General features: G+C 36.7%; 6 protein-coding genes across 8 annotated transcripts; 4 read left to right on the top strand and 2 right to left on the bottom strand.

Moving 5' to 3' along the window:
- The first annotated feature begins 1,363 nt into the window (after positions 1–1,363).
- On the top strand, positions 1,364–5,948 carry LOC128022804 (gastrin-releasing peptide receptor-like). Its single transcript, XM_052610592.1, has 3 exons — positions 1,364–1,840; positions 3,996–4,347; positions 5,512–5,948. The coding sequence occupies exons 1-3, from the start codon at positions 1,440–1,442 to the stop codon at positions 5,893–5,895; spliced, it is 1,137 nt and encodes a 378-aa protein (XP_052466552.1). The 5' UTR covers positions 1,364–1,439; the 3' UTR covers positions 5,896–5,948.
- An 11,004-nt stretch (positions 5,949–16,952) lies between these two features.
- Positions 16,953–25,308, bottom strand: LOC128022780 (vascular endothelial growth factor D-like). Its single transcript, XM_052610571.1, has 7 exons — positions 24,531–25,308; positions 20,264–20,462; positions 19,952–20,142; positions 18,958–19,091; positions 18,437–18,540; positions 18,111–18,231; positions 16,953–17,535 (listed from the first exon to the last, which is right to left on the bottom strand). The coding sequence occupies exons 1-6, from the start codon at positions 24,645–24,647 to the stop codon at positions 18,134–18,136; spliced, it is 843 nt and encodes a 280-aa protein (XP_052466531.1). The 5' UTR covers positions 24,648–25,308; the 3' UTR covers positions 16,953–17,535; positions 18,111–18,133.
- Positions 25,309–35,263: 9,955 nt separating this feature from the next.
- On the top strand, positions 35,264–39,383 carry LOC128022224 (uncharacterized). Its single transcript, XM_052609572.1, has 7 exons — positions 35,264–35,416; positions 35,503–35,609; positions 35,764–35,860; positions 36,137–36,479; positions 36,691–36,810; positions 37,625–37,764; positions 37,953–39,383. The coding sequence occupies exons 1-7, from the start codon at positions 35,324–35,326 to the stop codon at positions 38,178–38,180; spliced, it is 1,128 nt and encodes a 375-aa protein (XP_052465532.1). The 5' UTR covers positions 35,264–35,323; the 3' UTR covers positions 38,181–39,383.
- Positions 39,384–39,577: 194 nt separating this feature from the next.
- Positions 39,578–41,259, top strand: LOC128022819 (uncharacterized). Its single transcript, XM_052610604.1, has 5 exons — positions 39,578–39,757; positions 40,137–40,467; positions 40,579–40,698; positions 40,795–40,937; positions 41,044–41,259. Exons 1-5 carry the CDS (start codon positions 39,578–39,580, stop codon positions 41,257–41,259), a joined length of 990 nt encoding a protein of 329 aa, XP_052466564.1.
- Positions 41,260–41,590: 331 nt separating this feature from the next.
- Positions 41,591–48,256, bottom strand: LOC128022223 (angiotensin-converting enzyme 2-like). Its single transcript, XM_052609571.1, has 18 exons — positions 47,885–48,256; positions 47,430–47,588; positions 47,192–47,285; positions 46,531–46,674; positions 46,273–46,385; positions 45,888–45,993; positions 45,637–45,734; positions 45,215–45,384; positions 44,411–44,637; positions 44,157–44,301; positions 43,945–44,043; positions 43,482–43,604; positions 43,163–43,341; positions 42,913–42,971; positions 42,709–42,809; positions 42,487–42,603; positions 42,084–42,278; positions 41,591–41,737 (listed from the first exon to the last, which is right to left on the bottom strand). The coding sequence occupies exons 1-18, from the start codon at positions 48,239–48,241 to the stop codon at positions 41,635–41,637; spliced, it is 2,589 nt and encodes an 862-aa protein (XP_052465531.1). The 5' UTR covers positions 48,242–48,256; the 3' UTR covers positions 41,591–41,634.
- A 2,607-nt stretch (positions 48,257–50,863) lies between these two features.
- On the top strand, positions 50,864–105,206 carry LOC128022222 (actin remodeling regulator NHS-like). 3 transcript variants are annotated; one of them, XM_052609568.1, is made up of 9 exons: positions 50,864–51,471; positions 91,057–91,209; positions 91,934–92,073; positions 94,460–94,522; positions 96,461–96,656; positions 96,866–96,997; positions 97,102–100,119; positions 100,444–100,567; positions 100,712–105,206. In XM_052609568.1, the coding sequence occupies exons 1-9, from the start codon at positions 51,192–51,194 to the stop codon at positions 101,322–101,324; spliced, it is 4,719 nt and encodes a 1,572-aa protein (XP_052465528.1). In that variant the 5' UTR covers positions 50,864–51,191; the 3' UTR covers positions 101,325–105,206. The 3 variants fall into 3 exon arrangements, with proteins under 3 accessions (XP_052465528.1, XP_052465530.1, XP_052465529.1); XM_052609570.1 differs by lacking the exons at positions 50,864–51,471; positions 91,057–91,209; positions 91,934–92,073 and adding an exon at positions 93,839–93,968; XM_052609569.1 differs by lacking the exons at positions 50,864–51,471; positions 91,057–91,209; positions 91,934–92,073; positions 94,460–94,522 and adding an exon at positions 93,839–93,968.
- Positions 105,207–107,058: the final 1,852 nt, after the last annotated feature.

The following is a 107,058-nucleotide window of genomic DNA, read 5'->3' as shown; positions in this document are numbered from 1 at the left end:
CATGTTTCAGAGTGAAACAGAGGGAGACCATTTCATCGGCAAATGAAAGGGAAGGTGTGGGAGATTTGGGAAGTGGGGAGCCTGGTGAATGGATTTTTTTCCCTTTGTGTATTATCCCCTTTCTTCTTGTAATACAGGATCATCTCACCAACACAGTGGGGGCTCAGTCTTTGCCCTATTCATTTACACCTGGTGAAGATAAGCCAGGGCATTTCTGTTGTCACTAGACACACTTCATCCATTTTCCCAACTGCAGGATCCACGCAAGCACTATATAATGTTGATGAAAGTTGTGCTTAAAGCTTTGACTATGGGATTAGTTTATGGAAAGGAGCTGTAGAGGGTGTTCTCCACTACAGCCAGATCTTTCATCATGCACACAGTACTTGAAGCCTCCGTGAACAGCTATGCTTGTGTTGATAGCTAGTGTCTCTTGTGTAATATGGAGTGGTTGTTTAATAGATGCACACCAGCATTTATGATATTGATTCACTGTATAATTGTAATGGAATAATATTGAAACAGATATGTTGCATCCCTGATGTCAGTTTCGGTTCAGCTTATTAACACCCTGCAAATCTGAAAGATACATTTTATCATCTTTGTGCAGTGCTCTTTGTGTTTTGGATTTTCATCTAATGAACTGAAACCTTGGCATGTTGTGCTCTGCGTTAAGTGTCAGCTTTTCTTTTTTTTGTCATAAAACATGTTTTGGGATCACACTCCATTCATTTGCACATAACTCAAAGTCTGTTTCTATGGAGACTGCATATCCTTGGTAATTCTGCGGTAGTATGTGTTCTGTACTTTCAGGTTTGTCATTGAGGATTACATTTGGTTTCTGAAAGTATTTTCAAGACGATGCATTACTGTGTTCTCATCATATTTAAAAGTTATCTATTGCAGTGTTTCCTTATTCCTTAAGGGACACTAAGCACACATTTTTGAATGTCACTTTATGTTGTTGCGGTCATGGCCTAATGGTTGGCGAGTCTCAGTTATGGCAGGGATTGTGAATGCACAGTGCTCTCATCCACCCTTAATACCCTGACTGAGGTGAGCAAGGCACTGAACCCCCAACGGCTCTCAGGGCACCACAGCAAAAATAAAAAAAAGCTCACTAAGTTTAGGGGCAGCTTTAATGGCTGACTATGTAGTTTTCTAAAGAGTGCACAATTAGTTATTTCATACATGCATTTCAGCTAACTTCAACAGAGTTGTTAAACGCTAAATGCATCTTTTAAGGAACATTTTTTTTATGTTGACCGTCTTCACTTGAGAGCGCAGGCGCATCGTTGTGGCATATAGCAGCCAAACCTCACATGGGCTCTCCATTTGCGCATAGGATGCGCTGGAGAGGAATATCACCAGAACAAACCGCCATTAATGGCAGAATTCGTCTATAGTGGATTTAAAATGCACACGAGCTGATTTGTAACATGTCTGACGCTACATTTACTCCGACTCCCGATGTAAAGTTTCTGGGCGACTCTCCGGAGCGCGATAACACCAGCGCCGCTCCGGAGCATCCGCACTTCCATTCAGGCATCATTATCGCCACAATTTACGCGCTCCTCATAACTGCTGGTCTAATAGGTAATGTGACGCTGATTAGGACGTTTTGCAACGTGAAATCCATGCGCAATGTCCCTAATCTGTTCATGTCGAGTCTCGCTCTCGGAGACGTGCTTCTGCTGGTCACCTGCGCGCCCGTGGATGCCAGCAAGTTTCTAGCGGATGAGTGGCTGTTCGGGCGGATGGGTTGTAAACTCATCCCGTTCATCCAGCTGACGTCGGTCGGAGTGTCGGTGTTCACGCTCACAGCGCTGGCAGCTGACAGGTAAGTCAAATATTCTTTATTAGCCTCAATGTGGTTCAGAGAGTTTGGTAACACTTTACAATACGATTTCTATATACATTTGAATGTACTTGATTACTATATTAAAGTGATAATGAAGTATCTCACCAACACAACAGTTTACACTAACAATAATGAACTGTCACCAAAATTATAGATTTTATTTTATTTTTTTATTCTGCTTATCATGATTAGGGTACAAATGGGTAATCAGATAAAGCTGGACCGTAATTTTCATGATTGATTGCCTTTTAACTACCAGGAAGTAATTCAAATGTGAACGTGATTAATAATAACAACCTCTTTATCACTTAATCATATTCATAATAATGTGTGAGATTACACTTAAGAATAGGAATTTTCTTTTTTAAACACAAGACTCTATGAAAGTAAACAAAACCCAAAAAGCTACAAAAAGTTTGTGGTTGTTTTAAATGCATATTGAATTGTCAGTTGCATAAAATGTATGTATTGTATCAAAGCTGTATATAATTATTTGTGCGTCTTTCATTATCACATAATTTTTTTAGATAATTTTTATGTTTATGAGGTTTTCTGTTCTGTTCTATTATATTCTATTTTGAATAAATAATGTACATAGACTCTATATTAGGATCATATTTTGTATTCTCCGGGAGAAGTGTGTGACTTGGTGTGTGATAGTAGCAGATGAATGGAAATCAAAAATGACATGCCTAATGATGGTGGAAAAAATGAACTGCTTCCTCTGTCTGTTAGTGTTGATGCTAGAGCACTCAAGAGTAACCAGTTCACCTCCAGAGCAATGGTTCAACTGAGGGTCGATTTGCTCTTGGATTAAATGAGAAACAGTTGACTAAAAGCCAATAATAATGAAGAATAATTATTGTTCGTTAAGACTTTGCAAAGTTGTTAAGAACAGAAAATACGCTTTCTCAGAATTTCACGAGTAGTCAGAAATTATTAGCACTATTCCTTGTAAAGCTGCTTTATTGGGAAATGCACTGTACAATTGCAAATTTCTCTTACATGTTTGTCTCCATCTGTAATAAAGAAAATGAAGAAAAAAACTACCTAGATAGTAAAAAAAAAAAAAAAAAAAAAAAAAAAAAAAGACCGATAGAGATCGATGTGGTGGGAGTCTTTTAGCACTGGAGGCTTGATTTCTTATGAACAGATGGTAGATGGCAATCATAGGTGGGAGGATATTTTCCTGTGGTCTGCATTCAGGGTTTTAAATCAGTCATTGAATAGGTAGGCTACTGTCTGATAGCTTTTATTTCTTGGGTTTTCTGGAATAGTCAGTTCTGATTGGGCAATCCACCAACTGGTGATCTGCTATTTCCTGACAGACTTTTTCAGTGGACTTGGTTCTAGAAACCTTTCTTTTTTTTCCCATTCATTTTTACAATATAAAAAAGCATTATAAGCCACTAACCAAACCAAATTAGTTACAAGATAAATCATAACACTACAAACTTTAATTTGAAGTAAAAAGTATTTGAAAATTAGACAAAACGAACAAAGTACAACAATAATAATGGAAAAACTTCAATCCCATGAAGCACTTACAATGACAATTAAATATGAAATAAAGCTAAATTAACAACTATTAAAGATTTTGATTATGTAGTATATGGAAACAATTTTACATTTATTGCAAAATATACTTATACATTCAAATAATGCTGGGTATTAATTAGCACTCACTTAATTATGTCATTTGCAGTGCTTCAATGGAGTGGGTGGGTGTTAAAAAGTTTTTTTTTTTAGTTTTTTGGCACGCTTTGCTTGTTTCAGTTCTCTGATTGGTGGAACATTTGCAGAATCATGGGTAATGTAGTTTTTCACGAAGAATGAATACATTATAATGTTAAATGATGCCTTTAACAAAAGCATATATAGACCATCGATTCACAGTAGGTGTGTCTTTAACGGTTTATAAGCTACCTTTGACAAAAAAAAAAAAAATAATAATAATTTTAAAAATTAAATAAAATTCCATGGAGAAAATGAATAGGATTTTTACTTATGGAACCCGGCTTTTGTATTTCAGTTTCTAATATTGTTCATGCTATATATTAGACAGCTCTGAAGCTTTCGTGAATCACACTTTCTTTTTTCATACAAATGCAGCTTGTCATTTTCTGTCTCTTAGATACAAGGCAATTGTCAAGCCAATGGATATCCAGACATCTAAAGCCTCGCTTAAGGTCTGCCTGAGGGCTGTGTCAATCTGGCTTCTCTCCATGATCCTGGCCATTCCTGAGGTGGTGTTCTCTGATCTCCACACCTTCCACATCCCTGAAACCAATGAGACTTTTAAAACATGTGCCCCGTATCCTAATGCCGGAGACCTGCACCCCAAAATCCATTCCATGGCCTCCTTCCTCATTCTGTACATCATTCCTCTCTTCATTATTGCTGTGTACTACATTTTCATTGCCAGGAGTCTGATTCAGAGTGCGATCAACATGCCTGTGGAAGGAAATGCACACATTCGGAGGCAGGTGAGTTTAAAGGTCTAGTAGTGCTTCAGCTGTCGAAGTACGATTATTGTTTTAATTGTCCTTCAGCCCATCATTATGTTAGTTCCTTTTAAAAATGTAATGTAGCTAAAGTAATTGTATCACTTTTTATATTTCATACATTCTTGTTTACCTTCATTTGGTATACGCAATTATTCATGAAAACACAAAACATGCATAACAGGCCCAGATATCATTTTTAATATTATAATTTCAATACATGTTTATGACTGTAATTACAAAAAAAAAAAAATCTGTGTGTGTGTGTGTGTTTATTTATGGTTATTTTGAATGTAGGTTTTTTAGGTTAATCTAGAAATTAAATAATACAATATTCAAGCTTTTTCTGGTTTAGAGAATTTTTTTTTTTACATTATATTAAGAATTTTGAGCCCTTAAAATTTCTTTTGCTGAGTTTGAACATGCCAGAGTCCATGCAGAGAAAGCCTGTTTTAAATTTTGCAGTTAACCTGTAATTGTTTTCGAACGGCGATTCAGTATCTGTTTTAAAAACATCTGCTCTGCTCTGCTCTGCTTTTCTTTTGTTATATGAATAATACAGTCTGGATTTGAAAGGTACTGTGTATGTTAGGAACCATATGTACTAAACGTATACCAAAGTGCTGCTTTTGTTATTCTTCATCTATGATGCATACAAGTGCCTGTATCGTACATTTCTTTCTAACGTATCAGTCTGCATGGACGATGAAGATAAATGTTGGAGATCTAATAAGAAAAGGTCTTTGATAATGAAACAAAAATGTGTATGACATTCTTTTTTTTTCTTTTTAATGCATTTAAATTTAAAATTTTTCCCCAAACAGGTTCTTGACAACTCCCTCTGTCTGCTATTGGTCGAACAAACAATTAGTCCCACCCATATCATGCCATTGGTTGAGCCTTCAAAGTTGAAAGAGCCAGAATAGGATATTTTAAAATCATTATATACATTTCTATATATCCTATTCTGGCTTTTTAATAAAGAAAAGTTGAAATTCAGTTTAATAATGGAGTTTAATAAAGAAAAGTAAAAAAATCACAGATTGTCCTATTTCAAATCATCTAATAATAGTATAAAGATTGTACTTATATATATTTATACAATTTCTTTACGTGATATTTATGTTTCTGTTCTCTGAACCATAGATTGAGTCACGTATACGGCTTGCCAAGACAGTGCTGGTGTTTGTGGGCCTTTTTGCCATCTGCTGGCTCCCCAACCATGTGATTTACCTCTACCGGTCCTACCACTACACAGAAGTGGACACCTCAATGGCCCATTTCATCTGCAGTGTGTGTGCGCGTATCCTTGCCTTCACCAACTCTTGCGTAAATCCTTTTGCTCTCTACCTGCTCAGTAAATCCTTTAGAAAGCAGTTCAACAATCAGCTTTGCTGTTGCTGCCCCTCCATCTTGCTGCATTCACAAAGCACTAGGCGTAACAACACACGGCTGAGTTCAATCAAAAGTACCCAGAACCACTCTGTTGCTAGCTTCAGCCTTGTCAATGGCAATGCTGTCTGCCATTAGAGCTTCTTACGTTAGGAATTGTTCCCCCAAAAATGAAAGCTTTCATAGATCTGTTTTTGCACTCCACAGAAAAAAAAAAAAAAAAAAAAAATATATATATATATATATAGCTTGGGTTTTGTAAGAAAAAGTGACGATCACGTTGAGGATCTTGATGAAGATGTTTATTGTAGCATAGCAGTGAAAAAGTACATGTAGTACCTTGGGTCCAATGGAGTCAGAATGAACCCAGAACATCCTAAGTTCAAACCTTTTATACATTTACAGTTTAAACGAAGTTTGTCCTGTGGTAACAGCTGTAGTCTCTATGTTAATTAAGTTCTGACACCCCTTTGTCTGAGGTGGTTCTCAGTGTCCCACACCATTCCCATTCTACAGTTGGTCACCATTTGCTCAGGATGTTGTCATCCCAAATGGTTTACAAACAACATAACTGTTGACTTTCTTCTTCTCTATAATAATTAAGCCATTTTGGGAAATGAGCATGATCAAACATATTATGGAGTGGAAGTTGGGTCGAGGCAGACTATCATCTCTTACAGTTTGTATATAACAACAGTTTGAATTTTTGGCTGAACTATTCCTTTCAAATGAATGAAATAACATGTTTAGTTGCAGAGACCACAAGAAACTGGGAAGGTTTTGTGCCTGTTGGTTACTGTTGAATTGGATTTTGCAATTGGTGTTTCTCTCTAAAACCAGTCAAACCACAGATGAAAATACATGTGAAATTAAGGACAATGAAAAAATTTAGGGACTTAGACACTTTTCAATAATTCTAACTCACTTTCAGTCAGTGTTGTTCATTTGCTAATTAATTGTTAGTTAATGGCGTTTGAAAGATATTTGTTGTTGTCGCAAAAACAAAGCTAATAGTTCAGAGACATTGGTGGAAGACATCCAGCTAATGTTTGTTCATATACTGTAGGAAAAGAACTGAAAAACACTGCGAACTAGGTGGATAGCTAACTAATTTATGATTTGTTTATCATGAATGAGCTCATTTGTATCTTTTCATACAATCTACTTGGACTCCACTGATGTTTAAGTTTAGACGTGGGGCTAGGGGTGGACCTTTATACTTGTATGTTTCTGTAAGAATCACATTGTATAAATTCATACAAAATTGGTCAATTTTCTCATGAGATCAAGTGATATCTAGATCATACAGTGCTGTTTATTCTCTGTGTTCTATCTTGATACGGTTTGTTTGCTTTTCCAGAGAATCCATTTTAAATGATTCAGCATATGATTCTGAATGATTGTGAATCATTTCACAACATTTTGCAAAGACATTTGGCCATTTCACTGAAAAGAAAGAACTGACACAACGAACACACACAGTGTGTTCAGCCATACAGTAGGTGCCACTGAAGAGACAAACCCATGACAATGTGAAGGAATGAACAAAGATTATGTAATTTACTCTATACATATTTATTTTATTTAGTCTGAAGTATTGTATTGTGTTATATGTAGATATTTTCATGGTGTCTCGCAGTTCTAATGAGTTTATAGTGGTAACCAGGACTGTGATCGTTCTAAATATATTGGATATATATTTTTAATGAGATTTCTGTTTTTAAGTTTACAGTGGTCAAATTGGAAAAAGCACTTATTTTATTGTTTTTAAATGTGAACAAAATAGTGTCCTTGTCTGCTTCACATGATAAAATTACAACAACAACAAAAACCGATCAATGGCTAATGCTCTGCTGTATTATTTCATAAGTTTTGTGTATAATGTGAATCCTGGCAGGAACTGCGCCAGGTTTGCTGAAGGACAAGCTTTTGTGATGCCTTTAGGGGATCATTCTTTGTGTTTTCAAGATGCATTTATTTAAAAAAAAGTCAGGCTCTGATGGAGCTCTTCATTGTCATAGACTGCTGTTCTTTTTGTCTAAAACAGACACTATGAAAATAAACTTTTTGACCTGTAATGAAAGTTAATGTGCAATCATGTTTTCATCTTTGTTGTGGACTCTTTATCTTTGTTTCACATGAAGAAACTCAAGTGTATTGGACTTTGTGAATAAAATGCTGCATTTACCCGCTAAAATAGCTCCATATTGTTGTCCATAGCTTAGTGTGTACAAATGGTACAATAATTTACTAGCAATCCTGATAAAAAAGAGTACAACAACAAAAGAAAAGAAAAAGGCTGTGTGGGGAAAAAAAGAGAAAATGAAGAAGAAAGATGCCCTTTTTTCCCATCAGAGTGGTGCAGTTTCAACATTTACCAGAAGGGGCAAACTGGACCATGCTTAACCTTAACCTCTTAGACGAGATGAGCAACCAGTTCATAATTATTAGTCTGATGATAATAAAGATAAAAGCATTGACATTTAAATGCATCATGTTGGATGAAAAGATATGACCTTTTATTAAAGCATGTGGGATAAAAACTCATTTGGAGACCCCCAATGTTTTATCCAGATGATTGATGTTTAGATGGCTGATGTAATTAACAAACAGAAAATTTATGTGGATTATTTATTTATTCTTCAATTTGTTAATCAGTATTTTCTCACCAAGTTTTTTCTTTAGAGATATATAACCGAGCCATATCTATCCCCTGCGGTATTTGAGGAGATTAGATCGAGTAAAAATAGATGTATGGGAACAAAAACTTCTATTGAGGTCAGCCGGACCTTTTAAGAAAGCTATGGAAAACATGAGTTGTTTCCCCACTGTTTCTTCCTCTGCTGTCAAATAATCAATTTGTTATTAAATGTTTCACCATTTGGCAGCAGTAAAAGCCTATTTTTGTTTGCATTCACTCCGCTACCGTTTCTCTTCTTTTTTATGACTATATTTTTCATTAAATTTGGGTTATTATAGTTAACTGAAACTAAAACCATAACAAAATGTTTGTTACTTGAGGCTTTAACTAAACATTAAATGAAATCATATATATTTATACACATAGAAACGGAGCTTTGCTGACAAAGGCAAATAAAAAATAAATAAAACTAATAAAATGACAAACTTTACATTTCAAATGAAACTGGATGCGGAAAACATAAAAATAATTCAAAATATGAATACAATTTATATAACAGTATATTAATTATTAAAAAATACTGTAAACATGTAACTGCTCATTATTGGCAGTGAAGCCAGCACACATAAAGGTATAGTTAAGATTTTATTTTTATTATTTTAATAAGAAGAGAAAATACATCAGTTATGAATATATGGATTATCTTTTCTGCAGCCTAAATTTTCAGAATGTGGATTGTTTACACCAAAAACAATTGCAAAAATAAAAATGTGTCACTGTTTCAGGATAAAGGGCCTAATTAATTAATTAGTTAATTTATTTATAATTATAATTTTTTTGTAAAGACTGACAAAAAATGGATCTGTTTAAGTATGTGTTTATTGTGATATATTGTGGTAAGTGAATTGTGATTAGCAGGAAACATGATGATTGAACCATGAGTGGTTGTATTGATTCAGATTGATGCTGTGTTAGTGCTGCTGGTTAGTGAACAATGCAAGTTGCGGTCAAACCTAAAAGTGCTTTGGGTTTTGGAAAAACTCAGTTTTGAACATTTCCCCTGATATGGCTTTTGACTTGTCAATGTGGATCAGTGAGTGTTTCCTTATGCACATCTCTCCTGGCCCTCTGCACTTACTTTATTGAGGTTAACACCGATTTGGTAAAGATCATTTTTGGCTTACACCATCCTGACAATATAGACACCACAGATCAGCTGAGAATGCCAAACATTAAGATATTTTCTGTCGGGTTTGCATTCGGACCTGTCTTTGTGTGTTCCACACTGCTTCAGATGCCAAGTCAAACCAATTTAACGGCAAGTCTATTATGTTTGAACATGTCTATTTAAACATTTTATATTCTTTTATAACATTATGCAACATCCAAGATGGGCAATTTGGACTGAGCTAACATTAAACAATGTTTTCATCAAACCATACACAACATGTGGTACTTCATGGTATCATTCAAATGAACTCTCTTTATTCAAGTCGAATATATTATTTCATATGACTGAATCAAACTGACTTCACCAACAGGAATGCTATAGATGTGGGTCTATTTTTGTTCTGTAATGGAGAGTATCTTTCCATCAATCTCCTCTGGGCATGTGCAATGGGCTGTGCACTTCCTGTAAATACCTCATCATCAATATCAGGGTATTGCGGGAAATTGATCAAAGCAGTTTGGCAAGCTCTTCATAAAAAACATAAGTGAATGAAGACCACAGCATTTGACTTAAACTATGGGTATGACTCTACATAACAACATAGTATGCTTATATATATATGTATTCCGTTTTTTAGGAAATAAATCTAAAATAAACAGATGATAGCTTTCAGCCGGTGTAAAACTGTTTTGTGTCAAGTTGTACAAGACTCCAGATTATTCATTTCATTATTCTGTTGTTTTGGTAATCTGTCGATTTCTTGGCTAAAACCTTGCAAAAACAAGCTATAGCCTTTGATCTTTTAACAGTTATTTTCACAAGCTTCTGTCCTCTGATTCTATCGCTTTAATTAGGTAAAACCACTGAAAACATTTCCTGAACTACAGGACTGTATGACTGTGGATTGTTTTGCTTTAAAAACAATATTACGTAAAAAGCCATGTTATACAGAAAAAAACTATGCATTCATTTTCTTTAAAATGCAATATTTATTCATTTTATGTGTTCAACCATACAGAACACCATACACCACAAATGAATGCAATGTTGTTCACACACGTCACATCACATTGGAGTTTTACCAGAGATTAATTCAGCTGACCAAAAATTACATTAAAGACATTTATTTCATTACATTACATTTAACATTTAATCATTAAGCAGACATTTTTATCCAAAGTGACTTACAAATGAGAACAATAAAAGCAATCAGACCAACGAGAGAACAACGACAGTATTGCCGTGACAAGTCTCAGTAAGTCTTGCACAGAACACGTAGCCTTTTTTTTTTTCAAGAATATGATAGACAAGAAAAGAAAAGGTAGGTGCTAGTATTTAGTTGATTATATTAGTTGGTTTATACTATATTACAAATTATTATTTCAAAATGTAAAATAAAAATGTATCTGTCCGTTTAAAATGAAGGAATGCAGTTCAGTAATTACACACAAAAACACTGTATTGAAAATTTCTGCATCATTAGGCAGAACAACCATTCCACCAACATAACACAGCTGTGCTTATAAAAGGCTTCACAAGCATCAAATCAGTTCATTAGAATAAACTTAAGTATTGAATGAACATGGTGTTGTTCATAGATTATTGGCTTTATTAAGGCTTAAGACTTTATTTTAAGGTGAAAAAAGTTAAAATAAGAAAACATATATAAGTAGTATTAATTTTATAAAATATACATTAAAACATTTTATAGTATCATACAGTATATACCTTAAATTTTCAAACCATCGAATGTATATATATATATATATACCACATATATAAAAAAAAAAAGCAGTCTCAGTGTGTGTGTGTGTGTGTGTGTGTGTGTGTGTGTGTGCGTGTGTGTGATGCACATGCTTATTCAAGATCGATTTATGATATGTTAAAAGTGAGCTGTTTGGTTGAAAAATACATTCTACGCAATTTGGCCAGTAAAAAGGTAAAAGCAAGTGCTTATAGTCTCGACCCTGCATTATGTGTACTCAATGAAAAGACTGGAAGTGCATTAAAATAAACTCAATTCCTGGTATTTTCCTGAGTACAGATTCTGCTGAAATAACATAATTTTCATGTTCTTGTGACTGGACCCATAAATGCTTGAATTTTGCTTCCTGCAGATGATGAGCTATTATTCACATTGTACTTTCTCTGTTCTGATATCTTGTGATGAAAGAAAAAAAAAAGGTCACCAATTTTTTAGACTTCTTCCCCAATGGAAGCCACCGAACTTGTAAAAAGTAGGAAATGAGTTTAGTACCCTGCGCTCTTTTTTTGTAATGAGTTAGGTAAAGATTTCTTTTATTAAAACTGTTTCTCTGACAGGCTTTGTGGGATTTCTCCTGAAATCTTAATTTAGCTTGAGGAAATGTAGACATATGCACAAAGCTCTTTTAAGAAGCATATTAATATCTACTTCACACTTCGTGAGTCACGAAAAGCTTAGTTTCAGTTCCTTGTTTTTCTTTTTCCATAGGTCTAAGTAAGGAACAGTGTAACATCAGATGATGACTGTCAGACTGTACTTTGTTCAGATTATTACACGATTACTTAACAAATAAATATGTGAACATGAAATATGTATTTGATTTAAATTATTTAACTATATATCTTCTGTATAAAGTTTGTTAATTTTTCCACCAACATAAGTGTTTACAAAGCATGCGTAATATACACTAAATCATGAATGAATATTATGTAGAAAATGGGAAGGTGACATTCATTTTGACATTCTCTTCCTTGAAATTTGACCATGCTTGACTTGAATAAAAATGATTTATGTTTGGGAGGTTACATCAGCAAAACTGAAACCGGTTTTGAGAAGGTCTGTGCAGTGGCATGGATTAAACGCAGAAGTGTCTGGATGAGGGAGATGGAAAATTTCAGCCCAATATGCAGGGCTTCAGATGACTGAACATTTGCCCAGTTTGATTTTGGTTCTTTCCTCTAAGACTGACAACTCTGAAGTACATGGTTGTTGTTTCTTGACACCACGCCATCTGAAATTAAAGGCTTGACTGGGCTGCCCATGTTTTCAATCAGAAAGGCCTCAAAAAATGACAGAAACCTGGTAGTGAAAAAAAGAAACCAAAGAAATCAACAAGTTTGGAAACCTGTTCACTGCTTTGTGTGTAGACTATTGATTGAACAGGAACACTGAACGAATATAATATACTTGGAATGCAGTACACGAGTCATATAGCCCACATTTATGAAAATTTTATAGTGTTGTTTGGCAGTTGTGGAGCTTTACAGCCTCAGTTCACATTGCACTTTCATTTTATAAAAAAAAGAAACAGGAGATTCAACTTAAGTTTTGTTAACCTTAAGAGTGACCTATCCTTTTAAGAATCCAGCACACAATCATGTAAACTAATGAAATGCATGTCAACCCAGTGATTATACATTCAGTAGATCATGTTTCAATCCATAAAACATTTAAATAATCAAATAATCAGACGCACTTGAAAGCCTACAAAAGTGTCAGCAAGTGCAGATTGCTGTGAACAAACGACCAAGAAAGATTTGTGGACGTATACGTGTATTTCTTGAAAAGCACCCCTTTGTGCTTTGTACAACGTGTTTCCCAGCATGCATTATTGGATTCTGAGAAAGAACCCTGTATTAATTGCACTCTCCTTCAAAGAAAATTACAGGTACATTAAAAAAAAAAAATCCTATAAAAAGACCTAAAGGAAATCTGCAGTGGCTTCCTATGCAATTAAAGGAAATGACAAAAATGGATCATTTGATTCTATGCATTGCTCTTGTGCACATTAACACAATACAGATGACAGAAATGACACTTAATGACAGTGCACACACATTAGCTGTCCACCCGCATACATCAACCAGGATGTGAAAATTAGTCACAAAAAATGACAACATGGTGAATGTAGTAGTCTACTTGCAAGTTCAAGTCAAGTTGAGCTTTATTGTCATTCTGCTACATGTGAGGACATACAGTGGAATGAAATCACATTCATGCTACACACATTCATACTATATTGATCTTACTTTTTTTGATGGTCACAAAGTAATTACTATACACATTCAAAGAAAATACCTCTGGTTTTCGGAAACAGCCAAAGCATAAAAATGACAGCCACAAGAAGTGGGAAGTAAGAAGTATAGGCTCAAAAAGTGGGGGGGATAATCGATGCTATATTAATGACCAATAATTATTTTAATGTGTTAAAATAATAATATAATCAGAGAACTATTGCTATTGACATGCTATTTTTGGAGCCTTTAATGTTAATCATGTTTTAAGCAGTTAATTTGGCATACAGTATGTGAAACAGGCCTGTATGTTGTTTATATGGAAACTTCAGTGATCCAGTGGATAGAAAACAACTTGTTTATTTTTATTTAACATTTTTCTGAAACATATCGCTGGTCCCTGAAAGTATATTACTGTAGGTTGTCGGCATGAAAGAGGTTGCATGTGATTACCATGCTCTTATGGCTTTTGCCAAAGATCAAACACTGTGTATTGGTTCAGAGGTATCAGCATAGCTAATATAAACCTTCTTAATCTGGAAATATTAAAAACACACACTAATGAAAGTTAAGACAGCAGACACTGTCTGATCCACCTTATCTTTCATAAACACTGGAAAATTCAGATTCTTTCCACTCGTGCAAAAAGCAACAGATAAATTAGTTTTAGCGTTTGCCATCTGTCTGCTCTTGTATTTTTTTTTTTTTTTTTTTATGTGGGTTAAAATACATTACACTCATCATACCATCTCCTTTCAAGAATGTACATATCAAAGTCAGAGATGTAAATTGAGGCCAGGAAAGAAAGAAGTAGTTATATGTTACACTGACTAAACATAAGCATCTTTGATAATGTCACAAATATTAATCAAAAATAGTTTGATGCAATTTAAGACATTTAGTCACCAAAATTAAAAGTAACAAAACATTTGTTTATAAATTGATGAAAACACATTATGTGTTTCCTTGTCCTTATGAACTTTACTGCACTGTACATTTTTGAACTCCCCTCTGGGACCAAAAAGAAAATGAGATCAGAGCCAGACAGAAATATCTAAACAAGATCAGAGCTTATTATAAATCATAATCGTATAACTTAGAAAGCACACAGAGTTCAGACAGGTTCAGGACACTGATATTTCAGTTTGATGTAGGAACGCAGACATAAACAGCCACAAGACATTCTAAAGTTTGTTGGGGCTTGCACTTCTGTGCCCTGGAACTCTTTCATGTAGATACGAGGTCACATGCTGCCCATCCTCATGCCAACAAGTATTGTCTCATTGTGAATATGTTGTAGAACATCTTATGGAAGTGCCGGCACTGGGGCTTCAGATCTGTAAAATGAAATTGAATCTCTATGGGAAGCATGATCTCAAAGACCATAAGAAAAAAAAAGAGAAGGTCAGTCTGATGTCAAAAGGGTTTTTTACTGAACAGCTTGAGGTTTCTTGGCTGTTGTATTCTAAAATTGTGTTCTCAAATCCAGTAACTTGAAGGAGCTAATAGCCAAAAATGAATCCATTTCTTTTGACAGTCTGACAGCATAAATGATTACAAAATCAATTCCATTTTAGCTGTCAGAAAGTGTTGGGCTTTTATTTTTGAGGTTTAGTCAAACTCTTGATTAAAAACACAAGACAAACAATAGCATTTACTGCAGCAATTCTGCCACCAATAGGATCAATCCAGTTGTAACAAATAAACTTGATTATATTCATTTAAATAGTGTTAAGAAACCAGCAAAAATTATAAATAAATACAATTATTATCTAATAAATTAGCTTAATTTCCCCATCGTCTTGTATGATTTTCACCTTTCAAAATAAAGATCAAGTTAAAAGATATCTATGGGTTGAAAGAGATACATTTTCCTTTATCCATTCTTTGTTGTAAACAGATATTTTAAATAAACAGATATTGTAAATTTCAGAACTTTCAGATAAACTGATGAACAATTTTCAGTGTGCAGAGTGTGTGCAGCATTTTGCATCTGCTTTTGAATGATGTCACAGTTCAAAACAAAAGGGAACATGAAGTCTTAAAGGCACAGCTAGAAATTGTCAGAGAAAATTGTAATAAACAAAATGATGCAACCAAATGCTTAACTAATTGTATGAGCAGACCTCAGGGAAAATTTAAACAATAAAAAAGGTGTCTGAAGTGCTTTGCGTGTGAAGAGTGCTTAGATGCTGTCTGTTGCCTGCATGCGGCCTGAAAAATGAGTTAATTTGGAAGTATTGGGGACTCCCTAGAATTTAGGGAATTTCCCATGATTGATTTAGGGGCATATTGATGGATGGTCAGAAAGTCCCTAATTGATGAGATGAACAGAACAAGAGGCTTAGTGCATTATGAATGCAGAAAGTGCTGTGTGTGTGTGTGTGTGTGTGTGTGTGTGTGTGTGTGTGTGTGTATATATATATATAGAAAGTGTATATATAGGGGTATGTGAAGAGGCTGGATTGCGCTTTTGCTACAAAGTGATCCATAAAGGTCAAGATATTTTGGAAGACTCCCAGGCATTTAACACACCAGGGAGCAGCGACTGTGACCTTCAACAGTACTGGACAGAGAGCATGTGCAGGAGTCACAACCTGGAGCAAGAGGATGTCCAAACTGTCAAGAATGAGTTTAGGGAGGTGAATAGGTGCCCAAGTGAAAATGTCAGGAGTGGCAGGTTGTCTTTTCAGTGCAATATATGTGGAAAGTAGTTCATTTCAGGAAACGACTCCCATTCTGTGCAAAAAGTTTTTGTCCACAAACGCACAATTTCACAGCATTTCTACTCAGACTTTTGATATACTATATAATCAGGGCTGGGGAGATTGAATCTTCTCAGGCAAGCTACTAATAATTTGAAACAATAAGTAAACAAGAGTAAAAAAAAAAAAGACAAACCAACATTTAACTAAATATAATTTAATCTAATAATTAGCATATTAAATATCAGCATATTACTTTGTATATTGCTACAAAAAAAGTATTATTTTTTTTAAATTAAATTAAATGTATTCATTTAGCAGAAACTTTTATCCAGAGCTACTTACAGTGCATTCAGGCTATCAATTTTTACCTATCTTGTGTTCCCGGGGAATCTAACCCCCAACCTTGCACTTGATAGCGAAGTGCTCTACCAATTAAGCTACAGGAACACAGTAAAAAAAAAAGAAAGAAAAAAAAAAGTGAGTTGAAAGAACACTCTGATATGGTTTTATGGGCTTACACAGCCTTATACAGGAAACCATTCTTTGACATAAATTATGAAATGTCTTTGCAACATACCAAGAACTCAATGTTTCCTCTTTTAAAATATGTGAACCTTTCATACGCTACATTAAAATGGATTTTGTAGTCCTTGAAAATATCACAATCAAAGGCATATTAAATTAACCTTTTTATTATTATTATTTGAACAGCTTTCATCTACAGTACATCATTTTTTTTCATCATGGGCAGCATGCTCAGTGGTGAAAACATCATCTAAAACAGAGGCCTGGGCATTTTCTCAAAGAATGTCAAGTAATGAAGTATTCTGTACACCATCCCACATGTACTGTAGTCCTCTTGCGCCATGGAAACATGACGTGGATGGAATCCATATTAGCCCAATAGGGACTAATTTGACAAATTATAATTTATCCTTAAATATATACCTGTTTAAAATATAAACTATATATAAGAAATTCCACAGACATTCTTCAGGGTGAAACGTTGTCTTCAGTGCAAAAGAGACATTTACTCAGATATCATTTTTCATGTGTTCAGACAGGAAAAGCAGCGTTGTTTTTATATTTAGGACGCTGCCATGTTACTGATGAGATGTGAGAATAAATGTTAATAAAAGTATTTTTATTTGATATAAATAGAGAGATAAATAAATTAAATGGTGTTTTGCAGCCTCAGCACTTGGCAAATCCAGGAGATTGTCAGGGCGTTGTGTTCATTATTGTTTTCTCTCTTGCAGCTGTAAAAAAATAAATAAATAAAAAAATTATAAAAAAATATAATATATATATATATATATATATATATATATATATATATATATATATATATATATATATATATATATATATATATATATATATATATATATATATATATATATGAATGAAAGTGTCATTGTTCAGATGGGAAGTAGCTCAAACAGGCCTCCATAATTTAATATTCAGCATGAATCTGGATAACATTCAAATCTTATTCGCTCATGAATTTACAAGAAGTCAGGCATTATCACATAATAAATCTTGAAAGGGTGATCAGACCCTGACATGGAGTGGCATATTACGCAGCTAAATAAATAAATACATGCTTAAATAAATGGATGTGAAACATTGATTTGCTCTGAAATTGTTTTATAATTGTATCTGTATATAATGTAAAACAGCAAAACGAAAACCTCAACAATATTACAGTAGGCCTAAAATTATTTCTGAAGTCCTCTGCGATAGAAGAAAAAAAAAAAAAAAACACAGAAAATATTATGTCCTCACATTTTTCTATTCAACAGTGTGAAAGGAATATGAAAAATGTTCCAACCTCAGAAGATTTGTTGAATCGTTTCACGTATGGTGTAATCTGTGTGTCCGTACTTTTGGAATACATTCACATCGCTCTACATCAATCTCACAGTCCTCCTCCCTGACTGTAGACGGAGGATCTAGTTAAAAAAAAAAATGCTGCAGATGCAATAACTGTGCAAAAAATATAAATCGTGTTGTTTTGTGTGCACCTTGATGGATCTATTCTGAATGAACATTCATGCAAAATAGTAATTATCATAAATACAATGTAAACAAGGCATCAGTGCATTAGGCCAGAACAGGAAGTGGCAATACGTGAGCTGAAATAAATTACCCACTGACCTTGTTTACTGGAGGGGTACGTCACACATCGCTCCGCCATCCAGTCCCATATTAAACCTCTGTTGCATAGCCTCTTGTCTTCTGGCTTACGTGTAGGAGAGCAACTGCATACACGTACAAACATATTATTATGCCAACGAGCACTCAAACTCCTACATATGGCTGCCACTCAGCAATGCTCAGTCTGTAATTTCTCCAAGAGCAACATTGTTGTATCAACAGTGGATATCACAGCATGGCACTGGAAAAACAACGGTTGGGTCTAATATATTTTGCGGAGCGATGAACCACAAGAAATACCCAGCCAATTTTAGTCAAAATGCACTGCACTCAGTGTTAGAGCAGAGGAATACTGATTGTTTCATTGTTAGCTTTATTCAGCTCTGTTTGTAATCAAGCTGGCATTTTCTAAAACTATTAACTGGAGAACCATCAGCTGTTCGTGAATATTACATTGTATATCTAATAATTGATGTCAAGGTTGCACCAAGTTTTCACACTAACCTATTTCTTTTACTAACCTCTTCTTGTGCTTCTCACGAACATGTCTGCGAATCAGCGTATGTTCCTGGCACGTGCACTCAGTGTGATTGGCAATTTTCACCAGCACAGGCTCCGGTCCAGATTTATACGGAGCCAGACTCACACTCAAAACCTGGGAAGAAAAGGGCGACTTTTAGAAACAGTCAAATTAGGGCTGCACGATTATGACAAAAATTGTCAATTGACGTAATTGTTGATTATTCCCTTGTAAGTGTAATTGCAATTATTAATTACAATTAAATTGATAATGTTAACACCTTTGTTTGAAGCAACTGCATGCCATGCCATTTACATGAAAATTAACAATTAACATTTATTACTTTTCTATAGTATTAAGCCTCAAATGTCAACTATAAATTGGATTGGTTTCTTTTTTTAACAATTAAAAAAAATTAAATATGCATGGTATTATAATGTTATACTAAAACTAAAATTAAAACACAATAATAATAATAATAAAAAAAACTTAAGAAAACAAATCTTAAGCATGCAGAACAACATAAGTGGACTTTGAATGATTAAATGCTGCTTTGAAGGATTATGTAATTATGGCATCCATAATTGTAATCGCGATTAGAAACTTGATTAATTGTGCAGCCCTAGGTCAAATGTAACAGTATGTATACATAAACACATTAAAGGGAGAGTTTAGCCAAAAATAATAATTCTGTCATTGTTTGCTCACCCTAATGAGAAATTGTAAAGAATGACACTGGTGGCACTTTTCCAATTGATTATAATCAACATGAACCAAGGCTTTAAAGCTGGCTTCAAAAGTGTCATTTATGAGGGTAAATAAGTAAATTATATTTTAATATTTCATGGTGAACTATCCCTTTAAGACTAGAATTTGTTTAATTATATATTGAATGAATTGCACATCATTTTTATATAAATGAGCAAGTAGAAACAAATTGTATTGGACTTGTTTTTTTTTTGTAATACCCACGCAATGCAATGAGTAGTGCTCACAGTTTTATTGATATAAGTCACGCTTGTATTACGGCAGGTAACTCCCTCTTTGTTGCAGCAGCCGCCACACCTGAAGACAGAGACACACGGGGGCTTAAAGAACACAGCCGTACTGGTGCCCAGCTCTTTAGCCACATCTAGACACGTCTCTCTGGGCATACACTGTGTTTTCTGCCATTCGTCATCAATATCTGCGGGGGAAAAAAACATTTAGGTACTTTTTAGGTATACTTCTTAGGTACTTTTTAGGTACACACATCTGTGTACTTAGACAGCACATGTTCCCAGATGTGTCTGCATGAAGGTATCAACCTTTTAGCATCTCTGGGCTGAATGATGTGGCAGCATAGCGTGTTGACCTGCGGTTCTCAAGCGGAGTGGGATATTCGAAGTGCTTCAGCTTGAGTCTGCATCTCCACAGCTTCCAGTCCGGGTATTCGGTCAACATCATAAGCTCATCCAGACTCCCAGCTTCCCTTAGTTCCTGTTCCCACCTCTCCTGGTTTATGTCCTATGGGGGAAAAAATCAGCAAAAAGTATGGAACAACAGAACTGTTCGATAAATGAAGGGACAAAACAAATGAATGCCCTAATTCTACACAAATTAGGAACACCTTCTTTCCCAACTTCACAACCCCCAACTTTACAACCCACTACAAAGGCTTGCATCATACAAACTTCCTGCTTTCTGTGAGGTATGTGAAGTCTTGCCATGATAAAAGGCTAACTAGCAGGAGTTAACAGCCATTACATTACAAGATAGATATAGTTATGTGAGAGCACATATATTTATAGCTACTAGTGGTTGGCTACAACTTTTTAAAAGGAAAAAATCTAAGCGCACATTTAAAGGAGCATTTTCTTTCTATCCACTAGAGGGAAGTAGTGATGATGTTGGATTTTCTCAGCATTTTTTGGCCATGTATAGAATTGGTATTACACAAGGGAAAGAATAGGCAGTGTGTTGCATCAGACCTCACATAGATCCTTCGTTTTACAACTTCAATATAATCCACAGAGTGTTCCCTCACAACTTGCTGAAAAGGTATATTAAATTTGCAACCTTCAGTGTGGGTGAATGGAGTCTTAAAGCAAAGCTGCTGACTGGACTGTTGCACACAGTAAGACTTTGTGAGGCCTAAGTGCCGGAATCTCTAGAACTTGTCTAGTGCTTTGTTTTGAGTCTAGGCTTGTTGTCAGGTCATAAAGTTCAATTTTTTTACCAGCTTGTATAGCCAAACACGTGGAACACCCTCTGGCAGAGGCCTACTCTGAAGTAAACAAATGGAACACATGCTCTATTAGCTCAGTATGGACCACCTGTTTAGAAGCTCAGTGAAGACACAGATCCCAGGGATTGGAGTTTGGGATGTGTGCCACCAACATGAACAGAACATCGTGGCTGTTTTCCAAAGCATGGATTGAATAACTTGTAAGTGCCTGGTAACAGCTGAAGAATAACCTTCATAAAGTCTCCAGTGGGCACTCTTTCAGTGGCCAATATCAATATTGATAGTAAATAATGGTCAATATAATGCCAATATGATGTGCATTACATGGCTGTCTCAGGAATATATTCGGGGAAGTCGTGGCCTAGTGGTTAGAGAGTTTGACTCCTAACCCTAGGGTTGTGGGATTCTGGTGCCCTTGAGCAAGGCATTAAACCCCCAACTGGCTGCCCACTGCTCTGTGTGTGTGCACTTTGGATGGGTTAAATGCAGAGCACAAATTCTGAGTATGGGTCACCATAGTTGGCTGAATGTCAAACACTTTATATGTTTCTTACTGGTCAGTTGTAGCATTTCCCGGTCTGATGTTTCCAAATATTCTCTGAGAATATCAGTCTGCTCATCTGGTTACTTCTATTATCTCTGGTGTAACAATGCAGATTTGCTTGCTCAATCACTCAAACACAACGGATGACATCTTGTGACTCATTTATTAACTTAAGTGAAAATTACCTAAGAAAACATCAGTATTGTTTCATTATTACTGTAATATTGTTACAGCTTTCATCTTGCTGCCAGGCAGATTTTATACTGTTTTAATAAAAGTGAGAAATTATGTTCAGATATTATATTTCAAAACAAAGCAATATGTCATGTCCACATATTTATTTATTTTGTAAGTAGCCAAGTAATAATGGTGATGATGTACAGTCGCATTAGGGCTACATACTGTAACCTAATACAATTGAATGTTAGCATGTGTGCATAAATACTAAAAACAAATTTTCTTAGCATTTTCTTAAATGTAACCTAAAATATATATATTTTATGTTATTACATCAACCAACTTATATTAATCAGCTAAGGATAGATCCTGGCCAGCTTGGAGTGCATTTCCCAAAAGCATTGCCAGTATTAGTTGCCAGTTCTTCTGAACTCTATTGGATTGAACTTGAGATCAATGATACTTTTGGGATATGCACCCCTGTTCAGCACATTAGTCTGTCACAGGTTAACCCTTAATTACAGAAAAGCAAGTGTAGAGTAGATCACTCAAATGCGATTTGCTTAACTAGTTGGAGTGCACATACAAACTGTCAAATTCTGCCACCTTTCAATCAATACCAAGTGAGTTATAGAATATTGAGGTATTTAAGCAGACAAAAACCAGCACTGGCTTTGTTTTGAATGTTTACTACACACCGGGTGTGTCCCAAAAAGTGCAAATTAAAAAAAGAGCAACAGCGGCCAAAATACTTCAAATCATGCTTTTATATGAGACAGGAAAGCCACAAAACAGGCGGGAAGTAAAACAGACGAGACAGGGACGGAGAGGGCTGGCACGCGATATGGAAGTCATCACCAGAGAAGTCCAGCATCCTGCTGTTGTGTAGTGACATGATCTTCTGAGATCCCTTCAGTATGCTGGGGTGGAGCCGTCTGCTTTCACTTACCAGTGCAAGCAATGCAACAACAAACAGAAATAGCGAGAGAATGAGGAGGGGTTTAAAAGAAAGTTAGAGTAGGAGTTACAACTGTTCAAAATGAATGAAGTGGAGGCCCTTAACCAGGAAGAAGAAATGAGATGGATGAGAAAATTGAGAGGTTGAACATACATTAAATTCTACAATGCTTCAGGCTGCGCTCAGATACCAAGCTACATGCCACACACACACATATGCTCACACAGCTTCTTTATGGAGTGTATCTGTGAAAACAAATAGGATATCATGCTATTTCGCCACTGCTTGTAACCTATAACCCTTCTTACATAACCTACCATTGATATACACACAGAGATGAATGGTGATAACAGCTTGTCTTTGGAAATTCTCATTAATAGTCCATCGAACACTGCAATTCTGAACATTGTCCTTTAACTTCAACCTCACTTCCCACAGTAACATACAGGGAAATGATCGAATTTGCTATTTTGCAACCTTAAAGGGGAAATGAAGCAGTCAGTCAAGTTTGCATTATTTTGGAAAAACGCCACCATCTTGCAGTAGACTACCCACGGCGTGTGACGTCACAGGGTTGGTTCGCTCCGATGGCCAGTGTAGTAATGTAAGCAGTTCTTTACATTTTGAACACACTCTCGTTTGAAAACAATTAATGAATTACATTGTACTGTTTACATCATGTTGCACCTGGCATTATGAAAACAATGTTTGGGAGACAATGATCAAAACTTACCATATGGACAGTTTGATGTTGAATATTCAAACAAATCATAGTGAAACCCAAATTATTTGTATGTTAAAATAACATTTGTTATTTCAAAATGTAAAGAAATGTGTATATTACTGCACTGGCCATTGGAGGGAACCAACCCCATGATGTCACACTCAGTGGTACTGCAAGATGGCAGCACCCTTGATCCAAAAGCTATAACGAAACATCATTTTTTTTTCTTTTAAATGCTTACTGTACATTAATCACATTGGTAATATATTTCTTCATCAAAGTGGAAATCACTTTTACCACTTTACTAAATAATGTTAACTTAACTGATTGCTTCACTTCCACTTTAAGGCCCTATCCGGCCCTGCTGAGCTTGCAACAGGTCCGTGGTCAGTGAGTCAGCACAAAATGATGTTAAATCCTCTTGTAACAGCCACGTTAAAGACGTAGTTCAAACATAAATAAAAACATAAAAAACTATTATTTTGAAAAATTTATTTTAGACCCAACTGGCTTTCATTGTATGGACAAAAACATTCTTCATAATATCTTTTTATGTTGCTCAGAAGAAAAAATCATACAGTTTTGACATTAGGGTGAGCGAACTTTTAAAATAAAGGTTGTTTTATTGCATCTATGGTTCCATGAAGAATATTTAACATCCATGGAAACTTTCTATTCCACAAAAGGTTCTTTAGTGGATAAAGGTTTCTTAGATTTTTTATGTTTTAAGAACTAAGAAAAAGGTTATTTTACATGGACAGACTTTGCTTATACCTCATTATAACATTCGAAAACCTATAAAAAGGAAACTATAAAACTATAAAAACTAAATAAAAAATATTTTCAACTAAACCATTCAAATTTGGCTGTGAACAAAGAAAATGTCCTAAAGGTTTTGGCTGCAAGTGGTGTTCTTCATGTCTGCTGAGGTCCGCCATACTTACTCTCTGGGGTCTGTAGGTATCCACGGCCAGCATCAATCTGACATACAGGAGTAACAACATGTGAAGTCCAGCACAGTTCTGTGTCTTCATTCTGCTACTTGCTCTCCAGGGCACCATCCAGCGATTTAGCAGCAAGAGAGGCCAGTCTGTGTATATACTAACAAATGCTCACAAATCACGAAGCAGGTTTCTCAAACAGGACCACACAGGCACACCAATAAAGACCTGTCACATCGAGCTTTCCAGAGCCAAATGGGCTCTCCTCTTTAAAAAAAAATAAATAAATAAGAGGAGGAGAAAGAGATATCAATCTGTGCTGGTCTACTCTGGGCTTCTCAGTCTTTTCCTCTTTTCTGCGATTCTCTCTGATCAGGACAACCTCTTAATGCCGTCATCCGTCTTGGACTGGCCAGATTTGGCCCAGTGTCTCTACAGATCCGGATGTGTCTAACTAAATGTATGTTTGCAAAATCCGCCACGGGCTCACATCCAGTCTTCTTCAGCTTCCAGTGCGTGCAAGGCTGTCTGGGAGGCGTGCATGTCTGTCCCGTTACTGTGTGCTCCGGTCCCACTCTGCTGTCACCACGTTTCCTGCTTGCTGACTTCCAGACTCATTTGCTCACACACAGGAACATGTGGTTTTAAATGTGATCCAGACCTCTACAGAGGGCAAGGAGTGAAAGAGGGGGAGGAGGAGGAGGAGGAGGAGGAGGAGGGAAAGAAAGAAAAGGAGGAGGGAAGGGGAATGGAGGGATGAATGGAGGAGAGAGAGAGAATCCAGCCAATATTCCACTTAAATGCAACAAAGTGGCAGGATGAAAAAGGATTGGAGCAAAGCCGGCATGCCCTTTCTCTCGTTCTGTGTGTGTGTGTGTGTGTGTGTGCTTCACTCTCAGGCAGATTTAACAATGAGCTTGTAATACGAGTTGAGAATTAAAGGGAGCTTTAATGCAGCATAATGGGTTGTGAGTGCCGTCTTCTGCAACCACACTCTAAAAGCTCGATCCGATCATCTGAATGCTTTTACTTTAAAAGCTTAAAAAAATATCTATTATCAGCAGTTAAAAGAATCTATTACCTTATTGTTTGTGTAGATTCTAAACATGGTCACTTTTATAAAATGTGGATGAATTGTGTGGTCACATGTAGATCTAAAATGGTTAGGGTTAAAGGGATAGTTCACCCAAAATTTCTGTCATTTATTACACACACTCATGTCCTTCCAAACCCATAAGACCTTCATTCATCTTTGGAACACAAATTAAGATATTTCTGATGAAATCTGAGAGCTGATGGTCTTACAGGTTTGGAACAACATGAGGATGAGTAATTAATGACAGAAATGTAATTTTTTGGGGAACTATCCCTTTAATGTAGAAGAACACAGTACGTGACACAGATATTTAATAAAATGAAAATCATGTTGTAATCAGATACAATGTGAACCGGCAGAGCCTAATACAAAATAAAAATAGGAATAAATGGAGTCACATAAAAGGTCTTTAAAAGAAAGAGGCTACATAGAGTTGAAGTAATGTTTTACCTTTGTACACTCAGAAATACACCAGAAATAATGTTAATAACATTTGGCATTAAATATTTGTACACTTAAAGGGATAGTTCACCAAAAAAAAAAAAAATTAATCTTCGGAACATAAATTAAAATATTTTTACAAGGGTAGTACCACAGTCAAGGCACAGAACGTAGTAAAAACATCGTTTAAATGGTCCATGTGACATCAATGGTTCTACCATAATTTTACAAAGGTACGAGAATAATTTTTGTGCACGTAGAAAACAATTTCAACAATTCTTCTCTTTTTTCAACAATTCTTTAAAAAAAAAGAGTAAACCATTATAACTTACCATGCTGAACTGCAGTTTCATAAATGGGTTCACCAAAAATTAATACAAAGTGAGACTCTTCAGCCGCCTGGAAATAATAATAAAGGGAATAAACAGACTGAATTAACAGTAAAATTCATACAAAAACAAACAGAATAGCTTCCTAGGAACAGTAGAATAATAAATACTTTGTTTTCCACTCTGACGCAAAACCACTGTGTGGTGTGGCTCAGTTGTCTGCAGATCATCGTCTGGGCCTGAGGAAAATACAAACAGCCAGAATAAATTACACAGTCCTACACAAATGATGTTATAAAACTAGATATACACCATCAATCATTTTACATAACTAGACCTGGCTCACAATACAAAGCTACTTCAAGGTTGTTGAAGACCAGATACCCCACAAACCAGATTAAATGAGGAAAAAATGTCAACAAGAGATATGTTTTGTGGGACAAAGATGGTCCCACATAGTATCCCACCCACGCAGATGATAGTGTTTCAAAAAGTCTGCTTCTCAACTTTTGCTCTATTTTATACTAATTGTATTAAAGAGAACAATGGAAAAACTAGATTCACTCCCTTAAAGACACAGGTGGAGTATTTAATGAATGTATGTCCTACAACCTGGAAATCATCTAAATCAACCTGATAAATCAACATATCAAACACTGCTTTGGCAATCTCATTTCTCAATGTGAGGGTTTAGAGTTGCCGTTGGCACAAGATCATAAGAATAGTTTAAATGTCTGTCAGACGTCCAAGAGAGAGAGAGAGAGGAAGTGATAATAATCATAAAGCACCTGCTCGGATTTCAAGGACGGAAATCTGCTAGCGAATTTGCCTGAGGAAGACATCGTTTTTTTTAGATGGTCTTCATTTGAACTCACCAGTGCATAAAGAACCTGCACGGGTGTAGATGAAAGCTGTTGATAAATGATAAAAAAAAGGGGTTAATGAAGCTAAACTGGGCAACTTTTAGACATTGAGACTACTGTCAAAAGTGACTCATTTTAAATGAATCAATCCTATGTTAATGTACAATGGAACCACAGTCTGAGACCTCACTAAAAACATCAGGTTCCCCAGTTATGTTTTATAGTCACACATTTTAGGAAAATAAAGACTCAAAATGTTTCGCCTTAACAAGGGAAAATGCCATTTAAACCATGTATTTAATGTCTGTAAATAAATGTGGATTTAATGGAAAACTTGACCTAACATGAGGGAAAACTCAAAGTGCATCTGATAATCATTTTTTACCTTCAGGAAAAAGCTTCACATGCTTTGCACCTGACCTCAGCACAAAGCAGAGGTACATGGTCGGAGTTCTCGGTTAAATCTTTGACTGGCAACAGAAAAGGCATGTAAATACCACGAAATAGTCTTGAAAAAATTATGTTTTACAGCAGAAGACTACTGTGACAACAACAGTTATATTCCTTATTCATAACATATCCATTTTTACCAGATTTCATTATTGCTACAAGACAAAAAAACAAGAGAAATTGTTCAATACTGTTTAAATCATGAGCTCGAACGGATGTAAAAACATTGTGTGTGAGTTCCAGTGCATATCTGGTTTCAGTGAGCCCAACATTTTGGCTGACTCACATTTAACTTCAACGCTGCGTTCTCCCCTCTGCTCTAGAAAAAACCTCCATAACCACATTTTACATTTCAGATATTTTACTAAAACCACTTCCAATAAAACCTGCTCTTAATTTCCTGCTGTTGTGTGAGAGATAGGACAGAGGATGCCCTTGCAGCAGCAATTAGTGTGATGGACTCCAGTATCAGATTGTAAATCGGACGTTATGATTGGCTGGAACATTTATAAAGAAGTCGGCCGTTTATATCAAACATTCAATTATAGCTGCTCACCGTGACTCTTTATTTTGTATTTCCTGTAAATCACAGCCTGGAAAGAGACAGACAGAAGCCTGGGTAAGTCATAATGTATTGATAAATGGATGAACAAATGATCATGTTTGCGAAATTACAGACGATAAACAGATGTGAGTGACACATACCGACTCCTTTTTTCACTCAGTGGTTTAGAATATTTATGAGGAGCATGTATTTTATCACCTGATAATCATGCAGGAATTTTGGCTTTGAAAATTCAGCTTTGCTGTCTCTGGATTAAATTGCAATACAGAAGAATATATAAGAATAGGCCTATATAAAAATAGAAAAGTTATTCTAAATTGTTACAATATTTCCCAGTGTTACTTTTTACTGTATTTTGATCAAATAAATGGAGCCGTGGTGAGCATAATAGACTTTTATCTGAATTAATCAAACTTCTGACCAGTATTATATAAATCTTTGCTGGGTTTGGGAATTGTTTGCTCTTTAGCTCCTGGTACTGAAGCTTCACCATTTTATCTGCACTTTTCCAGTTCACCCAAAGCTGAAGGCCATGAATCTGTCCATATGACACAAGCATCTCAGATATTACCCCACGACCTGCCGTCATCCACTAACACGACAGAAAACAAAAATTATGTTTTATTCTATATTATTCCTAATGGTAGACCTATCTGTTAGTATTTGCCAATGAACAGACTAACTTCTTGTTTCAGGAACTTTGTGCACTGGTTAATGCCATCTGCATGCTGAGCATGAGAGATCTTTATGAGCTTTTATTTCAGTGTTAAAATGAAACCCTCCAGTTTTACAACAACAGCTTAATAAGCCTAATGGAGCACTTTTCCTTCACCTTTTCCTTTTTCATTCTCACTCAGTGGAAATTTCCACTCGTTCTGATGTTTAGCAGGCCCTCTCAGGGAGCCACTGTGCATTAGATGGTTTGAGTTATAGAGTGAAACACTCAGCAGCTTTTCCCTTCTATGTGCTACTGGTATTTTCAGGGAGTCCCCGAGTGTTTGATGGTTAGGCTTTAGCCCCGGTAGCTAGAGGTTAGGTGTGAGCTGTAATTAAAGTAGTGAGGCCTAGACATATTAATAGCCCATTAAAACATTCCCTTACTGACCCAGGAGAAAGTGAGACAGCTTTACGACACAGGAAGTGCCCTATGGGTATAAAAACTCTCAATCCATTTGATCTATGTGTGAGTGTATGGATATAACATCCTATTAAACGTAAATACATTATATTATAACTTTATTTTAAATAATTTTAATTTAAATTGCTAATAATTTTTGCAGTCTGTATATAAAACAAATAAAAAGGTGGCATTAATTCTATGCATATATTTACATGTGGATATGTTTCATCCTCACATGGAATTCCTGGATTGTGCTTTAAAAAATAAATATTACTGCACCTTTTGTAATGTTTCATAATTCTGACAAAAAATAGTCTAGTAAAGGCCTGTCATGCACCATAAAAAAGCATTCTTCCAGGCCAAGAGGCTTGATGCTATGTGTCATAATCTAGATTTCCGCATATTAAATAAACATGTAAGTCCAGTTCTGCTAATAATGCTCATAATATGAAGAATTAAAACTCTAGAACCTACAAAGAGAGCCCAAACTCGATGAGTAGACTGGACATTTATCCCTCACACCCTTGTTTTAATTTGCATATATCCTGACTAAATATGCGCAGATGTGAAGATGGCATTAGTAGACATCAAACTCTTTAAGGAAACAAGCCTAATGATTTCCACAGCCGCACAGACCCACTTTCCATAGAAACAGTTTATGCCAGACACGTTGCCAAACTGTGGTTAAACAAATTAGCACATCGGATGTTGTAAATAGATAATCAAGGAGATGAACTCAGAGGCTAAGGGAGTTGGACAGCTTTTCTTTAGTCGAGTTTCAGAAAATACTCTCAGGACCATTTCTGATCAAAACACTGTCATTTTGAGGAAAGTGTTTTTAATGACTATACATCCTCTCACATTGAGTGAACAGAAATTGAGTGCTTAAATTGCCAAAAACGATGGGAGTGTTTCACTGGACAATTCTTGATGGCTTTGTTAAAATCGCCTGTATTTGGACATGATATATGCAAGAACTCATTGAAAAGAGAAGAAAGAAGCTGAGCAAGAAAACCCACTGGCTTTAGTTACATCACAGCAACAAACCAGGATTTGCTACTTTGGTTGCACATTGTTTTGGGGGAGGGGCATTATCACTAGAGTGTATCTGATTGGATGAAATTGTAAGTAGTGCAGGATGTGTCATCAATATTTTTATAGTTTTTTTGTTTGTTTGTTTTAAAAAAAAACAAAGACTGTACACTTTAAATGTGCATATGTGCTAAAAGTGACATTCAACATATCTGCTTGTTAAGTCTGACGTCACGCCTCACCGATTCCATTTCCAAACAGTTACCACGAGAAAACAACAAACGGTACTAATATACACTCACAATGTGATATAATACTACCAAAAAAAATGTTTAATCCTACCCTTTAACTCTATACCGAAATCCCACATAGCCAGACAATGAAAATATAAATAAATACATTTAAAAACTGTGTGTTTGGGATGCTAAAAGCACAGAGACTGTAGTGTACACCATAAGTTTGAAAGCGTTTAGCTTAAATGGTTAATTTGAATGAACAGTGCTCATAAATGGCTGTTGAGATCGTATTCTCAAGTGAAATGAGTTGAGATTTGGACCCAGAAACAGCTTTCGTTGGTGCATTTGTTAGTAGGGTTGCCAACTGCAGAAAAGGAAAATAAGGAACAATCGAAGAAGAAGATTTGTGTCCTTCTTTCACAGGCAATTATCTTTAAAAAATGCGTTCTCATCCTGAATGTAAATTTTCTCAGGTAGACAGTGCAGCTCGTCCTCCTGATTTTGCTCCGGCACAAAGTCCTTCAGGGCCTTTTGAGGTTGCACACAGATGCAGGAAATATTAGTCCCTTTGAAAAACCACATCACTGTAATGTTTATTTTTTGGTTTGCATTTTTGTTTGTATATTTTAGTCTGACCATCTGTTCGTCTGTTGCAATTTCTTACAACAAAGTAACAACAAACAATGTGCTGTAATCAGGGATTGCCAAACTTTTTAGTCAGCCGAAGCCCTTTGACCTAAAATATTTACTTGAAGTTTCCTTTGAGATTTTACGATAACATTTCAGTAGTTGAATAACACAGGTTTGAACTTTTTCAAAGAGAATAGAATTTCAAAAACACATATTATGAAAATGGAGATGCAAATGTCAACACATGCTCTCCATTGCTGAATTATCTTATTAGATGGATCAGAGTGCACCAGCGTGTGATCGGAGGTGAGGGGTATTCAGAGCAGTAAACTGACTTTTCCACAGTGATGTCCATTTTCCATAAAAATCCACCACTTCGAAGTGCAGCGGAGGACTTGACAGACATTTGGCCTGATTTTCTGTGTCAAACAGTCTGTAATTATAGGATGCATGCATGGAAAAATAAACCAAAACCAGTTTGTTGTCCTTTTCAAAGACTCACTGGTGGGTCACTCTTTTTGTAGCGTTTTGTAGTGCACATGTTTAGCTTTAGTTTGAATAGTAAAGTAACACATTATTTTTCAAGTTACAAGAAAATATCTGTCACTTTTTCCAATAAGTGATTCCATATACTTTTGTTTTCTCATATATTGACTGACAACTCTGTAAGTAAGTGCTGTGTGAACATGAAGTTAAATGTCAACATGTACTTACTCATCTCCTTCTCACGAAAACAGATTCAGTATTCCTTCAAATGAATAAAAGCAGTCAAATGCAAACTGAAGACGTGATGCAAACATGTTCAACAACACAAATATCCTTAATGTATTTATTTCTATTTGACCTTCAATGATCAATCACACTGATAAACCGAAATGACTTTAGATAAACAAGACATTTGTGTTTCTTTTTGAGGCCAAGGCACATGAGAAAAAGTAAAATAACACATTACTTTCCATAAAAAGAAGACGTGTTGTACTGTGTGATGCTTTGCATAAAATTAAGCTGTATAATCCAAACTGTTTGTTGAACTGTGCTAGCAATGCTGTCATTATAAACTTAAATATGTCTTTCAGAAAATGTATTCCTCTCAAGTAAGCTGCCACTTAGAACTGTACTTTCATTGGAAAAGAACTTATTGTGTTTTCTGAACATATTCTTGACTTTTTCTCTGTCATAGACTTTTTTCTGTCATTCTTTAGTCCTTTTAACTGATATTCTTTGTGTTTCATACTAAAAACCATTATTCAGGACTGAATATATATATATATATATATATATATATATATATATATATATAGAGAGAGAGAGAGAGAGAGAGAGAGAGAGAGAGAGAGAGAGAGAGAGAGAGAGAGAGAGAGAGAGAGTTCAGGCTTAGGTTGGGAACTGTTCTGGATCTACATCAATAAATCAGATATAAATGTCCACTAGAGGGCAACCCCCTAAACACAGTGACAAATCAACTTATTTGTCACTGTGTTTAGGGGGTTGTTAGTTCAGCTTATTGTCACTTTCTTTCTATTCTATTTATTTCTCCATTCTTGATAAACCTTTATAAATGCTACTTCCTACCCCTTTCTGTTTTAGTTCAATTTTTTAAGCCTCCTTCGTGATCCATTAATATCCAGTCAAAGAGGATATGCTAATTTAGGATTTTTTTTACTTTTTAGTCTGAGGCTGGGCCCCATGTTACAAATAAATCTAGTCTTGCATAGCCAGACCATCAGACTGAAGGAATAAGGTCTGAAATCCACAGCAGCTTTCACTGGCCCATGACCGTCCACGGGCCACCTGACTGACCTGTGAAGCAATCAATTACAGTTTGTTTCGTTCAGCATCATGTTTAGGGACGTGAAGATGTAAAGTAGATGTCCTTGTTTTTGCATGTAAATGATGATTGATCAGTGCATATTTCTTCCCTGATTCAGACAAGATGATGTATTCACAGAAGAAAGTAATAATATGGATAGAGGACTTGTTTAGGAAAAACACCTTGATTGATTTTCACTTTACAAAACATTCATTGACGGACCATATTTCTCCAGAAACAGTCTACATTTTGGATGACCCAAGAGTGAATATAGAAACAAATTTTGTTTAAATTTTTTTATTTTTTGGTCTGAGCACACATACATCACATTATATCACCTTTCTGATCTCGCCAAAGGCATGATGATAATTATTACTGAGACTGAAGGACAGAGCTCAGTATTAGGTAAGTTTACTATTTCATAGTCTTATTCTCTAGGGTCATTCTGTGTCAACTAAACCAATGAAAAGTAATGAATGTATATTTACTGAGTAACCTATCACTCTGTCTTGTAGAAGGGGGTCAAATGATCATTTTTACTCTCCTAAGGCAGTTCCTCTTTTCCTCTGGGGAAGTTGTGGCCTAATGGTTAGAGAGTCAGACTCCAATCGAAGAGTCTTGGGCCGGCAGGAATTGTAGGTGTGGGGAGTGCATGTACAGTGCTCTCTCCACCCTCAATACCATGACTTAGGTGCCCTTGAGCAAGGCATCAAACCCCCAACTGCTCCCCGGGTGCCGCAGCATAAATGGCTGCCCACTGCTCCGGGTGTGTGTTCACAGTGTGTGTGCACTTCGGATGGGTTAAATGCAGAGCACAAATTCCGAGTATGGGTCACCATACTTGGCTGAATGTCACGTCACTTTTACTGTAAATATCACCTTACATGAGTAAGTACAGTATAGGATCAAGCTATGGGATTGAAAACATGCACTGTTGTTCATGTGCAACCTTGTTTTCTAATTTTCTCAAAGTATTATATTAAGGTAAATTTCACTTGCTGTGAAATAGGTTTTATGCACTGAACAGTGGAAAAAAACTATGAAACCATGTGGTGTTTCAAACAGGAAGGCAGTCTTAAATAGATGTTTACTAAAGTAGGTGTTCACTAACCTAAATAAAGTTTCCTGTCAATGGTCAGCCTTGGTGAACCAGCTTTCCGACACATTTGAGTCTTGGTTTGCCACTGAGCAGCATGTGCAGTGCAGAGCTTTTTTTATTATTCAACAAAGATTAATTAATACCTTGCCAAATGTATTTCTCATTGTTAATATTAGTTAAGGCATTGCCAAACGTTAACTAAAGATTACTGTATGCAAAGCATTTCCTTAGGTGATGGGGCTTCGCAGATGACCTCATTATCAGCTCGCGTTCAAAGGAGAGTATTTTTAACCCAGCATATTTTTTCATCTGAGCTCATTTAGTCACCTATAGAAATGGGCGCAGCTGCAAATATGCACTTCGTTGTGGAGGAGAGTATCTAGCACAATTTTTATTTTTGTTCTTTCCACAGAAAACGCATCTATTTAGCGGATCAAACACTGTACCTATGGTAATATGATGCTTTTAACACGTTTTTAATCTATAAATCCATCACCCGCTGGTCTGGTATCATTTGTAGGCGGTCCAGATTCAGTGCTATGAATTAAATTTCATTTGTAAAATCCGATATATACTTTTTAAAATCTGAATGAGGTTTGTTTCACTATTTTCAAATTCAACTTTCAAATTTAACATTATTTTTAAACACTCGCGTCCTCATGTCGTTAACATAATTGTGGATGGGATTAACAGAAACTGACCAATCATTATTTTGACAAGTGTATGGAAAGCACCTATAGGAAAAGGGAGAAGGTATAAACTGCCTGGCTATAATTGACCATTAAAACTCACGTTAAATATATTTTAAAGCACATATATGAAGTCATGGTGAAACTATTATTACCCTTTTTATAAATAACATTCATCTGGAAAATTACCAGCTGTGGGTGGGCCACAGCAGAAAATGGCCCAGTCGGGCCCACCGTAGCTTTGCCACTAGTGCAGTGTGGTGGATAAGAAAATCTCACAGTAAGCCATCCGTTTTTTGCTGAATTGTATTACTGTCTTTCCCCAACTTTGTGATTACACTTTTATGTCCTTCCCCTACAACTCTATACTTCTCCCTTTCCAACCAATTCTAACACTGGTTTGGTGACGTCAGATCTAGCTTCCCCTTCCTACCATATGATCAGGTCAACTGGCCTTCAAAAGGCAGTGTTTCAGAGTCTGGACTCACACATCCTCGTAATCGGCACTGAAATCATCATGGCAGAAGAGGTATGCAAATCTAATCTATAACTGATCAATGTCTATGGTAGTTGATAAATGTATCCAGTTGAAAACATTTGTGTGACATCTTATAGGGGAATCCTGTTCATGGTGGTGTTATGTTGCTCCACACTGAAAATGAAGGGAAACACTCATATGAAGTGAAAGGCTTTTTAAACTATAACAAAGGAATATTTGCGAGGTGAGACTATCTATCTGTCTGTCTGTCTGTCTGTCTGTCTGACTGACTGTCTGGCTGTCTGGATGTCTGGATGTCTGTCTGACTGACTGTCTGGCTGTCTGTCTGTCTGTCTGTCTGTCTGTCTGTTCATTCATCTATATATTCTTTTATTCAGCAAAGGAGATAAACTTATAATGATAAACAACAAAGATATGGAAGATTTGACTCCGCAGGCATTTGCTAAGCTCCTGGCTGAAGGATCACTCTTACTTGTGAGTTTTATTTTTATAATGCACTCTCATAAGCAATTACCTCCTAAGGCGAAACTAAAAGTGTAAAAAAAAAAAAGTGTTTTTTATTTTTTTTCGTCTTGTCAGCAAACTGTGATTGGTCACATGGACTTGTGTCTTGAGTTTTTCACACATTAAATACCAGAAATAACATCATCATGGTAGATTTCTTATAAATGCTTGGTGAATAAAACACCTGTTTGAGCTAGATTGGCTTTTTTACATCAACTGTGCTGAGGTCAATATTTTCTCTCTTAGACCATACACCATTCGCCCAAAATCAAAATCGAAGAATGTGAATCTGAGGAAATCAGTGTCCATACAAAGGAGTCGACAGTCATGAGATTCAGCCTGATGATGGTAAGAGAGGAAGATCTAGAAGCCACTGTAATCGAACCAACGCCAGAGTGGGAAAGCCAAGACATTGAGGACGACTCTTTCATTGATGACACACTTCTGCTTGTCTCCATGGATGACACAAGGTTCAGTATGGTCATTGCTCGGGGCGGTGACCCTGACAATCCTTGCAACTGCTGTGGAGGGATGAATTGCCAATTTAACGAAGTTGTTGTCCTGCCTGCGAGAGCTGAGATTACCCATAGTAAGAAATGAATGTTGTTTTCATTGCCGTTTTCATATTTATGTTTTATCCTTTTTTTTCAAGTTCTTAAATATTATAATTGAAGTTCATAAAACTTAATACCACAGTAACACTGCAATAATGTTCATACAGATTTTAAGGAAAACATATGCAAAATTAAATGTGATTTTGTTTGTTAGTTTAAAGTGGTATTCTTCCTCTGTTTTGTCAGATTCTTCAAGGATTTTGAAACAGTTCAGAGAGAAACATAATGTGATTTTGAAGAGTTTCCTCATAGGAAAGTATGTCACCCCACAAAATCAGCAGATGTGTTTAAGTGACACCATGTCAGGTTGGTAACTAATATAAAATATAATAATAATATTGTTACAATCTGCAACATCTGAAACTACAAGATGGGGACCCAAATGCAGTATTTATTAAGGGGTAATCCAAACCATAGTATGTCCAATAAACAGGCAAGAGGTCATAAACACTGAGTAAACAGTCCAACACAAAACACCAGGCAAACAGGGTAATCCAGAAAACAGGCTGGGGTCAAGGTAAACAATAGAGCACTCAAAAATGCAGTAATAACACATTCAAGACTTCACAAGGACACAGGGAAATAGACAGGTCATAAATAGGTAACAAGGGGGAGGAGTTCATTAAACACCATGAGAACTAATAAAGGAAACCATGACAACAAACAAGGCTGAGGGACAAACAGCGGATGAGACCGGGCAAAGAATTATGGGAAATAGAGTCTAGGATGGAGTTGGGAGGAGTGCCGTCTGGTACAGGGCACTCCAGCTAGTGATTGTGACAAATATTATATATATATATATATATATATATATATATATATATATATATATATATATATATATATATATATATATATATATATATATATATATATATATATATATATATATATATATATATATAATATTAGAATATATTTTTGTTAATACATTTTTTAATGCAATCATATGAAAAGTTTTAGAACTTAAGTATGCTTAGAAGGGAAATATATAAACAAATACCAATTTGTGTCAGAATTTTTATTTTTATTTTTTTATTTACATTTTTTGCAAAAATGCGTTGTTTTGATTTGATCCAAGTATATTCTGAAATTTATTTTGCAATACTTTTTGTTTTAGCAAATATCACCCTTTACTATTACACTGCCACCATCCCAGGCATTAAAGGTGTTCCTGTTTTACTAAACTTCACTGACACAGAAAACTTCTTCTGCTGTACCACCAAGCAAGGTGAAGATAAGAAGTTTTTAACAATCGTGGTAAGTTTATTATTGTTATTATTATTATTATTATTACTATTATTAATGTATTAGATGTTTTTATTAGGTTTTTATATATCTTGACACCATTTACATTTTTTATTATAAGTGTGACTTATGCACTCTATTCTTATGGATGAACTGTTCCTTTAAGCTGAAACTAGACTTTTGTTTTGTTTTTATTGCAGAGCCACAGTAAAAATGACCTTAAAAGCATCTGTCCCGATGACCTAGACAAATGGTCTCTAGTATTCTACATGACTAGTGGGAAGGACAATCTTCGGTATTTTGAATCAGCTCTTTATAAAGGATGGTTTATTTACTCACAAAGTGTAGATGAAGTGAACATGAAAAAAGACAATGGTCAACGCGGTGACTTCTCATTCATAATTCTGAGTGATAAAAGGTCATGTTAGAATTCAAGGTCTTGATATGATCGCTGGGACGCTGAGAACTATTCTCAAATTAACTTACATTTCAATAAACATGTTTTGGATGAGTTTAAGGTTAAGGTTGTCTTAACGGATGCAGCCTCTTCCAAAGAATGGTGTGTTTTACTGCCATCGCAGTAGTAAGTAGATATGTATCATACTGTTATACTGTCATCTTTTTATATTCAACTAATTTTAAACTGATGTTTTTAATCCAACACATCTAATTCAAATTTACTTTTATTTCTAACTGTCCGTAGTTCCTTTTTTACTAGTAACGTAATGCATGTAATTCTTATATTTATATTATCAACTGTTTTTTAGGCTACATTTGTCTGTTTAAGCGGAAAGCTAACTTAGAACTGTTGCTTTTGCTGCATAAATGTATAATTTACCATAAAAATTTGAGTCATGTCTTGTTTCTTCTATAAAATCGCAATAAAAAGTTGTGAATCAAGTGCAGTAAATGTTTCAGATTCGTCCAACAACACAGTTCCAGTGGTATTGTAATTGTATTGTGTATTGGCAATGTTTTGAAGAACTGCTTGTAGCTACACACACACACACTCACACACACACACACACACACACACACACACACACACACACATATATATATATATATATATATATATATATATATATATATTTACTGTATATACTGTATACATATTGAAGAATGTCATTGAACGCATGTTAATTAAAGTATGCTTACTTTATATTGATTCTAATTCCATTTAGTGTGTAAACATATTTATGATTACACATTTTAAGTGTGATTTATTGCTATTAATCTGAAAAACCTGTGCGAATGCTTAATTGCATTTTTTTTAAATCCTCTAAGCTCTATCTTTAAACTGATAAAATATATGTTTTTACTTTTTTTTTCATTTACTAATTATTTTTTTATATATATAAATAAAAGATTCAAACATTAATGAAATGTTATTATCACGATCATGGACTTTCTGTTCCTTTTGTGTTTCCCTATTTTGGTCAAGTTCCATTCCTGGTTTTGTAAATTGATTAACCCCCATCTGTTTTCATTCCCCTGATTACTTTCCTTGTCTTTAAAAACCCTGTCTGTTTAGTTCCCCCTTGACGTTAATGGAATGTTATACCTTATGTTTGAAGATTTGTGTTGGTTGTGCCCTTGTCTCCATAATTAAAATACTCTTTTGATTTCTACATTCCTCGTGCCTTTTGATTTCCACGCCAGCAGACATTTGTAGCAGTTATTATTTTAATTCACTGACAGTTCCATGAAGTATGATGAAGTTCCAGTGTAAAAACTATGTGCAAGAATTGCATCATATTTTGTTATGTTTTTGCCACAAAACATCGATCCATTTCTTATGGGATTTCCCAGCAGGGAGAGCCCCATGTATACAAAAACTCCCCCCAAAACGGTAACCTTTTCCACCAAAAACCTTACGCTGTGGTACACCCAGTCTCATCACTTCCTCTTCCTGCTGAAAAAGGTTAGTGACAAAAAGGGCAATGTTCAAAGGCAGCGCTCACACTTCCTAGTGATAAGTGCTGAGCTCAACATGGCAGAAGAGGTAAGCACTCTTGTAGCAATCTGTTATTTTGTAGTTGATGTAAACATAATTAAATATACATCAATTGATCATTGTTTATATTAGAGAATTAGTCTCTAATTTTTCAGTATAAGGGCGATAACTCCAGATGATGACTAGTGCAAAAATATAGACCTTTTCTGATCTTTCTAGTTCACATGTACTTAATGCGTTCTTTCACTTCTCTGTTCATTTAGCCCGTTAAAATTTTACAAGAAAGAGAAATGAAACTGAAATATTTAGTGCAGAAATATCTTTGTCTAGTCAGGAAACTTGATGATCATGTGGCCATGAGTTCTGGTTGGCATTTGAAGCATATATATAATTTAACTGCATTAAACAAAATAGTCTCCTCTCATAGAATGTATATCATCCGAGCACCGAAGAAACAGAAGAGTGTGAATTTAAGGACACCCGATGCAATAAAAAGCGGAAATTCATAAAGTTCAGCCTGTCGATTGACTATACTGAGATGGGTGGGGATCAGGAGCCATCACATCCACAACCAAAGATAGAAGAGAAGGACATTGAGTCTGACGGTTTCAATGATGTCGATCTGGACCATGCCCTGGCTAACATGAGCTTGAATCTGGTTGTTGATCAAGACTCTGATGCTGACAACCCTTTCTGCAACAGTGATAGTCAGTTTAAAGAAAGTGTCATCGTGTCTGAGAAAGCTGATATTTCCTATAGTAAGAAATATTTCATAATGATTTATCCATCTCCATTTTTATTCATTTTGAATGATCTGATGTTGAAATTTCCATTCCTTTCTGGTTGTAATATTCTGCTGCCTTTTTCAGTTACTGCACAAATTTGCAAAGTGATTAAAGAACAAGAGACTTTATTCCTGAAGTCATGGGAAGGAGGCATGTATGTTGCATCAAGACGAAATGAGATATGTTTGGAGAGCACCATGTCAGGTTCGCATCAAATAATGAAAATTTTGTAAACCGTATTTTTATTATTTCTTTGTTATTTTAAAATCACGTTTTCCACAAATGTCCTTTTTTTTTCAGCAAAAATTACCATCTATCGTCGCAACTTAACTGGCAGTGTCACCGATGGTAAAGGTGTTCCCATTGTGCTGAACTTCACAGGCACAGATAACTTCCTGACCTGCGACAGCCAAGATGGGGAAAATATTTATTTAAAAGTTAAAGTGAGTTTTCTATAATCTCGGTTTCTTGATTTTGCATTTGTGTTTTGTTTTAGCAGGGTCTTCCTGTTCAACTTCAGCAAACCAACTTTTATCATGTTTGTTTCAGGTGTACGACAGAAAAAAGATTTCTAATCATGACCCAGAAATATTATCCCTCATTTTCTACATGTCTCAAGAAAGTGATGGTCTCCGGTATTTTGAGTCAGCGCTCTACAGAGGATGGTTCATGCACACTATAAATTGTAAGGCTGTGAAAATGGGAAAAGGAGTCAGAAGTTGCTTTGTCACTGAGAGAGATGACAACGAAATCCATGAATGTTAAATATTCTTATTATATTTGATTCACTTTTACAGTTTTATTTTGTTGTACCATACTATTTTCATAGAATAAAAAATAGATTGAATACTTTATCAGTGTTTTTATAATATTAAACGTTATTACATTTGCCTGTATAAGCTACTAGAAATATCATTATTTGCATTAATTAGAGTAACTTTATAATGAACCTAATTATAATGTGTTCATGTTAATTTGTAAACTTTAACATAATGCACTTAAATAAACATTTGCAAACACAGCAGAAATCGGATTTGTTTTTCTATTGGAAAACTAAATGTTTCCAAAAAGCATGCAGTGGTGTGGACACTTCTTTCATCGCTCTCCTTTCTGATTTTATTTTTGGAAACACCGATTTCTTTACAGTCCTGTTTGTTCAATGTCTTCCTCGAAAGCTTTGTTCAGTTCTCCATCATTTGAATTTTCATATGGGTTCACGGTCTCTTCAGCCTTTTTAGCTTTCCTGTAAAAAAAAAAAAAAAAAAAGACAGTTTTGCTAATGTAAGAAATTCAATACCACACATGCGGTCAAACCTTGTGTGGATTCAATTGTTTTTTTGTTTTTTTTAAGCCAATATTTTAATATTTCTGTTTAAATTAATATAATGTGTAACTTAGATGCTAAAAATATAGTTATTATGGCATTGTTCCATTGTTGGGTCATGTATTTTTTAAATATTGTCCACATTGCAATGATGATGCGGTTCTACCAAATATGTCAGTGTTCAATATGGACAAGAATGGCATAATCGTCACTCTCACTAATCTGCTTTCAATCATTCATGAAGTGTTTCTCATGCAGCACTTACTTCTTCCTGTTTAATATCCCTGTGGTAATGAGGTAGATCCCCCCAAACAGAGTTACACCCATTACCACTCCAAATACCACCAGCCAAACTGTAATCTTTTCCTCTTTTGGTGGAGCTAATGTTGCCTGCAACCCAACAAATTCCAATGTTTCGTCATTGAGTAAAAATGCACCGTTGATGCGTTCTCTGGACAGCCTGTGAAGAGATAATAAGGGAAATTCTGTGACTGGAACAACTGCTCAAGTTCCTCTTGATTACGTCATTATATATATATATAAGTGGTCAAAATGTTATGGTTACAATATATATTTAAAGGTAATTATTCAAATTTTCTAAAATTATTATAAACCATATTTAATATTTTTATTTCTATATTTTTATATAGTATGGTTTCATGAAATACCAGATAGCTGCCTCCACATCTGCCTTAGGAATGAGTGTGTCTGGTTTGGTTGGATCCATCACAACAAAATAAAAGGAGATTCTGGCCGTTTCTTTGTATGTGTCGATATTCTCTGGCCTTTGTGCAACAAATAAGTTGTGCAATGTCACAATTTCAAGATGACAATTATTCAATCACTCTGAAATGTGCAATTAGGCGAGCATAAGAAGTGATGGTACTTACATGAAATCAATTTTTATTCCCTTTTCTTCCAAATAGTACTGGCGCATGGCAAAGGCCATAGTGGACTTAAAGAGATACATTTCATTTTTATTCCAAGTGTACTGGAGATAAAAAAAATAAATAAATGACAGTAATTAGCACATTAGGCACATTCCTTTTGTAGATGTAATTCATTATGTTTGTTAAACATTAAAAGAGACTTACTGCATCATCTCCCATTGCAGATTTTAGGCTTATTCTGACTTTGAATGCATTTGCATCTGCTGTATTTATATAGGACGCCACAAGTTAGTTAATATACCCATACAAAATAAAAAAATAAATCAACATACAGTATGTGGGCAAATCAATAGTGGAAATGTAATGATGGATAAAGGTAATATAGTTTAACCAATATAATTTATTTTAAGAATCCACATAAATTACCAATGTTTTGTAAAAATGCAATACTGACTTGGGTTAATATTGACATTCCAGCCTGGCACTCTGTTGTTCTTTTGGTTCTCTTCTTTCAGCCACTCCATGAGAGTGCTGAAGTAATGCAGCAGTGGCTGAGAGTCCATCTTCGTGGTTCCTGCAACATCTTCCAGAGCACGAGTCCAAGACATGGATCTGCCTAACTCAAGCATATGCCTATGGACCAAAATATGGGTTTGTTTATAGCAGTTAGGTTTATCCTAATATGAAAGACTACAGGAGTTATTAATAGAACATACAGCATATCAAAAAGCAATATCAAAGCAATATCAAAAATATCAAAGCATTCTACATACCTGAGTTTGTTACCAGCTTTGGTTGAATTTGTAATGTCACATTTGTAAAGGGGACCAGTGTGGCCAGCTGCCTCACATAATGCCTCTTGAAACTGGAACTGATATATGGTTCTAGTGAAGTACCTATTGGAGAAACAAGATATGGATATGGCCATTAGCCTATATACATCCAAATATTTATATTATATTATTTCTTGCTATTATCAATCCATTTATGTTGAAATTAAGCAATACCAAATTTTTATAGAGATGTCGCAAATACTTCAAAAACTCACAAGCTCTTGTGATTGTGTTTATCTCTGCAGTCAGCGAGAACAGCTCAATATAAAGACTATACTAGCTATTACTTTGTGGTTCACTGAGAACTAGTTGCTGAACTAAAACACAACGCAGTTACATCTGCAGAACCTGTAGCACTGTACAAATTATTTAGTTAGATTGTTTAGCACAATGCTGACATTACCTGATGAAGGAATAATCTCCAGACACATGGAAAAGTGCAGGTGGGTCACAGTACGACTCATCTCTGGGCACAGCCTCACCCACTCCAACTAGTTCTCTCCTGCGGTAATACAAACAAATATGTTGTGATGAGCCAGAGAGTCAGGATGTAAATTAGTTAGAGTTCACAATGTTTGGATTCTGATTATTTTTCATATGTTTTCTGTCACTTACTTCATTTGCCACCAGCGGAGCATCCACTCATCCTTTGGGATGGTCTCTTTGAAGACTTGCCACCTCCATTCCTCCAACATGTAGGTGAAGGGAAGAGTGGCCACGATGGTGAGGGCCTGCTTCATGAGGAAGTTGATATCTGTCTCTGTGAACACAAAAATAAATATATATATATATATATATATATATATATTTTTTTTTAGGTTTTGGTAAAGAATGTTCTTTATCATAGCTATAGTGCAATTGCACTTTACCGTAGTCCTGTTTGAAGTCAGGAGGTAGAAGCCCCAGTGACTGCAGGTGAGAAGGAGTGGCAGCGGAAAGGGACATGATCTCTCCCACGGCCTCATGGAAACCTTCATTAGCCCCATCTCTCAGCAAATATGAGTGGTGACGGTAAGCCATTTGGTACTGGTTATGACCCATTTCATGGTGAACAGTTAAGAAATCGTCCATGTTCACTTTAGTGCACATTTTAATTCTGTAATAAATAACAACAGTGTTGCTCTCAATAAGTTTGCCATTTATTGCTCGAAATGACAACAGCAACTAAAATGAAAAATGTCTATTCTATTGAACTCTTTTGTACATTAAAGTACCCTGAAAAAAAAAAAAAAACATTTCACAGTTTCCAAAAAAAATATTAGGCAGCACAACTGTTGTCACCATCAATACTAATAAGAAATGTTTATTGTGCACCAAACCAGCATCAATGATCATGTGACACTGAAGACCAGAGTACTGGCTACTGAAAATTCAGCTTTGCCATCACAAGAATAGATTACATGTAAAATATATAAAAATAGAAAACTTAATTTTCAATAGTAATAATATTTCATGATATTATAGGTTTTTTTCTGTATTTTTGATCAAATAATTGCAGCCTCTGCATGGTAAAGTGACTTAAAAGCAATCAGTTCTTTGTGGAAAAACATCAAAAGGAAATATTATTTGAAATAATTCAAAAGAATTCAGTTGTTTGAAATTATTATCTTATCTAATCGGTTAATCATTACCAAACATTGTGACCCAATGTAACACAACATTATCCGCCCCACCTGAAGTCCTCTCTGTTTCCCATGTCCCATGCGGTAGGGTGGCACACCACATCTCTTCCTTCAAGCTTAATAAACATTGAGTTTGTCCAGAAGTTGTCAAACATTTCAGACATGTTTACAGACACAAAGAATTTTTCTGCCTCTTTAAAGAGGCGCAGTTCATCCCAGTCCTGAAACAGTATCAAATAATTAGTAAAATAAAATGTATCTAATAAAGATATACTTTTTTACTGCTTCAGGCTAAAGAACAAAATTATTAATAGCATAGATAACATGTCATTTTTAGACCTTTAGACTTTAGACCTTTAGCCTGGACTTTTAAACATGTATGAAGATAAAATATGAAACCTTGGAGATAAAAAAAGATGTTTAGCTTAGAACAAAAAGTTGAGATTAGAAATTAAAATGATCGCATGTTTTACCTGGGCCACCATTTCAGAGCTAACATCGATATCAGGCCTCTCTGGATAGGGGATCATGAGAGGATACAAGTTGGTCCAAAACCGTCCCCACATATCACCTGAATGTGAAAAGTCAGGAAATGTCACCATTATCCTCACATTTGATATTAAACAACACTATATCCTAAAAGCATTTATTTATTTAAGTATATGTCATTTAACATCACTGTGTGCTAATTAATCAAATCACTTAATGATGTCCCGTATATTACCAAGCAGATGTGCTGGAAGGCAGGCGTCAGAGGCGATGTGACCAGGATAGACATCTTGTAGTTTTGCTCTCACATAAGCATGAAGCTCTTTGTACAAAGGTAAGATCTGGAACATCACAGTAAGAGTGAGTTTTCTAAATCAAAAGGAAAACAGTAAATATAAAGGGGTTTTTTTGCCCCATAATGGTTCCATGAAGAGCATTTAACTTCCATGGAACCTTTGCACAAAAGGTTCTTTCTAATGGAAACAGGTGCTTCAGTTTTTTTTTTCAGACTTTTAAAGAACCATTTACTGAAGTTTCTTTGGGGAACCAAAAATGTATGGAATCGCTGCAAAACTTCATTTTTAAGAGTGTGTGACTTGTTTTGACTTTCTTTCACCAACCTCCTGGTAAATGCGCCTAGCGTCTTCCATAACTTGGTCTCTGGAGTAACTGTATTTAGGTTCATCTATGGTTTCATAATCCCCCCTCCAGTAATCTCCGTGGTCTTCATAATCTTTAATGAAAGATGTGAAAAATCTCGAACTTTGTGACCACCACATCAGCTGTCCATACAATCACAGCAGTAAAAGCAGAGGCATAATATTATAATTTGTGGTTATTTAAAGCCTATGTCATAAAGTTAAGCAGAGAGCCAATACTGTTGAGTTTGGCGGCTTCGTTCTTCAGGTCCACATATTTCTCATACAGGGGTCTCATCTTCATCCCTGAGGCAACTCTCCAGCCCTCCCACACGTGGAGACGCTCATCATAGTCCCTGCTGTTTGCCATAATACTCTCTAGGCCTAGTAAATGAAAAATATATTGAAGTCAGGTAAATTGGACCACTGATTTAAATTCAAATGTGCATTTACAGTACATGTGGTGTATGCTTTTATGAGTTCCCTAAGGACCCTCACGTTGCTAGCAGTGAGATCTAGTAACACGGTGCTCAATTTGGTTTTGGGTTGCCAAGAATTTTTCATAAAACAGAAGAGAAGAGAAATCTCTTATGCTCAGCAAAGCTGAATACATTTAACAAAAAATGTAGTAAAATAATAATATTGTAAATGTAAGCAGCCAAAGCAATCTTTGGTGTGACATGATCCTTTTTATGAGTTTGACAGTTTGTTTTTTCAGTGTTCTTTTTTTTTTTGCCTTTTTTTTTTTGTTGCTTTTTGCGTTTATTAATGAACACCAATAATAGAAGCCTTTCAGACAGACTCTTTTATTATTGATAATATGGAAACAAGGTTTATGGTTTATGATCCTGAGATTTCCCTTTATCATTTGGGTGGTGATAAATGAACAACTTGACATTACCTGGCTCCAAAGTCTGACAGTTAGTGGGGTCGTCAATTTTGCACACAGTCGCTGTGTTGTAAATAGTGCTCATCTGTGACATGATGTTCCTCAGCTGCGATCCATAAGGCAACACATTTAGTTTCAACACATTTGCCATATTACCACAGAAGAAGTGAAACTCTACACATACCGTAGTATGAAAGCGAATTTCAATGTCTGGGTGACATTATTGTAAAAAAATCTATGTTATACTTACTTCACTAGCCTTGTCCGGTGAAAGCGCCCCTGATCCTTTATCTTGGAGCTTTTGAAGCTGAATTTTAATCAGTGGATCAGAGATTTGATCAATGGGGTAGGCACTGGATTCCTCAGACATCTTACTGAAGTACTCGCTCCAGATTGCATATGCTTCAGCCTGAAGAGAATTGAAGAGAACTTGTGATGAACACCCACATCCAGTTACTATTGCTGTTGTTCAATTCATATTTTCCCCAAATATGGGATAGTTTATGATTTTAATAGTTAAACAGGTTAAAACTGTCTGCAAAAGATAGAAAAAGATGCGCAACTTGTCTTGAACAGCTATATCCAGTTATTTTTAATATTATTAATATTTTGCCAAAAAATTAGATATTTGGTGATTTCTATAGTTGGATGGGTTGAAATCTGATTGCAAAATATGCTTCAAAGACACACAAAAGAAACTTTTACCTCTTTATCTGCATTTTCCTGGGAGATATCTGTGTTGTAAGCCCAGGATGCAAGGGAATACTGGTACACAAGATTGGAGGCCTCCTCGTCAAATTTCTTTAAGAATTCCCTTGCGTTTTCCTCCACGGTCTGAGAACAGGCCACAGAGGCCATAGCCAAAAGCAAGAGCCAGCGAGCAAACATCGCAACAGCACTTGTCCCACCAACACTGACACTGTTGTTTTCCCCATGCATGGTTTTATCAAAGACGCTCAACTGCTGTGTCCTTTGACCAGTGCCATAACCTAATGGTGCAAAGCTGTGCTTGAATGCAGGTAGGATGGTTCCAGGAAGGAGTGTCTCTGGATGTTGTTGCATTACATATCTTATGCTAAAATTACCATATTTATATTTGCCATTATGATGCCAGAGCATTTTGGATGGTTGCACTGGTTTTCTAATTGGTTCCAATGTTGTTTAGTGTTGTTTTTATGGTGTTAATTTTTCAGAGTTAAAAAATATTGATTCTGGTGTTGATTTGAATGGCATTAACACTTGAAGTGCAGTGTAAATCAGTAAATCATAACTGACACTGGTGATGAGTTGATCCAATTTCCGGTCCTTGCACACTATTTCCTTTTTGATTTAATGGACGACCACGAGGAAAAGACAGTGTTCAAACCACAGTAAAAGAAAACAGGTATAATATTTTATAACCATTTAAACCGACCAATTTTCGTGTTTTGTGTATGTTTAGCAAATTGATACAGCATGTTGACTTTTTTTTTTTTTTAATGCACAGTTATTTTTAGTCGATTTACAGATGACTTTTAATTTCCTTAATCAGGGTTTGTATGAACACTACATTAGTGTGGAAATAAGTCTCTTGGTGTTAAGATTATTGACACCACTAGTGTAGTTTCAACACTAACTTGGTGTAAATGAGAGGGAGGGAAAACACTAATGGTGTTAATGTTGAACACTTGTTTTTACTCTAACTCTATGTAAGTGTAAAAAAAAAAAGTAACACTATTTTAAGTGTTAGTTTAACTCTATTTGGTGTGGACCTATATAAAACCCGAAAAAGTGCTAATTTTCTCACTGCGAGTGTTACTTAACACTTTCAAATTTGCTGTAGCAGTTACTTGTTGGTTGCTGCAGGATTCTGGGATGTTATTTACTAGCCAAGATCTTAAAGTCTTATATTCTCATTCCTTGTTATTGCTCAGGTCCTTGCTTTATTGTGATATTATTGTAAATAAGATTAAGTAACATCACAAATGATAAAAGGAAGCAAATTAAACAAAATATAGTTTCAGTATGACTCAGTGATTGATGAAAATGATTACTATTATAACAGATTTGCAATTTCAGTTTCCCATTACTATTTACTACATTACTATTCATTACTGAACGCTAAAGCAAAATAAACCAAAAATACCGATTTTTGTAAAGAGCAGACTTGTGCTCTTTACTTTGAGCGGAAAGTCCATTGTGCAAACATAATCTAGGCCTATAAAAGCATAAATAGCTGTGCCTGTGACAGCTAATGTAGATCTTTATCAAGATAGACTGATGACTCAGAGTTTCATAGTTAAATTATACCATAAAATATTAAATAATACATTTGATTGAACAGCATGATATTAGAGTTGGAACATGAGGAACATAGATGTACTATTAAAACAGAATAGTAATTTTGAAAAAGTCTCACTGAAATTTAGAGGCTTTACAAACCCCACCTTCACATTCACAATTACTAAACAAAATGTCCAGACAAACATTCAGTAATCAGCTTCAACATTCAGACTGTTTAAGTAGATTGCTAACAGAGCTGTTTAATCTGTTTATTTGACATCATCCATGAATCAGAGATATGCTTTAATCTTTTGTGGGTTTTATGTGTGTGTGTTTTTTTAAGCGATGTTGAGTTAAGGTAGAAAATATCGTTGTCAACACTTATAAAACATGATTAAATGTTAACCAAAAAAAAAAAAAATACAAATACATTTTCCCCCTATATTGCACTGTCAGTGACCATTCTCTGTCCTGTGTTAGTTGCATAATATGACCACCAGATGGTGATATTTCTTTTTACGCTTTGAATTTTAGCTGCTGCACAGATTCCACCACGAGAGGCTGCTCGCCACACAGGGTGAAAAACATATGATGGTAAAATATTCAATATAATAATCTTTCTAATTTAAGAATAGAATGTAAAACTCAGAGTAACTCCTTGGTTATTTCAACAGCTTTTACTTCTCATATATATCCATACCACTATACTAACCATTGAGCTCAGCTTGTGTGTTGTTAAGCCCTAAACATAGCTAAGTCCTCGACAAAAGAGTGGATAAAGTTTATCCAAGCGGAACCCCTAACCGGAAAACTGCTGCAATGATGTAACTACAAATGGGGCAGAGATACTTTATATTGTCACCTTTGTAGCAATCACAATGGAACATTGATGACGTAGTGAGGGGTTGTGAATCAACTTAATCATTTCAGCAGACCGAAAAGACTTTAACTGCCTGTAGTTGGTGAGGAGACTATATGTTTTATTGTTATGCAGGGTGAGTTGTAACCAATTTTATCCAACTAAAAACGAGCTAGGAACACTCTCATACATGACCACAAATTTCCTGATCAGATTTAGAATTATATAAGAAAATAATATTGTTTATGTATAATAATTATTTTAAGCGGTAGATTTGATTACCTTTACCCAAAACATTTGTACGTACAAAAAAAAATAGCTTTTATAATGAAATGTGTTACAAGACTGTCTAATATATTATTTATAGAACACAGGTGGCTTGACAAGATGAATTAATCAAAGCTATATAAAGGTGTGTAGATCTTCGTCCATGAAAGCTTTTTTTTTTTCTTTTAAAACCTACTAAGGTTAAGGTTTGGCTCATGCATATTAATTAGCCGCCTGACTGGACGCGTTCAAGGCAACGTCATCGTGCTGTAATTAATATTAAAGAGGTGTGCCTTCACCGTAGTAGAATGCGTAGATTCTCTCCGCTCCTGGCGCAAGTAAACCAGTCCGTGTTTTTGCAAAGCCTCTCTCTATCCATTCTCAGCCTCCAAGCCCTCAAAAAAAAAAAAACCCTAGCCTACCAAAAGGCGTTCAGGTCCAGAGGAGGAGCAGAGATTTTCACTGAGAAACCTCCATCCTTGTGTGCTCTCCTCTAACGGGAGAACTGAAGTGATGGCGGGTTGCGCGGAGGATTCGTGGATTTTTGCTTGACAGGCACCAGAATCTTCTGTTGGATTAGTTGATTGGTTTATTTATGGGGGATTTGCATTTACCTACTGAAAAATGCCTTTTGCCAAACGGATCGTTGAGCCCCAGCTGCTGTGCAGACATCCCATCCCTAATGATGAAGGGTTACTGTTCGAGGATCTGTGCTCCATCACTAATGTGGCTCTATCCCGGACCCTGCGGCAGCTCTCCGACCTGTCCAAACACGCCTGCTCCTTATTTCAGGACCTTGAGAACGAAATAGTCTCCACAAACCAACGGGTTTGGGCTTTGCAGAACAAAATAGGCAAAATCCAGCAAACCGCCATTGCGCTGGATCCAAAACTGGAGGCTGTGCGTAAGTAGACCATTACGCGTGTATTATATGGCTTGGAGAGTTTAAAATGAAAGTGTGATGTTTTTGATAATTATTGGAAAAGAATGAATGAATATGGTGGTTATATCTATCAAGTCAAATGTAGGCACTGCCTCGGAGATTTGCAGAGCAAATTATAATGTGTCACACGCCTGCATGCGTAACCAACACCTGCACTGTGACCGGTTGCGCTTTTCGCTCCGAACCGACAACCGTCTTGACATACAGTGACCAGCCGCTGCATATTGTTTTTTTTTTTTTTTTTCTTGGTCTATATGTGTGATTGTTAAGAGTTTAAAGTCATTAGGAGACCGTCTGGTTCGTTTTCAGCAGCTGTTTGGAGAGAGGGGCGTGTAGGTGCCATGGCTATTTCAATTCCGCTGCTCATTAAAATGGATAAACGCAACAGCTATCTCTGCTATAACATGATTTTCATTTCATTTTATTTTTCGATCACAGTAATAAGCGATCCATATTGTCTTTAAAACGCATAGCCTACATGCTTAATCATATTCGGCTGCACAAGAAGACACAAAAAAATAAATACAAAAATTATTAATTATTCTTATTTTTGCACATCGGTATATAAAGCAGGTCTAACATAAAATAAAATACGTTGTCCTTAAGTCATTAAACAGGCGCTGCACCCACCCAGCTGCTCCAACAGAATTAAATGCAAGATAAGGATAAATCTAACCTAAAGGTTATCGGTGATGTGACATTTAAACACGATGAGACAAGATATCTTAGTATACAAACACAAAAAAAGCCTATTTTATGAGAAGATAATGCATTTTACATGAAACTTATAGGTCGGGTGTGAAGAGAAAATAAATATTCCAGTTGCTTGGATGCAGCACTATATGCAAAACAACATCCACCTTGTATCCACGAAGAAATGTCCAGTGCCCAGTGAAATAGTGATAGCTATAACATGTGATTTAAAAAAAAAAGAAAAAGCTCCTACTTCATTTCAACTGCATGGGCCGAAGAAACAAGGCCCCTGCTTTAAAATAAAATGCTACAGACTCAGCACCCTTGTCAAGCATCTGAGGAGATCATAGCCTTAGCACTGGGTGCTGCTGTATAGCTTTAATTATAAGAAGATGTTAAGCTGCAGTGCATGGGGAGAAATCCAGTGCATGGATACAGCACTGGAAATAAGGAGATCTCCCCCTCCACTCTACACGAAAAACAAGAACATTTACAGACTTATGCAATTAGTTTGAATAGGATGAAATCATTTTATTTTGATGCCATGCGGCATGTTTTGAACCCGGCCATGTCCAGGCATAAACTGATTTGACCCATAAAAGATTAAGCCATGTAGGTCAGGCTAGGACCTGCTGAAATAATCTCTTTCTCCAAGAGTGATTATTACCACTGGACCAAAACTATTTCACCCCTCCAACTCTCACAGTCATTCATCTGCCCCTTACAATAGTGTGTCATTTTGGAGGACTTGTTATTTGTCATGTTAATATATATATATGCATTCAGTTTACCCTCCAAACGGCTTTAGTTCCCCAAACATCAAACACCTAGAGCTTTATGTATACTGTAGTGTGGATTTCTCAGAAGAGCCCAAAATTTTGAGATCTCCAAAAGCCTGTTCCACATCAAAAAGGTACGATTCATTCCTTGTGTTTTCCTGTAGTCTGGTTAATGTAGATAAAAGCAACTAATTACCAAAAATGATGGAGTATGGACTGTGAGTGTGTTTGTATGCAGCGTGATTAAAGGAGAACATTGTTATGCTAAAGCTGGTTGCTGTGTCTGACTTTGCAGTCAAAATAAAAAGATTAAAAGCAAGGGGGTTTGCTGCCTTAAGCTTTGAGGAGCACAAACTTATGCTAGTCTGTAATTAAGTGTGTAAACAGAGACGGGAAAATCTCCAGAAGTTTGACTTTTATTAAGATTTATGCAGTTGTATTTTATGTTTGAGAATAAATTATCACATAAATCAGTGAGAAAAGGTGAAAAATGAAAAAATAAATGTGACTTGCGACTGATTTTGGTTATAAACAGTTGTGCAGGGAGCCTAAAACTATCTCATTGTGTGTTTGAGTCGTGTGTCATAGCCCTTTATGGCTCGATTAGTGTAAACGATCCTAATCCCATAATTGGGGTGTTTTGTCTTTTTATTCCAGTGATGACATGTGGTGCCAAGAACAACACCCTCCTGAATTTGAATGGATAGTTGACCTGTAGTTAGGGCACTCATACAACTTTGATTGTGACCTTTGCTAACTTTCCTCTTCAGATTCACTCCAGATCAGAGTTAATATACTATAACTATAAAGAGGTTAACTAAAAAAAAAAAAAGAAAAAAAAGTAATGTACTTAAAAAAAAATAAAACTAACTAAAGACACACACACACACACACACACACACACACACAAATAACTTAAATTACAAAAACACCACAAAATAACTGATACTAAAATAATGTTGCTCCAGATTTTTTGCATAACCAACAGCTCCAAACGTTTATTTACAAAAATGAATAAACCATCTTATTTGAATTAAGCTTATGAATAAAATCATTATGGTCTTTATCATTTATTATAAAGTACTTTAGGTCAACAAAAATAGGACAAGTAAACAGTCCGGACAGATAAGACCAAACGTTTCCCAAGACACCTTGTTGCAAACATCAGCATTTAGAAACACACTATGTACAGCACAGTAACTCAATGTTACAGACTCAGTGTAATAGATGTGAGGGACAATAAACAATCTACATATACAAACAATAGACATAGTGAGCATAAAACGGCTAATTGCATCCTGTAACATAGTGAGTTATCATAGTAATTGTCACACTTTTAAAATGGCTGGAGTGAGGTGGATTATTAAGGTGTCTAGAGCAATACATGTGATGCAATGTATGTGCAATACATGGGGAGGGGGTCCATATGAGTCCTGTCGCTGTGTTGTGTGTGCAACCTGTCAGATAGTATTCCTGATGGTTGTTACCACCTGAAACTGTTCTTAAGTTTTAAGGTATTTGCATAAATGCTCTTTAGATTTGTCCTACATGATTATTAGACTTGATACGTGCCTCTTCTTTTAAAAAGGGATATTAATTCCTGAAATCTTTGAGCAGTGCATTAAAAGTGATAAGTCCATCACATTGCATAACAGCACAGAGCAGGATCAGTTAATAGCTACAGTACCCCACACATCATTATGTCTAGTCTTGGATCTAATCCATTCTGGGACGGTTTTCTCTTTCTATCCCGCAAGTGAGAAGGCCCGTGATCTGGCCTCCCCAGCGAGGATGGAGATTACCTTGCCTGCCCCCGGACCTGTTTAATTAGACAAGATCTCTCCCAGTGCATACAGCCAGTTGCAGGTTTTACTAATGAAGGGAAAACATCTGACTGAGAAAAGTCGACTCGCGGTGACTGGAGAGACTTGAAACCTCTTAGGTCGAGTAATTCTTGCAGTAATTTTATGCAATTATTGCATAAACGTGATGAAAACATAGATATATCATTAAAAATGAATTATATATATATATATATATATATATATATATATATATATATATATATATATATATATATATATATATATATATATATATATGTTTTTTTTATTTGTTTATAGCCATACCAGCACACAGAAGCAGAATAGAAACCTGGCCCGAGGGAGAGGGGATCTAACCTTTTAACAGAGCCCACTGCAGCATCCACTCTCTAAAAGCCCCTGGAGCAAAATTCAGTGCCCTATAGCTTTAATAGCTATATTCATACACCCCCCTACCCCCACACACTAGTGCACATTTATACCATCAAGAGAAAATATTTTTTTATGTGTTCACATGGAAAAAATACACGCAAATTTAAATACACATATAAAGGACACAAAGCAGGCAAACTCTTGCACCCTGGAAAACATGCATGTGACACACACTCTTCCATTCTCTCTTTGAATTATAATAGGTCGAGAGCTCTCTTGCTTGATCCTTTTTGATAAGGGTCATACATAAATGAGTCTCAGTGGCCTGGAATTAAAGTAGCTATGGACGGCACATCATCCTCTCAGCTCCGGGCCACTGTGTGCTCAGCTCTGATTGGTCAGATTCAGAGAGTGCTGCGGCCCATGGTTTAAATACTCAGACTTTGCCCACCATTAGCACACACAGTCTTAGAGAACAAGTCTACCGTACAATGCCTCAGGTCAGTATAAGTAAATGCATGCTTTTACTTTTGGTGTTTAGATGGTGTTAAGCTTAGGTTTGATCTTACATCCTACAGTCCAGTGATCTTCCACACTGAATAAATAATATGTTTATGTTGGAATTGTAAATGCAGTATATCACGGAACATGCTTTGTTCTTTGTTACATGCTTTGTGAAATTTGGCAAGAAAAAAACATGAAAAAAATAACTTACACTTTAATTAAAATAAATAACCCTTTCACACATAATGTATCAAGAATAAAAAATGGGCATGTTAAAAAATATATATATATATTTCCTTTTTCATATAATGTAAAATGAAGTTTGGTCCCACCATGGAATAAAAAGCTTAAAAGGTGTCATTTCAACTTTTTATCTCACAATTCTGATTTTCATATATATTGTGAGATGTAAATTCGTATTTATTTATAGATGTAAATTCATATTTAAATATTCATATTTTTGCAATTCTGTGTTTAATCTCGCAGTTGTGAGTTTTTTCTCTAAAAATAATTGTAAGTTAAAAAGTCACAATTAACTTTTTTATTTTTTATTCCATGGCGGAAACAGGCTTTCATAGTTTCGATTCTTTGTTTTCAATTGAGAGAATCTTTAAAGGGAAATGAACCTTTATTTGCTTGTTTTACTTCAAATGATGACAATCACACAAAAACATATGCCAGTCATTTGATTGACTGCAGGAGCCATTCTTTAGTGCAAAATAATCATCATATATTCATAATCATAATTTCTCTGCCATGTTGGATTGATATTGTATACTGTCACTCATTCAGACATCTGGTTAATGGCAGAGTTAAAATCCTGACCTCATGAATAATTAGTAAGACCAGCAGGTCCAGCGTGAATCATTGTTTCTTTTATTGCCATTAAATATTCATAAACTAAGCATATCATTTGAGATAAGTAGTAAAGACTACAAAGTTGATGTGTAGCAGATTGGATCTTACAGCTTTCACTGATACTTTGTCAAGACGAAATTAAACCAATGGATTGTTCAACCATCAGCACAACTGTCCCAACTTGTTTCAAGCGGAAGCCCACCCCCGCATTCTACAGTAACCCCATCCTAAAAGGAAGAGCACATCGAGCACAAACACATAATGGAGTCAGAGAGCACCTGTGTATGTGGGTGCAGTGCCACATTTCTCTAGTTGACTTGCAGCAAAACTTCACTGTTCTCTAACATTTCAAGCATTTTGTCTTGGGTAATGTTTTACTTGTGTTTCATTAAAATCTAACAAGGTAATGAAGGACAGATTTTAGAGCTTAGAGGGTAAACCCAATATAGTTTCACTACTGAATGCAATGTAAGTATATTTATAATCATCATTTCTCTGCCATGTTGGATTGATTTTTTTCACTGAGCTCATTGCAGTGCTGTCTGGGTTTTTAAACTGAATAGTGGACCTATAAGTTTCCTTTGGTTTCTCAAAGAAAAAAAACCTTAAAATTTACATATTTAAGTATGCAGGTGAATAGAAGAGCACAATGAGGATAATAAAGTCAACATTTTTGCTTTCTGCCTTCTAGCCCTTTTGGTGCTCTACTTTTTCCCTTAGAGTTGGTCTACTTCTGCACTTGACAGTACTTTTAATGTTTAATGCACTTTGATTTTCACTGGAGACACATCAAGGCTCTCTATGAGGCCTGTCTGAGAACTGTTCATCGTGATGGGAAAGAAAGATCTTAAAACAAAGCCTCAGAAGTAAAGGTTGAGCCGAGAAACAGACAAACTGGAAGTATAATGTTAGCTATATTGGCCAAAACGGTCACCATTCTGATTATAATGTAATTTCTGTAACGTTTTATATTTTAGGGTTCAGTTCGCCAAGTTGCACCAGACACCATGTCTGAAGACACCAATAGTGAACATCCAGGGGTATCAATATATATATATGCACAATAGCACATAGCACAATAAGCAATTATCACAGTTTCCTCAAATAATTCAGTTTCAGGTTCATTACTCAACTGAAATGCTTTTAGTCTTGCTGAAAGAAATGTATCGTATGATAACAGAACCATTTCTCAGTTGGGGATTGTCAGCCATAACTATGGGGCTGTTTGTGTCAGTTTCGGGGTTGCTCTCTGAAGTAATCACAGCAGTAGTTCCATTTTACCTTTTAGGTCACGTCCCATTTTTAGCGGGGGAGCTGAGATGGGAAATGGCAGCCTAAACTAAAGGGGGAAGGTTTTACCAGTTTGCCCCTGCTGGAAGATTCGTTACATCATTCTGGGGGGAAAACAAATCTTCCTCCATTGTTGGTCCTAAAATACTTGTCATCTTCATCATTCGTTTGTTTCTAAACAAGTGGCCCTACATAATTGCTATTTTATATAAAATAAACCACTTTATGGGGATACCCCCACAGAAAAATTATTATTTATAAAGGGATTACATATCTTATATCTAAAAGTTATATTTTCTTAGTATTTTCTTTATTATTTTAGTTATTCTTTAGTAATTATAAATAACTTATATTAAGAGCAACAGTCCAGGGACATTCCCAACAAAGATATAAATACCTCTGACACTTAAACAGGTCTGAATAATCCCATAACCTTTAACCAATCAACAGCTCAAAAAATGAAAATGTATTGTTAATATATCACGTAATTGTCATCAAAGAAATTACAGTGAATTCAATCTATTTACCTATGGTGAGGGTGCCGATTTATATATAACCACATTTTGTGCAATAGTTTTGGTTTGTGTATATGATATGACAACAGTTTTTCTAAAATGAAGCAAGTAAGCAATTCACATTATGTTGTTTTTCCAGACATTATTTTGGTGTGTAAGTGAACCTCGCTGAAGTATGTACACATGTACCTCTGGATTGCAAAACATGATCTTCACTATGAACTCCATGATAAGATATCTTGTTAGTTCAGACAGAGGGGAAGCTTCTGGCCTGGGCCCGCTTGGGTTTTTCTTGCCTGTGTTTACATTCAGACTATAATCATGTCTTCTGCCTGTGAGCTGCCAGTAATCTCAGCATACCTTTGATCACACCGCTGTGATGATGAAACAAGAAGAATTCATACATGCGAACTAGATGAGCTATGCCTCACTTACCCCCCCCCCACCCCTCTCCTTGTAGATACACAGCAAGAGAGAGAGAATTATGTCGATATGCCCTTATATTAGCTCTTTGATGATTACTCTGGAATGTCTGACTCTATTATCAATGAATTTCTTTTTATGGCAATGCTCAAGAATTTGGGTAATTTTTGTACCTCAAAAGAACACCTTGGGAAATCATTAACCACCATCCTCGATGCACTGGATGTATGGATGGGTTAAACTGCAGTTCGACTCGGGCTGGCAATCTGCCCAGACTGAGCACAGCTCTGCTCCGCAGACTGTGAGACACTTGTCTGTTATAACTTCTCAATTCTGTCTACAGCTTTTACTCATATATCAGTAATAAAACAAAGGCTTGACATTTTTGGATGTTACTTTTTGTAAGATTTATAACTTTTTCATGAACTACGTGTTTAATCACTTTTGTGTTGTTGTTTATATACCGCTTGCTTAAAATAAATTAAATGTATATCATTGTGAATAATGTCCATATGTGTTCTTGTGTGGACTTTTTTGTGCATTTATAAGTTTGTGCTTATTCAAATAATAATAAAAAAAAAAAAATCTTACAAGATAAATATTTTATGTAAAAAAATAAAATAAAAGGAAAATTGGTTTACTGTAAGGAAAATAAATAGATAAACATTGAAAAATAGAAAATTACCAGTACCTTTTCCGTTTAGTTTATGGCCATTTTCTTCAACCCTAAAACACAAAAGAATGAAATGCATAATTCAAAGTCTGGGTAAAATACATGTGAAATATCAATACAAATACTTCATTACTTATTTTATTTTGTTTATTATTTGTTTATTTTGATAGTTTCAGTTTTGTCCAGTTTTAGTTTAAATTTTCAAATAGGAAGACTTAGAGGCGAGCAGGAGGCCAGTAAAAGCGTTTGGGAAACCTGTTAGATAACAATTATTTTTGCAGTTTCATTGGTGCTGCTAGTGGCATTTAAATGACAAAAATCAGTGGGAATCCTCAGTCTTTCAATGACTGAAGGAAAAGCTCCTCTGTGTCAGTGGAACAGAAGGAGAAGTGTTTATTTGACTGCTCGTGCTGCAAGAGAGGGGTCGGTCTTAGAGAGAGAGAGAGTGAGTGAAAACAGAGAGGAAAAACTTGGCTGATTGAGTCACAACAGAGGGAATAGCCGTAATTAAGACAGACAGACAGACATACAGAGGGAGATAAATGAGAGAGGGCTGTGATGATGATGACAGTTTATCAAAGCTGCAACTGTAAACAAGGCTTTTGTATTTGAGCCGTCTTTAGTCTACAGTAGAAATGAATCAATGGCAGTCAGTGTGCAGAAACTCTGTATGTCTGTATGACCTCATTTTATGTAGAAATTAATATTTGCTAATTATAATATTTAAATAATGTTGTAGTAAAATATTTTAGTATGATATTTGTATGTATTGTATAATATATTTAATGTGATAAAAGTATAGTATTTTGATTATTATGATAACTTTGAATGAAAGAGTCCAAGTGATATGCTAAACAAATAGATGACAGTCATGTCTAAAATAAAATAGTAATATGGGCCGTGTGGCAAGTTACCTCTTAGTTTATGTTGAATTGTGTGTGTGTGATTTTTAACTTTGAATGACACTTTAATTCTGACTGATTAAATGAAATGAAATAGGAAATAAAATAAAACATCTGAAATAAAACATTAAAAAATTTAAAAATCATATTTTTGTGTAATTTATTGAATGACACAAATTTTTGAACAACACGTATGCTGGCTTAAAATACGACAAAACAAGCTGTGTTTAAAATAAAATATTATTATTTAATGTGCCATTTATTTAATATGGACTGTATGGACAATTGATCTCTTAATTCATGTAGAAATTCATATTTTAGTGTGATTATTTTCTTTAATACTGGCTTAAATATTATATTATATTATATTATATTATATTATATTATATTATATTATATTATATTATATTATATTATGATGATGAAAGGTTTTTATAAAAATAAAATAATATTTTAAAACAAATCACTGTCCACTGAAAGTCAAAGTTTTTTGGGGGGGGCCTGGGCAAGCTTGCTATATTTATCCCTTAACAAAAAACACATGCCACATTGAGAATGGAAAGTGAGCCAGAAAAACAACTCTGTCTTATATAATAGTTCTAAACTGAGTTTTGTTTTCTGTGGGACTTTTAGAGCCTTAGAGAATAATTCTCTGCAAGTTTTGACTATGTCCAAAAACCATTGCACTGTACAGCACAACATTATAGGGTGTGACTAAAGACATGGTACCAAAATACAGCATCTGTTTTAATATATTCCCGTAATATTCATGCAGACCTGTGACATTGAAATTGCTTTTTAACGCACACCTTTTAAACATGAATGGATTGGCTGTTTATTTTACTTATAACAAATCCCTGATGTCTTTTCTCCTCGCTGCTCAGCTTTTAGGGGAAATATCTGTATAGGTAAGTTATTTGTGTTATTAGTGTTGATGATAGTATTAGACTCTTTTCTGTAGTAAAGATAGTAGACCCTCATCTGTAGTTCATAGGTGTATGTATAGGCCTATGTTTGTGATTTGTGTGTCTCTGTGTGTGTGTGATCTTAAACCACATCATTCTGTCAGCAGATTGCATTTGGTAAGCATCTTACAGTGCTGTTTTCCTAGTTTGAAGGACAACTGCCCATACTTTTCTTTAAAGACACATCCTGGAGATCACATGGTGTTGACATCATATCTAGACAGATATTGGGATATCGGCATGAACAGATCAAGAGCAGCTTAAGTAGAACAGGCACCAAAAGCAAAGTGCAAAGCCAAGTTCATTATTTCAGGAATTACACACTATTACTCCATAACTGGAGCACAAATTAAAGCAATCTCCAGTCAGGACGTTGACGTGTGCAGTCCAAACATCCCCTGCCTCTAAGTCAGTGTAGATTGTCTTGTTTGACTTGTCCTCAATTTGAGGTCTATTCATGAAATGCTTCACCAGAGAGGAAGTAACATGTTTTTTCCCTACTATGTCAGAGCAAGCAAGATACAATCTGGTTATTGATGCATTAAATTTATAGTACATTTACGTTACTGTTTAAAAGTTTTGGGTCAGAAAGATTTTTGAATGAAAGTAATCATTTTATTCAGCAACGATGCATAAAATTGATTGAAAGTGATTGTTACAAAATTTTCGGTATATAAAAAAATACTGGTGTCCCTTTTAACTTTTAACTCATCAAAGAATCCTGTTCTCAATATTAATAATAAGAAATGTTCCTAAGCAGCAAATCATATAAGAATGATTTCTGAAGGATCATGTGACACTGAAGACTATTTAATTAGATGAGATGAGACCATGCAGTAACAAGAAAGGTACAAATACAATTATTTTGTACATTTTAATTTCAGTCGATATTAAAAAAATATTTGACCAATAGCAATCTATTCCAGTGAGCTGTTTATGGACCTTGTATAAGTACCTCGCTTGAGGAAACAACAGTGAAAGTTCAAAAATAGATCAGTCTGTATGAGTTTATTTTTGCGTGGTCTGCTGAGTGGGCTGATGTGTCGTGTGCTGACAGCAGTGGTGGCGTGCTGCAGGGCTGTAGGCTAGTGCAGCTGCTCCACTAGACAGTGTTAAAACACTATATACTGGAAACACGCTCACGCTGCACCTTACACATGAGGATGGAGAGCCAAAGAAGAGATGCTGAATAAAATATACCAGCTAGATCATACAGTTACTAATTAGAGCATGAATATACAGAAGCCTCATTTGTCTGATAGAACCAGATCTACATCCACTCTATGATCAAGTAATTGAAAGTGACTATTTTTACTCAGTTGAATAATTACAGCTATGCCAAACTGCAATTAACTTGCCTTGTAATTTCCACTTGCCCCCCAACCTGCTGAGTAGTGTGTGTCATTGTGTGCGCAAAAATATATGGGAATGTGTGTTGTATTTAGGGCGCTTTATCTTGCGTGAGGAGGAGGCTGCGTTACTCTCCCTGGGCGTGAAGTGCAGATCAGCCATATGGTTTTAATAGATCAAGACGGGTGATCCTGAAACTAACTAAGGTCATTATATTTCTCTATCTGAGGCACCATCTGCTGTTGCTTTTGCCCGTTTGTTTATCCTGAATCTACAGTCTGACCGACTGATAATTATTACATGGCAGCTGTCCTGCTTCACAAAAATGGTACTCTTGTACTGTATAAAAGTGACATTCAAGCGTCATTCTGGTACTATATTGATTTACACAAGGTTAAACTGTTAGGGTTATAGGTCTTCATTTATTTACAGTCATGTCTTTCCAAAATAGCTACTTCCATCCAACACAAAAAGAGATTTTTGACGGAATGTTCACTCTCTGCTCATTTCCATGCAGTGAAAGTGAATGGTGACCAAAAATGATAATAAAAGTACCATAAAATATTTCTAATGAATTGTGTTCTAAAGCCATACGATAGCCATATGACAGCAAAAATATGTAAATATTCACACTACCATTAATGATGTATGTATATATATTATATATATAATAATTTATTAGAACTTTTTTTATAAAAAGTGACAGTGGAGACATTCATTATTTTATTTTTATTTTTTCATATTTTAAATAAATGCTGTTCATTTACTTTTAATGTATAAAAAAAACCTTGGGTAAAATATAAATAAATAAATAAAAAACTTTCAACAAAAATATTATGCAGCACAACTGTTTTCAACAATGATAATAATAATTTCTTGAGCACCAAATCAGTGTATTAAAATTCAGCTTTGTCATCACAGGAATAAATTACATTTTAAATGTATTCAAATTGAAATCAGTGATTATAAATTATATTAGAATTCCTTACTATTACAGTTTTACTGTATTTTTAATCAAATGAATGCAGAGACTGTTTTAATTTAAAAGAAAATATAAAAAATATATATATACTACCGACCCCAAACTTGGTAGAATAGCTACATATTCAAATTTGATGTGTCCAAATCATTTGACATCATGTTAGATGTTAGAATTGTTCGATTCAGGAGACTTGAAATATAGTGTGCGAGTTTTATGCATTACTGTTATCATTCTTTCTTTGTCATTTTATACAATGTAGTTATTGTGCTTCTTCTGTTTTTCATCATTCAAAACCATATTACTACCCAAAATTTGCAGAGGCTTGTTGGGAGAAAGTCACAATATTACCATTTTGGTGCTGCATGATGAAAGTCTCTTTTTTGGGGGGGGCCTGTATATGCGAATTTTAGAATTGTAGCGTGGCTAGATTTCTTATTGAACGTAATGAGAAAATGACCAGCAGTTATAGGTCCATCTGGAATACTTCTGTAAAAAAAAAAAAAAAAAAAACATTTCTAGGCTTTTTGCAATGGCTGATTATTTTGCCATTCTGCTTCGACCTCAATGTGGCCATTATAATGAAGGCCTTCTATCTGTACATTATACAGTACTTACAGTTGTTTTTTTTTAAGGAATCAAAGAGAGAGTTTTTAAGGGGAAGGTAGAGAGAGTGTGTTTGTTTTTTTAATTTCAGTGCTTGTTTAGCAGATCTTCATTAGCATGTGGCCTTCGGGTGTCTTTTGCTTGTGATTTGAATATAATAAGAGTGAGCAAACGGCCCATCTGACCACAGAGTTAAAGGGCTTTAGGGTTCGCTCTGCCTTTCTGCGCTGACCTCTCCTTAGGTAAGCCAGTTACCAGCGTGGGCTTGATCTGAGCCACGCAAATCTCCAGATTAGACGGAGGCGATTGAGCATTCTGATCAGATTATTCTTCGGGGTCTATGGCACTGGATTGGGCCTTGTCACAAGCTAATTATCCATAGCTCGTGTGAGCAGGCTTTGCGAATAGAATGATCATTGGAGCGCTTTGTTCCGTTTAGATTTACCAAATTGATAAGGAAGCATTGTCATTTGCCACAAGAATTACACACTGAAAGCTTCTCTAATGTCAATAATGTGTAAAGAAGGTTTGGATTAGAGCATAAACTCAGTAATGTTGAAAGGATTGAGTAGATTTTGTTCTCCATTGCTTGCTAAGATGGCTCAGCCATAAGTCATTGAGCCAGTGTTTTTCTTGTCAATGGAATTAATGACAAAAACGTTGGTTAACCAAGGTTTTTTTGTTTGTTTGTTTGTTTGTTTGTTTTTTTGCCAAAATTAATGAAGGCTTAAATGCACATCACAATGATAATTAAAGATGATAATTAAACTGTTTTACTAGCATACTGTGATGAAGATCCTGTAGGAGTACTCAGTGTATTCTGTTTATGCTGAAAATCTTTTATAGTTTTAATAAGATTAAGTTACTAAATAAATCCAAATGTGTGAAAATTAATTAATATGGCATAAAATATTGACTCAATTTAAAGAGCATTTAATCAAAAGACATAAGATGAAACAAAAAAACAAAACTTACAATAATTTATATACAATATATTATTTGTGGAGCTCAGATTTGCACACGTTGAAATGTTTATGAATTTTATATGGTTAAATTCATTTTAAAAAATCCAAATGTGTGAACATCTGACTAAACTTTAGTCCGATGTAATTTGATGTACGTCAACTAAAATGTTATTTCAATTAAAATGCCTGAGATGTGTATGTGTAAAATTAATGAATATGACAAAATATTGACTAAATTTAAAGAACATTTTAATCAAAGACCAAAAACTATTACTAAAACAGAAAACCTTGTAAAAGTTATGCAGTCAATTGACAGAAATGTGTACTTTAGAAACTCTAAAGCAATCTTTAGGGTTTTTACACATTGTATTTATTTATATTGAACATATGTTGAAATATTTGAGATATTGAGTATGCTTTAATCAAGAAAAAAAAATCAAAACGTGTTACAATTTGACACACTTGTCATTTTCCACATTAGCATCAACAAAAAAAATTCACAGTTTAATTTGTTTACATGAAATATATGCTAAAGTAAAAAATATTCGTAATCAAATATATGAAAAGTTGACACACTTTTGTCATTTTTCACATTAGCGTCAACTAAAATGTTGACCTAAAAGAAATTTGAAATGTGTGAGTGTAAAACCAAAACTTTAAAAAATGAATGCTGCAACTGACAGGAATGTGAGTTATTTGACTTGTGTTGTAGTTCTACGTGTATGATAAACTGCAGAGACTGTGCCATCAGTGTAACAAAGATGTTTTGGGCTTCACTGAAGCTTGTGATTTTAATTGTGGGGTGCTTTTCTCCAGGGCTTTCATTCATCATTCTGTACTCTATCCGAACAACATGTGTCTCTGACACCTGGAACTGAGGCGGCAGAGACAGGGAGCCTGGTTTTCAGTGTGTTTGTTGCCATGTCCTCTGGGGACTGTTTTGTCTCCCTGTCTTTCAGCGGACTTACACATGGCTAGTGTTGTTGGAGGGCGTCACGGAAGGCCGAAGGGGGCAGGGGAAGGCTGGTAAAGGGCCTGGGATCTTTACAAATGCTGTCAAGGTTTTGAATGATGAGAAAAGAGGCTTGCAGGGGGTTGGGTGAAAACAGCAGGGGTGAGACAAACTCCAGTTTGCACTTCTGAGAAACAAACACGTGTACACAAGCACACATGCACACATGCACGGTCTCAACTAGTAAAAGGAGCTCGGTGGCATCTGTGCTGTGGTTCGTTACAACCGGAGCACATTAACCAATCACCTGCAATCAGTCAGCAGAGCCATGATAGTCGTCTGTTCGTGCAGCTCTCTTCTTAAGCTTTAGAAGCTCAAAGTTTTAATAATTTACTTATCATTTTGCATCCATATTATTCATACGTGCCATCTCATTTCGAATGGTGTAAATTAATTTTGGGTTTTTTTTATACAAAGTGAACACATTGCTTCAGATTGAAAATCCTGTGAAAAAAAGGTACAAATATAAATTAAATAAATAGCAAGCCCACAAATCCACAATTTGTATTATTTTAAACATGATAGGCTGAGCATTTATTGCTTGAGACTGTACTTTTACTGTGCTTGTGTTCTGCAGGGAAACCCAAACCAACAGAAAGCAGATTCCCCTGTTTCCATAGAAAAAAAAATAAGTGTGTCCACTATATGACAGAGAAGCAAACCTTCTATTGCACTTTACTCACCTCTCTCCCCTTCATTACACTATTTCAGCCATGTGTTTTGTATCAGTGGGAAACTTTATGTGATTCAGTTATCTGTGATTGAGATAACAGATAACATTATGTGTTCGAATTTTAAAAAAACAGCAATGATATTTCTTTCCTTTTTTTATTTTAGTTTTTTATTTTTGCATGTTCTGTTGTGTGTATGGCATAAAAACAAATAGTGAAAAATAAGGAGCAGGCCATAATCTCATTCCCGCTCTCCTCTCAAATCTGCTCTATTTGAAGGGATTACATCATTTATGCAATCCTTCCCTGCTTTTTTTAAATCTATGTTTGTATCTCTAGCCCTCACAAACATGTCTAGCCAGTCTGCAGAATCCTGGGTAGATTATTTCTGTACTGTTACATACTGCCAGCTTTTAATGTCCGGCAACTCTACACAGTTGCAACTTTTGCTTGCATCATGGGACATGGCATACATAGGAAACAAATGAGGAAAATGTCAGTTAGCATTAGATTTTTTTGCAGATTACCTATTGTATAAAGATTGTCTTGCATGCAGTCTACATAAAACTATAGGCTAGAATATGTAATATTACAAGAATAATTCACCCCAAAATTATAATTTGCTGAGAATGTACTCACCCTCTGTTGGTCGGAAATGTAGATGAGTTGTGTATATATCCTCCTGACTCAGATGAGAAAACTTATATGTATAGAGATTGCCTAAGATGTTAATTGATTGATGTAAATTGAATTGTATGGATTACTTGTGGAACATTTTAATGTTTTTATCAGCTGGTTGGACTCTCATTCTGACGGTACCCATTCACTGCACTCAGTCTTTCATTACTACTTGCTTGCATTATCTTTCTCCTCTTCTTTTTTCTCAGTTGCTCTCTCTCGCAGTTACCCTTATCTAACCATATTCTATACCCTGCTATTTTTTCCTTCACATCATTTGTGGTTGTGGTTTTAGCCGTGTGCTATAAAAACAAAACATTGTGCAGAAAAGCAGAAAATACACTTATAAACTACCTATTGCCTCACCCTTTTCCTGTCAACCACTTTTATTGTGTAGGTGAAAATGTTTTTAAAGTGAATGCATTTATTAAATGTACTGAACTGAATAGTTATGAAAATATGTTATACATTACTTTATAGCATATATTTGTGCCTTTCTAATTAAATTCGTTTTAATTAATATTATTTCTTTGAAGAGTTGAGTGTAAATGTGTGGCTGATTTGAATAAAGAGCTTTTTTATTGCTACATTGGTCCCACTATGTGATCTGGAGAGCTATGTGCAAACCACGGGCAGGAATTAAAGGGTTTGTGGACTGGATTGACCATATGCAGGCCTGCTGTGTAAGCCTGGCTGGACAGCAGGTTGGTCTGGCAGGCGGTTTAGATGGAAATCCTTCCAAAATCTTGATTGGTCGAAAGAAAATGTTTATCACATGGTAGACCAAGCATGTATGAATGGAGTTTTGTTTTGACTGCTTGTAAATAACATGATTCTAGCCACATATTTTTGGAATGCAATGGGAAGAATCACCTATTGTAAATTGTTTTGATTGATGAATCATCTGAATACTCAATGTCTGTGATGGTTACAGCTAGGGATGGTCATAGGGAAACTAGGTTTACCTGAGGGATTTCTTGAGGCATTTACATAGGCTCAGAAAGGGTCCTATTTAGAGAACCCCCACCCCAAAATGTAAATATGAGGCGGGGCGGGTGCATTAAAAGCATTGTTGGTCGATACATCGGTATAAGTTTTATTATTTAAAAACTATAACATTTATTTAAATGAAAAATAAAAAAACTACTAAATTTCATTCTTTCCATTTCATTTTATATTTCATTTTAAATGTTTATATTTTATTACTTATGTTATGCATAACAGTCCGATTTCTTCGATGAGATTCTCCTTTGTTCTGAAATGTTTGTGTGTGTTATGAATAATTGAGGTTGAGTGCATTGCAGGAGCGGAGCGGAGAATATATAGGTCACTGTGCGATCGCTGCTCAGGGAGGTAGAAAACACACACACTCACACATTTACACACACATGCACATAAAGGATTCTCCATGGAGTGTTGGTATTGGCTAGCAGCCTGACGTGAGATGTTGCCTTTGCAAGCACAGTCCCATTTAAAGGGAAACCTGTCCCTCAGGGCCACCGTAGAAACAAACCTCACGACATCGACGACAGTTGCGACAGTCTAATGAGGGTTATTTATGTCGGTCTTGATTTTTTGTGAATTGAAAAAAAGCATTGCAAAAATAGCATGCAAAGCATTGATGTAACCAAAGCTTACGAATCTTAGATACTATCATTATTACATCTTATTTCTGTCAAGATTGTTAGTATGTGAATCATGTGATCTTTGTGTATGTCTTAATATGTGTTACCCCTTACGAAAAATAACCATGGTTTTATTATAGTAAAACTGTAGTAACCCATGGTTTTTTGGCATATTGACTCCCATTTGTCTAACCACATATTTACTACATATACCATGGTTAAACTATGGTTAATATAGCAAAACCATGGTTAATTTGTGGTTACCATGGTTTAACTATAGTAACCATGGTTTTTTGGTTTCATTTGTAGTAAAACCATGGTTAATTTTCGTAAGGGACAGCCTGATGTTGCAGGCCGAGGTGGGTTCAGGTCACACATTAAATGAAATGCTCCTCTGAAAGTTGTGAATTATGTGTGTGCAGTGTGTAGCAAGGCGTGTATATGTGTCTTTCTTGCACATGACCTACATTCAAAAGGCTCTGGCTGTTAGCATAAAACTGCCTCAATCACATCGTCACCCAGAGCGTGTTGTTGTTGCTGCTGTTCCATTGGCTGTTCTGCTCCTGCTCTCTGTTAGATCACATTTGCATAATATCAAATCCAGTCGGCCCACGTGTTTGCTACTGTTTTTGTCGATTAAAAGATGAATAGTAGCCAGAATACCTGAGAAGGACAGAAACAGTGTGAAGAAAAATGAAAAGATTTTAAGAAGGTACAAGCACACTTATATCAAGGTGTTCATTTTGCATCTTTTAACGAATGCACTAATCTTTAAGCTGTTACCATGGTAACACAGAAATGCAGGTGGGAATGAATGGTTGTCTGCTTGGCAACCTTACTGATGAGCACAGCACTATGGGATACATTTTCCCCCAGAAGTATTGCAGTCACAGATAAAAAATAATAATATTGTAAGAAAAAAAAACAATTAAAAATTACGAGAAATAATTGTGACTGGCATATTTTACTCTAACTCATATTATCATGTCCTTACAGTAATAACCAAAACAAGACTTATTAGTCAGGTAGAGGCAAGCCAGGTACATATAATTGACTTGGCGAGGCCGGTGCATGTAGTGGTTGCTGCCTTTCGCGATGTGAATATAGGTGAATATAACAGCGCTTGGATGGCTTATTTATAGATATACCAGGTAGGCATATAGCAGTGACATGCAGACACATGTAATTGTGTCCTGTATGGAAAGATGTTTCCCCAGCTGACAGTTATCCATCTTCAGCCTTACAAGTGAACACTGAGCATGGGCAGCTAATGAGGCGCAATGAAGTGATGTCAGCTCCCCTCTTCAACTGATTGCAGGTTTCTGCAGATCCTTAAAAAGTCTTAAATTTAGTTGAATCAAATTTAAAGCCATAAAAAGTCTTAAATTGTGCAATAAAGTCTTAATTCTGATTTCAGGACCTTTCATGCAGTCTGTTATGTATGGTTTGTGTTCTGCTGTAACCGGGGAAACAGTTCTATTTCTGCTGTTCCGAAAGCACCTCCTGCTGGCAGAGAATGAATGTGCATCTTCAACAAGCCTGTTTTATTGTGGTAGGATATTCTTGTGAAAGTTTCAGGACCGCATTTCTAGGACCCTGTCGTTTTAATTTTTATTATTAATATTTTATTATTTTTACTTTATTTTTTTGTTTGAATGTATACATTACCAGCTCATACTGTTTTATAGCACTTGCTATTCAAGTCTGTGTGTATATATATATATATATATATATATATATATATATATATATATATATATATATAATTTCTTTTTTTTTCAGTATAAAATTATGTGACCTGATGTTGGACTTTTTTTTTATATATGTACATATCTATACCATTTTCATAAGCTTTGCTATAAAGTTACATATCATAACCTATGGCGAGTCCTGTATAGATATAAGGCTTTATAAACCTTTTGTAAATAATAAATGCTTTGGTTTGAGTAACTAGTGCTTTTTAACTATGAAATATTAGTCAGGCATACGTAGGCTTGAGTGTAAACTGGCACTGTTTGTCATGTTATTAGCTATTAATATTATTGTAAATCTAAATCGTGCCTGTGTGATCCAGCTACTGGTTTGTGGATCCCTCCACCTCGTTTTCTTGGGTGTGACTTACCAAACTGCTTATACTCTGTGTGTTTAATCAGATGTGATTTTGTGATTTGATCTGACCTCGTAAAACACACGCTCACACATGCACACACACTGCGGCAGGCATGCGCAACGTGTGTGTGCTTCCTTCAGATAAAGCAGGATGAACTGCTGCATCTCCACACACACACACACACACACACACAATCAGCAGGGTGCATCGCTCACAGCATATGTGCTGGTTTCCATGGAGACAGACAGTTAAAAATAACATGGACAACGGATTTATTGTACCATTCACCAACATGTATGACACAAAATGTCACACACACACATATATAGACACACACAGAGACCCGTTGCCTCTTGTTGATGAGACGGGACTGACGGCAACAACAGGCAGTGAACACTGGACTCTCATCTCTTGCTCGTTTGGGTGCACGCATGCTCACACACAGTATGCTTGCCCCATGGGCTCTGCAGTGCTGCTGCACGACGAGGCTGCACCCCGCCCTGCTGCAGTGGCATTCTTAAATACACACGCGTATGAATGATAATCTCCCTTTACCCACATTAACCCATTTCCAACTGCAAACAGCAGCCCCACTCAGAACGATACAACCTAAACCATATGCACACATCTCTCATTTTCACATCACAGCGATCTCTTGATGTAAAAAAAAATAAGTCGGACAGAGAGACGTCGTCCCATGAGCAGTTCACTGTAAGAAACTGCAACTTCATTAACCTAAATTGAATTCCCTGAGTATCCTTTTCTTTTAGAAGAACTGCTTTAGACAGAGAGAGATGTCTAAGAAGACAACTTATTATTTTTATTATCACTTTAAAAAAAAATGTCAGCTTTATAAGGGCACAGAAAGAAAATTGTATTAATTTTTATGTTTAAATACTATGACACAGTTGTAGAAAAATGTCAGGTAGGCGGACACTCTGTAGTCTTTGAGATTTTGGATATAAGGTGTCCCTAAAATCAACCTTTTTTACATTTCAAGTTATATGTAACATCTGTTGTTTTCTGTTTGCCCTGTTTGACCTAGTTTTCCTGAGTTGCTTATTCCTCATTATTGTCACCTGTGCCTTGTTAATTGACTTAATAGTTCCTTGTTTGCTTTTTGTCTCCCTCAGTATTTGTTCTTGTTCTTGTTAATGTTAAGTGTGTGATTTACTCCGGCTTTATCCCTTTATCCAGAGTGTTGTTATTAAAGTCTATTTCCTAGTTTTATTCCTCATCTTCGTAAGCTTCTTTACCATGTTACAGTTTAAATAAACGCTGGTCGTTGTTATGAACATATATTAATTAACAGTGAAACAAATGGTTGTTCTTTTGAACTATTATTCATTTAAGAACTGTTTTAAACACTGAAAATAATAAGAGATGTTTCTTGAGAAGCAGATCACCATATTAGAGTAAATTCTGAAGGATCATGTAACAAAGATGACTAGAATAATGATAAAGAAAATTCAGCTTTGCATCACAGGAATAATTACATTTTATATATGTTCAAATAGAAAGATTATTTCCATCCCCCAACCTTTGTACGATGGTATTCATGACCTTATTAGACTTTTAAACAGAAGATGAATGTTGAATTACGCAGGTGTGTTTGTGTGTGTAACGTTACTGCATTCCATTGTAGCCAAATGAAATGGAAGGCGTTTAAACAAAGACACTTGTAAAGAACTCCATCCGTCTCTTCCATCCTGTTCTCTGTTATTCTGTGGTTTCTGTAGACCACATGTAAGAATAAATCACGTCATATTGTTTATGTATTCTGGATAGTGATCTGAAGCACGTCACACTTGCTCATATACACCATGATAAAATATACAAGGTTTTGTGTGCATATATCATATACACAAAAAAACTTGTATATTTTATCATGGCGTATCAATATTCGTGCCCTCTAAACACACACACACACGCACATATAAGATTGTTTAAATTAGAAGATCAGAGCATTTTGTGTCTCTGACTTTCAGTTTCAGAGTATGTTTGAATCAGCTACTCACACATGCAGTGGACCATCTTTTGTCTCTAATTTGCATGTTTCCCTATATGCGTATCATACATGTGTGCACTGTGCAGCTTATGATCGGGTTGTGGTAGTTTATTCATGCGCTATATATAGATAAGGCTGAAACTTTGTTAATATGTGCATTAGTTTTTAAATGGCTGGATGGAGTCTGTTATGGGGATGTTTGAATAGAGTATAAGTACCATGATTGGATCAGACATTAAAACCATGGCATTTTGATGCATAGTGCTACTGAATGACAGCCGTAATATGAATCATTTTGAATGCAATGAATACTTTTATTTTTTATTTCGCAGGGATGCATTCAATTGATCGAAAATAACACTAAAAACATTAATGATGTTGCAAAAGATTTCTATTTCAAATAAATATTTCATTACATAGACCAGAAAAAATATCACGTTTTCCACAAAAATATTAAGCTGTTTTCAACATTGATAATAATAAAGAGGGTTTTAAGCGAATAAGAAAATGAGCAGCAAATCAGCATATTAGAAGGATTTCTGAAGCATCATGTGAGACTAAAGAATGGAGCTGAAAATTTTGCTTTGCAACCACAGGAATAAATTACATATTAATATATCAAACTAAAAAACAATTCTGTTAAATTTAATAATGTATATGGCATCACAGTTTTTTTTTCAGTATTTTTAAGCAAGTAAATTCAGCCTTGGTAAGCATTAGAGACTGTTGTTTAAAAGTATTGTTAACATGAAGTTATTGGATCTTGTTGTTCTCCATTTATTGTGATTGGCATTCATTGTATGTAGTATGTTTTGTTTTGTTTTTTTCTTAAAAGGCAAGACAAAAAACTAAAAAGGCAAACAAACGAATATTTGACTCTACTATTTTTCAAGAGCTAAACATCACCTCCAGTTAGTATTGTCACAAGTTTAAGCCATAAACCTGAGCATAAAACAGAGCATTGCCCATTGCCTAAAGGTGAAGTATGTATTTATTTTTTATTTTTTTATGTTTTTCAACTTTTTATGTTATGTACTTTCAACTATCCCAGTTTAACCTGCAGAGATGACTATAAGTAAGCTGTTTGTCCTTAGATTTCCCTCAATGATGTAAACAATTTGGTGCTTTCAACAATGCTTTGTTTGTTTCAGTGGACTGACACTGTGGCCTTGACTTGGGCCTACGGTAGCTACCTGGAGAAAGCTATCCATTAGCATTAATATTTATTTCAGTGTAATTTTTAGGAAATCTTTTGCAGTTCATGTTCTATTAATATCATGAGTTTTGTCTCCATTTTAAGGTATACATGTGCAAACTTGCAGACATCCCCTCCTAAAGGGTCAGGTCTGGAGGCAGTTACATGATTAGCATGATTAGCCTCTATGTGATAGATAGCCACATCCTGCTGTGAACTCAGTTGAGTCTCTGTGATGGCAGAGGAGGAGGAGCTGAGGTGTCGTGTCTGAAGACGTGCTCTGTGATCTTATGCTGGAAATGTCAAATTACAGCCCCTTTCCCCCAAAGCTGTCTGTGACACTGATCACAAACACTGATAACTCTCTTTCCCTCAGACAGTTTTTTTCCTCCATCTTTTTGTTGGCATCTACTGTATAGAAACTGTATGTAAAGAAAATATATTATTTGAAAATATAATTTTAAGGAGCAAATGTTGCATTATATTATTGTATGTCAAATAATGAAATAACTATTGAATTTATTTACATTTTTACACATTTATTTTAATATTAAAATGTTTTGTTTCATGGATACAGCATTCTCTCAAATATAGCATGTGAGAAATATAAAGTTTTAAAGGGGTCAATTTTTCCTTTCTTTTTGGAGTGTTACAAGCTCTTGGTGCATAAAGAAGATCTGTAACGTTGCAAAGACTAAAGTCTCAAAACCAAAGAGATATTCTTTATCACTGGATACTAAGTTATTCAATCAAAATTACAGGATCGCACAGTACCATCAGCCTTCCTGTCTGAGAGATTCTTACACAAATCCACGCATATACATTGTTATCATCAAGTAGAAATTTGTGTGTGTGTGTGTGTATATGGCCACAAATACAGATAAAAGAAGAGTGATCAGACTGATCTGGAAAAAGAGAGCTGAAAGCTGTTAAAAACAACAACAAAACCAATTTTAAAAAAGTGACATTCAATAGTTTCTATACAATGCTAATGATTTTTAGCTCTTAGAAAGTGATGCATTTCAGAAAGAAAAATTGTGAAAAGAGGTTATTGTTGGAAACTACGGTGTGTTCCAGGCTTGTTTCTGGTTCGTTTGCAGATATAAAAAGGTCACATTACGGAAAGCCACAGTAAATGGCAGAGGAAGGGTGTGACCTATGAGGAAAAGGAAAGAATAGAACAGGTGTGCTCCCCTCCGGGCCATTCAGAAGCCATGGTCCCATCCATGGATTGTGACTTCTGCAAGTCAGCAAATGATAAAGTTTGCATTTGGGCATCACATCATTGACAGAAAATACTGCAAACTTATCTCTTGCACTGTCATCAAGTATTTCAGTCTGCACTATTGAATGCTTTTTGCAGTTTGAATCTGCCTCAAAATCACACACTGTCACTGCAAAAGCCATATTGGCTTCTCCCCAAATCTAGGCATGTGAATATGTGCTGTTAATGGACATCTTGCAGAGCCACAAGCTGCTGGCTGAAGTAGCCAGACCTGTGTTTCTCTGTTTGCCAGTGTGATTCTGTCCGTACTAAACACTCACCAACCGTCGGACCATTTGACGCCAAGGTCAGAGGCACAGGATGACCAGATTAACATGGATTAGCAGGAAGGTCTGTATTATTCCAGGCAGGGGGACTGGAGTGTGTACCGCTCACACACACAAACAGACACACTCAAATGCATGCTCGTACATGTAAGGATGTTCACTTCTCAGATATGTGCACATGGGGGCTCATTCACTTTGATGTCTACACAGAGCGACAAGCAATTATTTCAAGTTGTATTTGTGTCAGTTACATCGCACTGTGAGGACTTTTATGTTTGAATGATTATGTATTTGAAGGTGATTGTGATTATGGATGAGAATTATTTTAATTACTCCAAAGTCTCCAAACTGGATATATGTATAGCTTATTTATTTTTTGGCATAAATAAACTCTGTATACAATTTTGCAGGGAAAGTCATATCAAAGCACCTTTCTTTCTGTATTCCTAATTGCTATTCAGTTTAATATTGTGAAATAACGCATCTTATTTATGCTTGAAGAACAGTTACAGTTTTTGTTTTTTATTGAGTTAAAAGATGTTTGCATCTTTTCTCAGTGTCTGATTTTTTTTTTTTTTTCTGTGATAAACTGAAAAAAAAAATTATAGGGGTTATTTTGAATCAGTCTTGCTGTAATTATTTATGAAATGTACTACCAAATTATAATAAACCTCTTGATCTTCTAATTTCTAGCTGATTAATTTCTATTTAATATAACTGAAAATATGATTTTGCAGGAATAATCATATCATATCATATCATAGGAATATTTTTGTATTCCTGTTTTATATCTCCCTTTGGACCAGCTCATTCTCTGGCCCATTAGAAGATTAAGGGCAAATGGTCTACAGACTAGACTGTACCACCTGCAATCTGCCCCTAGAAATGGGGAGGGGGTGGACTCTAGGTGGAAATGGAGCACAGTGAATGCAGATGCTGCAGATGGTCTCACTTTGATGTTAGGGTTAGTCTGTTTATGTGGCTGCACGGCTGCCAACCACAGCAGGTGAGTTTGTGCACTAGCATGTATCTGCATGCATGAAGATGAATGGAATGAGTGTTGAAGGACAGTTGACCTGGCTAAAAAGGACATAGCTGTTCTTCCTGAACAATGGCTTTTGTCTGCTGTGTTCCTGTCAGATTGAGAGGTACATCCTTCAGTGCATTCCTTTCCAGTGCGTCCAATCAGATAAGGCTGTTTTCTCTTGTTGTGGTTTAAATTGCTATTCATTTTTGATATCGATTAAATGATGCAGCTCATTTAAACTTCAAATCAGTTGCTTTTGGTCTGTATTGATGTTCAAAAACTGTATGTAACATATTTATTTATTACTATATTTAATAAATGTTTGCAACTTCTTGTCCTGTATTTAAAAAAATAATAATTTAAAAAGGTAGTATTTTCTTGTAAAATCTTTTTGCTTTTTTTTTTACTGTGTACATAATCCATCCGCCTTGGTTATTTCTCTATCAGAGATCATCTTTGACTTGTACTAGGAAAGCTAAGCCTGCTATTGTGATGATGTCTCTGTCACACAGACTGTCTGTCCATGTTTGGTTTAACATGTTGGAGCATGCAGTCATATAAACTGTAAAGTGCCAGGCTGTTGCATACTGAATTACAGTGTTGGTGATGCAGATCAACTGTCGTCCTTCTTTGCCATGAAGGCTTTAGGTGCAGGCTTCTGATGGCTTTATACCATTGTATCCATACATCTGCAGATATGAATTTGGAGGTCTGTGCACCATTGTCATTTCCATAGTTTCCATATGTATGTGCGTTGTGGGAAGCGTGGTAGTGATTTGACGCATACCTGTATATATTACCAAGAAATTGTCCGTCTTCCTTGCTGTTGAATTTGGGGGTATAGTTAATAGTTACCAAAAATGAAATTCTGTCATTATTTAGTAACCCCCGTGTTGCTTCAGCCCGACATTCTGGTATTTTTACAGTTTTTACAATTTGGTATAGAAACAATTTTAACAAATCACTCAGAAATTTCTGGTCAACTTCACAAACAGTCACAAAGAAGCTGCAAGTAACACACTGCGTTAAATGCAATTTTGAAGTAGAAAAACTAATTATTTATTTATTTATTTATTTTGTAAATCTATTTATTTATTTATTTATTTATTTTGTAAATCTATTTATTTATTTATTTATTTTGTAAATCCAATTATGTTTCATTTACAAATTTTTTTTTTTTTTTTTTTACAGTGCACACAGCTTTTAACCATACAGTGACAGTTTTTACAGACCATGGCTGTTAGGCTCCAAAAAGGACAAAAAAAACACTGTAAATGTATGGCTACTGTATGGCTTCAGATGATTTGGAAGAAAGAGCACAAAGTTATATGGACTAATTTTGTAGTGCTTTTTGACAACAATGATCATTATAAACTGTCAGCTGTCAATTTTATTCTATAGAAAATTAAAGAATTAAAAAAATAGATATATAAATTGGAAAAAAATAAATGCATATGGGTTTAAAAAGTGACATGAGGGTGCGCGATGACAGAATTGATTTTTGAGTGAACTGTCCCTTTAAGAAAATCTGAATTATTAAACTCTGACACTGGAATCAAGTAGAGTTTATTAAAAGGGTTATGAGTGAGTGAGAGAGGGGAAAAAGAGACAGTCCTGTCCTACATCTAAACTCAACAACCCATCTCATCTGCTTATCCTCTGTCTGAAATCTGTTTATTGTTCTCCTATATTATTTGCAGAGAAAAAGGTTCAGAATTAATGATGGCAGTAAAGCAGGAATTAAAATGAATAGGCAGTTTTCAAAAAATTTTGACTTGATCCTTACCCGATATAATGTTTTAAACTTTGACTTACACGATGAGTTTGTTTTTGATATGGCTGTCTGTGTGTGTGTGTGTGTGTGTGTGTGTGTATGGTTGAGAGAGAGTGTGTGTGAGAGAAAGAGTGTGTGTGTGTGTGTGTGTGTGTGTGTGTGTGTGTGTGTGTGTGTGTGTGTGTGTGTGTGTGTGTGTGTGTGTGTGTGTTTGTGTGTGTGAGAGAGAGAGAAAGTGCGTGTGTTTGTGTGTGTGTGTGTCGGAGCAGTGCAGTGGTCAGCACTACAGGCAGCGGTCAGTCTTCATGCTTCAGTGATTCTGCTATGGCTCATTTGTAAAGGTCTGTAAGTCAAGTCTCTACAGGACCTCTTTTTCTTCACCCTCCATCCAGCCATGGTGCCCTCAAATCAGGCTTATCTTATCAGAGACACCCTTTAAATGAAGATATGGTGATATTATTACAGGATTAACTACTTTGGATTGTAGGAAACGCAAAAAGAATAAAAAAGATGATTAAAAATGAACAACACCAACAACAACAAAAAACTGTAACAATGTAAAAGTCTTTACTGTCTATATTGTTTCAGTTAAAAATCTTAATGTCAAACTTTTGACCAGTAGTGTACTTTGTGTGTGTGTGTGCGCGCGTGTGTGTGTGTGTAAAAAACTGTTAAAATGAAAATTAATACCGTTGTACGTTAGTTTTATGAAAAAAAAATGAATAATTAAAAATACATTTATTATTCACTCTATTTCCTGAAAGTTTCTTCAAATCTCAGTGGGTACAGAGTAATCCAGGTCACAAGAAGTTCAACTGCTGTAAAGATTGGGATCCCCTGCTGTAAATGGAAGGAAAGTGCTCCTCAAAGAGGACAAGATATATTGATATCTATAGTCCGTAGTCTTGTTAGTGCTGTGTAGTATCAGTGGGTATTAAGCACTCCTGCAGAGGGACCAGCAGTGAGACACAGAGTCCCCAGCCTCCATCCGTCTCCTTTTAGGGAATACATGCATTTATATTATGAGGACTTCTTATGTTTCTTGTTTAATGCTGTTTAGTTCCTTAATTTTGAGTCTACCGACAGATAAATCCACTATTTGATTTTCCCCAGCAAGATCTCAGCAATGTCTTTAAGCTCTGCTAGGCAAGCTTGACCCAGATTCATCTATGCTAGCGCTCTGACTGTTAATGACTAGAACATCTATATTATAAAAAAAGAGACGCGACTGATGATTTGTGTAGCATGAGAATGTGTCCTGTTTCTTTGGATATTTCTGAATGGAATAGAAAATTATATCAAATGTATTGCATTGCAGTTATAGTTTGAGTGTGTAGTTTGTAATTGTCCCTTGATTTTATTATTATGATTTATCAGTTCCCCATCGAGGGAGAGACGATGCGTCGATAACGCTTTGGGAACGCATTCTGCGTGAGTGCGTCTGAAGCATCCATGTCAACTAGTCCAATGGCGAGAGTGAGCGTCAGGAGTGACGTCACGACCAGGAAATGATAAAAACCCCAACCGGAGCAACCGGTGTTAGCTTTCTGTGCCTCAGCAAGCGATCTGTGTCAAACCTGTCTGTCATATTTACTGTTGTCTTGTGCAAAGTTTATATACTATGGCTAAGCAACTATTCAAACCGTGTGCTTCTCCCTGCCCGCGTTATTTAACGGGTGGGGATACACACGAGCTTTGTGTAGTTTGTTTGGGAGTGGAGCATGCGTTATCAGCCTTCGAGGAGACTGATTGCCCGCATTGTGAGAAGCTTTCGCTTCGCATGCTCCGCTCCCGCTTGTCACTCTTTGATGAGAAGAGCGGCGAGCCTCGCGCTCCTCAGGGTGCAGGACCCGCTTCTGCCGAGGCAGAACGGAGAATGCATTCCTGGGGTTCGCAAATGGATCTCTCAGCGGGGTTGGAGACGGGTCCGAGGGCTCTTTCTCCTCCCTTACCTGGGAGATCCATAGCTCAAACTCCGGTGTCGGAAGCCCGCCCCGCGGCTTCTTCCGCCCGGGGGGAGAGCCCATTGCTTCGTTGCTCTAGCTCCGAGGAGTTAGATGTAACGGGCAGTGAAGGTGACACAATCAGGGGGGAAGAGGATTCGCCATCTCTTTCCCCAGCATATGAGGAGTTGGTTGATGTATTAACACGAGCTGTAGATAAATTACATATATCTTGGCCATCTGATAAACAGAGCGCTCGTCCTAAAAGCAAATTAGACGAGCGTTTTCTGTCTTCTAAAACATCGCCTACATCACGGGGTCTCCCTTTTTTCCCTGATCTTCACAGTGAGCTGTCTAGATCGTGGAATAAGCCATATTCATCACGTCTTTTCAGCCCTCAAGTGCGCATTTATTCTGATATAAGAGGGCTGAAAGAAAATGGTTATGAAGCGATGCCCCGGGCGGAGCAGACGCTCGCGAGCTATCTTTCCCCTGGTTCAGCGTCATATATTAAGAACCCGACTTTGCCCACGAAGCCTTTAAAGATCACATCTAATTTAGTGGGTAAAGCTTACACAGCAGCAGGTCAGGCTGGAGCTTGCCTTCACTCGATGGCTTTGCTTCAGGCTTATCAGGCTGAGCTGCTGGGGGAGTTAGATAACAGTGAGGGAGTCAGCCGTGACGAAATTCGCGAACTTCGTCGGGCTACGGATTTATCTCTCAGGGCGACTAAAGAAACAGCACGTGCTATTGGTAGATCTATGGCTGCTTTGGTTTCTACAGAAAGACACCTTTGGCTTAATCTTTCAGATATTAAAGATAAAGATGGATCTTTTCTTTTAGACGCTCCCATTTCTCATGAAGGTCTGTTTGGTGATGCTGTGAATGAAGTGGTTGAAAGATTTCAAGAAAATAAAAAGCAATCTGAAGCTTTTAAAAGTTTTCTCCCTCGCCGTTCTAATCCTGATGCTGCTGGGCGTGCAAGGCAGCCCCAGCCATCATGCTCCTCATATCGTGTTTTTCAAAAAGAGAGTGTTGCGTCTCGCGCTCCTCCTCAAAAATCACGGGGACCGAGCCAGCACTCACAGCCAAAGCAATCTAAGCAGAAGCCGGATCTGAGGACCGTTCTTCTCGCTAAGAAAGCTTCGGCTCAGAAAAAAAGGTCCTGACGCCAAATGGGTCAGACCTGTGAGGGCAGCCCCAATCGAGACGGTGCGGTGTACACCTCAGTATACGGTGCCCGTCCGGTCTCGGTGCTCTCACGGGGCCGTCCTGCCAACCCCGCCACCCTTGGTGCCTCGGGGCGCAGCGGTCTCCAGCAGGTCTCTGGCGCTGTGTCTCCCAGACGCTGCGTCAGGCTCGCTCCCTCTGAGGGGGGTCCAAGAGCAGTTAGCTCGGGTGGTTCCTGCGCTTCGGCTTCAGGTCCCCGAACTAGCTGTTCAAATTACACCAGAGGCCAGCCTCGAGAGGCTGGTTCCCTTAGTAGAATGTCTGACAGAATGGGAAAGTCTGCCGAATATATCTCAATGGGTCCTGCAGATAGTAGAGAAGGGTTACAGAATCCAGTTCGGTTCTCGTCCCCCACGCTACAACGGGGTGTTGCTCACAGTAGTGCATCCCGAGCAGGCTCTGGTCATGGAGCAAGAAGTGAAATCTCTTTTAGCGAAAAATGCTATAGAGCAGGTGTATCCTCCCGACAGGGCATCGGGTTTTTACAGCCGTTATTTCATTGTTCCAAAAAAGGATGGAGGGCTGCGTCCCATTTTAGATCTTCGTCTGTTGAATCGTACAGTTCAGAAATTAAAATTCAAGATGCTGACACTCAAACAGATCGTGACTCAAATCAGATCCGAGGACTGGTTCGTCACAATAGACCTAAAAGATGCGTACTTCCATATCTCCATCCTCCCTCAGCACAGGAAGTTCCTAAGGTTTTCTTTCGGGGGCAAAGAATACCAGTATCGGGTACTTCCCTTCGGTCTAGCTCTCTCACCCCGCACATTCACGAAATGCGTAGATGCAGCTCTGGCCCCGCTCAGGCTGCAGGGCATACGTATTCTGAATTACCTGGACGACTGGTTGATTTTAGCAGAATCAGAACAGTTGGCGGTTCGGCATCGAGATGTCGTCCTCGCTCATATGCAAAAGTTGGGTTTGAGGCTCAATACCAAGAAGAGTGTGCTATCTCCATTACAGAGGACCACTTTTCTTGGGGTGGTATGGGATTCGGTCACGATGCGAGCCTCTCTTTCGCCCGCTCGTGTAGCCAACATCCTCGCAGCCACTTCGGAGCTAAAGCTAGGCCAGTCACGCACTGTAAAACAGTTCGAGAGATTGTTGGGTCTCATGGCAGCAGCGTCCAATGTGATCCCCTTTGGCCTGCTGGGCATGAGACCTTTACAGTGGTGGCTCAGGACCAGAGGGTTCTCCCCGAGGGGAAACCCACTTCGTACGATCAAGATCACGCGGCGGTGTCTCCGCGCCTTGGTCATATGGAGAGAACACTGGTTCCTGTCCCAGGGTCCGGTATTGGGAGCTCTTTCGGGTTACCATCTCGACAGATGCTTCCCTTACCGGCTGGGGAGCGGTAATGGAAGGCCGCTCAGCTCAGGGTCTGTGGGAGAGCCATCATCACTCTTGGCACATCAACTGCCTGGAGATGATGGCTGTCTTCAAAGCTTTGAGGCACTTCCTGCCAGACCTGAGGGACCATCATGTGCTGGTCCGCACAGACAATACATCGGTGGTCTCTTACATCAACCGTCAGGGGGGTCTGCGCTCGCGCCCACTCTGCAAATTAGCGCACCAGATCCTCCTGTGGTCTCTGGGGAAATTACGCTCTCTGAGGGCGATGTATATACCAGGGACTCAGAATATTGGAGCAGACACCCTGTCGAGGCAGGTGCTGAGGCCAGGGGAATGGAGGCTTCACCCGGAGGTGGTGGAGCTCATATGGGAAAGTTATGGCCAAGCAGAAGTGGATCTGTTTGCTTCTCAGTACACGACGCACTGTCCACTATGGTTCTCCCTTACTCATCCAGCCCCCCTGGGGTTGGACGCTATGGTACAGACGTGGCCGAGGCTACGTCTGAACGCCTTTCCCCCTGTTGCTCTGCTCCCAGGAGTTCTGGAGAGAGTCCGCCAGGACGGAGTAAGTCTACTTCTCGTAGCTCCACACTGGCCGAGTCGAATCTGGTTTGCGGACCTGATTCATCTCCTCGACGGTTCTCCCTTGGAGATCCCGATCAGGAAAGACCTTCTATCTCAGGCCGGGGGCACTATATTTCACCCCCGGCCAGAGATTTGGAAGCTTTGGGTGTGGCCTCTGAGGGGGCGCAACTCATAGAGAGTGGTCTCTCAACTGAGGTTGTGGAGACCATTCTTAGCTCCAGAGCTCCAGCTACGAGGAAACTTTATAGACTCAAATGGAATGTTTTTTCTTCTTGGTGTTACCAACATCAGTGTGACCCCGTCCACTGCTCTGTTGGCTCAGTTCTTGAGTTTTTACAAGACCGCTTCGCTTCTGGTCTATGTCCATCCACCTTAAAAGTTTACGTGGCGGCCATCTCGGCTTTCCACGCCCCAGTGGGTGGTGCATCTCTGGGTCGAGACCCTCTTATCTCTCGTTTCCTTCGTGGCACCTTGAGGCTGAGACCTGCAACTCGTTCTAGAGTGCCGGCCTGGGACCTGGCTATAGTTTTAGAAGGCCTTTCTAGGGCTCCGTTTGAACCCCTAGATTCGGTCTCTGAGAAGTTTCTTTCGTTTAAGACTACTTTTCTCCTTGACTATTTCGTCCCTTAAAAGAGTCGGAGACCTTCAGGCTCTCTCGGTTTCTCCCACCTGCCTTGAATTTGCACCTGGGATGGTCAAAGCATTTCTCTACCCGAAGCAGGGATACGTCCCTAAGGTACCGACCGTTGTTCCGAGACCTATTGTTCTGCAGGCTTTCTGTCCTCCCCCGTTTGCATCATCGGACCAGGAAAAGTCTAACCTCTTGTGCCCGGTGCGAGCATTGGACACTTATGTTCATCGGACTTCTTCTTTTCGGAAATCCGATCAGCTGTTTGTTTGTTTCGGGTCACCTAAGATAGGTCTTCCTGCCACTAAACAGACACTTAGTAAGTGGATAGTTGGGGCTATCCTTCTTGCCTATGAGTCTTCTGACCTACCATGCCCTTTGGGGGTCAGAGCTCATTCTACTAGGAGTATGGTGGCCTCTAGAGCCTTATTATCTGGGGCCTCTCTTCAGGATGTTTGTGATGCGGCAGGCTGGTCCTCGCCACTCACATTCGTCAGGTTTTATAGCCTAGACCTGGACGCTACTCCCGGGTCTCAGGTTTTTAATTCTAGAGGCGTTGGGTTTTCTGTCTGACACTCAGGCACTTGTAATATGGCGGTTTGGGTATTCTCGTTCCCAAAGCGTTATCGACGCATCGTCTCTCCCTCGATGGGGAACGTCTCGGTTACGTCTGTAACCTCGGTTCCCCGAGAAGGGAACGAGACGATGCGTCTCCCTGCCATACTTCCTTCGTTCCTGTGATCGACTTGCTTCGGCACTGTCGAAGCTAACACCGGTTGCTCCGGTTGGGGTTTTTATCATTTCCTGGTCGTGACGTCACTCCTGACGCTCACTCTCGCCATTGGACTAGTTGACATGGATGCTTCAGACGCACTCACGCAGAATGCGTTCCCAAAGCGTTATCGACGCATCGTCTCGTTCCCTTCTCGGGGAACCGAGGTTACAGACGTAACCGAGACGTTCATTCTCAACGGAAGTGAATCTCTTCTCTTATCTCTTCTCTTATCTCTTATTGTTTTTATTTTGTGCAGTTGTACTATGCATGTAATATGGATATGTAATTTATTTATTACAATAACATGTTCATTGTAGACCTGTTTGTGTTGTGAAGCATAGAGACCTGAACTTTTATGGTGGGCATTTTTATTTTTAAAAGCAATACTGGCCAAAAAAATTTCGTTCAAAAGTTGTTGTTTTTTTTAAAATTAATGAATGCTTTTATTCAGCAAGTATGCATTAAATCTTACAAAAGATTTCAAATAAATCTCTTTATTTTGAAGTTTATGTTCAACAAAGAATCCTGAATAAATTGTAATAAGAAGACATTTTTCTTAAGCATCAAATCAGCATATTAAAATGATTTCTGAAGGATCATGTGACACTAAAGACTGGACTAAGGACTGTTGAAAATTCAGCTTTGCCTTTACAGGAATCATTTACATTTACAGTTACTTTAAATTGTAATAATATTTCACAAATTAACTGTATTTTTTTTATCAAAAAAAGTGCAGCCTTGGTGCACATGAGACTTCTTTCAAAATCATTAAAATACCTTTAAAAATCGAAAATCTTTAAACAGACCCCAAACAGTATTGTATACATGATATTGATGAAATTATTAACTGCAATCGGTAGTGACAAACTCTATAGTTCTGAATCTAAAATGTTCTTCCACCTGTATACTTTGGTAGTTTCATTATTTAATTAGAACTATTTTTTTTATCTCTGTATTGCCCTTCTGTATTACTAATTAGAGATCTGTCAGTACTTTTCTTTGCCTTGCTGCTGGCAGAGTCCTGACTCACATTGCTGACTGTGCACCTGCTGGAGACAGAATGAAAGAAAAACAGAGAGAGAGAGAGAGAGAGAGAGAGAGAGCAGCTCGCCCAGTCTTGCAGTAGTGCTAGCAGAATCCTTCACTCCTTCATTCTGTAGGAACAGTCCAGGGAAAGATGGGAAACGCTCAGAGAAAGATACCTGGCTCTGGCTTGAAAAAGAGGAGAAGGATAAAGAGGGGTAGTAAGAACGCAGGCCAGAGAGCAGGCACAACAGGTAAGACGACTAGATTACAGACAAGGATAGTGATCTAGAATCCCTGCAGAGGTGAATGCAGGTAGTTCATGGACGAGAATATAGATGAGCATCGTTTTAATGTTTTAACTCGTTTCTTTGTATTCTGGTGCAATTATACTGCAGTGTAGCTACTGCTGTCTCACTAAGCATTGACCTCTTTACATGAATCAAACTCTGATTTTCAATGCCACTGAACGGAACATTGAGAATTGAGATGTTTTGTGGTTTACATTTTAGAAGAAATTCATGAAATACTTGTGTGTGTTGTATTGTGGAGTTTATTTTGAAAATGTCCATATGTGCACAAGTAGTAATAAGCTTAACTGTGACTAATGACAAAATAAGAGTCTCAGACTATTATATTACATCATGCTATGTGTAACTCTGCATACAACGCATACTTCCTCTTTGGTTGAATTAATTTGTAATTGATATCCAAAATGTCCAAGTGCAGAGGGAATGAAAACGGTGCATGTGTGCTAGATGTGCTGCAGGATCAGTACTTGATAATGCAGGGCACAAACGATGGGAACAGCAGAGAGGTGCTGAGTAATAGAGTCTGTTCAGTGCAGCCCAGAAAGCAAGCCGTTTCGGCCCAGATCCCGCCCACATCTGGCCCGCATGGATTTCATGCTATGGGATTTCAGGTTATGAGCAGGTGAATATCAAGACACTAACTCAAGACAAAATTTTTTTTCTATAAGGTGTCGCAGTGCATTCTGGGATTGCTTTTCTTGTGAAGGATACATATGTCCCTGATACACTGATAGCAGCATAATTAATTAACTGCCAGCCTTTTGGAAAAGCTTTCATTTCATTTTTCATTTGTGGACATTTATCAGTTATATTATATTATATTATATTATATTATATTATATTATATTATATTATATTATATTATATTATATTATATTATATTATATTATATTATAAACTTTCAAAAGATTTGAGCAAGTTTGTTTTGGTTTTGTTTTTTGAAAGAAATTCTTACTTGTATTCAGCAAAGACCCATTAAATAAAAAGTGACATATGTAAAGATATGTAGAGTCTTGAAAAATATTTGTATTTCAAATAAATGCTGTTCTTTCAAACTTTCTATACATCAGGTAGTTTAATGGTATAATAGGTCACTCAGACGAGTAAGTGGATTTGCCATATTGCTTACAGGACTGAAAAATCACTAGGGAAATTTAATAGGGTGCTTAAGAAACCGAAGTAAGAACAAAAACTGGCCCACTCCTGGAGACAAAGAATTAGTGTAGACTTACTATGAATAAGAGCCTCTTAATTTTGATTGAAGCATGAATACATTAGAAATTCCTCACACTGGCGGAGGTCTGAATCGATCAGTAAAGTGTCAATCAGATGTCTTTAAAACCTTAAAAAGGTTCAAGCTATAAATAATACAGAGAGTAAGTTTCCACCTAAATGCAATATTTTTAAAAAATTTATGTTATAAAAAAGTTAACTTGATTTCCCATATTCCAATGCCATTTGTTTCCCTTTATATAGACAGATTTTAAAAGACGCTTATTATTTTACTAGTTCAGTGGTTCCCAACCTTTTTCAACTCGCGGCCCACACAACCAAACACATATGTTTGCGCGGCCCACTTCAAAAAAATTAACTGACCCCGCTATTGTTGGGTTAATAACTTAGTACTCAGAAGCTAGATTTTAAACCATATTTATTGAATAAACTAGGTCTGTGCGATATGGACAAAAAAAAAAAAAAAAACTATCGCGATTTTTTTGATCAATTTTGCAATTGTGCTTTTACAGTCATAAATGCATTCAGGATTAATTTGAAACATATTTCCAAAAGAAAACCAATCAGAGCTTTATCAAAAAGTTGTAACATCTCTAGAACAGACATAAGTCAAAATTATCACTATAGTGAAGATGTAAAAAAAATTATAGACTTATATAAATTTCTGTATACAGGGACTTTTTTTTCTTTTTTGCCACGCATTGTTCATAGAGCTCATTAATTGTAGCGGTGCCTCAGGTGTTTGCAGTGTGTATACAGTATGTGTATGCGGCCAGCAGTGAGAGCGCATAAATATAACGCGAAAGCACATTAAAATAATGCATGAGTGCGAATCTCTCTGTTCGCAGCAGATTTCCTTTGCTCTGTCACAAAACCGGTCGTGCTTGCTCAGATAGGCTACACGCTGCTTTGCGAGGAGAGAGTGTGCACACTTAAAACGTGTCTCCTCTCACTTTAACTGCATCCTGTTCACTAACAAATTCACTCTATGCTCATGTGTTAGACATGAATTATTTTCGCACGTTTTTATTTCTAGCCTTTTACCGCAGTGAGAACGCTCTGATCCGTCAACATTGGCTCAGAAAAAAGGCGCATCACAGACAGTGTGTGAACCTGGAGTTAGGCATACGCGCACGCTCAAATCGTGATTTTAGGACGTTTTCTTTTAATCGCACAGCCCTAGAATGGACTAGAAATGAACAGAAAATAATTGGCGGCCCACCTGCAATACCACCGCGGCCCACTAGGGGGCCGCGGACCACAGGTTGAAAACCACTGTACTAGTTGATTAGAATTTGTTTTAAAGTAAATGTAAAAATGTATAAAATCTAAGTAAAGTTAGGTTAACATTGCTTGCAAAACTCATGCAATGCAATTCATTTATTGCTAAGTGTAGCTTAGTTGTGCAAATATGTGGTATCACTGCAAATGTTTGGTTACGCAATGCAAGCTAACACTGGACATGCAAAGACATTTAATAGTGCAAAAAGCAGGTATCAGATTCGTATTGTATTGTGTGTTATTCATTTTAATAGTTCTTTAGATTTGGTCAGACTAAAGATTATAGAAAGGGCTGGTATCAGATTACCAAATATGTGTGTGTGAGAGAGATAGAGAGAGAGAGAGAGGTGGGGGGGGGGCTTGTGTACTCATTTCTGTCAAACCAACAGACTTAACTATTGTCATGGTTTACCTCATGGTTAATAAGTACTAAAAGGTTTCCTTTCTGACTGTCAGTCTGAACTGTCTGCATCATATATAGCCATAGCTTTCAGAAATATAAGACCCCATTTGCGGTATCCTCTAAGAGTCTAAGAAAACAATCTCCACAGACCCTTCCTTGTGAAGCCACTTCTGTTTTGTATTACACTTTCAAGAAATATGTCCTATGGCTTTTGTTCCAATTACATACAACCAAGGATTTGTTTCTATAAAATCCAGTGTTTTTCTAAGCATCATTCATCATTAATCTCCTCCCTTTTCTTTGTGGTCTTCTAAGACAGGTAATGCATTTCTGTTATTATTTTGCTGATCACGGCTTGATAAGGATCTGCTAATTCATTGTAAATTAGATATGAAGGGTTGCTTGGATACAAATGACTCTGTGTAGTTCAAGAGGACCACTGTTCAGTGAATACTGATGGGCAGATGCTCCTTTATAGAGGAGAGGATGAGACAGGATGCTGGGGAAAAGAGAAAAAGATAGAGGGAGAAATACTAATGAAGCTGTCTTTCACCTTTGTCTCCCTAGAATGCTATTTGTTTTATTCTAATACATAATATTGATTACTGTGAGTGAATGTGGAAACACACTACTGCTCAAACGTTTGGGGTTGGTAAGAGTTTTAAAAATGTTCTAGAAAGTGTCCTAAGGATGTCCAGACTGCATTATTTGATAAGAATCAGCAATACAACAATCATTTGAAACATTGTTACAATTTAAAATGTTTTCTCTTTGAATATATTTTATAATGTAATTTATACCTTGATGCGATGCTGAATTTTCAGCAATCATTACTGCAGTCCTCAGGGGCACATGATGCTTCAGAATATTGTTCTAAAATGCAGATTTTGTGCTCCAAAAACATGTGTGTTTGTTTTAGTTTGTTTTGATTTTCAGGATACTTTGATGAATAGAGACGTTAAAATAAAGACATTTAGTTAATATTTACATTTTACATTTTTATATATATACTGAATGCATCTTCACTGAATAAAATTACTTATTTATTTTATTCATTGGTTTAAATAGTATTCCTTTTTGGAATTGATGTCATTTGTAATCTATTATATTACTTCTCATGGAAATGCTCTCAAGGATTCTAACAAAATACTAAATAATGTAGTTTTTTTAGAACACACCGTTCCCGTTACCTGTCCAACAGCATGAGTTTATTCCAACACAACTACAATGGGTTCTGATAAAAATTACATAATATTCAAAAGAATCATATAAGCATTAAAGTTTATTTAAACAATAATGTAGAAATTTCACTCTGTCCAGTAGGACTTAGATTCTATTCTTATTGCATACTTATTTGCTAGAAGTTGGAATAAAAATCCTGGACACATTCCAGAGTTCTGACCTTGTCATTTCTTTGTCTTTCTCTGCAGCGGTATCAAATCTGGACATTGAGAGTAAACTGACATCCCACTATCAGGCTCCATGGCATCAACATCACAATCTGTTCCACACTTGTACACGGCCACCATGTCTGGAGGAGTTACACCGACATGCCAAGCTCAACCTGCGGGCACTGCACAGAGGTACTGAGTCAGGTTTCCGGGCCTATATCTTTTGGTTCCAAACCACAGTACCATTTGATTTTTATCATTCTTTTCATCCAAACATATCTTATATCACAAAAGTTGTAACCAAATTCCCACTGTGGTTCAGCGGTCTGCTCAGGGCCACAGTGGTGATAGATCATCTTAGAGAAGTGACAGATCAAGATAGATGAGAATTAGGATCCTGCAGTTCCCCTCAGGTATCAATAAAGTGTTATTATGTAGTCCCCAATCTGTCCAAACAGTTTCCTGAATCTATGTGTTTAATGAGTTTGAAGCTGTACATTTTAAAGGTGTGAATATATATAACTGTTAAGAAAGAAAAGAAAAAATTATTTACGAGGCAGATATTAGGGGAGTTTGTTGTTGAACATCTGATTCATACTGCCACCTTGTGTTTGAATGATGAAATTTGATCCTGCATTGCCTCAAGTTCAGTGTGAACCATCTAGCATAATTTATATTTTCCCCTTGAATCAATTTTACTTCCATCAGTTACACATAAAATGTGACCAGAACATTGATTGTACATCATCAGTATTCACCAAATACATTGAAGGCCTTCTGCACATTAACAATTTAGTTAGCAGTTGGCAGTCTGTATAAATTCTATAAAACTGAAGTTGTTCTAATTCATAATTTAGTTTAGACTAAAATAGCTCAACCAACTGAAGTAAGTGTGTGTGTGATGTGTGCTTTACAGACCAGCAGCAGCGTCAGCGTTCAACCAGCAGAGAGCGTGGTCGGGTCACCATATCTATATCTGTGGCCCCTCCCATGCCAACCTTCCCTTCAACTCACAAACTCAGAAGGCGGGAGCAGAGGGGCCGGCACTCACGCGTGGTAAGAATACAACATTTAATCTCCACTCATGTAGAGGAGGTCCACAAATCAGTGGTTCTCAGCTGGTTTTGCTTCAGGACCCAGATTTTGTGTCAAATGTCAAGTGGTGATCTAACCCAGTACCAGAATTGTTTATCTTAAAATATAAATTATTATAAGACCAACAGCAAGATATTTTTGGCCTAAACTAGCACACTTTCTCCTGCCATGCACACCAGGAGAGGAGCATTAGAGAGAGTGATGTGCAAACTATCCAGAGGAAGGTAAAGCGGTTATGTTTGCATGTGTAGTGCGATTCCATCCCGTCCAAAAAAAAAAAAAAAAAAAAACGTATATATATATATATATATATATATATATATATATATATATATATATATATATATATATATATATATATATATATATTATATATATATAATATTATATAATAGCGTTTTTTTTTTTTTTTTTTTTTTTTTTGTTGTTTATTTGTTTGGACATTCAGTTACCAGTATTTTCTTTTTTTTTTCTTGTGCTTTTTACTGTGTGTAAAATATTGAACTAACATTTTTAATAAGATAGATTAATTTTTTTTTTTGCAATAATCAATAATGCATGCTTTTTTTACTTCAAAGGGGTCATTGGATGCTACGTGCACTTATACAAGTTGCTTAAACTGAAATATGTGTTGGCCACCCTATAATGATAAAAATCTAAATCTACTTAAATATTCTAAAATCTTTACCCCTTTTTCAAATCGAGCCAATCTCAATCTCAGTCTTTGTGACATCACACAGACAGGCCTATCCTATGATTTTTTGAGTGACACTAGCGTTTCAGCACAAACTGGACTGTGACTGTCATCAGTCCTCCATTTTTTCACCACTGGAGCAAATGTAGACAAGAATGACTACTAAGTGATTGAGGTGTTTTGTTTTTGGATTTACTGTAATAATGAACATAGCAGTCGTCATTTACTTCCGACATCTGAGCCACTGAAGTGAATTACATTTGTTTCTGATGGGAATGCACCTCTGATCTACCTAAATCTTTCATGATTCAGCTTCACCAACTGAAGAAGTGAGTATATGGTTTAATTAATCTTTGCAAATCTCCTTTCCTAATAATGTGCTCATTAGCAAGTTTCACAAACAGTACGGTTAATGTAAAGAGAGGGGCGTCAGGGGAGCTCATTAACATTTAAAGGAAAACACTACAAAACGGCTTGCTCTAAAAAAAAGAGCTGTTTTTACCATTGAGAATTTTTAACCAAACTGTTACAGACTTTTCATTAACACCCTAAAGAATCATAGCAACTTGTTGAAAATGGCATCTGAAGACCCCTTTAAAGTGTCAGTGCACAGTGTAAAATGCTACTTAAGTCAAAATGCTCAGTATGCCGGGAATTCTTGAATGAATATCTAACTATCTTCTTGTCATAATAGTAACCCTCCATAATAATGAACCTACAAAGATATTTCAGATAGAGAGATGGAATCATGTGAAGGAAAAAAAATACAAAACATCAGAGGAGACTTGATTGTCATTCTGACAATATTGGTTTGATTTATAAGCTGACCAACAACTGATCTGTATCTACTATGAGTTGTTTAGAAACAACAGAAGTTGGCTTGACAACATATTGTTGCCATAGAGCAATAATATATAAAACAGTTTCTTCAGTGTGCTGAGTGTTTTGAATGAATTGGTTATTTATAATTAGTTTTGTCATATTATAAATGCTGTCTGTTTTACATCTTTAATTTTTTTAAAGTAAAGTAAAATGGGCTGCAACATGTGATTTTAAAGGTGGTTAAATGTGTTCTGGGATCTTTATTGGTTTTGTTTATTGCATTTAACTGCTGCAGGAGAGACTAGCCAAAGAGGCTGAAGTCAAACCCGTCCTCAAAAAGGTAAATTACATCAGTTTTTGACATGTGAAAACAGAACTCCTGATCTAACTTTTATTTTTAAGTACAGGTACCAAGACTATTGGATGGGTGCCAGATTGATTCAAATCCTTCCATAAAAATAAAATGTAGTAAATTCCTTCTCCATGAAAAAAAATTGGCCTTTCATTTCAGCATGTATGTTGGAGAGTTAAACCAAATCCTTGCATAAAAATAAAATGTAGTAAATTCCTTCTCCATGAAAAAATTTGGCCTTTCATTTCTGCATGTATGTTGGAGAGTTGAACCACATACATCTCAGTGGATCCAGGTTTTGGAAAACAGTTCCAAAAGAGAGCATGTCTATGTTTTTGTGTGTGCATGTCACCCCTGTTCTCTGACAGCATGTGCACTCCATGAACACCACAGAAACATTGCATTAGACATTTATTTTGATTTAACAAGTACATTTTTTTGCTATTTATTTAGTCATGTTTTCCATCTTTTAATTTTAGTATCAGCGCTCCCGTTCCTCCTCCCCTGTTCAGTGTTGTTACTTCATTCCCTGGATTAGAAAGGTATCTTTCCCCATTAAAGACTGCTTGTTAACTCTTAACTCCTAACCATTATCTGTTTCTCCTTTTTTTAATGTGTAGGCTAGAACGAAGACTTTTTCCAGATGTAAATATTTCATGTCTGTTCATGGATTTTAAGCCACTTTGCTGTACCTTTTGCAAAACATCTGCAAAGATTTATATTTGGTATTGCTGATAACATCATCAGAGTAAATCCTGTGATAATTAAGTAAATTACTCCATAAGGATGTATTTGGATTTATAAGTAGAATCAGTTAAGGAATATGCTACTGTGTAAATCATTTATACCATTTGTTAAATGGCACTATGTTAAGTTGGGCAGCTCAGTATTATCTGGGACAACTAATGTGATACATAATAAATGTATTTAAATATCTGTATCTGATCTGATATAGTAAGACCATTTCTTCTAGTTTTTGTTTGACATTGAATACTACTCCACTACTGCACCACTACTACTGCATGCAACCATGAAAAAAAAAATCATGCTGTCTCTTTGCCTGTGTTTGATTCTTTTATTTATTTATTCTCCTTCATTCTCTCGTGTCTTCTGCCTCATAACCAACGCTGCATTTCTCATCAACACAGAAAAATGGGATTTTGGCAATACATGTATGTATGTAGATGTCTACTTAATTAGGTATGGGCCGATTACCCGTTTCAAGGTATACACCGATGTGAAAATGTCACGGTTTCAAAACCACTAAAATTTCCTGTTAAACCTGTCTTGTGGTATACATTGTTTTATATGTCTTGTCAAAGACTAAGAGTGTAGGAATCCCTCAGGTTGTTTGCAGCGTAGAGAGTAACATGACCCTTCCTACTGCACTGCAATCATTTTCCAAAATGTAATTTGTGTGGAAAATTACGAAGTCTGTAAATGGCCGTTAACAGAGGCATGAGACACTGAAGACGGATGCAAAGAGGAGAAAATAATAGTGTTTGTTTACAGAGATAACCAAGGAAATGCTGTTTCGGTGCTGTTCCATAAGCGTCACTTGGTGCAAGAGAGTGAATTAGCATTTTCATTCAACCCCTCTGCTGTTTCGGTTTTGTCCAGAAATTGTTGAATGTTGTATAATTTCACAAATCTAGTCAGAAAATTCTGTTTTGACAGCAGATTTGGTTATTATAAAATTGTACTATTTAATTTAAATCAGAAACGGTTCATGCTACATGTAGATGTAGCATCTTTGTGGATCATGATTAAAATGCAGATCAAAGAAAAATGTATTGTGTTCAATGAATAAAAAGTTGTATTTTAGCCAGACATTTAAAAATTCATTTTAGAGATGTAATTAAAGTAAAGTAAAGTAAAACCGTGATATTTTTGCTTAAGGTTATCATACCATCTAAATCACATACCGGCCCATGCCTATACTTAGTACAGTTGGTTCCAAAGAGTATCTGGACACTTAAACCTCATCCAAATGTACTGTATGAATGTCTTAATTTGATATCTAAGTTAGTGTTTTTTTTTTTTTTGGGGGGGGGGGGGGGGGGGGTTATTGGGAAGCTTACCCAAAATTTAATATTCTGTCATCATTTACTCACACTTCACTTGTTTCAAACCTGTATGAGTTCTTTTCTTGTGTTGAATGGAAAAAAATATATTTTGAAGAATGTACAGTAGATAACCAAACAGTTGCTTATCCCTTTAACCATCAGTTGCCACATGGTTTGCTATTTTGTATGTTTGTTGTATATTTCTAGTGCAGTGGAATTCATACATTAAGTGTGACTCCAAAAGTGTCTGATGGTTTTTGGGGCCACTGTATAAAACTTGTGATCTTATAGATAAAATTGTGTCTTTACATTCGACAGTGTGTTTGCAGTCTGTGTATATGGATTAAAATCTTAAATCATCAGTCTTGTTATGAATACAGCAACAGTAACAATTCTAACATCATCCCATATTAGGCTGGAACCAACACAGAAACAGATGGCGAATTGCCAGTGATGAGCCATAGGCCTAAATGTCCTGTTCCCAATGTACCTACCACCTTGGACAAACAGACCAACTGGTCCAAAGCCCTGCCTCTTCCCACGACAGAAGAGAAAATAAAGAATGACTCTCAAGTAATTTCATCCTGTATAATTCCAATAAATGTTTCTGGTAAGCAACATTCCTTCAGATTCAATATGAACTAAAAACAGCAACAATATATTGTAAAATATATTATAAAAATATATATGTAAAATGAATGCATCAAAGACCAAAATAATTTGATATTGTGGAACATATCAACAACTTTTATTCCCACTCAGGGAATCTATGGCATATGCTTAACAAGTTCTGAGGGTCTGTGTTATTTTTCTTCACAGGCGTTGGTTTTGACAGAGATGCCAGTGCTCGCTGCTCTCTTGTTCACTCACATTCAGTTCTACAGAGACGTCGAAAACTCAGGAGGCGAAAAACGATAACTGGCATCCCCAAACGTGTTCAACAAGACATGGGTATGGGCAGCTGATTACTTCCATCTAAAGCTCTAGTTCATTATCTGCATGTGTTATCCTCATATAGCTTTAGTTTAATTATTGGTTTTCTGATTTACTTGTAGATTCGGATGAATCACCTGTGGCTAGAGAGAGAACAGTTATCATCCATGCCAACCCACACAAGTCACTATGGCATGAGGAGCTCTCCCTAAGTGGCCGAGTATTGCACACCAAGGACTCTGGCTGTCAGACAGATGACTTCTTGATTGCAGCTCCATCCCGGAGGCGTATCCGTGCTCAGAGGGGTCATGGAATTCAAGCTTCTCTCTCACACTCCACTGGAAACATCACTTCCCTGCCAGATCGCTCTGATAATGTGTATGCTGCAGCATCAGCCACTCGTATTCGTTCTAGAAGCCTACCACGTGAGGGTGGCCGGCTTCTGGATGAGGATCAAGATGACAGTGATGATGATGATGATGATGATGATGATGATGATGAAGAGGAAGATGAGGAACTCTCTCCATATGAAACTGAAGACTTCCTACCTGTTCCAGGACAGAGAATTCCAAAGGAAGAAGAAGAAAGTACTGATGACCAGGCCATGCCAGAGCTACAGTTTGGAAGTCTCAAGCATATGCAACATCCAGAGAGCCCTGACCACACATGGATTGAAAGAGGCAGATCCAGGCTCCCACGCAAAGTTGACATGGGGAGCTGTGAAATTTCCTCCAGCTCTGATACTTTCAGCAGCCCCATCCACTCTGCCTCCACTACAGGAGTGCTTGGCAGCCAGATGGACCATAAAGAGGATCACCAGTCCTCAAGTGGCAACTGGAGTGGAAGCAGTTCCACTTGCCCATCACAGACATCTGAAACTCTACCACCTGCTGCCTCTCCTCCCCTGACTGGATCCTCACACTGTGATTCAGAACTCTCCCTTAATACTGGGTCCCATGTCATTGATGACACCACTGGCTTCATAATAGATCCCTACCACATTGACAAGCCACAAGGACAGGGGCAACGATCTAGTTCTTTTACCTCATCAGCCACTGATCAGATGGATGATGCAGGGGTTAGCACTGCTAGTGATGGTGAGTGGAACTTCGCTCAGGACCAGCAAGATCAGCCCTGCCCCCAAGACTTCAGCCCAAAGCATTCCAGAGAGGATGAGAGTGGCGTCAGCTGCCCCAGTTATTCTAGTGGAGAAACTTACGAGAGCTTCAATGACCAAGTATCCGCTAGGAAATCTGAGATGCACTACATCGTTGACACTGAAGGATTCTATTCCTCCATGCACTTTGACGTTGGTGTTAAGAATAGCAGAAGCTACTACAACTATGCAGCCATTGACCCTGACTGTGGCCCAAGTGGAAATGTAGCAACTGGCATGGGTGAATTCCCTGAGTCAGAGTACAGAGCCACGAGGACACTAGGCAGACCATGTTTCTCCTTAAAAAAACCAAAGGCCAAGCCACCACCACCAAAACGTAGCTCTTCATTAAAGGAAACAAGCAGTGCTGTGAATATTCTAGAGCAGAACGAACCAAAGATTACTTGTGAGTTGCCGCTGCCCTTGTCTTCCAGAGAGATGAAATTGCAGCTGGATTTGGCTTGTTCTGCAGGGCACCTTGAGACTCCAGGTCTTGAGTCACTTGGCGCATGGGGAGTGGAGAATGTCAGGGACATACTTGACTGCTCCTCTCCATTCAGTTCCTCGGACACACATTCATTCAAGGACGAAGGTGCTGTGCAAGCAGACTATGCAGACCTCTGGCTCCACAATGACTTGAAATCAAATGATCCATACCGGTCTCTGTCTAACTCTAGCAGTGCTACGGATACAGCTGTTATTGAATGCATCAAGTTACCAGAAAGTGCAGAGATGCAAGCCTGTGAACCCAGGTCCAGACCTACTTCCCCAACTCTTCCTCCACCTGAAGGTGAGTTCAAGCTAGCTTCCCCTGAAAAGCTGATAGGCTTGGCATCCCCTTCCAGTGGATATTCTAGTCAATCTGAAACACCTACATCTTCCTTCCCTTCAGCTTTCTTCCCAGGGCCCCTTTCTCCAACCAGTGGCAAAAGGAAACCCAAAGTCCCTGAAAGGAAGTCCTCACTTTGTTCCCTACAACAGCCACAGCTTTCAGTCCGAAACCCAGGCATTTCCCCCAGGAGGGAAACTGACTTCCATGCCATACCGCCCAGTCACCTCGACCTAAGTGCTCTTCACAGCAAGCACTTTCCCCACAGAAATCAAATGCACATCATACACCAGAATAAGCAGAAAGCCGCCATAGCTGCAGCTGCTGCTGCAGAAGCTCGCAATGCAGCTGCTTCTGCTGCTGTAGAATCTCGCACTGCATCTGCAGCTTCTACTTCAGAAAGTTCAACAAGCACAGTAACCAGCTCAGCCCATTTGGCCATCACTCCAACTGTTCTTAGATCAGTTCAACTGCGATCTATTTGTAAAACAGCTGAAGGAAAACAAGGGTATGATCTGGCCAGTGCAAATCCAGTAACTCGTCCCAAGTGTCCCACATTAATAACTGAAGCCCCATCCTCTAGCAACAGGCACACCAGGAAACCACCAGCCTACAAACCCCCCGTGGCACAGCTCTGTGAATCACAGGTTCCACCAAACATTGTTCTTCCCCAGGAGGAAGTGAAAGTAAGACAGGAAAGGCTTGGTCCTGGTACTTACTGGGCAATGACTGCTTTCAGACCTCCTGTAGATCCTACTCCTGAAAAAGAAGATTCTTCGACAAGGTCATCTCAAGGTCCTGAGCAAGAACAGGACAGAAGAATGTATCCAGATGTGCAACTGACATTGTCACCAGAGAGACTAAAACAAGATCTAAATCAACTATTGCGGCCAGACCCTTCAGCACATCCTGTATGTTTGGCCAGCACAATGCTACCCCCTGCTTACAGTGAAATACAGAGGAGCAATTTTGTACTGTGCAATAGTCCTGACAAAGTGCCTGTTTCAACTCAAGAGGCATCGCACACTTACACAATCAGCGATGTACAGGTCCGAGATGAGGATTATGAGACATCAGGTGTCACAACCAGAAGTGCCTCAAAGGACATTAGGGAAGAAGGGTCAACCCCAGACACAGAGGACTACTTCAGCAAGGGTAATTGTCCTGTTAAAAAAAACAACTTAAAGGGATAGTTCACCCAAAATGAAAATTGTGTCATTAATGACTCACCCTCATGTTGTTCCAAACCCTTAAGACCTCCGAGTCATTAATGACATAATTTTAATTTTTGGGTGAACTATCCCTTTAACAAATGTGATTGGTTTATTGTACCATGGCTGTAGTTAATGATAACTAGTACAGTAAACATACCTTGTCAGTGTTTTAAATTAGCTTCTCAAGTTTCTTACATACTGTACAGTAGTTACATGACAAAACAAACTCCATGCATTGTTGTATAAATGCTTTGCATGTTGACAGAATCAACTCCCAGTGACAATTCAACCTCTTCTTTGACTGATGACTCTAAACCTGATGATGATGATGTTTTCCCATCCCCCAACAAACTACGCACAACTGAAGATCTGTTTGCCATGATACACAGGTATCCACAATTGTTTTACATTCCCCTGCACCGTTTTGTGTCTCATGGTCATGTTCTATATGTTTTACGGTTTTGTTGATATCATTGGACTACAGGAAGTGTATTTTTATGTGACATAATACACTGTCTACCAAATTATTTCAGATCTAAAAGGAAAGTGCTGGGACGTAAAGACTCTGGGGAGATGAGTGGAAAAAGTCGCCCTGGTGTAGCACCTGCAACCGCCCCTGCAACCGCCCCTGTCAGCAACCCTACTGTATGCCCGGTCACCCCAGCTGCCTCAATCCCTTCAAACAGCTCCCAACGAACCCCGGGACCCATCTACAGGAGTGCCAAAAAGTCCAGTACATCCAGTGAGGAGTTCAAACTCCTGCTGCTAAAGAAGGGTAGTCGCTCAGACACGAGTTACCGCATGTCTGCTACAGAGATCCTTAAGAGCCCAATCACACCCAAGACTCAAGGAGAGCTACTATTAGAGGCTGCAAGGCCAGAGGAGCCCTCCTCACTTCTACAGGATTCCACTAGCAGTGGCGATCCACTTCTAAGCCAGTTCCCTAGGGCCAACAGTGAAGGATTCTCCCCAAAAACACTTACCATGTCAGCTGCCTCCAGACAGGGACGTTCCAGAATTCCACCTGCAGCAAATAGCAGTCGCTATAGCACACGGAGTCGGCTGTACACTGCCCCAATGCAGGCCATATCAGAGGGAGAGACGGAAAACTCAGATGGAAGTCCACATGATGACCGCTCCTCTTAGTGGTATTATAAATTTTTTAACCACTTATCAAAATCATAAACCTTTTATAATATGAAAGGATTCTATTTGAACTGAATGAGAGTGATGTTCACATATTATGATCTACCTTAGTTTTCTCCCCTGATGTTGGTGGTTTGAAAAAAAAAAAAAACGGGTCATTTGAAAACATGGAATGGAAATTACATAAACCATGCTTTTATGCTCACAAAATGAGATGGTGAAATTAGTTGTAATTCTTTAAAGGGATAGTTCACCCCCCAAAAAAAGATGTTTATCTGCTTACCCCCAGGGCATCCAAGATGTAGGTGACTTTGTTTCTACAGTAGAACACAAACAAAGATTTTTAACTCAAACTGTGTAGTCTGTCAGTCTTATAATGTAGGTGAATGGAAATCACAGGTAAAACATTAAATGAAACAAAAACACATAAACAAAACCAAATTAAACCCTGTGGTCTGTGATGATACAATGATGTGTAAAGACACAAAATGATCGGTCTGTGCAAGAAATTGAACAGTATTTATATAGTTTTTTACCTCTGATTTACAAAATGTCTGAACTGTTAAAACTCTCCTGATCGCGTCCTCCTGTTCTTGTTCTCAGCAGCAGGCGCTTGAGGTGTCATCTTCTTGTTCCTGCTTTATGGGGGATTGCAGACTTATAAGTGCATTACCGCCACCTATCTCTCAAATGGAGCATTGACATTCCCTAACTGAGATTGTAGATAGTGTCAGAGATAGGTGGCAGTGAATCAGAGGTAAAATAAAACAACAACAATATAAATACCGTTCAGTTTCTTGCACAGACCGATTGTTTTGTGTTTTTACACATCAGTGTATCGTCACAATCCCCCAAACATACACATTTGTGTATGTTTTTTTGTTTTGTTTTATTGTATGTTTTAGCCGTGATTCCCATCCACTTACATTGTTGCATAGACCGCAACGGTTTGAGTAAAAAATACTTGGTTTGTGTTCTACTGTAGAAACAAGGTCACCATCTTGGATGCCCTGGGGGTAAGCAGATAAACATAACATTTTCATTTTTGGGTGAACTATCCCTTTAACAAGATACTAAAAAGGTAACATTTTAATATAGAAAACTATTATTTTTACATCATCCATCACAAATTTACATGAATATGTGGAAGCTTTTCTAAGGACAATCGCACCATGGTGTGCACGGTGAAAGACTTCTGAGAAAAAGAAAGCTAGAAATGTTATGAAAATAGTTCTAATAATGGACTGTTTTGTAAAATCATCAGTTCTTTTGCACTTAATTTGGTTAATTATACCTTGAAATATACAACCTGTATGTACTGTTAAATAACAAGGCAAGCGGACAAAATCAATCCCATTTTAGTTTTTAGTTTAATGTAATGTAGTGGGATGTGTAATGTGGTGTGTGTGTATGTGTGTATGAGTGACTCTTCATGCTGTTTGAATCTCAAATAGTCAGAAAGCATTACAACAACGGTTACAAAAACTAATTTGTTTACTTTTCTTCATAGACCCAAATTGGGTTGTGTACTTTAGTCACAATTCAGGTGTCACCATGTACAGTATGTTAACCAACAAACAGAGACAATTTTTGTGACTGCAAAAGAAATGAGGACCTCAATCTCAATGTATTCTGTGAATACCTTTAAAATCAAGAATACTGTTCATTTGAAGAATAACTGATCCACTTTTAAAGTGAAACTTCAGTCTGAGGTCTTCTTGGAGTTCAAAACTCATAGAAATTAGCTAGATTTGTGAAGCCTACACTGTGCCACTGAAGGGAAGGTGACAAGCTGTGAAAAGATACATTTTTGGTCATCCGTCTCTAATAAGCGCTCTTTCACCATGGTCGTAATTCAGTTTCTTCATCCTCTGTACAGCATGCAATAAAACACTAGAACATGTCACATCTCCACTTAAAATGTATTTCCACCTTGACTTGAATTTGTTGAGTATGTGCTTTGTTCAGTAAATGTACAAAATGTATAAGATTTGTTGAAATTTGGAGTTATACGTCACTGTATACACAGTTTGAGCTTTTTCCCTTAAGTGGAGGAACTGGACAATCTAATCTAACGAGGCACTATTCGTGTACAGCTGAATTTTGAAAGAACAGACTGAGGCATAAGAGGGTGTATGGGGCCATTTTGTTTAAATGATGAGAGAATTATATTTAGGGATTCATGTAATGTGAGTACTGATATATCTCAACCTCTGGGATGTAGATAAAAATGACTGCAAAAAGGCAGCAGTGGTTCATTGCTCATCTGTATATACATGGATGATTAACATAATATTTCAGCCTTTTTTCTGAATTGTTTTTGATTGGTCATGTACTGTCGTCATGTCCAAGAGGTTTAAGAAATGAATTCTTTTTGTTTTATACCGGTAGAGAATACTTCCAGAATATTCTTAGACACAGAACTAACAAATATTTTCTCATAAAATAGGAGCTGCAATTGTGCCATGTCTTTTTTCCTCCTTTAATACAACCCTGTCTGATGGTTGTCCCAATTAGCTGTGCTTTACAACTACAGAATTTTGGATGTAAAGATGTTTGTTTGTTTTTGTTTTTTTTTGTCCATGTTATAGAAATAACCTATAAAATCTTCTTTTAGATTGCAACATTTAATAGAAAAAAAGTATTTTTAATTATGGGATATTTTATCCAGAGAATTATTTTGTTAATAAATTTGGAAAATAATAACAATAAAGCTTTATTTAAATAAAATAATTAAAAAAAAAATCATATCAGGGGTGTATCAGCCAATGATGAAGATACCGAACTTGTAAACATTTCTAATTAGCTGTAAACTTGCATTCTGAGCATATAAGTTATTCCATATGTTACACACCTGTAGTTAAATGTTTTGGTGCTTTGAATTCTATACCCAGGCCATATTCTCTCATTGTTGCCATTGGGGGTGGGGGGTGGGGGGATCATTGACATCATCAGTTTTCCTTTCATACTATTCTCTCTGTGTTTGCGATGCAATTGCAGTCATGAAAACAACACTCGTGACAAAATTCTCAGATATGTAGCAGTGATTGTGTCTTTTGTTTTTATTTCTATTTTCACAACACAACAGTAGCAACATTAGAAGAATCAACCTAGTTTCCTGCAGGGAAGCTAACCAGTCAGTTTAGGCCTTATTTTCAAAATATAAAAAAAAATGAAGGGAAATCACAGTTATCTGAATAATAGCTATTTTACCTCAAATGCTTTGGATTGTTTTAAACTGGCACATAGTTCTATACAAAAATGATCATCTATAAAAAAAAGAACAAATATGTGACAGGAAACAAAAATACTATACAGAGTTATTATGTGGGTTTCTTTTTTGTGACCGAAATATCATAATCTGTCTTATATTTCTGTTTTTAAATTTTCTTGTTGAAATTCTCTGCATTAATGGAGAAGCACAGTCTTTTTTGCCAAAGGGGTTGAAATGTGTACTGATGTAAAAAGAATTACAAATTACAATAAAACAAATAATTGATCAGAAAGTGAAAATGTCTAGAGATAAGATGCATCTCATTCAGTTACAATAAACAGGAAACAAATCTCACTCTGCATACAAACTTCACTTCAAGAGATTTGAATCCATTTTGTATTTTTGTAAAAACATGTACATATAATCTTTTTAAAGTAAAAAAAGAGAAAAAGACACTATTTCATTTTTTAAAATGTTTTAAAAGTTTACATTAATTCCAAGCCTTTGTATATTTTTGAGCTGTGCGACTCTCTCAGTCCTGTATTTATTTTTTAAGTAAACATTGTGGGAATTCCATTGTAAATTTGAACCATTTCTTGCCAGCTCAAGTGACTGCTTAGTAACTGTGTATAGAGAAAGCCAATAAATGTGACTGCATTGAAAAATAACTGTGGATGTCTGTAGTATGATTTATATATTTACTGTATTCATTTGATAAAAATGTAAACCTCACATAATTAGTAGAATCAAATAATCTAAGCTAAGGCAAATGTTGTGCATTAATGTCATTTTTAGTTACAGGTAAAGATTTTTGTGTCATAAATAGTGAGAATACATCACGAAATGTATGTACAGTTGGACCTACGGTTAAAAATATTTCAATGTGGCTTGACACTTCGCAGTCACAATGAAAAAAAAAACATTTTAAATGTATTTAAAACAAAGCTATAAAACGTACATACAGTAAGAAATACTAATCGGTCAGTTTTAAGCCTCTTAAAGGGATAGTTCACACAAAAATTAAAATTCTATAATTAATTACTAACCCACAAGTCATTACAAACCAGTAATATCTTTGTTCATCTTCGGGACACAAATTAAGATTAGATCTGAGATCTTTCTGATCGTCCAAGGTGACCAGATTTCTGAAATGAAAACCGGGGACATTTTCTAGTTCAGTGGACAAAATATCTTTGAAATCTCACTTGCGATTATTTACAAATGAAAAAAACAGGGACAATATATTAAAAATAAAACAATAAATATGAGAATATATGATAAATGAGACTGTATTTAACAAATATTTGTAACATTTTCATGAACTGTGAGTATAAAGTAATTTAAAAAAAAAATAATGCTTTTGGAAATGGAACAGGATATATGGAAAATAACAATAAATTATTATTTAGCATTTTAGGCTAATTTTGACCACAAAGTAAGTGCTTTCTGCAAGTTTTAATTGTTTAGTTTATTGTTTTTTATATTATTCATAAAGTTGTAACGGCAAAAGTTTCAGGAATGTTTAATACCGTGTGTAAAACAATACCACAACCTTATCTTGTGGACTTGTTATAAAGTGCGCACAAACATTATTGTGTTCCTTTAACATGTTTAGTTAGTATGTGACTACCTTAAAAGACAAATAATTTTTGATAATTGATGATAATAGCACTCTGCTCTCATCCAGGTTCTTCATAGCTAAAGTATCTCGCAGCGCCTTCTGCAGGTGAAAGTGATCGTTGTTTTGAATGTGCTGTAAAATGGTGACATTTCCGGGGACAACTCCAGTCAAATGGGGTCGTCTTGTGACCCTACCATAGATAGCCAGAGTTCTCCACATAATGCCCAGAAAGGTACCAAGAACTTTGACAAAACAGTCCATGTGACATCAGTGGTTCAACCATAAGTTTTATGAAGCTATAAATAAATAAAATGAACTTTATTCAACAATTATTCTCTCCTGAGTTTCCATCTACCGACATTCAGGAGAGTACCACAACATATGCACATGCTTTCCTCTGCTCGTAAACAAGGCTCAGCGCATGTTTACATCAGCAGCATCACTAGCATGAGTCATGTCACTCTCGATAATGGCAGTAGATGGTAATTTTATCATAGCTTCTTAAAATTACGATTGAACCACTGATGTCAAATGGCCGTTTTGTCGATGTTCTTTGTCGATGTTCTCCTGGGCATTTTGTGGAAGGACTTGTTGGTACTCGTAATCATGGTAATTATGATATGGCGTGAACGCACCTTAAGAATGTCTATTCTAGGGTAGTTGAAAAAGTTTGGACATTTGTTTTGTGGACTAAGACCTGTTGATAGAAATTCCGGAGAATGCCACAAGAGGAGGCTATTTCTCCATGAATAGTCTTTTTTCACAGACACTAACGTCCCAACATCTCAACACCCGTAATTCTGTAAGTTCTATTTTATATGTAAAATATGCATTTTCGTTCAGACAAGGAACCACACCACCAACACACACACCACCCGCCTCACTGCTAGTGCAAGCAC

Source organism: Carassius gibelio, chromosome A11, assembly GCF_023724105.1.
Source record: "Carassius gibelio isolate Cgi1373 ecotype wild population from Czech Republic chromosome A11, carGib1.2-hapl.c, whole genome shotgun sequence".
In the NCBI taxonomy this organism is placed as follows: Eukaryota; Metazoa; Chordata; class Actinopteri; order Cypriniformes; family Cyprinidae; genus Carassius; species Carassius gibelio.
This window is presented reverse-complemented; position numbering and strand designations above follow the sequence as displayed.

Excerpts from the sequence above, each read along its gene's own strand:
- LOC128022804 (XM_052610592.1), top strand. The coding sequence starts at position 1,440 with ATGTCTGACGCTACATTTACTCCGACTCCCGATGTAAAGTTTCTGGGC. Across the intron at positions 1,841-3,995 it reads ACAGCGCTGGCAGCTGACAG|ATACAAGGCAATTGTCAAGC; the intron begins GTAAGTCAAATA and ends TCTGTCTCTTAG. Across the intron at positions 4,348-5,511 it reads ATGCACACATTCGGAGGCAG|ATTGAGTCACGTATACGGCT; the intron begins GTGAGTTTAAAG and ends TCTGAACCATAG.
- LOC128022780 (XM_052610571.1), bottom strand. The coding sequence starts at position 24,647 with ATGGTGCCCTGGAGAGCAAGTAGCAGAATGAAGACACAGAACTGTGCT. Across the intron at positions 20,143-20,263 it reads CAGCCCAGAGATGCTAAAAG|ATATTGATGACGAATGGCAG; the intron begins GTTGATACCTTC and ends TTTCCCCCGCAG. Across the intron at positions 19,092-19,951 it reads TGACTTATATCAATAAAACT|GTTTTGAGTGTGAGTCTGGC; the intron begins GTGAGCACTACT and ends TTTTCTTCCCAG.
- LOC128022224 (XM_052609572.1), top strand. The coding sequence starts at position 35,324 with ATGATCAGGTCAACTGGCCTTCAAAAGGCAGTGTTTCAGAGTCTGGAC. Across the intron at positions 35,861-36,136 it reads CTGAAGGATCACTCTTACTT|ACCATACACCATTCGCCCAA; the intron begins GTGAGTTTTATT and ends TTTCTCTCTTAG. Across the intron at positions 37,765-37,952 it reads AGAAGTTTTTAACAATCGTG|AGCCACAGTAAAAATGACCT; the intron begins GTAAGTTTATTA and ends TTTTTATTGCAG.
- LOC128022819 (XM_052610604.1), top strand. The coding sequence starts at position 39,578 with ATGTATACAAAAACTCCCCCCAAAACGGTAACCTTTTCCACCAAAAAC. Across the intron at positions 40,468-40,578 it reads GAAAGCTGATATTTCCTATA|TTACTGCACAAATTTGCAAA; the intron begins GTAAGAAATATT and ends TGCCTTTTTCAG. Across the intron at positions 40,938-41,043 it reads ATATTTATTTAAAAGTTAAA|GTGTACGACAGAAAAAAGAT; the intron begins GTGAGTTTTCTA and ends TGTTTGTTTCAG.
- LOC128022223 (XM_052609571.1), bottom strand. The coding sequence starts at position 48,241 with ATGCAACAACATCCAGAGACACTCCTTCCTGGAACCATCCTACCTGCA. Across the intron at positions 46,386-46,530 it reads CGAAGCCGCCAAACTCAACA|ATTATGAAGACCACGGAGAT; the intron begins GTATTGGCTCTC and ends CTTTCATTAAAG. Across the intron at positions 41,738-42,083 it reads GGGATATTAAACAGGAAGAA|GAAAGCTAAAAAGGCTGAAG; the intron begins GTAAGTGCTGCA and ends TTTTTTTTACAG.
- LOC128022222 (XM_052609568.1), top strand. The coding sequence starts at position 51,192 with ATGCCTTTTGCCAAACGGATCGTTGAGCCCCAGCTGCTGTGCAGACAT. Across the intron at positions 92,074-94,459 it reads GGGGCCGGCACTCACGCGTG|TATCAGCGCTCCCGTTCCTC; the intron begins GTAAGAATACAA and ends TTTTAATTTTAG. Across the intron at positions 96,998-97,101 it reads ACGTGTTCAACAAGACATGG|ATTCGGATGAATCACCTGTG; the intron begins GTATGGGCAGCT and ends ATTTACTTGTAG.